This window comes from Tetrao urogallus, assembly GCF_951394365.1.
Source record: "Tetrao urogallus genome assembly, chromosome: 6".
NCBI lineage: Eukaryota > Metazoa > Chordata > Aves > Galliformes > Phasianidae > Tetrao > Tetrao urogallus.
The window spans coordinates 33,687,171-33,831,349 of record NC_136819.1 but is presented as its reverse complement, the minus strand read 5'-3'; the positions used below and the strand labels follow the sequence as shown (position 1 = coordinate 33,831,349).

The following is a 144,179-nucleotide window of genomic DNA, read 5'->3' as shown; positions in this document are numbered from 1 at the left end:
AATCCAAAATGGAAAAAGGATGGATAAATATAAATATATTTTGGCAAAATAATTGCACAACAAAGAAGATAAAATATGAATCACAGGAAAAGAAAGAAAGGTTAAGACCATCACGTAACAAAGCTAAATAAACTGTGGCACTAGAGAAGTTTATTTTTTCTGAATCTATGATTACATTAATTTGCATTAACCATGATGTCTTTCTTCTGTGTTTTCCAGTGTATTTATTTTCAGAACTGCTGCTCTATATGCTAAGGTTAATTGTCCTGCAAAAAGCTTACACTAGGAAATACTGAGTACCAGGAAGGTTTTTCACAGTTTCAAACAACTTCTAGATTTTTGTTACATGTTGCATATGTGTTAAAACGAATATAGCGCTAATTAGATTGCTATTTTACAACACTTGCACCAAAATAAATTTATACTTCTTGAACAACAGAGCTCAGAGTAGTCTGACACTTGATACAAAAACTGTGTAAATATAAGACCACAGAAGGTGATCCAGGATACAGTGAAAAGCCTTACAGGCTCCAAAGGTTTCAACTATTGAAGATAGATTATTTTATCTCATTCAGTGAAGGTCACACAAACTTTTACAGCAAGAGGAAAATGCCAAAAGTTATAATCCAAGGGCACTTTAATAAACATCGTATTCATTTTATTTTCAAATATTTTTAAGCTCGTCACCCAACAAATTGCTACTTGGAAGGAAAACGTGAATGTCAAAAGTAGCCTCTAGTATTTCCAAGCTACAAATTGATAAGTACCTATGGAATACTAATTAAATATGCTTTTACTTATTATTAGTCTGGCACCTATTTTTTACTAATCTACATCAGACTATTACTATGATAACTATTTTCTCTGGAAATGTAGTTTCTTGGCACAAACACAGTTCTATTTTAGATTGTTTAGCTCGAGATCTCTGAAAATAAAATATTATTTTTGAACTCCTGGTACTTTCAGCAAATATATTTGGCATTCATTGACATAAAATAGGCAGATCAAACACCATGTTTCATGAAGCACTGGACTTGGTAATTGAAAAAACTGTTTCAATGTCAATCTTATATATTTACGTATATAAGGTAAAAGCTTAAGAGGCTCACATAGAATAAAGATATTAAGACTGGGTTTAGGTTTTTGAACTTGGGCAAGGTCAAAGAGAAACTCTTCTGAAGAAAACAGTACTCATGGTTGAGTTCTGTTGGTTTTAAATAATACCAACACTGTATTTTTGCTTATATTTTCTCAACGAGGACATTCCCAATGAATTAAATAGATTCAGAACTTCTGCTGTCTGTGAAGATATCCACAAATCTTCTCTTAGGTCTCGGCCTGTGGTTTTATCTCTTTCTAAAGAGGTCATAATGTTTCAAGAAAACCATTAGAACAGTAGTTTCAGCTCATTGGAATAAAGTTGGATTGGTAAGATGTATCAGAATGGCTTTTATTTTTAAAAGGATGTGCTGTCACTGTGATGGCAAGAAAAATGCTTTGTCTCATATAATTTTTTTAATAATAAGGAAATCCATATTTTTTTTTATAATGCCTTAAGTAAATGCTAGATTTACTGATGGTGACTTTTAAGAATGACTATCATTGGTGGGCTACATTCCTCAATTGCAAGTTAATTGGTAAAATAGTAAAAATAAATATTTATATGCATGCATATGTGCACACAGTTTAGTCATTGTGAAGCCACATAGAAAACCTGATACAGAAATAGCCATCCTGAACAAATTTCTATGGAGAAGAAATTCATCTTTATGTTTCACAATATTTACCAGTAGAATAAATTCCATCAAAGCATGTTCCATTGTCATGTATGCTAGAAGACTCCATCCGTTGTCAGCAGTCATAAAGTTTATATTAAAATTAGATCTTGTCTTTTTCAGTGGGGCATATTTCTGGAACATGATTGCAACAAAAAGTAAAAATTGCCCAATAATAAGAAAATTCACATCCGTTTAGTGATCTAGGCAAAGTCCTAATATAATTCCATTTGTGTTCTAAACCTTCAGAATTAAAACACAGATTAACCTTCGTGAAGTTTCTCAAATGTTGTTTTCCAGCAAGCAACGTTAGAGAAAAGAAAAAATTAAGTCTAGATATGCCTAGCAACCTGTTTCTTCCATTACTCATGGCTTTTCACACTATACTGCAAAAATTCTAAACAAATAATAATTACTTATTTAAATTAATAGGAAAATGATTAAATATTTCTGCATGCCTGATTTACTGTCTGCCTTAAATTTAGTGGTTTGTCTCACCAAACACAATGCATTGTTTCAGAGCCAATACAAACGGCATTGCTTTCAATTTAATCACTGCCTTTTTTCCATTAGTACAATAGTTATATGGGAAGAAGTGATCATATTCACTCTGATGTTAAATGTAGACAGCAAAAAGCCCCCACTTGATACTGTGCTGGTATGCTGTAACTGAGCTATTTTTAATATTTCCTTGTAACTGATTTGTAAGTGAATTGTGCTTAGGCAGTGTCAGAACTTTCCTGTCAGCTACTTTAACAGCAAAGAGATAGCTCGATGAATAATTCATTGAAGGCAATTTTCTCCTAGTCACTGAGTCATCAATCATAGTTGCCTAAAGAGCCTTGAATTGGCCAGCAGAGCGCTATTCACAGGTAGTGTGATTTAGGGAATAGGAGCCACATTCATACTGACAGGTCAGGTAGCAATAAGTAAGGAAGGTGCCTCCTTTACAGACTGCTAATGAGTCACCAAACCTGTATACCATTTCCAATTCTCCCCTTTTTGTTTTTTTTTTCCCCCTTCCTTTTTCAAAATATCACTCAGAATTGTAGCCATAGGGTGGTTTTGCCAAACAAAGGTGCAGTTGGATGAAAAACCAGTGTAAATATTTGCACATTTTTTCTGGCAGAAATCCTACTCTGAAAAGAAGCTCTTCAAAAGGGAAAAGTGATTTGATACATGATTGCATGCATTTACCCATGTAATTGAAATAATGAGAGATGATTGCTTTGAGCTAATAGTCATAAGTTACTGGTCTTTTTGTTTAATCCAACCATCAGCTGTCAAGAGCCTCACAGGAGCATGGGGAAGATGCACCAAGGATATCATTTGCATCACCTCAGACTGTAATTTTGTTGTTTTTTTCAGAGCTGATACAAGCGTCAGATTCTATACAAATCTCCCCAGAGCATAAGCGTTCTAGTGTTGTTTTGATAGGAGCAAAGAGAAAAGGAGCACGTATATGCTGCTTCTAGTAGCTTAAATGCTTTCAGGATCACAAATAAAATAAAAGCAGTTTTTGGCAGACTTCTTGCAATTGTTAAAAACTAATTTTGCATCACAGTCAAGGTATGTCTTTGTGCTTGAGAAAATCTCATTTAAGCACAATTTTCAAATATGTATCTTACATCACTGTGCTTATTGTTCCAAATGACAGATACCTTTGTGGTGTATTATACATCACCCATTAATTCCCTAAGCACTACCTATTGTATTAATACCAGCTGTCTATGACTATTCAACCAGCACAAGAAAACAGGCAAAAACAATGGTGCAGTGATGAGTCATAATTTTCATAGTCTTGCTTAATAAGGAGGTGTGAAAAATGTTTTCTAAATATTGTAGCTCTGCTGTTGTCTATATGTGATTATAATGTTTATGCAAGCTACACAAAACAATGTGTACACAATCAACATCTGGATACTGAGATGGCTGTATAGAAAGATTTGAAGATTTATCAAACATTAATTATTATGGATCAGATGCAGATACTCTCGATCAGGTTACATTATTGCCTTATTTCATGATACTGTTTTGCACAACTCACAGTACAACAATCTGATTTCAAAAGTGAACTTTGGAGTATATTTAGCATATTCAAAGAAAATAAATAAGGACTTAAATATTTGAATGTTAATACTGTATTACTCAGCTTTTTCTGTCCTTTTCAGTTGTTACCTGCTACCTATACATTGCTGAAATATTTGGCAGACAGAATGATACCAACAACAGCATCTAGGCTTGATCAAAGCTCAGGCTTAGTGATGATTACTCAATTTCTTCCTCTTCCCATCTGCACCAATGCTGAAGTAGCCAATTTTAATCCCAAACAGTGTCCATTTGTCATAAATGTTCTGTGCAAACAATTCAATTCTTCATACTGAAAATAATACATTAGCAATTGAAGAAATGCTTAAGAACCAATACTGGAAAAAACTATTCACTGGCACTGTAAATAAGGCATTAAGGAGTTTGCCGTGCTTCAATCTGAGATCAATGAGTTACTTAACTATAATGTATATTTATGTTTTTGGAACAGACATCTTACTTTAATGTTTTGGGTTATTTTAAGAGGCTTACATAGCTTCATATATTTGTTGGGTTATTTCTGACACATGGTGCAAAACTTTGGTTTTCTGAGGAGAACAAACTTTCCTTGATTTCTCTAAAGCTACCATTTTGTCCCTCATCTCTAAAATAGTTTGTTTAAGAAGAAAACATAGGGAAAGAAAACAACAACAACCTAAGCAGCTTTAACTGCATCTTTGAGTTAGTTATTTCTTCAAAAGTAGTTGAAAGTGAATGGTCTTTCCTTTTTCTCTAAATATGAATATTTGAGATAGTTTTTGTTCAAGAAAATTACAGAAATAAATAGAAAATTACAAACATAAATTTTATGGATTACTTAGTGCTGGCCGTACTTTCCTCCTCCTGAAAATGATAAGAGATGAAGATCATTAAAAGGCTCACTTCTGCTTATAATCACTGAAAGGAACAAAGGGAGAAGCATGAGGAAATAAAATCCAGTTTTGTGTTTCTTTTCCTGTTCTAGAGCTGGTAGTTTTTGTTCTAATTACTGTTAACACTGTAAGACATTCATGAGAACTTAGTTTTCAGCCTAAAAATTCTTGATTTATCTTTTGTATATATATAAGAATTCTGCTTTCAATTATTATCTGTCTTGGTGCAAGAAGTGGAAGCCGCATTTTTATCTATTAACTGTTGAAGTGATAAATGTCAATCCTTAGCAGTATCTCCACATTTTGTAATATTCCTCTGAGGGTAACAAGTTGAAAGTCAGTGCTAATATGTTACATTTTTTTGCTGAAAGATGGGATTAGAAAGCAATGTTGAAACTGTCAGTAAGTAAAGCCATAGGACTTATGTTATCTGAAAATATCTTACTGAAATTGAAGGATCCTATTTTTGTGCTAAAGTCTCAGAATGTACTGTAAAAACAGAAGTACAGTCATAACTACAAAAAATCAGGAATAGGCAGTGTAAATGTCTCCTGAACCCAAAGTAAAAATGACAAACATTCACCTAAAGAATTCTAGACTTATCAATTGCACATGAAATTCACTGTAATTTTCTGCTGTAATAGCTACAGTCAGGTGCATCACGTGATAACGGACGCTTTTTTAATTACATGATTAAGACCATCTGGTAAATAGTGAAACACTGCTTTTGGCCAATGAACAGCAGAAAACTGCTTTCTTGCATTTAACCTTACCTATGCCTCACTATGAAAAAAAATCGTTTGAAAATTAGGGCAAAATTATTTTGCTAAATCCAGGAGGCTGTTGACTTGTTTGATACTCCAGTGTTTTGCACATAAATATTTCCCAATATCTGATGTACAGCTACAGCATGACACAATACGCTTCTATGAAGAATCATCTTTCTTTTCAGAAGCACTGAATTTCATACACTGAATGTGTATGAATCACAATAAATGATGAACTTAGTATAAGCTTCCTCTCTATTGTAGTGTAATGACGAGGTTAAACCTACAGTTCACTATTAATTCAGATATGTGCAAAAATGGGAAAGCATACCCTATCTTGCCATTTTGCCATCCTCCTTCCTCTTACATCATTGTTTTGAGGCTGTTTTTGTTTCTGTGCTTTTTTTTTTTCACATTGTATAGTTTTCTGCCAGATCATCTCCCAGTCCGGATTACTATAAATCTTCATAAACAGTTTTCCTGGCATGACAGAAAGAGTGCTATGAGAATAGGTAAATACAATGTGAACAGTAACACTGCCAAAAACCTAAGAGGAATCTGAAGTGGCTAAAAAATACATGGGTGTATGCAGAAAACAATATAAAAGGTCATGTTAGCTCTATATTTAAAACAGCTGCAACTGGAAGAGTAATAGTGAAGATAATCTTTAGAAAAGCTAATTTGAATGCACAGAACCTTTTAAGATAAGGAGAAAACTGATTTCTGAAAGTCACAAGTCTAACCACATTCATTACACTTACAGCTTGAATTCACTCAAGAAAATACTGTGATTGTTCTGTGAAGCCAAATTCATCTAGATGAGCAAACCTGACTACAACATAAAAATACTGATACTTCAACTTAAGGAACAAAAACATTAATTTGGCTGACTATAATGTCTCAAATTTACTAGAAAATTTTTGTAAACTTGGAGACATCTTTCATATTTTAGTCCTCAGGAAAATAATCTATTTAAACTGGTAACTAGCTGTAACACACACACAAAACAAACAAAAAACAAAAAAAACAAACAGGCTTTTAACATTAAAATATTCCTCGGGATTCCTTAGAAACAATTCATGCTTTTTATATTATACTTGAATCAGTCTTGAGTTACTGAAATTCAGATTACCTTTTCTTCCATATTTTTACAATGTCTGTTATGATATTAAGTGTATCTAAAATTTCAGGCAAGCAGATAAATGTTTCAACATACTGAAATGTATTGTTAATGGAATTTAGTAAGTAGCTATAAATTGTAGAATTCATCAGTAACACCAAAACTATTTGGAAAAATTCTCTTGGACTCTTAGAAGAACTAAGATTTCTATGATAGTCTAACTTGCTGGAGTTACTCACCCCTATTCAAATCAATATTTACTTTAAAGTGTTTTCCTACCATAGCAGGTGGGTTGATAACAAGAATGAAATAAATGCAGATTCACTGCACAACTATCAGGAATGCAGCCTTGCATCACCACCATCTTACTTTTAGAAATATCTGAAATATCTTTCTTCACTTGAACTGCTAATGAATAGACAGCATGATGTTGTTGGACAGAATCAACCTCAGAAGAGCAAACAGGTTGAGGGGGAAAATGAGTAGCTTGGAATCAGAGCACTGTAACACTGAGTATCACCAGTGATGTAGATGATACCTACTTCTTCCAAACTTTCTTTTCCAAAATGTTCAATCATTATAAATGGAATCAACTGCACTTGATTTCACGTTACCTCTATGGCAAGCTGAAAAAGTAACAGTAATTTGATAAGTGTAACATATTTATGAGTTCTAGGAATTAAATTCACGTTTTGAGAACTCTCAGATAATGCGTTCTGCAGACATTTACATGATTATGTCAATAAGTAATGATATCACAAGGATTCAAAAACATAATAAGCTAACCTTTGAAACCTAAAGGAGTATTTTCATTAAAAACATGTGATACTGAGATAAATAATAACAAGTAGTTGAAGAAACAGCTATTAAAACAAGCAAAGTGAGCTGTAAATGGTACCTGCAAGGTATCTGAACTCTTTAAAAGTCCTTCAAATCAAGATTAGATCATGACTGTTGTATCAATAAGATAAACAACAATACAGATACAACAGACATCATCCTACCATTTGCAATTTTAAATTTTGATAGCTCTTCCAACACATCTGATTATATTAACAAAGAATCTGATCTATAATTCTCTGTAACTAGACTAGAGAATATTTGTTTTTAAATCATTATGACACTATTCAAACGTATTAACTTAGATGTATAATTTTAAATCTTTTAGTCCATGGGTGCTAATGTATCCCAAGAAACAACCTGAGCAAACAGAAATTATTTTGAATTTGATTATGCTGATCATTTTTACTGAAGTTGACTTGAACCACTGCACAAAAACTTAAAGCATATATTAAATTCTCACCTTAAATTACTCTTGATTGAAACTAATGAGCTTAAGCTCCTCTGCTTGGACCAATGTCTCTATAGACTTAAAGTAGCCATTGCATAAAATTACTGTGTACAATATGAAATCATGTGGATATAAAAATCCATAAAAATAATGCAATTTTTGACGAAACAAACAAACAAAAAGTCTTTGTACGTAGTTACAACCATTTGAAAATACAGTATTGCATTGCTCATCTAACTAGCAAATGCAAACTGCAAGTCTTACTATCTTACTAAAAGTTTGTTTTCTTTCAGGCTAATTCTTTTAGAAGAGTACAAAAGACAATATCCCCCAAAAGTGCAATGATTGCTTTCATTTTGATTGTTTGGTTTAAAGAACAGATGTTTTAAAAGAGAAAAACAATTGTTGTATGAGTCTTCTGCATTGCTTTAGGTTTTAGTGTCTCAATGGATATTCTTATCTCCTTAATAATTGCTGTCTCTCACTTTAAATTTAAAAGCCACAAGTGATAAAATGAATCTTTCAGAGATTGGGTACAATCATAATTTCATCCCCCTCATCTTTCTTTTTTATTATGAGTCATTATTTTTAGTAAAGTACACTGTAAATAAAGAAAATGTGATTTTTTTTTTTGTTCTCAGAGGAAGAAGGTTTGTTATTTTTAAATTACAGCAGTGAAGATCAAAATAAAGTGACTGTTCATTGTAGTATCCAAATAGCCTATCTTTGTACAAAAAAACCTTTCATTTTCACAACTAAATTGACTAAAAGGCACTGTTACCTAGCAACATTCATTGTGTTTATGACCTTTCATCCAATCTGAGCTCACAAATGTGCTTCTCAAGCTAATAAACATACATCATACTGTCCCCGCCTTCTTTGATGAAATAGATAAGTTCTTAGAGCAGACTGTGAAATGTTCTTTACAAAAAAAAAAAAAAAAAAAAAAAAAAAAAAAAAAAAAAAAAAGATAATATAAAACCTATGAAAATGAAGGTACATTTGGAAATTGTCTAAAAAGTCTGAATTATGAACTTGAAATCTCTCTGCAATCATTCTGGTGTCCCTGCTAGTAAACTGAAAATTTGCTCAGCAAGTTGTGGTCTTTCACTCAAATTAGGTGTATGATTGATAGATTTTTTGCTATTGTTACATTAATGGACAATGGACTTATTGATTCTGACTCTTCTAAAACCAAGGTATCTTAGAAAAATTTTAAAGAGAGAGGAGCTGGATTGAAAGCCACTAAGCTAAACTTACTGGTAAAACATTGTAATCTTTGTGTTTATGGCGCAATTGCAGAAGTACTATATAAATACTGTTGCCTTCATCTTTTCCAGTTTTAGATACCTTGCACAAATGCTTGTACTAAACTGTAATTATAGTGCAGAAATAACGCTAACGTGATATTTGTTGAACTCCATCTTTATTTTCTTTTCAATTTCATTCACAATTTATCTGTAATTAAATTGAATGCACTTTCTAACACTTTATACTTCATCTGGAAGCTGAAGATAAAATTCAATTTTTCACCTTTTCACCATTTCTAGGGACTTTATAGTCATAACTTTTTTTTTTAAATCAAAATCTTTTACAGAAGCAACTGAACCAGAATATAAAATCTGGCTTGTTCTACTGTAAACAACAGCTGGAGTAAAAGTCTTTCTGTTGCCAAGAAATGATGAACTAGAAATTCATTGATCAGAGATGATCAGTAAATACAATTTTTGCATGCACTTTTTCTGGATAGAGCACTTTAAGAATTCTGTGAGTCAAATTCTGTTTGCAGGGTATGTGAAGTCTGTGCAGCTATCTCACATTTCTATAGCTGTATAAAAGCAGAATTTTTGTATTCATCATTAAATCAGGCAAAGTCCAAGCACAGGATGCAGCATATAACAAAGTCCTAACACAACACATATGAGAAAAAAAAATCATTTAGATATTGTTGGTTTTTTTTTCCATTAGCATAAACAACTGTTTTTACTAAATTCAGTTCCACAATGATGATGCCACTATAGTCAATTTTCACTAAAGAAAATTGTAGATGTAAATCTTCCAGACAACAGCAACAGAAATTTATCACATTTATCACGTGAAAGAGCTTGCGTCTACCTGTACATTTTTGTAAAACCTAGAGTTACAGAAATTCAGTTATCATAAAAATGAGCATTTTGCAAATTATTAATTTCATGTAATTTTGATAATTAAACAATTGTACTTAGCATTACTGTAAATCTGCTATGTTATATACTGAATACAAATTTCAGTGCAAGTTAGTGATTCCCGTTTGTAATAAAAAGTTAAATGTCCAGGGATCAGTTCCAGGTCTTCTGACCAGTTTAGTACATGCAATTCTAACAATCTTTTTCCACCATATAGTACTGTCTAGTCATTTTGGATTCCTTGATATTTTGGAAGGTTGTTGATGTGATGTTGAGGTGATATATGATTCTCAACACTGAGTTAAAATCAAATAAATATATATAACTTGTGCCTGTCAATATCAGATATTTGTATCTGACATATAATCTTGATTCTATAAAACTTCAATGCAATTTCAGTCACAACCAAGTCAACTCGTTTTCCACTTAGTATCTATACAGCCTCAAAAGGTGGCTGTAGACTATATTCTTGCACAGATATGTACCCATATTTTTATATTTATACAAATCTTGATATTTGTTTTTCTCTTTATTTGTACACTGGGGGTATACACTTGGTCATAGTTGAAACAGTGGAGATCATATTATCTCCATACAATTGACACCCCAAGAATATTTTCATCAAAGCTGCAGATGATGTGTTCCATCATGTTTTCTTCTGTTGCAACCAACAGTCTAAAGCAACCATTGTAATACAGTGATGAAGATGGGAAAAAAAATACTTCCTCACTATATATATTACACTGAGATAATAAATTAAAAATATATATTTGAAGCAGCAAAGAAACTGAAAACAAAAACAGAGGTGCTGAATATTGCTGTCATATTCCATAATCTCTTTTGTCCCCTTCATCATATCTAACAAATAAAATTACCATCAGAAAAATACTTCACTGATAGTTTTCTTCTGTGCCAGAAGGCCATTAAAATAAAAAAGAAACCATAGTAGGAAATATAACATGAATTGTTACCATTACTCATAAGATATCCAATGAAAATGAGAAGTTACCTAATTATGGCCTGTGTATTTGTGTAGCCATTACAGAGTTGTTTTTTTTCCATCACAGCAAAGTGTTGTTTTGAACAATTCTAGATCTTCCTCCACAAACTTATCGGTTCACCAGTAATATTTATTTTGCACTTATGTATGTTTTCTAAATGAAATATATGCACTTGTCCTAAACTAATTACAATTATTTAGTTTAAATTGTTATGTTGATGTTCATTTCAAATTTGTATCTTGACTTCTGACAGGCTTACAGTCTCTTCAATATAATGTTACTTGAGAATTTTCATCCTCTGCATCCCATCATTCAAATCATCCATGAAAATATCACATTGGACTGGACTTTGTATCTATCTATGAGGAAAGCCATCTGATGTGTCTCTTTAGTTTGGCAGCCTAAGCTTTAGTAAATATTGTTTGCATACGTCTTTCAACTACTTGTTTAATCACCTTTTCAAGGTTTCTGTCAGGCCATGATACATTAGCCTCTTAATGGTTGTCATTAGCACATACACAAAACTTCACTTTGTTAAGATTCATCATATATATCACTGTCCTTATATTCCCTGTTTCAATAAAAGAAATTCCACATGGTTTTGAAAATAGAGGTTCAATAACAAATGAAACTAAGAGTAATATTCTTTTCCTACATAAAAGCTATGTTGAGTTTGCAATTGCTTTTCTGTATGATCACATTTTCAATTAAACTTAATTAAAAAAAAATTAAGAAGAAAACTTTTAGGATAAGACTAGTAAGTTTTATCCTTTATTCATAATAGCAAATATTCCATTAGCTTGAGATTGACTCCAGCCATACAAGACTGCTCACTTTCAGAGAAAAATTAACTCGTATTGAAACTATTTAAAATCTTGAATACATCTTTTATTAATGATAATAATATTTTGCACAATATGCCTTGCTATGATGTTAAATTATGTAGCTTTTTATTAACAAATTATCATATCTGAAATGTACAAAACACCACCTACTAGTGCAGGAAGCACTATATTCAAATATTTCCTTTCTATCTTAATAATACAGCAATAGAGAACAGTAAAAAATTCATGAGAGATGGGGCAAGTTGCACAGCAGTTTCATTCTTTAGCAGTTAAGTACTACTATTTTTGGAAAGACAGAAGGGCAAAATTGTTTGAAAGAAGAAAGCAAATAGATAAGAACAGATGGAAAAGATTTTTTTCTGTTTTTATTAAAAGAAATGAAATCATTAAGAAGTACTTTTAATGAAAGCTGAGTTAAACGTCATCCTAAAAAAAATATTATTGATGAATATATAGTGATTTTGTGCCTTTATGTTAAAAATTTAGTTATTGCAAAAGACTAATATGAGATAATATGAAATAAAAATACTGTCTATTCAATCAATTTCTTTCAGAAGATGGCTTAATCAAGAGATTTATTTAAAAAAAAAAAAAGCAACTTACTACGATCTTCAAGTTCAATACCCCTAGAAAATTATTTAAGAACTGATAGTCCATGAATAAGTGAAGAATATTACTGAACAAACATATCAATAGATATATTAATCAATATCAGTAGAGACCCAATCTCAAAGATTTTTCAAGGCTGTAATCCCTTTGCACAGAGAAAGGCAAAATGAATGTTGGAATTTTTTCCTTAGTAAGTAAAAAGTTTGGGTCACATTGAGCCCACTGCTCTGATCACAAACCTCATTTATTCCAGGCAAAGAAGATTACCTCTCCACTAGCAACAGCACAGCCATTCCACAGAATTTCAGAGGTGAACGCACAAACAAGAAAATGAACAAGTTGTTGCAGTTCTAGAATGTGACCAATCCAGTATTTTCACATGATCATAGTGCATTGACTCCTGATGATAAACTACACCTAAGCATCTTGTTGCTGAGCAATCCAAAACATCTTTCCCAGTCTTCTCTTGGACTTACAGCTTGAAACCACACCTACTTATGTAAGAGGCAGTTCCTCAGTTCTCTTGTCTGTATAGTAAATAAGAGTTCACTTTGGCTACACTTAAATTTTTGGAATGAGACATCATGTCACTCTCCATTCATCTGAAACTTGAATTCACATGAAAAATAAAAAAGAAAGAAAGAAGATACAACCACCCAAAGCTGAGTTAAGATTCATACCCAGACTAAGACATATTTAGCTTTTGAATACTGTAACTATGGTTCACACTTCTGCAGAGGGTGTCAGTTATCCATCAGCAATACATAGAAATTGGGACCATCTACATGACTTGAGATGTTAAAGTGTTGAACATGAAAGGCACTTTTAAAAAACTGCATGTTTTATAACAACACCTAATGCTGATGTATACAAACCTATAGATTTTTATACATAAAAAGCATATGTATACTTAGAGACCTACTAAACTTCCCTGGATTTCAAGGAAAAAAACATATTTTGCTGTAATAGGATAAGAAATACTTAAAACATTCCAGAACGTAATAGTAACAAAGATTTTTTAACTTGCATAATACCAGCAGATTTTTAAAAATATTTCCATAAACATCAGCATCAGAAGGAGAGATTACACAGGAGGATGGTATTGAAATCTGTGTGTATATTTTTTGCCCTAATTTATAGTATTATAATAATCCCAAATAATAGTTCGTCCACTTTTTTTTTGTTTGTTTATTTGTTTTAGGCACTGTAATGTAGCAGAAATGGCAGCTGTTAGTTATGAATCTTCTCAAACACCTGATCCAAAACTAAATTAGTAGAATACTAACCACAGAATCACAAAATTGTAGGGGTTGGAAGGGACCTCCAGAGATCATCGAGTCCAACCCCCCTGCCAAAGCAGGTTCCCTACACCAGGTCGCACAGGTAGGCATCCAGGCAGGTCTTGAACATCTCCAGAGAAGGAGACTCCACCACCTCCCTGGGCAGCCTGTTCCAGTGCTCCGTCACCCTCACTGTAAAGAAGTTCTTGCGCACATTTGTGCGGAACTTCCTATGCTGCAGTTTCTGGCCGTTTCCCCTTGTCCTGTCTCCACTCACCACTGAAAAGAGTCCAGCCTTGCCATTCTGCCCCCTACACCTTAGATATTTATAGACCTGGATCAGGTCCCCTCTCAGTCTTCTTTTCTCAAGGCTGAACAGACCCAGTTCACTCAGCCTTTCCTCATAGGGGAGATGCTCCAGGCCCTTCACCATCTTCGTGGCCCTCCGCTGGACTCTTTCCAAGAGATCCCTGTCTTTTTTGTACTGGGGAGCCCAGAACTGGACGCAGTTCTCCAGATGAGGCCTTACCAGGACAGAGTAGAGGGGGAGGATCACCTCCCTCGACCTGCTGGCCATGCTCTTTTTAATGCACCCCAGGATGCCATTGGCCTTTTTGGCCACAAGGGCACACTGCTGGCTCATGGCCAACCTGTCATCCACCAGGACACCGAGGTCCCTCTCTGCAGAGCTCCTCTCCAGCAGGTCATCCCCCAGCCTGTACCGGTGCATGCAATTATTCCTTCCCAGATGCAAGACTCTATACTTGCTTCTGTTAAACCTCATCTGACGTTTTACTGCCCAGCTCTCCAGCCTGTCCAGGTCTCGCTGAATGGCAGCACAGCCTTCAGGCGTGTCAGCCAATCCTCCCAACTTCGTATCATCAGCAAACTTGCTGAGGGTGGCCACTATCCCCTCATCAAGGTGATGAAGATGTTGAACAAGACCGGATCCAGCACCGACCCCTGAGGAACACCGCTGGTTACAGGTCTCCAATCGGACTCTGCACCACCAACAACAACCCTCTGCACTCTGCCAGTCAGCCAGTTTTCAACCCACCTCACTGTCCACTCATCTATCCCACACTTCCTCAGCTTTGTTATAAGGATGTCGTGGGGGACAGTATCAAAAGCCTTGCTGAAATCAAGGTAGACTACATTCACTGCTCTCCCCCCATCCACCCAGCCAGAGACAACATCATCTAAGGCTACCAGATTGGTCAAACACAACCTCCCGCTGGTGAACCCATGCTGACTACTCCTGATAACCTCCTTTTCTTCCAGTTGTCTGGAGATGACATCCAGCACAAGCTGTTCCATCAATCAGAGTGCAATAACTGCAAATCCACTACAATTTACATACCTGGAATTAGCTTCTCTTGGATGGAATTCCCAATTTGAGAAATTTTATTTTATCTTCAATAAGCTTTTGAACTTTTCTACAAACTGTTAATCTTATTAAACATCTCTCCTTAATCTTTGATATTTACTTTTTGACAATTCAATTCTTTCAGAAGTTTTTTGCATTATTTTTATTTCATTACTTTTGTCTTCTAGCTTCCTTTTTTTCAGTCATTCTCTTAAAGTTCTGAATCATACAGCTATAAAGAACTCATTAGAAACAAAAAAGTAATTATTTATCTTTATTTCCATTTTTTTAAAAAGCTTAAGAACTAACATACAGTATATTAGAACATGAAGTTTTATCTATGAATGTAAACGGTCTAAGAGGTTTAAAGAAAAACAAGACAGCCCACGTTGAAAAATTGCTTGCCATTATAATCTTCACATGAACAATGTCCATTTCTTATAATTCATGGTAATTTGTTGTTAGTATTCTGGATTTAGTTATTTAAATACATAAAATCTACAGCTTAAGTGACACATCAGTAAATGTCTCTCTAAAAAAAAGTCTATGTCTTCCAAGTAGCACATAAATCATGTGATATGTAGTTTCTATAGTAACAAGTCCTTTTTTTTCTTACTGAACAGCAGAGTAAATTACTGTACAATATATTCAAAACTTATTAGCTGCACTAACATTCTGGTATCTTCCATACAGATCTCCTTTTCAACAGAAAGAGAGAAGACTGCATCAACCAACGTCCAATTTTTGGAATAATCAAGCATTTTGAGTCTGCAGTGATAGAAGCTATGACAAACTATGAAGCCCCTCAACTTTCAATTGTAAAGAAGTGCATGTTGCTATCATTAGCCTGTGGCAGGAAGGTCGGAACTTGGTGATCCTTTGGGTTCCTTCCAACCCAAGCGCTTCTATGATTCTATGATAGCAGTACACAGTAATCTGTACCACCACTTACTTAATGTTTGATGAATAGTTCTAATAACTGTCATAACAGTGTACCGTCCAGTATGTCATGCTGTAGACATGCTCTAAAATGCTGCAACATCAGGACTTCATTTATAAATATGCAGGAAATGTAAGCTTTAACTTTGAGCACCCTTTTTTTTGCATTCATTTTTCAGGGCCTAAAAATGTACAAATGTCCTCTTGAAAACTTAGTCCTTCACTTTCAAAAACTACAAGACTGCAAATAGCAGCTGTACTTGCTAATTTTGTCTTCTGAAAATAAAGCTGACTAAATACCTCCAAAGTATTATTGAGATTTAGTGATCTTCAAAAGCTTTCTCCTTATATCTTTAATTCAGACATACACATTAATGTAAATGTGTGGTTTAATTCCATGGTGAATTCGGCCTGAAATATAGATTAACAAAATTGGAAACAGCTGTGCAAGAAACTACTTTCCTCTTCCATTTATAGTATTCTATCCCAATATAAACTCCACCATTTTAGTATAAAGTGACAACCCCCCCATCCACTCTCTCTTCTCATCCAGATGTTTATGGATTTTTCAGATAATCTCCAGTAAAATTACCAAAACCAACAAAAAGTCTTAACATGTAAATTCAACATATTGTTTCATGCTCATCATGGCCTTTTCTGCATCAGTGCCAATCCTCATTAGATTTCAGATGTACTTCGGTCGACACTGCTACAGAAAAGAACTCTGACTCATCATCTCATTGTGGGCTGGGTTCTTATTTAATTTTTTTGTCTGATTCATGAGCTGTTTTTTTGAAATTCTAAAAACAGTACATGAATTGCTTGAAAGATGAGAAAATTAATAACAATGATCCAATTTACTGTACACTGAATTGAACTGATTATCATGCAACATACCGATGGGCTTTTTTGTAGCAAATAAGTTCTATAGACAGAGGTTTTGTTTCCCTTCATACTGGACATGTCATTATACTGTAAAATAATCATTAAGCTCTTAGGCCAAGATCCAGCAAAGCGCTTAAGCGCTTGATAATTATAAGTTTATGCAAACTGTGCAGGGAAACTACAGAGGAGTCAAGTTATATTCTTTATTATAGCTATAACTTAAACTTTTGAGATCCGCATATACTTAAATGCTATAGTTTATTTTCTGTACATTTTAAGAGTACTACTACGTAAATTCATAATGCCTTGGTTTTTAGTAGTCTATTTGCATGTTTATTTTTATGGAAACATTTGTCTATTTTTGGATTGTCTAAAACATCAGTGTTTTCTCCTGACAGGTCAACAGGTATATTCACCTCCAGTTACTCATAACTTTTTCATATGTTTGGTTTATCAGACTTTTGAATTAAATGAAATACTGCATTTCTTTTTCCAATAAACAGGTTACATGAGTCTTTAGTATAAGCTGATCAATCCATTTGCCTACAAAAAAAATAAATAATTGAAGAAAAAAGTAATCTAGTTTGTGAATTTTCATTTTCAGCATAGCCAATGGTAAACATATATATTATTTGTATTCTAATGATTTCTATAAACTAGGAACTTTCCTGAGTCATAACCTCTCAATGCAGTAACTCTGTTTTAGATTATTTAAATGTGTTAATTAAGTGGAATAAGTTATTGTAAGCAAAAGGAAGTATTCACTGTAGATAGACAGGCTCTGCAGCACTGTATATTACCATGGCTAGCACAGGCTGTAGGGGAAATGCAAAGTAACTGCTTGAAACAGTGATTGAGCATCTGGTGGAAAGTCAGGGCCCACCCAAGGGAGCTCAGGTGCATACAATGCACTCAAGTGACTGGAAGGAGTGGAGCCAGGATCCACCCCTTCCCAGACCTCATTTAAGGGTTGACAGGGTTGGTAGTAGAGGTGAGGCTATTTTGTTGGAGTTCTCTGCCTATGGGAGGTTTTCTAAAGGTAATTAGCTTTTTTTCCTTTGCTTCTGTATTTGAGCTTGTTATCATTTGCTGTAGTCAAAGACTTTGCTACCCTGCTTTTATTGCTGTGCTTTCTGTCGTGTTATAGTTTTACACTGGCTAGGGCTTGCAGAGGACCACAGAATCTAGAACTGAAGGTAGCTGAAGGGTTTATGACACTAGATTGTCATAATTGAAGTTCAAACTGAAAAGCTGGTTAACCATGCTGATAAAGGAGTTTTGTGCAGCAAGTTACTGTTGAATTTCTGAGAACAGAGAGTCCTGAATTGTGGACACTGTTCTCTATTGCTTGATCTTACCATATTAATTAGTTATCTCAGCAAAATATTCAGAAAGATGTAATTATACAAAAACTTGATAAATATTATCAATAATAAAAATACTGTTTTAAAAGAAAGCCACCAGGAAAGATCACCAATCTTTTTTTCTTTAACCCTTAGGATTTCCGTTAAAGAACGTGATCTTCCTGTTACAGTATCTACTTTTGTACTAGCTAGTGCATTTGATATAGAGCCTGTTCCTGAAGGAGTAAGTTGAGCATTATTGAGGTGCACTTACTAATCAGACTCTCAAGGGAAGATAACAGGATCACTGAGATATGACACAGGGATGATAGCTTCTGAAGTGTTTAGTAAGCTCAGGACAGTTATTTCCTTTATTTCCTTTATTTCCCAGGTATAAATATTTGTGCTTTTTCTCCCAGGATACTGAGGTATTTAAACGTATGTGCTTAATGAGTTTTCTTCAAGGCACTAATTTATCTAATAAACTTGAACTGAGTCTGTCTCTGTTTCCTGACACAGGCTCACAGATAGCAAGTTGAGTTTATTCTGCAGCAGCAGTACATACATTATGATATTCTTATGTGTTATTTAGCTGATGACATGATTCAGAATTTTACCGTATTCATGTTCATAGGAACTGAACAGCTAAGAAAAAATACCTAACTTGAAAACATGGATTTCACTTAGAATTTGAGAAGTGAGATAAAAGATATTAGAGGCTAGCATAAAAACTTAGGAATTTTGGTTTCAGTTATTGCTTTCTACACTGCTTCTGAAGGCTGATATCCTATGACAATGAGTTTTGATAAGTTGGTCTAACTGAGCGTCTATTCTTATGCATTTAACAGAGTGTGTATAACACATACACTGTGTCACAAGGGTGGGTAGTGATAGGACAAGGGGAATAGTTTTGAACTGAGACAGGAGGTTTAATTTAGATATTAGTAGCAAGTTTTTTACTCAGAGGGTAATGACAGTGGAACAGGTTGCCCAAGGAGGTTATGGATGCCCCATCCCTGGAGGCGTTCAAGGCCAGGGTGGATGTGGCTCTGGGCAGCCTGGTCTAGTGTTTGGTTACTCTGTATATAGTAGGAGGGTTGAAACTAGATGATCACTGGCCTTTTTCAACCCAGGCCATTCTATGAGTCTATAATATGATTCCATGAATACTCAGAGATTTAAGAAAGCTCTCATTCCATCTTCACATTATGGGATATCTGTTCCCTGCAAGTAAAATCTTTGTTCAATACTGCAAGTCTTCTGCTAAGTAATGTGTACAGAAAATCTTTTTCCTTTCTTCCTTAATAACACAAATATTCAGGAAAAAGTATTATTCTCTATTCAGTTCTGTTTAACAGATTTCCTCCCATGGAGCCTAAGCAAATTACTCCAACAGCTTCCAAATTTGTAAATTAATACCTGATCCAATATTTGACAATATCTAATTAGATAAAATCATTAATCACTGCTTAGATATAAATGTATAGTAAGTAGATGTAGATATATATGTAGGCAAGTAAGATGTAACATTTAAAACCTTTACAAGAGCAATAGATATGATAAAGATGAGGTGTACAATTACACAGTGTTAGAAGACATGAAAAATAAATTTGAAAAGGCCCTTCAGAATTACTTCACACGGAACTTAAAAAAATAAATAAATAAATACTGCACATCATGTGGAATGGAGCCATGCTGAACGTGTAGTTTCTATTCTCAATGCTGATTCTAAATTTATTACTTCACATTTGTTTCATTACATTTCACAAAGGTAAAGCCAATTGCCTTTTTTTCTACTTACAATCCCGCCATAAACATGAAATTTTGAGTGTGAATAAGAGGGTAAGAGGATGTTTTTCTTAAATACACTATGAATAAGATTTCTGCTTAACAATTATTCGGTACAGAATTTTATTGCTATTAAATAGTTCATATGGCAAGATCACCTAGAAGACATCAACATAAATAAGGATCCTTTTTCATCATGCACTGTGCAAGCTGCAGAAAATGCATGGTCTCATGCACCAAAAAATTAACAATAATTATTCTTGCTATTATCTTGAGCTATCTTGCTCAATTCTGGGGGCTTAATTTGCCTTAGTAAACTTTCTTGCTTTTGTTTGAACAGTGCCATTTCTACAGTCTGCACAGGCCAAGCGCCATAAGGGCTTCTTTTGTGCTCTTTTGTACACGTGTTAGTGAATTTGTATTGTATCCCTTCAGCATTCATCGCATTGATGCTATTTGAAAAATGAAACTAAGCATAGAAACAAGTAGTGCTATACTTTATTCAAACTCTTAGAACAATATTAAGTCTGGGAAAAAAAAAAAATCATGTCTCTTTCAGGATTCAGAAGTTAGTGCATTCTATTTTTTCCATCATTAAGGTAATTTGAAAGTAGCACAAAAATGCTCCTGGGTTGTGTATAATTCTCAGTACAAATCAACTGTTTTCTGGAAGTGCAGGGCAAAAAAAAAAAAAATGAAGCAAGCTTAAATTTTATTTTTGTTTGAATGCTCAATTAATTTCATTGAAAGATAAATACACCTAAAACCAAAGAAGCAGTAATGTCAGCAAAAGAAAAGACAGACAAAACTGAAGGAATTCAAAAAGACGGAGTGTATACAAATAGTAAAAAGCTTGCAATCTGCTGAAAAAATTCTTAAATTTACCTGTTCCTTTGTAAATACAGTCACCATTATAAACTTAGTTACACCAATTCACCAAATTTAATCCAAAATCTGCAAGTACTTGAGGAGTACTTAGACATTCACGTACTTATCCTCAATGTTTCAGTGCATATCAGTCTATTTAGTATACATGATACATGTACACCTTTTCCATTATATTGCGTATTTTCACACACTTGAAGCACATATGCTTCACAGTGAATGTTCTTCTGCAAGTATTACCAATTTTACTCAAGAACTAAAGCAAACGCAAATAATTTTAGGTAAGATTTTAAAGGCAATTGAGAGAGAATGTTTAGGAAAGACTTTTTTCAATAATACAGATCTATCTTAAAAAAATAACACATAATGTAGAGTCTCAGAAATATTTTTCTATTAAGAATTCTTCCACAGCCACACAATTTCTCAATTTTTTTCTTTAATAAAAACTTAAATGATGTCATCAGAATCTGCCATTTTTCAGGATAGAAATTCATTGTTACATACTTTAATTTTCAATATGTGAAAAACTGCATTGTGTAAAGGCAAAGATAACCAATTTTTATAGTTCCATCTGATCTTATTGTATCTGTCAAAATCTAAGTAGGGTTAGGCTGGCTCATAGAATCGGAGAATTACAGAATTGTTTGATTTGGAAGGGACTTTCAAAGGTCTTCTTTAAAGGTCCATTTCTTCTGCAATGAACAGGGGCACCTACAGCTAAATCAGTTTGCTCAGTCTGATCTAGCCTGACTCTGAATGTCTTCAGGATGGGGCATCTACCACTTTTATCAGCAATATGTTTGAGTGTTTACTGCCCTTATCATAAAAACTTTTTCCTTATATTCAATCTAAATCTCCCCTCTCTTATTTTGAACCATTTTCCCTTGTGCTATCACAACAGATCCTGATTGTCTGATCATGTTTTTTCTAACGGCCATTCAGTGCGTAAAGAGGGGGCTATTATCAGGCCGCTCTTCTTTTTGATGCAGACTAGGACGTACTCAAATTTTTGGGCAACAGAGGCACGTTGCTGGCTCATGTCAATTTTGACATCCACCAATGCTCCCAAGTCTTCTCTAGCAAGGCTGTGCTCAATCCTTTTGTCTTCCAGCTTGTACTGATAGTACATACTGATATGACCTTGCACTTGCATTTGTTGAACCTCATGAGGTTCTCCTCTACCCACTGCTCTATCCTATCTAGGTCTCTCTTGGTGGCATCTAGATTTTCATCCAGACGCTGAGACATAGATTATTACTCTTTTCAGTATCATCTTGCAGCCAGTTTTTCATTATGTCAAATCAATACCTTTTAAATTTGGAGAGGATATTGTGGGGGACTGCACCAAAAACATGTTGAAGTCCAGACAGATGACATTAGTGGCTCTTTCCTGTTCCACAGATGCAGTTGTGCTGTCATAGAAGGCCAGTAAGTTGGTCAGGCAGGACTTGCCCTTGCTGAAGCCTTGTTGGTCATCTTGTATCACATCCCTCACTTCATATGCCTTAGCGTAACTTCCAGGGGAATTTGTTCCACGATTTACTCCAGCACAGAGGTGAGTCTTAGGATCATCGTATGCTTACTGACAAGATAGCCATAGTTGTCCAAAAAGAGGAGTCAATTTTTCCAGTTGACATTCTATCTTTCACGTTTAATGCCACATTCTATGTTAAATTATTCAGAACAACATAAAAACTGTAGAACATGAAACTGAGTGACACTCATTGCTTAATTTTATTTACTCTTTGTTGATCACAAGAGTGGTTGAGTGGAGTTACTTGTCATCAACAAAGATATCATGATTTGCTGATTGCTTTACAATGAGATATAAAGAAAGTGTAAAAGAAAGAAGTATATGTAACATTCTAATATGTTGTTTTAATTTAAATTATTTTATTCAAATACAAGAGAAAATATTTTCCCATCAGTATTTATGTAAGAATCAAGGGGAAAGAAAGTTACACAAGACCTTCAGAGAAGCATTTATAAGCAGGTGGAGAGCAAACAAATTACTACCTAAGTTAGGTAACATTAAGAAGGTCATCTCAGAATCATAGTTTGTTACATAGGTACCTATGTTTTACCTTTTTTTCTTTGACCTTTTCTAGAGTTTTTATAATTGAAGAAGCATTTTTCATATGGCAAGCATGGTACTTAATAGTACCAATGGGGGTATTTTACATACACTGGGAAAAATAATAACAATTAGGTTTTTTAATTTTTAGGAAATGCTATATTTAAAGCAAGTGAAAATAATGGATTTGTTAGATTAATTTTCTAGAATACATGCATGAGGATACTGCCTGCTGTATATCTGAACAATAATAGCTGCTATTTGATGAAATAAAACAATTGCACATAATGATTGTTCCAAAGGTTAAATCATGCTGAAGAGACCAAGAACTTTAAACACTTATAAAATTGCAGATACGCTAAACTAGTCTATCAGATCTTCACATTGATAGCTAACAATAGCAAAGCAACTGAATAATCATATTTGCATAGGTTTCAACGCTCTTCAGTGTAATGTGCTGGTAAAACATAAAAACTATTTGAATAATTCAATGCAAGTTTATATATATTGCATTGAATGTGCCTTCTATGACAGTCTGAAGTACTGTTTTCATTAGGTGCAATGCATTTCATTCACATTGTAGGATTTTCTTTGCTTGAAAACTGCAAGGAAAAGATGAAAATTTGTAATGGCAGAAATAATTAGCATTTACTTATGCCACAAGTAAATGACTTATTTTCACTATTTAGAGGTACAGAAAAATTCACAGAACTTTTTAAGTCTTTGAATATAGAAAGAAGAATGAAGTGCTTACTGACTAGAAAGATTAGTCTAGCATGTGATACCAAATTTATGACAGCAAAGTAGAGGTCTATATTTTAAACTTTCATGCCCATATTCTGTATGGAATGTTTAAAACATATCACTTACCTCAAGTTCTCATAGGCTTTCTCTAGCCAAATAATTTTTTATTTCTGCTAAAATTTCTGAGGTCTTAGCAATGCAAGCATTTACAGCTGTTGGATTAAACTGCTTTGAAGTAGTAGAAAAAATAATGGAGCTATTTCTTTATTGATTCTGACCATATTCCAGTAACATAGAAGTTTGGTTTTTGTAAACTTTCAGTCATGTTATACCTTTACGTTCTGTTTGGTTCTTACTTCAACATGGATTCATGCAGGATTTACTGAACAATGGTGAACAAAGTAGTTATTGATTAGGAGAGCATCTCCTCTTATCTCCTTGTCAGTTATCTACTCTTTTCTGACATAAAAATATAGTTTATCTAAGAAAAAACAAGTTTCAAGTAGTTGAATTGTATTCACAGGTTGAATTGTATTATACGTAAGGTAAGAGCTACTTTTTACTGAAACTTTCACATGTATCTTGATTAAAAATAGGTAAAATGTCTTTTTTTACTTATTTTAATCCTGAAAAGGTCTATTTTCATGCAAAAGATGACCTTTTAAAAATACTTGTTTTCTGATAATTCCTTATGATGTTGGGGAATTATGATGGCCCTTACAAAATCCTCTTATTTTCCAGATGGAGTTGTTATTTTAAAATTCTACTTTGTAATAGCTTTGCTTGGAAAAGCACAGACCTCAACAATGGCACTTCATACTCTGAGTATACTCTAGGAGAATTATTTTAGGTCTTTCTTTATATGCTTCTGATGCTAATTACTACTGAACACGAATATCCTCTATATGATAAGAAAATTGTGTACAAAAATTCCCTAAGCTACACTGTCAATTTCATAAAAATATTTTAAATCCAAGTCTGAAGTACTAAAGAAATTTTCTGGAAACACAGAATAAAAGCATTCTTAATTTTTAAAATGACAATTTTTACCTAAACCATGTCACATTTGTGACAAGACACTAACTGCTCTTCTCATTTTGGCAGCTTGCTACTTAATGAAGCATATAAATATCAATAAAAGGCATATTAAATGAATTTTAGGCAAACTGTATCATTATTTTGTTATTTGAACTTTAAAAGAAACAGCATAAATCAAAGATGAAAATGATACCTAGTTAATTTATGACTTCCCCACTGTACTTCTGGAAATATTTTGTATTGCTTCTCTGCCACAGTATTTACAGTCAAACACACATTAATTTCTCTGCACTGGAAAAAAATATATATTTCCATTTTGACAGTGAATAAACACACAAAGTTTTACAATTTTCCTATTTGTTAAACTATCCTTTTACCTATTTTCAACTGCATGTGTCTAGGGCATCTTCTATAGGTGGGTGCAGAAACACAGGCAAGAGAATATGTGGGTGATACTTATATCCTTTCACATGAGTTTGCTAGACTAGATGATTGTATCTGTCATTCAAGAACTTCCATCTAGAAGAGGAACAGATTGAATAGTTTGCTTCAGATGTGCTAAAGAACAAAATTACTAGTTACTGTGCTCTGAGATAGGTGGGATGTTATGTCATCTCATTGCTATAATATTTGGAAAATGTGGGTATTTTTTTTAGACTTTCATGAACAATCCTCAGCACTAGTATTTTGGTGTTTTGTTCTCCCTCAGTGCAATTTAATGCACGCAGGGCACTTCAGTAAAATAATTTGTAGGTTTTTCAGAACAATAATTAACTACTTTAAGTAATTTAGGAATGTAAATATCAATGTTACAAATATTCTAAAACTCCTGCTCTAGAACAATCCTTGTAGTTATATCCAAATGGACTAAAAAAAAGTTATGAATACCTTAACTGGAGATGAAGTATAATAAGTAAAACCAGAGTTACTGAAATGTAGCACTTCCAAGACATTTTACCTTGTTACAAAAAGTCTGATAGTCAAGAAGCTAGGGAACAGCTATATAAGACACTGAATAATCTAAATAAAGGCATGTAATTCCATTACAGATCAAGTGTTGCAGTAAGAATTTTATGAAAGCTTGATTCAGCAAAACATTATTTGATTCCCTACCTGTGGATCTAAAGTTTTATTCTGCTTAGAATATTTATGTATACTATCTAACTCATGGTGTACAGTAAAGGATCAGTTTTAATTTGGCTTGGTGTTACTACAACGGTGGCATGAGAAAGTTATCACTGACTCAGACAGCTGTACATAGCACCTTCAAGTGGCTTTTTTTTACCATTACTGGCATGAATATCATAGCTTAGATACATGCATATAAAGCAGTGGGAAATCAGAAATATCCTTTATACATAATACTAGATATTATCATGATATACTCTATACTTAATACACATACCCATATTTCTAAGCAAACTGCTCACTTGAATTTCTCAGTTATTTGAACTGTACATATGTACAATTCTTTTGTTCTAGTACAAAACAGTAAATACACTAATATCCTTGGTGCTCACAACATTTTCCTGAATAGAAAGTCTTTTTGGGTAGGAAACTCAAGTCTAAAATAATGAGTATGAAGAACACAGTCCTCTGATATTACCCTGCGTTCTCATAAGTTTTGTGTGCCTCTGATAGAAATAGTTCTCCAGGAGCAGTTTACTGTCAAGCACACATGGCTGACGCACTGGAAGGAAGTGATGCCTTGGGACATTGAGAGGTGAGCCAATGAAAGCCTTGTGAAGTTCCGCGAGGCGCTGCACTGGGGTTGTGATGAACCCAAACATAGACACAGGCTGGGCAGAGAATGAATTGAGTACAGCCTTGAAGAGAAGGCTTGGAAAAACTCCCTGAAAACAGAAATCTGGATTTCCTTAACATTTAGGTTATCAATTCAGCCTATTTTAAGAAAAAGTATTAACAAACACAGAGCCTAGAATGTGCAAGAAGCAGAAAAAGACTCAATAGCATTGACTGTCAAACCTTCTCTCAAAATCTCATTTTGAGAGGCAGGGGAGATCATAATGCTCTAAAATCTGCTGTTATAAAATGTCAAGAATCTGGAAACTAGCTGGAGCATGTGTCTCAAAGTGGGTGGAGAAGATGCCCTGATGCAAGATGAGCAACTGTTACTGCAAGAGCTGTTTTTCTTCATTAGAGTAAACCAAGTCTTCCTGAGTGGCATGAACTTTTACTGATTCTATACATTTGGAAAATAATGCTCCTGTGCATAAGAAAAAGTATGTTACACTTGACAATGAGTGTGTGGAGCTGATTTGAACAGAAATTGTATAGAAGTGTAAGCAGTGATGATCTAGATTGATTAGACGGACATGATTTGCATCCACTTACTGGTAAGATAAATAATTTAGCTAAATTAAGATTCTACATGATTTTACTTTAAAAACTAAGCATTTGGATTGCTATCTCATTAGATAAATTTTCATGTCATGTACAATTCAACAGTAAGACTGGAAGCAGCAATAAGAAGAAAACATTCTAAAGCTCAAATTATCATTGCCTAATATAAAACTTAAGAACACAGACTCACTCTCTCTGCTTGTTAAATGTTCTAATTGTTGTTTACTCATATTACTGCGAAACTTGCTTGTTGTTATTGATTTTTTTTTTTGAGAATTTCTTTGCATTTTGTGCCTATTGTGGTTTTTTTTTATTGTGCATTTTAATGCAAATGTGTTTCTAAGAAATGATTCTGTATTACCATGGGATTTTATTTAATTACATATTTTTCTTAACAACTTTGCATCTCAAATTTATTCAAACAGACCTCTGTATCACACTTGGCTAAGTAACAAGATTGTAATTGATGAATGCACTTGAGTGCATCTAAATAATGTACCAATACAGGTAAGACCTGTTCTGATTTAAATTTATACAATCTAAAAACATTCACATTAATGTACATAGATACTAAGCATACCACATAAATTCAGGGAAGTACCAACAAGTGAGAGAGTAGTATATGGAACCTAACCTTCTGCACAATCTTAAATCCTGCTTCTGGAAGCTATGCAGTGATGACAGAATTTTGCATTCATGCAGAATCCTGTAGATTTTTGTGTGTGTGTTTGGGAAGACCAAAAACTTAGCTTAAACTTCTTTTTACTGCTTAAAATGATACTCAACTCTTCACTTGTTTTCATCAAGCATCCACTTGGCTTTTAGTAGCAATCTTTATAACATGGATTATTAAAGGTAGGAAAAAAAGAATATTTCTTCACAGAAAAGCAACAAATGATTGCATAAACATTGCTGAATGTATGTGAAGATGCTAACCTGAAGATGTATGATACATTTCCTAGACCTTTGGAAATAACTCATAGAGGACATACTTAAAGTAATTAGAAATCACTGCTATGATAAAACAGACAAGTGCACATCCTTGGAAGACTTCATAAACATATCTACTGAGGTCTTTTTGAAAACAGAAAACATTCTCCTAAATCCACAAACAGCCAAAACAATACCTACAGACATCTAGGCATATCTGGACTATTAGCTGTGAGCTTTTTTCCCCAGCAGTAATAGTATTTACCTTGCCATCTCAAGACCTTATGGCAGGAATATTAATGAAACTAGGGCAATAGTGAATTCTGTTTTGGATAGAGAGAAAATGGAACAACAGAATTAGCTCTCAAAAACTTATTGCTTGCTTCCTAAATCACAAAGACCTACTCTTTTTCTGGTTTTGCATAGGAAATGTAAATTGCTTTTGACTCTTACTATCTCAGCATATCCCTTGATGTTAAAAGTTACATAGAAGTTGATAAATGGCTGTAAAGGATGTAATGTCCTGTTCCTGCACATCAAAAAATATTCTGAATTGAGAAACAATTCACTTTATATACTCTATACACTTTACATACACTAGGCAGTATCCTTTCCCAAGTATAATTATGAGAGAGGATTACATTAACAGTTTTGAGGCTTTCTTTCACATTTCCTTAGTTTTTAGAACTTAAATTGATTTTTGGGTTGCTTTCAGAAAAAGTATGTCCTAATGATCAGTTAAGGGAAGCTATTTAAAGAGCAGAACATAATGCTGCTAGAGGTGAAACGGGAACAACTGGATATTTGAACCAAATCAACCATGGGGATGCTGTATCAACCATTTTCAATTTGCTCTGGAAAAACTGAACCAAAAGTTCAGTTAAAATAAAAGAACTATAGTAGTTAATCATTAAGAATTTTAAGTATTCATCATCCTATTTTGTCTCTTACTTTCCTGAAGTTAGTTACTAACTATAAACTTACCTATTGATGAAATGGTTCCTTTAGAATGAGAAAGATGTTCTAGCATAGGCACTAGCTTAATGTTTGTGTACTGTTGTAATAAGTATTTCAAAAAAACAGGCTTCTGTTAGAATCTAAATGGAGTTCATTAACACATTTATTAAAAGCCAATACTGGTTACTTGAATCATCATTAGTAGTAATAAATAAATAAAAGTACTGTGCACAATATCAACTGTGAGTATACTTAGTTAAAATATATCTCACTTTTATCTGCACTTTTAAATATAATAACTCTAGCTCCTATAATCCAATGTTTTGTATTTTTACACTGATATCTTAAGTTCTGTTCTACAATACTGCATTTTTTGCATTGAATACCCATTATCAACAATTTAAATTATTTCTTTTTATATAATTTCTAGCAGATCTTAGTATTGAATAATTCTGGTTCCAAATTACTTTTGCTTGATTAAATTTTCTCCTGCAGTCTGGCTGTCTCTACCTGATGTGTCTGACTCAGTAGTTGGGAAAGAAGTGTCTTCTATCAATCAATGACAGAAAGTGCTGAATCTGAAGATGCTGACTGAGTGCCATGTAGGGCAGGCAGACTGCGGATAGCAGTCAAGTGAAGTTTTAAAAATAAAAAAATTCTATACGAGTGTTAAATGCCTTTCTAAAAGTTTTCGAAAGATTAACCAGGAAGTAGAATATATGCTCCTCAAAAGAGCAATAGTATGATTAACTAGAAAATAGAACTTACAAAACAAAATTAAAAATTTCATTACCACTTACTAGAAGCTGAACATTCAATTAAAAAAAAAAAAAAAATTTTGTGCCTTCTCAATATTGTATGACAAATAACATTTGAAGTATTCTACAGTGAACTGAACAGATATTAAGTAAACTCTATTACAACTATTGTAGTGCTTTTAAAAAGAGATGAGTGTTTATAGAGATGTGCAACTTTAGTAACAATTTTAGAGGTTACAGCCAATTTCCATGGAGAAATAGTGCTATCCAGTGCGATGAGACAGTGCATAGTATCCAACTTCCTTGTCTAGTAATTAGTTTACATGTAGGATATGTGCAGAATGTCCTTTATAATAAAGCTATTACATGCCTTTACTAGCAAGTTTAATTAAATATGTTAAACGCATCCTGTCACAAAATATGAAGCTTTCATTCCGTTGAAATCCTGTAATTGTTCTGGATAGGACAGGGAATTTGTATCAGTTCAGTCTCCTTACTTTCCTGGTAAGGAATGAAGTTTTCTCTTAATATGAAAAAGTTATCTATACAAAATAACTGATACTAGGAGTTGCCATTCAGAATATTGATCTTAGTTCTATTTTGTTGTAATATTTCCTTTGAGATCCTTCTTTTCAAGCCATATTTCTACAGATATTAGCTTCTTAATAAAATCTAGGGAGCTCCCTCATCAGAGAAGGGTTTGGCAAGGCCAAAACTGCACAGGTAGTGCCAACGGAAAAAAGCCATGTAGAAGAATAGGAACTGATTTTCTGCAAAGCCAATTGATTTGATAATTGTAGTTCATATTGGCAGACAAATTCAAGATGTCATTTAGCATTGCTTTGTCAAGGTTAATGAATCTGCTTGTCTTTGACTAGTATGAACAACTTCACTAAGGATAACAATTAGCTTCTCACAATCCTCTGTTGTTTGCACTGCACAGAACAATGTACCATTTCATAGATACAAAATCACCTATTTTATGTTTTGCCCTATACAATGGAACTTTCATGTACTCATGACAAATGGGCTGCACTCAGTTTCTAACATGCAAATTCAAAGTTTCTAAACAAAAAATTTATTTAGGCAGTGGAAGGCCCGCAGGTCAAAAGTTGATAAAGAGTTGTGATGCAGAGATTTCAGCCAAGGCATTATTTTCCTTGTGTTATTTGTGTTCTGTTTAGGATCGTTGTAGATTTTCATAATGGGACTGTGGAGTTCCAAAGGAATCGTTTTGCTCTGCTCATAATCTAATTCCATGATTTTCAATTCTTTACTTAAAATCACAATCCATGCTTTCATTTAATTATGTTCCTTCTACAAAGTTTTCTGATGGAGTAATTGCTGTTGAGTAGAAGAATCTGACATTTTCACTTTCTGGGTAATATTCTTTAAAAATATGCACAAAACCAGCTATTTATCTTCCCCATTTTAAAATTAAGAAAATAATCTTAAAACCTCAGAATTTTTGCTTGTTTCTAGAAACGATAAATTTTAATATAAAAATCAATATTATGTTCTCATATTAAAAAAATTACTGGAGTATTTTGTTAATAGGCTTACATTTTTGAACAAATACTTAGATGTTCATTAGATTTTTCCTTGTATATTTTATTCCAGTTCTCTACAAAATATATTTCATTCTCACACGTTCACAGGAACCATACATAAAATAATCTCAAGTTGACTGAGGGAATCAAAGAGGTCTTGACCTGGCCTTTGTATTGAAATGTTTCTAGCTTTTATTTTATAATCACAAGAGTCGATAATGATAAAATTAAGATCATGAAGGAACAATTTTGCAAATCAGCTGATTACTTCTAGGTAATACTACTAATATTCTAAAATCTTCCTCTGTTACGTAAATTCATTATTGCACTCTCTGAAAGATGTTACAGATCCGTAGTACAGATTGCTCAAGAAGGATTATCAGATATGATGAAACCCGGAACCTTATAGTTCACAATTAGAAATATCTTTAATTGTAGTCTTTGTCAAACTTCAGTGTTGATGTATTTCTCCTGATATTAGCTTAGCCACTGAAGGCTTTGGTAATATGTTTCAAATAAAACAAAAATAATTATCCTAAAACGCGTGCCATAAAAAATGTAGCAATTCATGCTGGCTGTAACTTCTGTCACAAATTACTGTGTTTTACGATTTGATGTAGCAAGTGAACAAATACAATTAAAAATAGAGTAACGTGCTTTAAAATGCATTTTATTCATTTGTTTGACAAGTATAATTTTGTTATGATAGTACTTCATAGCATACATATAAATGTTTAACAGTGCATTCGACAAAAGTAATGTATATTAAGTAATGCAAAATTTCATTAAAATACAATTGCAGCATCTTCATCTGAAATGTAGAAATACTTCTGAAGTATAAAAGTATATAGATGAGTAAGCAATGAATTAAGAATTTACCAAAATAATAAGAAATACATATTGCACGTAAAAAAAAATATCAAAACTCGCTTATTTTATCACCCACCAGTGGGGTAACTTGTTCATTCAATTTTAAGATTAGAATTTGTTCCATATGTTCCCTACATTATTTATAATCTTCTGAACTGAAATGCTGCTAGTAGTTCCTCTCTCCCAGTGTGAAATCATTGCTAAAATGAACACGTTAAGTACAGAAGACAGGCTGAAAAATACCAGTAAATCCTTTGTGGACAGTGAGAGTTTTTTGGGTTTTGGTTTTTTTCTTATCAAACTTTTCGTAATAGTAGAAAGAGAATGGGACTCTGTTAAAGTTTTCTGACTTTTAGCCTTCTCTGGAAATTCATCACTTCCAGTTGGAAAAGGGTGTAAAATAAAGTGGCAGAAAGCAGGCACACATATTGGAGAAAATATTTTCTGTGTTCAAATAGAAATGTTTGGTAGAAAAAATTTTGAAACAGTCTTTTTTTAAAAAAATGTCTGCAATGTATTGTCATTGTTACTCAAACTACAGAACATGGGAGGAACATGCCTAGAATAAAGATAGGGGATTTTAAGATGAGAGGGTAAATGAACGTTTCAAAACGTTAAAGTAAGATTAAAACATGAAAAAAAGATAAGCTGTGTCAGTTAATTAAAAAAAAAAAAAAAGTGTTTTGTTTTTAACTCCGCTTCCCCAGTAAGCACCAAACTATGGTTTCACATCCCTGAAAAACTCCAAATATAGAAATGTCTGCTGGAGCAATTCAAATGTGTCCAATTAGCATGAGCAGTTTAACTACTTATTGAATTAGACATACCAATTTAAATGCAACAAGGATAAATATAGGACAGAAAATAATTTTCATTTAGACAGTTGTATTAACTGGTAACACAGGTTAGCTTGCATTTATCTTCCAGTATGTTCTTACGGAAAAGTGAGAATTGCAATATACAGATACACAGGCAAGAGTGTGTATTGGTACTCAAAAATAAAAGAAAAGTACACATTTTGCAGTAAATGTTAAATAATTAATTAACACAATTACCTCTGACTCGAGTATTTTTCAAATTTAAGTAAGAGCTCTTGGGCTCCAGTACTAAAAGAATGGCCTAGGATTTGCTCAATGCCTACAAACACTGGGCAGTTTATGTTGAACTATAATTTGTTTTGTAATCCAGACCTGAAATTCAGTACAGTTGCTGGTTTAATTCAGAAATTCCTACTTTAATTAAAGCTCTAATATTCCCCCAAAAGGCATTTCTTAGCATGTTGCTTGGATTCATTCATGGAAACACTTAACTATTCTCTTAAGTCCAACTTCATGCCGTCTGAAGATAGCTACTGGGGAAAAAAAACAGTTATTTACATAAATTTGTTCAGTCACTTTTACGCACAGTTCCATTTTAAAATGTATTGATTTCTACCACCTCTGCTAGGTTTTCTTCTACTAATTCAATTAAGTAAAAGAACAAACAAACAAACAAAAAAAATACACTGACTAGGCTTTCACAAAGGAACAAAATTATTGATCAACATATTTTAATAGTGGTTGTATCCACTGCAAGAAGTAAATGGAAGTTTGAACATGTACTTTATTCCAGAAGTTACTGTGATAAGGAAAATGACATTATCACATGAGTGGTGCAAACTGCTTCTTAATCCAGTTCCCATTAATGTCAAAAGCAGTGTTGATGTCACTGGCGCAAGGTCAGTGAAGGGAAAAGTCTGGTCCTTCCTGAATCAGCTGAAAACACAATGCAGTCAGAATATTTTATTCCTTTAGTCAACAGTACCTTAAAGAAGGATAACTTTCTTAAAATAGTTCACAACAGTTTAATAGTTTGGCTTTTTTACAATATAGTATCTCCCCTCATGTCACTGTCATTTCTCCTGAGACATGGTAGGCTTAAAAAGTGAAGGACTGCAAATATGTGTCACAGTAACCAGACAAGACTTGCAGCTACTCTGTTCTGTACCCAAAAAAAAAGTTATCTAATATGTGTTTTGTTTTTAGGCCAGAAAGAAATGGAGGGGAGGATGTTGTTCCTAAAAGGCATGAGAAATCTCAAGTCAATGAATAGACCTTGAGCAAAGAGGAGGACCTTGAGCAAAAAGCAGAGAGGATGGAGCATAAAACAGTACTTACATCTTAAAATTCTAGAAGTTAGTAATATACGCTTTCACTATGGCGTGTCTAGACTTAAACAAGGGATATGTTACCATTATTCACACTGTACTGTTCCCAACAAATCTACAGCTTATCTAGAAATCATATGCAATTCTAGTTACAGAAAAAGAGCTTCTTAAGGAAATTATGAGAAGCATAATCTATAAAAATTAACATATTAGTATTTTACCTAAATATTTTTCTCCTTCCTCAGTAATTATGAAAAATTAAAACTTCTTTGAAGAAGAAAAATATCCCGTGGCAGTAGCAGGTGACCTCTGGAGAACCCCGTTCCCTTTTTCTCCTTATGATATTAGAATTAGGAGGGAAGATGGACAGGTAGAACAATTGCAAGATTATTTTCAAATAATTGTACCTAATTCTTACTTATTTTTCCAGATTAAAAAAAAAAAAGAAGAAAAGAAAAAAAAACCATATTATTTATTGTGTTATTTTTTCTTTTAAGAAGATGAAAGACATTTTTAAAAGAGTATTTTGTATTTTCATTTGTGGGGTATGTAAAATGTCAAATAGGCAAGAATGAGAAAAACATGAAAACTAAGGAAGCGCATGTGTAGCCCTATGGATCTCAATTTACTCACAGTTTTGTCATCTTGTAGTCTGGTTCATAGTGTCATGGTATTCTTGATGATAGCTCACTTAAGTCCACATTTCTATGAACATTTCCACTGATAATTACTGGCTCATACAATTTCTTCTGGGAAACGTTTAAATCTTGTGGGTTTTTTTTGTTTTTGTTTTTTTTTTAGCTTGCTTCTCCTTCAGAGTTTCCACCAAGATTTCCCTATCTTTCTCGAGTCTCTATGCATGAATTAATTCATAGAAATATTTGCTCAGGAAAAAAAAAAAAAAAAGCCTGTTCTAAATAGTGATGCATATTAGTTTCTCTTGTTGCATAGGTCTAATTAGCAAAGACATTTTGCAAGCACCTGTCACTCTTGTAAAATTTCAGAACTACTTGTAAGAACGATGATATAACATTGCTTTTCTATGAAAAAGTTCTTCCAGGGAGTCAAGCAAATAAGCAGCAAATCAATAAGAACCTGATATTCAATTGTCTTATGCATTTTAGCTGTTTGGACAAACAGAGAGACATTTCTAGTCATTCAAGGTAAAGTTACATTTTCAAATCCAATCTCTTTTCCAACAGGGAAGAAAATACCCTTGAAGGTGAAGTCTTCAGTAGCAGTAAATTTGACACCATTTTTATATAATTTACTAAGAGGTATCCCAATCAGAGTCCACAGGGAAACCATTTTGTTAATTTATTTTGCAATTCCACTCCTTCCCTCTCACAAGAGGAGGCATGAAGAACCAGTTTATAACTGCATTTTCAATTTGAGTGTTTGAAAGGTTATTCTACTTAAATGCAGTGCATGTGTAAACAGCATGTAAATCCCTCGTGGCTCTCTTCCTAGCTTAGTCCCAGCTGTAGGACAAGAGAAGAGAAAAATAAAAATGCTCATATTTAGCGAGAACTTACCTTTGTTCATTAAAGAAATTTAATTCAGAAAATAAGGGAATTTTTATTTTGAGTGTAGATTCAGATCTGGAAAACAAAGGCAATTTGTCAGTAAATACATAAACAACAGTTGGATGTATTTTCAATGGAAAATATGTGAAATCAAAGTGAGATGACCCAATCCAAGCTTTTCTGCACTGATACAAAGCCAGGATAACACTGACTTTGATCATCTTCTAGACAACTAGTATCACTCAAGATAATAAATATGAAATAAATGCCAGTGGTTAGATATCACAATTTTTATGCAACAATGGCTACCTACCTGGTCAACTTTAAAAAAATAATTAGAGACTTCTAGAATTACTTGCACACCACTCTGCAGCTTCTGAAGAGCCATACCATTTCTCCAAACTCATCCCAATCATTTACACACTGAGGTAATCTTTGAGATGACTGGAGGGACTACATTGGTCTGAGGGAAAAACATTCCTCAATTTGAAGAAATATTGAAATTTCATTAGTCTTGTTGTGTGTTCATCTTCTGGGAGAGGAAAAGAGTACAGTGCAGAAAAGAAATGATGTGGCTTCCACCAAATTGTTATTAAATTTCCAACTCAAAGCCATTCTCTTAAAAACCACTGCACCTGATGTATTAGATGATATTTATGTGTATTTGCATCCAGTTAAAGAAACTAAAAGTACATAACTTTATTTTTCCCCAGACTGATGTACTGAAATGTCCTTTAAGAGTTTTCTTATTCCTGAGCACAAATGTTACTCTTTAAACCATACTCTGATAACTTTTTTAATGCTAGAAATATCTTATAACATGCAAAATGGGTACAGAAATATGACGGATAAGATTTTTTGCATTAACAGTCACAGAAGAAACTCCCCTCTGATTAAATTATTGATCTCATGTAAATCTAGGAGCCATATATGATGAGTTCTCAAGAAATTTTCTTGCTATTTTCAATGTTCACTGCGGAAACATAGTATTATTCTCCAACATTCTTCTTCCACAAGCTGCTATGGTAACAGAGAATTAACAGATATGAATATACTGTAGTTCCTTTTTTTCTTTTTTCTTTTTGTGAAATCTACAGAACTAAGGAATATTTTAAATGAAATTTATACCCTTAGTATTTTCAGTTTGACTCTTAGCTCTATAGACTGTTTGCATAGTACACCATGTGTTTTATTTTTTTTATATATAAATATATAATACTATATGCAGAAAGCAAGGTCTTGTAAACATGCTTAAACAGAACTATCAGTGTCAAGTAGAATTGTTCTGTAAAATGTTAGCAGCAACTAGAATATTTCCCAGCATTTGATCATTAGTTATGAAGTGTTAACACACTGCTATGTTACACATAATATACAAAGTAGTCAGGCATTGCCTCAGATGTTTAAGAGAAGGGAGAGCATCTATCAGTCCCATCCATCAAAAGCCAGGGGTAATTGTATGGCTGTTTCACAAGCACATAAGACTGAACACAGTGCAAGATGAAAGAAATGCTTTATGCCTCTTCATTCTTCAACACATTGCTATTCAGTTTATATTCTGCTGGAAGAAGGACTGTTGGGGAAGATGCAGCTTAAGAATAGTTGGCAATAAGAGCTACTTATGAAGCATCACGATCAAGATCCATGTTAGCAAGCCACAAGGCACTTAAGTCGTCAGAGCATTTATAACCTGAACAGACAAGCATTCGGTGGTAAGTGTAGGTCTGCACCTATTAATTTCTCTACATTACTGGCAGCAAAATACAGATCTTTATACAAAGAAATACTTTTCAGGCTCGCTTTCTCCAAAGCAGTGTAGCTAGAGAACAACTATAGTTTGCATAACTCAACAACCCTATATACAAAGTGCCTTTGCTTCAGATTTTTGGAGAAGGGATCCTTGCCACCAGTAGCTTGGCAGAGGAGTACATGAAAATTTCTGTGCTAATAAAATCTGCCCAAACATACAGTATCTTCTGAGAAGCAAGGGAATTATAATATTTAGGGAGGTGTTCTAGTAGACACAAACTGTTTTTGGAATAGTAAATCCATGTGCCAGATGGGGGCCTTACATGACATTCTGTTCTGTGGTGCTGTGGGAGGTAAATAAGGGACATGGCCTAATTTTGTAACATATTTTTATAAACCTTATTCTACAATACTCTGCATTTACAGAATTGCTGACACAGCCAGACAGAATTATATTTTAAAAGTTTGTATATATATCCTTCTACAATTACATATTTTGTATTAGTTGTCCTTGCAGCCCCAGATAGTGTTTGGTAAGCAAAATTATACAGTGGTATGATGTATAACAGAAAAAAACATCATCCCGTTTTAGAGAATGATCACAATATCAGAATTTATGAGGGCTATTTCTTTTAGGCTAATATGCCTCTCCTACATTTAATATTGAATCACAGAATCACTCAGGTTGGAAAAGACCTTCAAGATCATCGAGTCCAACCATGACCTAATCATACTACCCTAACTCTAGCAACCCTCTGCTAAATCGCGTCCCTGAGCACCACATCCAAATGGTTTTTAAGCACATTCAGGGATGGTGACTCAACCACTTCCCTGGGAAGCCTATTCCAGTGCTTAACAACCCTTTCAGTAAAGAAGTTTTTCCTGATATCCAACCTAAACCTCCCCTGGAGCAACTTGAGGCCATTTCCCCTTGTTCTGCCACCTGTTACCAGTGAGAAGAGACCAACCCTGCTCTTGCTGTAAGCACCTTTCAGGTATTGGATGAGAGCAATAAGGTCTCCCCTCAGCCTCCTCTTCCCCAGACTAAACAGCCCCAGTCCCTTTTTTTCGCTTCTCACAGGGCATATTCTCCAAGCCTTGTTGCCCTTCTCTGGACCTGCTCCAGCACCATTATGTCCTCCTTGAATTAACATGCCCAAAACTGAACACAGTACTCGAGGTGAGGCCTCACCAGTGCCAAGTACAGGAACAGGATTACTCCCCTAGTCCTGCTCACCATGCCATTCTTGAGATAAGCCAGGATGCCATAGGCCTTCTTGGCCACCTGGGCACACTGCTGGCTCATATTCAGCTGACTGTTCATCAGTACACCAAGGTCCCTTTCCACCAGGCAGCTTTCCAGCCACTCCTCCCCAGGCCTGTAGCGTGGTCTGGGGTCATTATGACCAAAATGCAGGACCCAACACTTGGCCCTATTGAAACTCATACAGTTTGTCTTGGTCCATCCATTCAGTCTATCCAGGTCCCTCTGTAGTGCCCTTCTCCCCTCAGGCAGATCAACACTCCCTCCCAATTTGGTGTTGTCTGCAAACTTACTGAGGGTGCACTCAATCCCCTCATCAAGATCATTAATAAAGATGTTGAATAGAAGCAGCCCCAGTACCAAGCCTTGGGGGACAGTGCTTGTGACTGGCAGCCAATTAGATTTAACTCCATTGACCACAACTCTTTGGGACCAGCCATCCAGCCAGTGTTTCACCCAGTGGAGCGTATACCCATCCAAACTGTGGGCAGTCAGCTTCTCCATGAGAATGTTGTGGGGGACAGTGTCAAAGGCCTTACTGAAGTCCAGGTAGACCACATCAACAGCCTTACCCTCATCCACTAAGCAAGTCACCTTATCATAGAATGAAATCAGGTTTGTCAGACAGGATCTACCATTTCTAAGCCCATGTTGACTGGCCCTGATCTCCTGATTGACCTTTAATTGGTCCATGTTGGTTCCTGAGATTATCCATTCCATAACCTTCCTGTGCACTGAGGTGAGACTGATAGGTCTGCAGCTACCAGAATCATCTTTCCAGCTCTTTTTGAAAGTGAGTGTCACATTTGCCAGTCTCCAGTCCGCTGGGACATCCCCAGTTAGCCAGGACTGCTGAAGAATGATGGAGTGCCTCAGCAACGACATCCGCCAACTCCCTCAGCACTAGGGTGCAATCTATCTGGCCCCATGGACTTATGAGCATCCAGCTTTGGGAGCAGGTCCAAAACTATTTCATCATGGATCATGCAGGGCTTATTCTGTTCCCTATCCCTATCTACCAGCACAGGGGGCTATGTTCCCAGGGAGTAGCAAGTCTTACTATTAAGGACTGAGGCAAAGAAAGCAGTGTACCTCAGCCTTATCCTGATCCTTGGTCACCAAGCTGCTCTCAGCATCCAACAAGGGATGGAGATTCTCTCTAGCCCTCCTCTTGCTGTTGATGTGTTTATAAAAATATTTATTGTTTTCTTTTACCTTAGTGGCTAAGTTCAGTTCTAGCTGGGCTTCAGCTTTTCTAATTTTCTCCCTGCACAGCTTCACTACGTACCTGTAATCATCATAAGCAGCTTGCCCACTCTTGCAGAGACCATGAACTTTCCTTTTGTTCTTGAGATTCAGCCAAAGGTCTCTGTTCAGCCAGTCCAGCCTCCTTGCCCATGGGCTCATCTTCTGTGACTTGGGGATGGTCAGCTCCTGTACCTTTAGAATAACTTCCTTAAAGTATTCCCAGCCTACCTGGGCTCCTATGCTCTCCAAAACTACCTTCCAAGGGACTCTCTCAGCCATGGATCTAAAGAGGTTAAAGTCTGCCTTCCGGACGTCCAAGGTGGCAGTTCTGCTGACTCCCCTCTGTGGTTCAACAGGTATTGAGAAATCTAGCATCTCATGATCACTATGCCCCAAGAACCTTTCCAATTTCTCTTGCTGAAATAAGCCTCCATACATGGGAATTTATATGCATAGAAGAATGTAGTCATCATATTTTTCCCATTTTTGGAAATATAACTTGCTTTATAACTCTTGTTCTAGTTGTCTTAATTGTCTTAGCCAGGCATAACTGCTATTCACTTCAGTCTTTTTAAGGATGCAGTAAGCAAGGCTTACTTTATATAAGACTTGTAATTACAAGGATGAAAAGGGGAGTTCTCTCAGGAGTACAATCCCCATCACTCTAAGTATCACTGAGTGCACTTAAGTGACCACTGGCTTTGAAGCACTTTGTGCTGACTGAAGTATGTAAACAAAGCTGCAAGTATCAGATTGAGACAAAGAACACAACAACAAAATTATGTCAAATAACTTCAGTTATAAAAAAATTGATAGCCTTGTTTCAAGTGTCTTCATTGGAAATTCAATTACACTAAATTTTTTCTTTTGTTTCAGACAGAAAAAAAAATCAGTGTATAAAAGCAACCAGTGTTTTGTTTAACTTTTAGAATTTGTAAGTAAATTCAGCTATTTAAACCATGTCTCATGTTATGTTGAATTTCCTTTCATAATAAATCCTACCCCACAAGGATATCTATATCCCTGGTACCTGTCCCATAAGGTAGACTATAATAGCCCTCTGTGTTACAAGGAACAGGGACAGAAATAGATACTGTATGACTAAAGGCTGATTGACAGTTCTGTTGCATGGTTGGCTCTTCTTAAATAATACTGAAAAAAATTCTTCATACCAATACCACTCAAGAAATAGTAAAATAGAGTAAGCAGATGTAACCTTGTAGAAGGGAAAAAAAAATCTGTTTTATTATTACCATAACACACTGAAATACTATTTTTCAAATACATTAGCCAGAGACCAAATTTTTCTGTGTCTAATGAGAAAGGAATTGTTCCTTCTCAATTACCCATTAAAATGCTGCTCCTAAAGAAAAGGAAAAAAAAAAAATCACATGGGAAAGTCTTACTACGTAAATACTTTAAGGAAAATATTTTCATGGCATGCAAGAAAGAAACAAGAGGAAAACAGTGCAGAGACAGTGACTGAAATGTCTGCCAGGTATATATCCAAGACAGCTTAAAAGCTCCTATGAAATGAAACCTAGCTTTTGAAGCTGTCAGAATTTGCCAGCTTGATACATTATTGTACAAGTCTGAAAAATTCCGTCACAGAAGAACTTGTACAAAGAGCAGCTGAGATACTAGGAAAAGCATAGGGCCTCTCTCACAAAATAATGGTTTATAATCACACAGATGATAAAGAAATGTATCATCTGAGTGACTGACAGACACTCGTAAGTGCACAGGCAAGACAACTGCAGCCACCACAACAACTGGCTCTCAAGGCTGGCAAAAGACCTATCAACATTTCTGTCAGAAATAAGACCATTTACAAATTGGTACCTCAATTCTCTCTCACCTCTGCCCCATTTGCTTCCCATATTTCATTGCCTTATGTGAAAGCCCAGGGAATAAGTACTGGGTAGAACCTTCTAGTCCATTAGAGATCTTTAAACAAAGTTTGAAATAAAATCTTCAAAAATAAAATTTTAAAAATCTTGTTATTTTATTGCCTTTATCATCTAAAAGTAACAACATTCAAGAAGATACTTGTATTAAGAACTTAAAGGATCAAGAACATAAAAAAAAAACCAACATGTAGAATAAATTACACGGATGTATTTAAAAACCTGATGAGATCTTTATAAGCAACACTGCAATGCAGTCTTTGAGATATAGATTGATAGAGCAGAAACCTTCAAGTTCAAATAAAATGAAACAAAAATCTGTTCAGAAAAAGAATACAGAAAGTACTGGAGGTAATAATGAGAAGACAACTGGAACACTGAAGACAGAAGGCAAGTAAAATTTCCTGGCAATGCACATTTTGTGAGGTTTTCTTCTATTTGCCCCATCACTATTTAACTGAGGATGACAAAAAATTAAATTACATGTGGCAGCTCAGTAAATCCCCATCTCATGGATTACAGCATACTATTCAGTAGAAATGTCATTCAGTTTTTTGCCAGCTTAGGGGGGAATTTAGTCTTATACAAGATTTGGATAACACAAACACAGCCTAACCAATCTTGGAGAGCCTTTCCTACTGCTTGCTAAGAAATCATATACTAGTTTCAAGAGACATCATATATACGTGTCTACTGAACACATGGTTCAAACCCCTAAGAACTATGCTGAACATTGTTGTTCAAAATTACTGCTCAGCAAATAGCTCCAAACATGAGTTGCAGACTGTTATGCCTCCAAAATGAACTTGCAAAAAAGTGTTCTTCACTGCAGCTAAACTGCTGTTTGGCAAGTAGCTAGCACAGCACATGCACAGCAGGTATTAGTGCATCTGAGACACATCTCAGTCTTCCTATATTTGTATACACGTATTTTAGATAAGTCAAACTATAACCTTTCTCATTCCTCAGTAATTTAGTTTTCTGAAACGTTGTTTCAGCAAATTAAAAAAAAAAAAACCATTGTTACAAAGGAAAATATTTTGTTTACAATTTACAGAATTGGCTACACAGCTATAAATTTATCTGGCCTCACTTCTCTACTGTTCCAATGTCTGTACTTCACTTGAAGCTATGGAGAAGAGCTGCTTATTTTGAGCATCTAAGTGCACCATCACTTGACAGAAAGTGTCATTGGAGGAAACATGCACATGGAAAGGGATGAGAGGTGCAGTAGATAGGTGATAAGACTCTGTTAGTTACTAAGTTCCTAAAGCAACCTAAAGATTAAATTTTGAGGAACAGGAGTGGGACAAAGATCAAGCACTTTTACAGAAACATTTTTCTCTTTTAGAAAGGTGGATCAGATCCCAACCAAGTATGCTATGCAGCTGACACAGAGTATTTATAATAAAACATAACAAAGAGAAAAATGCATCCTGTGGCCCAGAAAGAATTTAGCACTTTTATTTTTTTTAAACATTTTCAACTACAAATATAGTGTTGTTGCTTATAGGAGGTGACTGTTCTGGCAGATGTCTGGTCTAAGGTCAGCACAACACCTCCTTCCTCAGTTTCACTTTTCACTCACAATGTGTAACAGAAGATGAGCTAGAGTTAGCATTATAAGAACTTTTGAAAACATGGTATTGGAAAGCTTGAAGAAGTCATTAGCACCGATTCTGAGCCTCTAAAATCTAAGGGCTTTATACATATATATTTGTTTTGATAATGAATGCTTTAATCCTCCTTCTCAAAGCTAAACAAAACCCCAAAACAACATCAACAACAAAAAAGCCCAGCACTGATGAGCAATCATGCAATAACGAATTAGTGTGCATACACGAGGGAAAAACAAATGCAGTTGGGAAACAGATTTTGGTGTCAAGTTTCCCCAAGTGTTGTTATAAATATCAGGAAATTAAAAAATGCTCTTAAAATGCATGAACATTATTTAGGTCTTTAATCTGGAAGGGGCATGATTGATTTTGCAGGGTGGAAACTGCCAACTGTACCAGTGCCTGCAGATGGAAGGGGCCGGCACATAGCTGCCAATTTCAGGGAAGATATTCAGCTACTCTCTAAAATGGATTGCAAGTCTTCTGCTTGTTCCTTCAGGCTCACACTGCACTAGACAGCTTAAGGAGAGAAAGGAATCTGTTTTTCTAGAAACAGCTGAAACATGACTATTTCAGAATCACCAAAAAATATGGAAAGCTAAACCTCTGAGGGCAATGAGGACACAAACTGAATTGGCAGTGAAAGTAAGATTATTTAATTTTAGCTGTTTACAACCATTTACACCATAGTCAGAGTAAAATTGACCTCTAGGGTCTAAAGCTCACATTTACATCCCTATAATTGAGTCAAAGCTTCAAACAAGGAAGAAACAAAACCACACTGTGAAACACAGTTACTCTTACACTTCAGAAAACAGAAAAAATGATAAGTGTTAGACAAATTTTTCAAATAAGATCAACTTTAGATCCAAACACTGTTAAATCTCAACTTCATATTTCATTTGAAAATTTGATCATCTGATGCTGGATAAAGCATTTTAGATATGCAACCTTGAACTAGGCTATCAGAGTTAAACAGTTCCAAAGCACACTCCTAAAGACTCAAAAGAATCCTCCTTCAGCCATTATGCTAGTGTAAATAAAATAAATGTGTATATTTAGGTATTAAATTTTGCTTCTTCTGACCTCTCAGTTAGGTAGAAATATTCACCTCTCCTCACTTCTCTCATATATTTTAAAACAATCCTCAAAGGCAAAAAAATAAAAATAAAAATAAATTAAAATCCAGTATCATGAATCAATCTTTTAAAGCCATTTTCTATAGCTTTCCTCTTTCAAAGAGTATATATACTTTCTTTTTTTTCTACTTTGCTCTGGAAACTGTGCTAACTCCAGCACCTTCTTAGCAGTCTTTCGCTCTGGAATTTAGCCCCACTGCAGCAGGTTAGTAACAGACTGCCTCAAATATCTTGTGTTGAAGATAGGTCTGCACTATTCATTAAAGATGTTTTGCTAACAATGAGAATACTGGAATAGATATAAATTGTCTTCAGGAAAACTGTCTTTAGGTTCATGACACATTAAAAACATTGTTTTCAGTTGTATTTAGTCCTCCCAGTTCCAGCAGAAGCAGACTTCACTTCTACTTTAGTTCTAACAGTATAACACACATTTGCATATATGACTTGAACGGTTGGCCCTCCCTCCCCTTCTGCTTTAAGGGCTTGTCCTCTATATTTTTTTGCTCTTTTTTAATCATTATTTGCAAATTACTTGCACTCACATGTGCTACTACAGAAATGAAATTGCTGGCCAAAATTCATCCCCAGCGTGCAAGACAAAGTAAGAAACAGGATAAGCCCTCTGCTTTCTCTTTTTGAAATATTCTGCTCATTCTACACTGTAGTCTTCTGATATATACTCTAACATCACTTGTTACATATTTCATACTTTAGTGCCATGCTTGATTACATCAATCTATACAAAACAGAAACTGGCAGCCAGTCTCTCAATTTCTGCCAACTGTAAAGGTTAACATGTACGTTGGCATAATGTGGGTGTGTAAATAAGGGAATTTGTGTAGTCCTTTATTTAGCAATGTAAGAAAACATATTTCAGGTCGGAGATGAATAGTTTTCCTTCTTTCCAGGTGTCTATTTTCTATTTTGGAAATTTCAAGGAAGGGATTAAACATGCACAAGCACTACTTAGCAACAAAACACTGGGGAACCATACTGTGTGTACTATAACTTCATTTCATAAGACTATCATCACAAACTGCCAGTATTTCATCACTGCCAAGATGTCTTCAGAGAAAGACAGGAGAAGTCAAGGAAGTGGCTCTCAAGACACCCCCAATAAGCTCTCTGCCATCACTCAAGCCTCCCACAAGGCAAGTTCACCATCCCCAAGAATAATTAATGAATTTACTTCTAGATCAACAACCTTTAAGAAAAAACATTTGCCTAATCAAGTCATAAAGTAAGTTTATGTTTTCAATTTTGCACCTTTAGAAGTTTTTACTCTTAAACAAAGATATAAATCAGCAACTGTCTTATATACAAAAGCTGTCTGTCAGTTTGAAACAATGCTACTTGCATTTCTGTATTTGTAGACTAAATTCTTTTCTAATCTGATGCATAGATTAAGTGCATCCGATAGAACTGATACAAATTATTCAGTGGCCTTTAATTCTGGACTCCAAAATATAAGCAATTAATTTGGTATGAATAAGAAGTTATTTACCAGTGAGAATAGAAATGAATAATTGTACCTGTTCTCTCCTGTACACTGTCTTGATTCATGCATAATCTGTGATTATGAATATTAAATAAAAAATTCAACCATAAAGGTTCATCATGCTGATAACAGTAACATATTTGCTACATTTCTGTGTATATTTCATTTTCTTCCACCGAAGTACCAGGAAAAAAAAAATCACACATCATGAAATATAGACAGTAGTCAGGAGATAATTACTTTTATGGATTTTCTCAATCTTGAGGTTACTAGATAAGAACATAAGATGGCATTTTAGTGGGTAGCTCTAGTCCCCTCACCAGCTTCGTTGCACTTCTTGGGACATACTCTAGGTCCTTGATGTCTTTCTTATAGTACGAGGCCCAAAACTCAACACACTACTCAAAATGCAGCCTCTCCAGAGTTAAGGACAGGGGAGTAATCACCTCCCTGCTGCTGCTGGTTATGTTTCATACACATTAAAGTCGCTGCAACTAATGACATCTTTTATCCATAATCAGTTTTGTTGAAATACAGCATGTTAGTGCAAGACTGTCACTATGAAAATTCAAAGGCCTGCAGAACCAGAAAATACTAAATTGCAACACCCATTTATAGAGGTGTTCTATCTGCATCTGACTACATTTAACTGAATGAAACTTAGCAAAAATGAATATATATGCAAGCTATATAAGTATAACAAGCTATGAAAACATTGACATTTTTTGCCTGCATTGTAGTTGTGATGTATAACATCAGGGTTGAAAATAGAAATACAAATAGAGCCCCCCAAAAATATAATCATCTTAAAGTAGATAACCATCTACTGTACATCTCTAACAGAAGGGATACAGGCAGACCCTTGCAATGTGAGATGAAGTCAAGTTTGTCATATTTCCCACTGTTTTCAGAAGAAAAAAAAAATGAAATGAAATTATAATATAATTATATATATAAGAAATAATCCAACAGTAACGGTCATTCTTCCACTTGGATATGTTGGGTGACTTAGGAATTGTTCTCTAAATGATATGGTCAGGTAGAGATTTTGAAACAAAGTGAAAATGGTACTGTTTATATCTGTTGTTGCAAGAGTACAGATCAGTTTTCTTATATTCTGAACTGCAGTGCCAAAGAAAAAATTATTCACTGGAATAATCGATGAAAATCTGTGGTTCAACAGAAAAAAACCTATGATTAGGAAAAGGAAGAAAATGTCTGCAGTGGGATTGGTAGTACAACTTGAGATTGGAAGACACTTGTAAATCCAGACATCAATATGCTCGCATTGGGCCAGAGCAGAAATGTTTAGATATTATCTTCAATCTATCTTTTATTCAACATAAAATCTTCAATATCTTATCTGATGATAAAGAAAGCATGAGAAAATGCTACCCGCTGATCAACAATTAATTTCAGTAAATATGTATCTATTTCAGAATGTCAAAGTATGAACATACTGTAATCATTTTTCTTCTTCAGTGAAGATTAATTTCTTCAGGAGAAATTATGCTCATCTTCACATATATTTCTGTAAAATTAATAATGAAGACCTACATCAGAAATTAAGCCAGAATGTGTGAAATATCCTTAAAAATATGTGAGAATTGTTTAATGTAAAATTTTACTTTCAGTTGTGGATTTAAGCAAATAGGATGAACATTTTTATGCTAGGATAGCCAGTTAACCAAACAGGATTTGTAAAGATCCACTCAGAAGCTGCAAGTACTGCAACTGTATATTTGCACAGTGTATATCAGAGTAGGCCCTAATATCACCTGCAGCCTCTAAACACTACTGTGCTACTGCTCTTAATAGTAATAACAACAACATTCATCTTAGCGGATATAGCAGTTCATATTTTTACATTCACAGTAAAGCTTTAAAAATTTTCAAGGCACTTTCAGGGGTACTTTTTCTTAAAGATAAAAAACCCCAAGTGTTTAACCATAATCACTATTGGGAAAATACATTAGTAATGCACACTTTAAAGCACTTCTGAAAAGCTACACTCATAATACCAGGTAAATGATATATGTTTTAGAAACACTTAGGAATACCTATTCACTTATTAGTTTGGCATGGACTCCAAACAGTATTGGCTAAACAATAGTGCTTCTGTCATGGTTTTGTATACGGTCAATCAAGTAAACAATATGCTTTTTAAAAAAAAAAAAGCTCACATGTGTGCTTACACAGCAGTTTATTCAGATCCATTATGGACACCCAAGTAAATAAATGTTCTGAAGTCCATAACTATATATTCAGTAAATATAGAGCTGCTAGCTTCTACGGAACAAATAATAAGCATTATAACTACTACAGTCACAGGGGTTTATCCAACAATGTACTTCATCACAAAAAAAGATTTCATAACTTCTTACTGGTATTTCTTCAACCTCCCCCATAATTTCTTTCTTTTGTTTTTAAAGAAAGGTGTTAAAGGGGAGAATGCTGCCTTTTCAAGAAGCTATTACTTGGTGAGAATACACAAGCATTTTGAGGAATAACAACACAGAAATTTTTTTTTTCTTGGGAGCTCCTGTAAAACTGTAGACCTTATTTCAATCTTACTACCAAACTTACTTGGTTATCAGCAGACTTAGATGAGCTCTGTACTTTGTAGCCAGTGTTACACTGATGGCATTTTTACTCCACATATGGAGTTAATATGGAAAGTGCTGAGTCACAGCATGAACCACTGATTGAGTATCTCGAAGAGACCCAGTCAGCCCTAGAAGCACAGGTGAAGGCAACTAGAAACCTGAGTCCACCCCTCTTAGATCTCATTTAAGGGATTGACTGCTACTCCTCCCTTGTGGAGTTTTTCTGTAAGCCTGGATTTTTGGAGACAGGTGAGCATTCTTCTTTTCATAACATCTCATTGCACTGGTCTTGTTGCTATTACAGAGTAATTGTACAACAAATATTCAGAAAAGATTTTGGAGTTTAGCTTTAAAAATCAAAGGTGAGCCAACTCTTTAATGATCTCATGTACAGTTTTGCATTCTTTAGTCATCCAAAGAGCTCTATATGTTTTATTCTTTAGAGAGACTTAATACAATCAAGATAAACCAAGTAAGGAAGGCTTTTATCTCCAAGACAAGCCTTCCACTTGGAGTACTAAAACTATGACTCTCCATCCTTAAGGCAGTCTAGGTTTGGAAGAACACAATAATGTTTTAGCCTCTAGGATAATGGCAGGCTCCATAATCCAAGCAGACTGCAAACTTGCGTTAGTCTAGTCTATGTATTTAACATCCTTACAAGTATTGAGATTAAATTAAAAATAGTCGAGTATATAAGTCTATTCATAGATATTCCTGTTAGGGCCTCTGTGGACTTCAGTGTAAAGAAAATTTATTACATTAATAATTTGCTCAGGAACAGTTTGCTCAGTATACTTAAATATTTTCACATGTACAGTTTTGGGGCTTTTTATCCAGTTTTAGTTCTTTAGTCTTCAACAAGAGAGCTAGATGAAGACAAAAGTAATGCACCTGATTTCAGGGCTGTATATTCACCAGTGTGTACAAAAGCTCAAGCTTAAGACTACATTCTAGAAAGACTTCAGAATTAATCTATTGCATTCCAAAAGTTAACTTCAGTGCAGGAAGAAATGAGTAACTGATGGGAAAAAAATATCTAATGATTAAAAAGACAAACATTTACCTCCTCGATCCTATTTGTTTCACCTGATCCAAATTGCTCAATTCTGTCTCCATGTCACTCTATTTCTATAGAAATTTGTTGTTCTACTTTTGATTACTATTGTTGTCATCCATACAAAAATAAAAGATTTTCTAAGTTCTTTTGGATATTCTGAACAGATACTAAAATGCCACCCCCCAAATAATAACTACTAAGATTCTTCTTCCAGTGTTTTTTCAGATGCTTAAGACTGCCTCAGGGGTTTAGTAACAATATCAAACAATAAAAGACCGAGATCTACTTGACAACCATGAGAGCAAACATTTTCATCCTAGATTTAATGAAATAAGAACGTTAGTATTATTTAATACAGATTACTGTCAAATTTTCAAATAAAAAAATTAAGCATGAATAGTTAATTTCAGTTATTTCTTCATTAGTAGGTCATAGGCAAAGCATTTAATATTCTTTCAAAATGTTTCTATATACCCTATCGTGGAAGTTTAGCTTATTTCATGATCTTTTTGTCTTTGTGTCTATTTTATTGTCATATGGTTACTTATTGCTGGTTCAGTAACAAGGCTTTAATGCTATTGGGAACAGTTAATTTGAAACAATTGATACTCAATATTCATACACATTTGATTAAGTATTTTTACAACCAAGATGATAATTCAATTTTAATTCAAATTTTAACCAAAGTAATATGCAGTGGCTATTGGCTAAACTTTCTTCAATCCAGTGCCTAGGATTTCTTAAAGAATAGCATCTCAGAAGCAAAATAACTGAGGAAAATGACAAGGTGAACATAATATTTTTTTATGGCATACCCTCTGTTACTGAAGATACCAAAATATTATCAGCAGTCAACTATGCTATTACCACTTAATAGCTGGCTACAAAGCCATGGTAGAGGAACAAATGCAGAGACCTGAAAGTTCAAAAGATCAACAGATAAGCAGCATGTTACATGATAGTTGAAAGGAGATCCCCTGAGAAATGAATCTTATGCCATAATAAACAAGTAATCCTATGTGATTTGAGACCAACCTTCAGATATGCTAACTGCAAAATGCTGATAAGCAATAAATAAAAGGTACCATCCTCAGATTATTTGGATTTTGATTTTAGCAATATCTTGTAAGACTCTTCTCCCACAGACCTCCTCCCACTGTAAAGAGGGCAAAATAAATATAATAAGAAGCAATTCCTGCTGTGACGCAGGTAACTGCTGATTCTGGATATCTATTTTAACTCTCTTAATTTTCAGTGAACACCCAAAATATATTTATTTTGAATTTTTTTTTTTATTAGTGTCCACCAGTTTTGCATAGGTACAATTACAGATATTGTATGCAGGACTCTAATTTTATCTATTAAACCAATCTCTTACAAGGAATTGAATGACAAAAACGATGTCTGAACTTAGGTTTTTCAGATGTCATTCTATTTTTGTGCATTTGGAGTAACAAAATAACCTCAGTTTGAGCCCCAATTCCTGGCTCTGCACAGGGTCACCCAAAATTCAAACTACTTGTTTAGTATTCCCATCATTCCACTTCCTGCCAAGCATCAAAGCTGTTTTGGTCAGATAGTTAGGTGTCGAAAAACAGGGAGTGATTGCTCGACATGCATCAATTAATTCTGTTTAAAGACATAGTAGCTATGATGCACCTTTGAAAATTCATGGCACATGTGGCTGACCAGAATTTGTGCCATTAATTGAATATATCCAGTGCACACTGGATTCATCATGCACACAAACACATTGTGTGACTTCCTAGAAAAAAAGAAACAGTGCTTTTGAAAGAAAATGATGGTCAGAATATCAATCTAAGAAACTAAGAACATAATTTGTAGTATGACATGTATATACACATGTATACACACAGTATATACATATACATGTAGATAAGGATGAAAAACTAAAACCTAGAAAAGAATATTTAGAAATCAATACCTAAGAATATCAAGCTATTAAAGCTTTGTTTTCACTAAGTCAATTCAAGCCAAAACTTCCTACCCACGTGGAACAATTTATAAGTAAAATTTCATTCAAAAATTGACTTCTTATTGTGTGCAGTGGTGAAGTTATTTTCCCATTTCAGAATATAAAGAGGCTTTAAGTAATCATTCAAAGAGTTTAAGATGGAATTATGTGTATATAGATTTCTGTTTGTGCTTCCTTCTGAGCCCTTTCCTCAAATCTCACTGTTATTGTTTCTTTTCTTTCCATTGCTCTAATTAACTATATATACAGATACTCTTCCTTTCTCTGCCTTCTCCAAGTGAGGAACTGTTACTAGAAATAAAGCCAAAAAGAGAAAGCTATTAGCAGCAATTTGCTTTGTCCTGATCTTGGCCTTTACATAGACTGGTACAACATATGCCTTCAGATAAGAGCAATGCATTTGAGTAGGGTCTTATTGAGAAGTGCATGCTAAAGCACTATCTCTGATATAGCAGCCTTGACACACCTGAGTGCATCACTTGTGCTTTTGTCTTTAAAGAACTAGAGCCTTTCATCTATCAAATTCTTTAAGCCAAGCATGTCAAGACTATAGCAGCAGCGGACTCCAATGGGGCAGGTGCACAAAATGGAAGGCAAGTTAATTTAGAAACTGCTTGTTGAAACTAAGAAAAATATGTTGAAGATTCACTTGGAAGGGAAGAACAGGTAAAAGTGGTCCTCATACATGGGAATCTGTTAGACGCGTAAAAGGCAGTTCACTGTGCATTGAATCTCTAATTCATGCAGATAGGCAACAACTAACACTGAGATACACCTGACCTCCTCCTTTTTGTCAGATGTTTCATAGCTAGCCCATAGTCAATCACATAATCAGCAAAAGGGAACAGATATTGTTCACTCAGCAACTCCAAATCACAGCTAGGCATCTTAACACAAGCCTAATCTCAAAAGGTACTGGATGGTAAACTGTAGCACCTGGGGCATCGCTACATACTCTCTTATGCCTTCTGTTACAAAGCAGATAACATTAGTATTCCCAGCATTCCACTTCCTGCCAAGCATCAAAGCTGCCGACAGTGAAGTGCGTAAACAACAGCAGCAACAAAAACACAGGAAGATATAGTAATATCATTTGCTAGACACCCAAGACCTACTTTAGAATGTTTTTTCAAAGTAGTTCTGAAATTCTTTGAACTTTTAGAAGGCCATATTTTTAATTGATGGAAATATGACTTCAAGAGTGTAATAGCATATAGTATTCTTGGAGTGTTAGTGTTCTGAATCCTTTCACATTCATTGCTGTTACCACTCGTCACAAATCTGCCCAAACAACAATTAAAAAAACCTAAAATCTATAGATTTCAGCTACATTCCTAGATTAGCTGCCCTTTTCTTACCTCTTCTCCAGAACTGTAAATACAGAAGCCTCTTATGTGTAGTGTGAAGATTTGTATCACCTTTCATCCAAGAATTTACACAGAGATGTTTTCTTTATTCTCTTCTTCAAATCAAGTGTCACAATCTTTGAATGAGACAGACTTAAAACAACTGTTAATCTCCCACAAAGTAGTGCTAGATATAAATATACTTTATTAATAGAAAAACTTTAAACAAAATCAAGTTCAATAATTTCCCTTCCTTTACTTCTTGCCTGACAGAAATTACTTTAGAACAAAGAAATGATGTCTAATTTATCCTATCTACAATGTTGTATTTGTTGAGCATGGGTGAAACTTCAGCTTCTCAAAGGATGAAATCATTCTAATTTCTATGCTGCTTTGTCTAACAGCACTACATTGACTGTGTGCATCTGTGTATAGATATACAAACACATAAACTCCTGCCATTTCTATTAATTCAACATGTAACTACATATATTTTGCTGAGACTCAGATTTCATGTTTATAATTTGACAAATTAGTTTAGTGCTGCTGTGCAGATAGAATCAAACTGCCGTGTTTACATTGTGTTGCTTCTTCTACTACGACTATATAAAAACAGCATTTACTAAAGGAAATGGAAATTCACTTTGGTCATGAACGCTCTGCTCAAGTAAAAGTTCTGGAATTTAAGAAGCACTTAGTTGCTGCATTAGGGCATTTAGGATGTTTCAGCGTCTCAATTGACTGTAATACCAATCTGCTCAAGTGCCCTGTTAATGACCTTCCATCTCACAGCAAGCTCAGGAATTCAGTGTTTATATATATATTTTTTTTTAAACTATGCCATGAACAGACTGAAGGACAGATCCCTCATTCTCTGTCTACTGTAGAAAAAGGGTGTAAACTGTTATTATATCAAGCAAAAGAAAGTAACCTTGATGCCTCTTAAAGAAAACAACCATTGACAAAAGCAAAAAAAAAAAAAAAAAAAAAAAAAAAACCCACTAAAATTACAGTGTTGAACATTCAGAAAAGTAGAATTTTAAGTGTTCTCTCAAGACAATAATAATGTTTCACAGACTAACTTCTGCAGCAGAAGAGCTCCTAGTTGTGTTATTTTTTGTAAATAAATATCTAAGACAACAATATTAATTTAGACAAAGAAACACCACTTTTCCTAAAATTCTCTGCAGAATTTTAATGTGTAAGTCATGTAATATAAGCTTAGAGAGCTAGATCTTTAGCTGATGCCACTAAGACATTTCACTGCAGTCAAAAATTTAGTTATTTTCACAGAATACATGATCCAAAATGTCTGCCTTGTTAACAAACATGAATATTTAGTCACGTACCCTGCCATATCTACACTTCATCATTTAGACAGAGATTATGAGAAAATATATTTGACCTCTGTCACTAGCACTTATCTGAATTATTTATACTTTATTGTTGTAGTCCTGAGTTAAAAAATGGTTTACAGTATTCTGAAAAACATTAAAACCAAGGTCCATTATTTTACCTTTCTTTAAATTTTGCACCCTGTTTCCACCCAGAGGCAACAAGATTCCAAGATACTTCACATATAGAAATTTTCTAAATTCTCATGAAAAACACACTTGAAAGAAAAAACTTGAAATATTCTCAAAAGTTTCTGAAAGCTGAACGCTAATTATGAAAAATAAAGAAGAATTTAGCAAGTAACTTCTCCCCCAAATAGAAAGTTGAGAATGTAGAATACTGCTAACTTTTAGAATTTGTTTTTGTATATCCAAGAGAGTAATGACCAATTTTGAAAAATACAGTTTATTTTAGGATGTCAGGATTTAAAACGTGCAGTGGACTACATGCACAGTAACTGTTCTAGGATAACAGCTGTCACACAGTAGTTCACATGTCATTGTTGACAAACTATGTTGCAACATAACAATCAGACATATGCAAGAATAATGATACTGCATCTCCCCTCCTCTCCCAGCATTGCTGGATATGATCTGGAAAGCAGCAAGCTTATACAGCAAAGAGGGGTGGGTCAGAAGGGCAGGATAGGGGTATGTAATTGCCCATTGGCCTGAGAAGCTATTGAGAAACTTCTGCAGAAGGCTGTCTTAATTTGTAGGCAAAAAAACTGAGCTGTGATTTGGAAGTTTTAGTGATGTATATGGTGTGGCAAGGATTTCTGACCTGTGGGAAATAGTTATAGGTGCTTTAAGGATATTCATTATGATTTCTTAAAGAACTGTCAATTAACATGAATTACAAGATTGCATGAAGAATGGATTGTATTAATATTTCTCGGTGCATCCTACATTCACTCTTCATTTCATCATTCAATTATTGAACTCACTTCACCATGATATTCGTTTATAATACATTATGTGAATTTTTATAAAATTTACAAAATTATCATCCACTGACATGGGAATCTTTACACGGATAAACTCATTACACAAGTAGATTTCTGATCTTTTTCTCCTTGTAGAACATTTAGAGCATAACTAATCTTCAATCCTATTAAAATCATCTAGTAAGCTCATATTTGCTGAACACAGAAAATTGCTAACACTTGCTGGAAGTGAAGCAATTGGTTGATTGTTTGACTGGATGGACACCTCCATACCAGCTTTTTATGCTCAACTTAAATGACCACTTCAGTGTCAAACAATTTTAGCAGTGCCATTCGAGTGTGAAGGCTGGCACTTCTCACTGTTTTCTGTGTACAAAACAATTAAGTTTATACATATAAGCGCTACTTGAAGTAAATTTGTTCATAAGCAGGAATAATTTCTCCTTCAAACAAGCAAATAAAAACTAAGTTGAGAATGCAAATATGTTAATACTTATTTTGCAGAATTATAGTAGAAAAATTTAATTACAAGTAAACTTCAGCACAATTTTTGCAAGTAATTGACAAGCTGCTGTAGTTTCTACAACAAGAGAAAACATTGTAAGAGAGTAGAAGCATTTATAAGTGCTATTGCATGCAGAACATTTATGATGCCTGACATATTATAATCATGTCCTATCTTAGAAAATATACTTGTGTGTAAGTAATATATACAGTGACAGCTAGCTTGCTTAAGTACAACAAATGCATTAAACACAATAAATTAAAGCTATAATACATAAAGTATCTAACTGAAATAAAATTACCCTACAGGATATTCTTAATTAGCTAAATATGTTTTTCCAATAATGACACATCAGAATAAAAACAGAACTATGAAAACAGAATTTACATATGAGCACAATGAGTACAGGGGAATCTGACTTCTTATATATAATGAAACCAGAAAATAATCCAATTCGTTTTTTCCTCCAAAAAACTGCATTTTCTGATAAAAATTAATTTATTAAGATGTTTTTCATGAACTTTTGTGTCAATCAACCAGCACAGATACTGAAAATTATTTGGTTGATAGCATCACTTTCCTCCCTAAAGCACCAAAATGCTTTTGAACGTTGTGTTTCTTTTAGATAATTTTTAGAAATTATAGTTTTTAAGATCAATTTCAGGCAAAGTATTCTGATATTGATAGAATAACACGTAAACATTATTTCATTTTGAACTAGAAGTATAGTTTAAATATTCAAGTTGTCAGGCTGAAAAAAAGTATCCACTCACTGGCAGATTTGCATTTTAGAGAAGTACAGAAAAATAGCACAATTTTTAGTGTACCACTTACTGACCACTTACTTATTCAAAAAGAGAACCCAAAGATACTACCCAAGAACTTGTAATTAAACTAATATGAAGCTGAACTTACTGCTTATCTGCCTGTATAGGACACCCCATGCATTAACAGGCTTGACCTAGTACCTACTAAAAATAGTAGCTCAGCTAGACAGATTGTACAAGGAACATTTTCTTTCTCTTTAATGCCATATACCACTGTGATTTTGTTGAGATATTGAGCATCAGTTACATCATGAGACTGTTTCTCCGTAGGCAACACTCCAATTGGCTATTTAATATCTTCATCCACAGTAATGACGAGAAAAGGCATTGAGTAACTTTGATTCACTACTTTGCTGCAGGCACTTAAACTAAGGAAATTAAGGCCTAGATTAAAAAAAAAAAACCAAAAACAAAAACAAAAAAACCAACAAAAAAAACCAAACACATGGAAAAAGGCTCTTCCCCTGCTGCCATAAATTGTTAAAAAAGAAATTGCTACAGCAGTAATCTAAATTCTATGTCCAGATTTGACATATGCATTCAAAAAGGATACAGCATCATCAGAAATGACAAAAGAACTTCCTCACATTCATATCTCTCCCTCCAAACCTTTCCTCTTCACTTCTGAAGTTCTCTCTTTAAAAGTGGGAAACACACAGTTAAACAGTCCACTCTGCTCAAAGGAGCAAGTCTGAAACACAACAGGCCTCAGGGGACAGACTACCCAAGTTATCAAACCACAGAGGTGTCCTGAATACCTGTCAATCTTTTCTTTGGGAAGTCGTGTAGACAGACGTTTGTTGGCCCTGAAATAAGAATCCAAGTCTCTATCACTTTCAAGAGCTACAGCTAGTATCCACTTAAAGGAATTTTATCAGGCATTTTTCACTTCGGAAGTGATATCATTATTGGGCTACCTAGTAAAAGAGAAAGTATCTCTTCCTGTAATAGAATCAAGTCCTTCATTCTGGTTACACTGCTAGTGCTCAGAAACAAAACATTCCAGAACTCTTAACAAATAGTCAACTCTTTTCCAAAGAACTTCTTATATTTTTCTGTGTGTGTGAAAGAAAATTCTGATAATATTATCATGTATCTATGTATAGATATAGATACAGGTATATTATCTGTATTTTCATATGATCATATAAATATACTATTATGTAATGTTCTTGAATTTGATTTTTTGAACACTAATTTGGTAAACAATGATTCGCAAAGCTTGAATACAAATTCAAAAAAAATCTGTATTCGTTTAACAAATTGTGTTTATTTTTCATCCAATACTATTATTTGCCATATCTTTATGCCTCTCTTTCTTGCTTTCCTCTCCAAAGCAGCCTGTTTTCTAAATTCCAATGTATGAATTACTTCACCTAGTAATTCCCTAGGTGAGATAATGTATGTAAACACTTTATTACCATGAAAAAAAAACAATGCCACTTTTTCTTCTCTTTTCTTCTTGAGTTGTTTGTTGTTGTTGTTTGAACATACTGAGCTTTACTCATGAGAGCAGTAAAAATGGTGAACCAAAGTTTTTTTTAAAAAAGTGACCAAGCATCATGTATGCTCAAGAAATGCTAATATATTTGGGTCTGAATGAAAGAAAGTGCTAACAGTCATCAGATGCAAGTCCTAGGTGCATATTTTAAGTCATTTGATATAGTTTAATTGTTAAATTTTGCTGAAACACAGGCAAGTGCCATGCTTTCCAGCGATTTATTTCAAAGCCTGCACTTGGCAGCAGTTTTGGAAAGACTTAAAAATTCTACATTTTGTGTTTGTGCAGTACTTGTAGTTCTATTGTTAGTTGTATTGCTAAAGATTCATCAACACAGTTTATGCACGGATAGCTACTCAGCTTACTCTACAGTAAATTATCCAGTGAAGAATCTGCATATTGTAATCTATAACCTTACATGAAATTTTCTGAAATCTTATCCAACACTCAAAGAATCACTCATAAAAGTGTTTCATAAGCAATTGGCAGAGGTGCCTCTGATGCTCTGATAAAAGAAACTCAATACTATGTTTATTCTGTGTGTTATAGGCATCTGATTCTGTAAGCATTCTTACTATTGCTTGGTCAGGTTGACTGACTGAATATAGGTCCTCTCTGTCCATCAAAGATACAGTTGTTCTATGACAGAAACTTCCAGGGTTATGCAACGGAAGATCAAGAGAGAAAAAAGTCCTCAGGGAAAATGTTATGTTTCTAGAAGCAGAATATGTATCTGGGAAAGACTAGTACATAAGATTGTTAGGAATTTATCTCTGTCTTTGTAAGACCAGGCATGTGCTAGTTGTAACAATGTGCTTTTCCCAAGTTAAAACAAACTCATGCTGCCTGTAGCATAACACCAAGCAGAAACTCAGTACTACTCATGCCTGCCTTGAATCTTTGAAATTCAAAATGCTTAAGACTTTTCTTCATTTATATGCCAAATACCTCAAACATAGATATCTTCACTGAAGAACAGTCTGGAGTCAACTGTGAGTTCAAAAGACGCTCTCAGCTATGGTGCTACATTTCCACAACCACTTCGACATAGGTAAGCCGAATTATAATTTCACCGATAACTCATATTTGCAAGTTTTGTTACTATTGAAATGCACTGTATTTGGGACTGTGGTCCCTGTGTTTCTTGTAACACACATGCACATGTAACACACTTTTAGTCAGTTTTACCAGTCATGCTTTCAGAACTGCTGTTAATTCGTAAGTGAGCCATTGCTACCATACAACTCCTAGTAGGTAATTAAGCTGGTCTTATCCATTACAGCAGCTGTCACTAATACTGCATGACCTTCTTCTTCTAGTTTTCAGTCACTTGGGTGAGATTTTCATACCTGAAACTCCACGGTCTGGCTAGAAAGCCATAGGAGCCTCTTTCAGTTGTCAGAGCCTTCCCACTAACAATTTTCAGGGCTTTCATCTTTATCCAGAATTCAGCTACTCCCAGTAATTAGCCAACAGAATCACAGAGTGCAGCCTAACAAAACAGTTAAAATAATTCAAAGACTAACTGACAGACTAGAAGGAAGTCCAGGCACACATTTGCATTGCTTCCCTACCATCATCAAATCCCACAGCCAGCTGGTTAGAAAGCCACCCCAACAAACAAAGGAATGCATTAATCTCCCCCAGACTAGCTGGTGGTAGGATTAGCACTAGAAGAAACACAAAACAAGGCTGAGGAGGAAGGAAGTAGGAGGAACATCTCTTTCAGCAGGGGTTAGCCTTTTGATTTCCTTATCAGCATTGTCACATCACTGTCTAAAGAGTATACTTCAGGAGCAACTGAGTAGACTTAAGGGCTTTCTGATGCTGAAAGGAACAGTCCCATTCTCCTCTCCCTCACATTCCAGCTCTGGCACATACCTGACCTGTCAGTAAACTAACTCATTAATCCAGCAGAAAGCTATTTGCTTTTTGGGTTGGGTTAGTTTGTTAGTGGTTTAATTAACTGAATTAGCCCAAAGAGAGGTCAGAGAAGCACCAGTCAACAAGGGGTAAGCAGGGAAGCACACAGCCAAGAGAAGAGGAGGACGTGGAGCTGCACTAGAAGCAGAAAGCATGTGGTTTGACTCAGCTGCCTCATGTATGCAGAGCTCCAGCCTGTAGGCTTACAGCTGATCAGCTCCACCATTCAGAGTTCTGCCATGCCAAGCAGCACACAATCCTGCCTGCCCAGCTCTTCTTTTTGGCACCAACAGTGTCCTGCAGCACAGCTTAGTACCTGCTAATCACATCAGACCCAAACGTATTGTCCAGCAAATTTTAACTGAGAGTTAGTTCAGATTTACTATCTGTCGCCTCAATGTTTTCCCCCCTTCCATTAAAAATGTCTTCTGTCTGTAAAGTCAGCCAAATAGCCCAGACATCAAGCTACCTTAATATCTGCTGAAGTGTCTCACCTCAGCTCTATAACCAAACCCTCTGCTTCAGGTCCCACTTCCTGTTGCAGCTGGAGGCTCAAAGGCCCTCCCTATCTGAGGGCAGCAGCCAGACTCTGCTCCTGCCCTCCATGCACCTGTGGAAGCACAGCCTTCCTAAATAGCACTCAGAAACAAGAAAGATGCACTGCTCCAGTTACTGGATGATGTGAGCTTTCCAGATAGAAAACAGTTCAGAACTGAACAAAGCAGGAGAGCAGTGTGCCCACAGGTGGTGATGGCCTTTGTCATGTGTGAAAATCTGAGGCAGTTTTCCTCTGTTTCCAAGATAGAATGGAAGTTGTTAAATTTAATGACTATAATATCTGTTTAAATGTCTATACATATACATATAAGTACCTTTGGGTTTAACATAGTTCTATTCGCTATTACATTTTTTTCGTCAAACAGCATCTTCAAGTTATACTGTTGGGATACAATGCCAGCAAGAGCTGTTTATAAATCTTAGTCTGTTCAGGTTCACTTTTCTGAAGTATTATATCTTTTATTGTCATATGAAATCCCTGCAAGTCCCTTCCTCCAGTATTTTCAGAAGAAATACTGCATAGATAATATTATTTCTAGATTACATTTCTGTCTTTCAAACAGCTCAAAATTGTCATTAGAAAACATAAAAGAAGACAGAAAAAAAATAATAAATATGTAGGTAAGTAAATGCCAATGCCATTAAAGTTCTTTTCTTAAACATGCTTAATATAATGTGCTTAAATGAAAGAAAATTAGTAATGTTAAAAACAGTTTGAAAATTAAAATCTTTTAGTTCTGTAGTAACTGTAGGAATGTATTATGAAGTTAGGCAGCAATCATATGCATAATTAAAGAACTGATTATATGTATATTTATACCATCAATGCATAATCCTCAATTTGTTTAACATAAAACAGAGCATCAAGGAAACGAGAATTTAAATTCCACTTGTTTAATATGGAAGATTAAGTACATTAAAAATTGCTTGTAATTTTGAAGTGTATAACTTGAACAAAATTTCAAGGTGGAAAATATTTGGGAGGAGGTAATGAGTTGGGGGAAAAAGGGAAAATATTAATATTGTGCTTTATGAACAGAAACTTGATTTCTAGTAATTAAGGAGTGGTATGATCTTATTTCAATTACTTTAAAATACGGTAATGACAATTAGATAGACATCTTTTCACTTTAGACAAACATGATAGATAGAATTTTTTAATTTTCACACACAAATTTTTCTGGGTCCAGCTGCATATGCACATTCTCCCTTACAGCATATATGTCTCTAACAATCATTTCAGAAATGTTTATTTATATTCAGAACACAGGATGTATTCTATGTTTTTTTATGAGAAACTTGAGGTTTTTGTACTATATATTCAACACACTGAATACAATTAATTGTACCTACTTTTCTGGAAGCACTGGAAGATGGTTTAAGTGCCCTCTAATCCCAAACAAGGCTGTTTGGGAAAATCCAGGGTACAAATGAGTGCAAACACACAGGAGCTTCAGCGAGGTGCTGCTGATGCAAATTTCTGCTTAGACAAATTTCGGTAATTTTAAGAAAAGAGAATCATAGAATCTCTGCTTCCCATAAAGCACTAAATTTAATGAACCAAAATATAGCAACTCCAGAGTTCAAGAATCACTTAGACAGCACTCTCAGAAATATGATTTGGATTTTGGGTAAAGCCAGGAATTGGAATCAATGATTCCTTCCAACTGAGGGTTCTATGATTCTGATTCTTCCTTCAGCCTCATCCTAGAGCTGTGGCAAAGCTTATTCCTTCCCATTTTTCTTCTCACAGAGTGTAGAGCATTCTAATCTATTTTGATAGCAGTATTTACGGTGTTTTCTTTTAGTCTCTTTTGAAATGGCATCCAGCTGTCTTGAAGGCAGCCTTTTTTTATTTTTGATTGGCAGCATTCTCAAGACCAAATATTGAGCAGTTCTAAGACAGAATTAAAGAGCTATCATTGTAAATATAATGTTCTGTCTTACCAAGAGTTCTGTGGTTAATTGGATACTGGAAATAGATATTAGCCCAAATTGCCAGTGTTGTATGAACTTGATAGGACGAGGACTCATCTGTCAACAAAATCAAAGGTATTATGGAATTTTCTGCACTTTTAATTCTGTTTTTCAAGTTTTTCAGGTTTACCACTGACCTTAGTAATAGCAACGCTTCTGTGCAGATACTTAGTAAAACACACTGTCTGTTGCTATAACGTTTGTCTGCTCCTGAGTAGGAAGGAAATAATGTTGCATACAGAAAATGTACAGTTGCAGGTGAACTGGAAAACCAATACTAAGTTTCAGAGTTTGTGTCAAAAAAAAAAACAAAAAGCAAAAAAAACCCACAAAACCACAATCATGTTGTGGTACACAAGGGAATAAGATACGATAAATAAGAAATTTTATTTTATGTAGCATGTGTTGTTTCAAAATACTGTAAATGTTTAACATTGTATCATGTTCATTATTATTGTATGAAATATTTTCCTCCTAAAACCTCTTTGCTTAAACAGTTATTGAAACCATTACTATTTGTGCCACAGGTGCAGAAAGAATACATTTTAAAATATTTGCTAAAACTATTTAAATAATATAACACTTGTTATTTATTCATGTTCAGGAATTTTGAAGCAGCTACTACTGTGTTATTCCTTTACATTATAGGGAGAGTTGTTTCTATTAATTACTTATTTAGCAATGTATGTTTCTTCTGATTTAAGAGTGTTACTCAAATTAATCCCTCTGGTCATCATTAGAAATGTGAGAGCTTGAAAAATTAAAGCTGCAGTGCAAGTTAGTGTCATTGACAGCTGCAAAAATGGTAAGTCAGTAGTATTAATAGAAGTAATTTTTTTTTTTTTTTGCAAAGTAATGTTATTTTTGTATAAACATATAAGCAATGATAACAAAGCTTGTAAGTAGAAAAAATAGGAATGTCTTATAATCTATTATTTATTCAGTCAATAGGCCATCACAAAAATTTTGTTCATTTTTAAAATATTCAATACCTTAACTACTGAAAATGTAGAAATTGTGAAATCATGTTTGATATTTAACATTACATATTAAAAATAGTTTCAAATGAGCTAATGTAGAAATCTTTTATGATATAGTTATTTATTAAATTGTATTATGTAATTGATGTGCTAATTTTCCTCTATATTCCTGTATATATATTAGATCACTGTGGCTCAATCCATAAGCCATCTCAAATTTCTAGTAATGGTATGGACAGAGAAGATGTTAAAACTAGCATGCAGACTATATGCTCCAAGAAGTGATATTGCTTGTTAAAGTCCACAGATTCTGCCAACAGCCTGATTCATAGTTCTGCTGGTTTCTTTTGAAGATGGTGCTCAGTACAAACCTTTGTTCCTGATGTTTTCTTTTTGCACTTGCAGTCTGAGAATGTCTAAATATCCTCCCATATGTTCCTGTAATTATTTTGACTCAATCCACTTCTCAAATTATTCATCATTCAGCCACCTGCCCTTACAAATCACTTCTAATAGTTAAGCATTGCATTATGTGATCTTGGCTGACACATATACATGGGATTCTAAAATCAGTTTTCACAGAGGGCAACTGGAAAAAACCTCTGAGATAATCTTAGAAATAAAGAACTACATGTCATTAAATGTATTTCTAGTGAAGTAGATTGTTATCAGTTCTGATGAATTTGCATAGAATAAAGAATAAGATAAATTTAAAGGTCTTACATAGAATTTAAATATTCTGCCTGTCTTTTGCTGGCCCATTGTTTTAGAATGTGTTTATTTTGAGGAGAAAATTTGATGAATGAATCTTGCAAATTATCAAGTAATTAAATAATGCATTATAAAATGTCATTTAATTTCAGTAACTATTGTTTTTATCATGAGTTACACATTTTAGAATATGAATTTTTAGAATAGCTGTTCTTGTGATTTATGTTTTAAGGAAAGGGAATTTGGGTAACAAGAGACCTCATAGTAACTCTGATCTATTAAGCTTTTCTAAAATTCTTATGTGCCAGTCATGAAGTGTTCAGATTAGCAAAGCATGAATTACACATGCTTTTACAGCAGTTAGTGAGTATGACTTTGAAGTTTAAAAAAAAAAAAAAAAAAAAAAAAAAAAAAAGTATTATTTAAAATACCTAAATTAAATACTGAGAAAAAAAGAAAAATGAGTCCTTTTAAATGCTACAATAGATTTCTTAATAATTAGCATGAACTTGTCCTTTATATCATGCTTATTATAGGAATATCAATTTGGAAAGTCTTAGAATTGACACGCGGTTAAGTTGTTTACTGATGCTAAAGATGTAAAAATTTGATCTTCTCAGATCTTCTCAGATTTTTATTATTTTTAAGTGACAGAATTTTTAAAATAGTTTGGAAGGAACAAAGTGTGTTCAAACTATTGTAAGGTAAAGGAAAAATATTAATTGACATATATTGCAACACTCAATGGAATATAGTGTGAAGAGTTACACTAAGTCTGTGTGAATTTGTTCGTCAGTCCTGTCACTTCAGTCTTAAGATGTGTTATCTGGAATGATTTACAGGTACAAGGGACTAAAAAAGAAGATACCGCCATTTCACACCAAGAAATGTTCCAATTATACTCTGTTACCTGTATTAGCAATTTATAATTTCAACTATTTAAATATAGGGCCGAGATTCTGTGTTCTTAATTGATATTGAAATGAATAGGCTTCATGCTTTGCAGATTTTTAGGATATTAAATGTGATAGCACATTACTATTTAGCAATGTATGTCTGAAGAACATTTGAAGTTGGAAATGCCTGGACTGAACACACATAGTATTTCTACTTACAGTTTCTATAAAACAAAAGAACGTTTATGAATCTAAATGGTTAAGTACCTCAAAGCTGTTATATACATCAAGCTGGAAGTTAAATGCTGAGAAAATATCTAGGTGAACTGGCATGAAGTATGATTGCCTGAGTATTCCACAGTTTGATCTGTGTTATATATTTAGTCCCATACAGTTTCGTGATGTGTAGGTTTCATTCAGTTTCTCCTGTGCTTGCACATACCATTTAAATTTTATGATGGAAGTCAGTATATTTCATTTGGGGGAATTATAAAGGTATTAAACAAACGTTGTCATTGAAAATATTTATTTCTATTTAAAAAGAGAAAGTTGTCAATTCCATGTTTTCTGCACAGATCAGTGCAGGCACCCTGTAATAAATATACCTTTTGAACTACTGAGGCCTGCTGCTAAGAGCCATTGACACTTCCACCAACTTCTGCTCATAAGAATCTTGTGTAATCTCACAGGAAACACCTATACAGGTTTACAGTACTACCGGCAATGTTTTAAGTACCTGTGAAAAATCTTAAAGTACTTGTTCCCTGAACTACACATCACAAAGGCTTGAATTCTTCCTCTTTGTCTGCTGAATGTAGATCATTTATAAATCTGTTTCTGAAACAAATGAATGTGAAATTGATAAAATTAGTGCAACAAATCAAAAATGAAAACCCAAAATCACAGATTTATTATGTATTGCTACTCATTATCTACTGTAAAATAAAAAAGCACTTAATATACTAATTATTTCCACTATAAGCAATCTGTGGCTGATGGCTTAAGAGTATGCAGAAGACAAACATGAGTAGGGAGAGTTTAGCATTATTTAAAAGTTCTTGGATGGTGCAAGCTTTTTTCCTGACTAGCAAATATCTTTTCATTGACATGGAATATTTCTCCTAACAGTCTGTACCACGGTTGAGCACAGACAAAATACCACGCAGGGAAGTATATATTCTTCTCAAGCTGGGATGAATTCTCAAAAGTGCAGTGGAAAGGACAGGCGACTTCATAAAGCTGGAAGCTGTAACTCTTATGTGAACTTTCTTTTGTGATGCAAAGTAACACTCTTCTGAAGACCTGTGTCCTGCTTTTAAAAGATTCCTGTCTTAATTTCAGGTTTGTCTAGGTGTGAATGATTTTTAAATAAAACACTATTCAATTTAAATGATTAATTCCAGATAATTACTAAATTAACCCTAATTTGAGACTTCAGTGTGACTTCATTAGGGACAAAATAGAATAAACAATGTAAAAATTTGCAGATGTTTCTTTAAGACCTGTAGGTGTTCTACACAGCAAAATTAATGAACACTTTGGAGAAATTCTCCAGCAGAAACTCTGTGTATCTTGTATCAAAGTACAAACCATATTGTAAGCTTTATGACTGATGTTATTCTAAACACGTGAAATTTCTTCAGTGGTGAAGCTTCATAGATGGTGGGTCATCTAAGACCAGACTTTGAACTCTGGAGATTCTTATGTATATAAATATAATTTCTGTTGAAAGTTTACTAACCTGACTACATTCTTGATAATAATGGGAACATGCACTCTTTGACTGTGATAGATGGATTTGCATATATACGTATTCTATAAGATAGCCTGTGATGCTCTTTGTGTTGGAAGTTTCTATAAAGACCTGAGCAGTAGAGTAGCCTACAGTTCCAAGATGTACTATCAAATATCTCTGGGGAGAAGAAGAAAGCTGTTGATAAGGCCAGGAGACAAAAATCTGCAGAAAAAAAATCACCAGAATATGGCTAGGAAAACTTCACAGACAAACAGAACAAACTAAACTAGGAAATATAGCAGAAAACAAGACAGAATCTGTAGGCAAAGTTTCACTTCTTAGATAGAATCTTTATAGTAGACTTTTGTTTCTCCTCAAGAAGAGGAGTACACACACACAAAAAAAGCAAGGGAATAGGCTTGAAAGAACACATGATTTTATACTGAATGTATAAATTCTGCAGGCTCAATTTGAAGGAAACCTCTTGTTTGAGGAAGGGTTCTAGGCCCAGTTGTTGGAAATTACAGCTTTGGGGATCTGTAAGTAAAACTTCAAGCAAAAGGAATTTGGGAACAAAGAATCTGACCAATCTTTTCTGTGTGAGACAATGCTCTCTTGTCTTCGTATTCTGGTCAGATGAATGCAAAACCTTAAGTTTGTAAATTGTCCTGTAATTGCCCTGCAAATTGTCAAAGTCCATTTTAGGCTAGCTGTGGTGTATGATATATTTGCAATTGTTTCATGTCATGCTGTTTCCCAGTCAGTTTTAGAAGTGAGCCAATATGGTGTGCTATCTGAAATGCTATTATAATAATGTGTTATTTACAGTAACCAGAATTGGCACATGCAAGTCTAAATGAGCTGGCTAATAATCTGATTTCTTCAGTGTGCTTTACTGGTTGCTTCTCAGTGCTCAGGACAGTATATAGAAATTGCTAACACAAGGAAATAGTGAGGAAATGAGAGGTCTGTATGTGACTTTATGTAAGCTACCCATGATACTTTTGAAAGCCTATGAACAAAACTCATGGAAGAGGACCTGAAATTCCTAGACGTGTGCTACCTGAAAATGCAGACTAGTCTTCACTGAGATACTCAGCTAAGTAAGCAAAGATGCGTGGAGAGTACAGACTCTCTATACAAGCTCAAATGTAGTTGTTAATTAAGAACAGATCAAGAAAGAATTTGAGAAAATAGAATATACAATCACTGGTTCAGCTATAGCTCCAGAAAAGGCTAACTAATGTTAATTTGTTGAGGTGAGGAATTTTGTATAATTAAGGGTAATAATAAAATCAGAAGTTCCAGGAACACTCATGGGAGCAGAAGTTGCCCTCTAGAATTTTTTTTCAAGTGGGGAGGGTACAGAGCAGCCATCAGTCATGCTAACCACCGGGCAGTAGTATCAGCTGTTGTAGTTGAAAATCAGGTCCAGGTCCAATGGATCCTTCCTTCTGTTTCCTTTTTTCCCCTTTTGAACTGTATGTCTCTATAAACACTCTTGCTTTGAATGTAGTCAGTACAAATACCATATCCAGTAATAAATAAAGTTTTTGCTGTGTTTAGGTAGAATAGCAGATGATTTCTTTCTTTGACAAAGAAACTCCATTTATTTTTTTCTGATGCAATCTATGTTCTGGAACATATGTGTTGCTGTTGCAAGCATGACACCATTTTGGTTGTACTTCAGAGGTGTTCACTTTGCCAGCTCTAATGCAGTTTTTAACAGCTTGTCTTTTTGTGACATATTGCAATTATGCCAAACTATGTAATCACTTATTTCACATCAAGGTTTCAAGTTTTTGTATGATATGCATCCTTAAACTTAAAATTCCACTACTCTGTAAAGCAATTAACTGTCTACAGGGTTGGATTTCAAGAAAAAAATTATTATGCTTGAAAATAAATGTTACCTCCTTCTCATTGAAGGAGGCAGGAAATTTGCTTCTGACCTTAATCGAGATGGGATTTTGTCTCAGGACAAGATCTTTGTGTAATGAATAATAACGACTAAGAAAAATTGACTGTCTTGCTCATTTTTAATGAGTGCTAAAATATTGTTATACATTTTCTCTGCAGGCTTACATTTGCTCCAGTTACTTCCATGTTTTTGGATGTGGCACCATGGCCACATCCTTTTGGTTTATCCCTTTGGTTGGTAAAAGTAGTGTGTGGGATCCATTTATCTGATTTTTGTTTAGTCTGAGAAGCAAAAATTTTTCAAAATGAAAATAAAAAAAGTAAATGCTTTAAACTCCTACTCAAATATATCCACTTATTAAGTCGCTTGCTGAATTTTTCCAGCACTGAAGGCAAATCTCTTGAGATTATCCATGAAACTTCGGTATTAAATAAATAAATTTTTTTCCCCTTACATATGGAGGGAATTTAAAATATGAAACGTTTTTTAAAATTAGAGGATTGTATTTCTTGGTAAAATATGTTAATACAAGTAGAATTTGTTAATTACCCATCATTCCTTAGGAATGTAGGTTTTTTTATAAGTAGGAAAGAGGAGTGTAAGAGGTACAATATTGTGACCCATGTCACACACATGAGTAGGATAAATAAATTTTATGGTTTCCACAAGTCCATAGTAATGTTTGGAGTTTACTGTATCTTTTCAAACAACAATATAGATCATTTAGAAACAGAAAATGAAGTTGTGACTTTTACTATCAGATTCTAAAAATGTTCATGGCTTCACAAGACCTTAGTAAATTTTTTCTTCAAAATCACTGCCTTGAATTCTGGATGGTTCAAATTCCCAGCTGGACAAAGGAGCCCTAGTCCTCTAGCCTCCTTCAAGGCACTGATTCAAAAGGATTACTCATTTAAGGCTTGTAAGAAAGAATTTGTAGGCACATATTCCAGGCTTGCATAGTTTTATGAAGTGTTGACTTTATCTGTGTGCACATTATGCCTGCAGTGTCAATACAACACAAATTTAATCTCAAACTATTCTAGTTTGCCATCTAGGAGAAACCGCATGACTGTTCCCCCTCATTACTAATCCAGTTTTCCAGTTTAGCACCAGATAAAATGGTGTTCTTTTCTGTTGTTATTTGTGTCAGCATACTGTAATTTGGTAAATGCATGTGCTTTCTAACAATTCTCTCAGAATCCTAAACGTAAATTCTCTATTTATTTTCCCTTTTAGAGATACCAGGGACATACATTTGGAGCTTAAACTTTATTTTTGGTTACTTGGTTATTTTCTTCAGTGTCACTAGTGACAATCTAGTCTGTGTTACTGTACTTGTGGTTGTTAAAACATCTCTGTTAGTTTATCCTTGGGGATGTCTTTTTCTTGTCAGCATGGGACCTTTATGCTCTTGCTCAGCTGACTTCATTATCATGTTCATCACAGCTGAAAACACAATAACCTACAATATAGAACCTGTTGTAATGTTCCTTCTTCTATCCTTTGCTCATTTTCCAGTTTAGAGATCTATAATAAATACCATGAAAATTGTTTTCTAAGTGTCTCTCACATGCTGCTGTGCTATGTTTGGTGCTTTATTTCTTCCTTGGATTCCTACACCAGCTTAGGTGGCCCAGTCTGGCCTGTATTGTGATAGCAGAACTTTATCTCATTTGCAGGTAGTGTGGAGAACTTAGTTCTCACAAAGTTGACTTTTTAACTGCTCTAAAATTCACATACTGAACTAGATTGCCTTACAGCTTAGTATCCTCATGAGGTTTCCTATTCAAAACTTGAGAACATACGAATAAAACAATCTACTCCCAGCTTACTCTCCCTTATCACAGCTTCACAAGATAGACCAATTCTAGCAATATTTTTCTGCTCAAAGTAATTATCCTGCTATGGTTCTGATCACACCCAAAACCTTTTAGTTAATCAGTTACCATTCTGATGAGTGGATCTTTCTCACTACACATTTGTAGAAGCAAAATTGAAAGTGATATTAAAAAATAATTTTGTTCTCAAGGCAGACATGAACTTACCAAAATCAAATAAAACCATGATGTGCCATGGATTGAGTGTCTATAATGCTACCAAGCTTACAAAAGTTGTGCAAACTAGGCAGTATTAAGAGATAGCAATTGCCTTTGATTTTGAACTGGTCTGTGTAATTCTCACAAGCTCTATTTGGGTGCACAGATGTCTGCAGTCTGAAAGATCCACAAAGGATTTAAGTTTATTAGCATTTAATTAATCTTATGAATATTACATTTATTAGTATAATACATTACATAGGTTATACATATTACATGTATATATGTGTTAATACTGTAGACATTGATAAATTGTACTAAATTTGTACATAATATTATATATAATGATTATATTATATAATATATGTAATTAAATATGTTAACATATTTACAAGTAGAGGAAAGTAAGGCTCTTCTCCCATCAGTACATTTCTAGGCATCACTTTCTGTTCCCTATAGGAAGTGCTATTCAGAAGTTTCTATCACTCCCAGACAGTTGGTTCCACTTTTCTCTATCCTTGAAAAACAGAATACACACACACACACACACACACACAAAAAAAAAAAAAAAAAAAAAAAAAAAAAAAAAAAAAAAAAAAATCAGGCACAGGACTACATGTAATCTGATAGATTTTATCAGGAAAATATAATTAAGAATGGAAGTAATGTGTGGAAGGGAGATACAAGATTGGTAGGGGAGCAACTTGTTCCAGTATCATAATCCAGTATCATAATTAGGAAACGATTCAGCAAATATTAACTATTTAGTTAATATATTACGTAACTGTGGAAGTCCGTGACCATGAAACTCTTCAGTGAGATGCTGCCTCAGATATATGGAAAAGCAGAAAAATTTTATGTATTGATTTCTTTTACAGTGTTAGCAGCTTAATGATATGGAAACTTGGAGAATGTTATCTGGAAATGCTTTAAGTAATATGTTCTTCAAGGTTTCTTGTAGTAGTAGTATGGAAATATAACAACCTTAAAATCTTATGCTGTCGCTACTGTACTATTCAGTAAAACTGAAAACTTTGTGCTCATATCTGTGGTTTGATTCCCCTTATGCACAGATAACCATAATGATAACTTAGAGAGGGAGTATTCAGACTCATACAGTAGCCTTTATTTTGTCTTCTATGATAGCATTCCAAAGACTAAGATTAAGATTAAGATTATAGCTACAATCTCACTGAATTTTAGGAGAAATAATTGTATCTAACCAGAAGAAGAAAAAAAATCTGGATGCCATGGTTTTATGTTTTTGGTTATCAGTATTCTACATCGTAACATCATGCAGTGCACTGGGAGTTAAAGTGTTAATACTCCAGTTCTGAGTACCTGTCTAGAAGAGAAGAACTACATACCCCAGGGGGATTTGCAGTCAGAGAGTATAACCCCTGGCAAGGTCACCTGATGTGCTCTTCTTTGTCAGGCTCTCCTCCCTGCTGCTCAACTGGACTGCACATCTCACCTCAGTGTTATGGTGAGGCCTATACATCTTCCAGACACTCTTTGACTTATTAGACACATATTTGACTTATTAGCTTCATTTCTAATTATATTGTATTATAGTGTGTTATCTTTATTCCAGTATTTTAGTAAATTAGTTTGTTTCTCCTCAGATCATTACCACTGTTTTTTATTATTTTGGGATCCCCTGTTTCCCTTTTCCAAAGCTGTAGATTAGTGAAATCCCTCCTCACTGTTCATGGAACTGGGCTGAACCAACCCATAAACTGTTGGCACAGAAGAAATTCAGTTATCAGATAAACAAAAAATATTCATGGTGAAAATTTTTGCTTTTTCATGCTGTCAGGTTCAGCAACTCAGACCTCTAATTTGCAGGAAGTGAAAGGAATGCATTTGATAATTATAGTTTTGAAAACTGTAATTACAATACACAGCCATGCATCCTGAATTCTGTCTTCTAAGAATGATTTTCTTAACTTCCCAGAATATTTATATTCTTCTTTTCCCTCTTAACTGTGTTGAAGACAAGTTTTATCTGCTTGGCAGCCAATCAGTGACAGCTCTATTTGACAACTTTTCTCATTTTGTGGATGATGCTTCCTAATGCAATAGTTACGCTTCTTTACCATTGCATCCCCAGATTACTGTTCTACCTAACAGTTAACAGCTCTCAAAACAGGAAGACCCACATGCTCTACTGATACAGCCTGTACAGCTCAGTGCTGAGATGTAGTACATGGGGCTCCTTTCCTTTATTCACTGATAAACCATGTATTGCGTGCATCTAAAGGACATATTTTGGAGAAAAGTGAAACACACATATTATAACAGGCTGGAAGGGAAATAACAAGGAGTCAAGCAGTACATGTGCAGGGAAAAAACAGTGACATCATGTTATCAGAAGGAAGGAAGAAAGGAGGGAGGGAAGGAGGGAAGGAGGGAAGGAGGGAGTCAAAAGGCCCCTGAAATCATTCTGGCTCTATTTATTTATATTCACTAAACTAAATAATTATCTCAAGATCCATCCCAGATGACCCACCATCTCTGCCTATGACTAAGGCAATGAGAGAGCACAAGCTGCACCTAATTTTAAGTTTAAGAAGCCTCAAAGCAGCCCCTGAAATTGTTCTTAGGTACTGAAAGGGATGTAACAGTTCCTGATACATCATACAGTTTACACTGTAGACCACATCACAATACACTGTATCAAGACTATTCCACTGATACCTTATTTCAGCCTGAAGGGAACCCAGTCTTCTGAAGACAAGGCTTGCGTGTAAATTAATAGAAGGTCAAGAGGCTCATTCGGAGGATACATAAGTTATCAGCACCTAACCTCTGTCTTTCTGCTTCTCTGTTTTGCAGAAAGGAGATGACATGAAACATTGACCTATTTTGAGATTGTTTAGACTTAATTCCTTTAGTATGTGCAAAATTAGAAAATTATTGTTGATGGAAGTATGGCAGATGTGCAAAAGTTATAATTTGCGAAAGTAAGAGAAGCCTGCCAGAGCATCACACCCTTTATAATTTCAATCTATGAATGTACCTGTCAATGATTCACTGGGAGTAATGATTTAGTTAACACTATCTTACTGGCTCATATCAGTCTCATACAGGTAGCTGTTTAGTCACGGTCCAAAAATGGCAAATGAAAATAATGGATTTATGACTGTGGCAAGCAAGAGTATTCTAAAAAGTATCACTAAGATTTTCTTCTCATTTCAGTTCCTGTTATGATTAAAGCTTACTGTACCTTTTTCAAATCATTTCCGTGGACATTTCAAAACTTGAATGCATAATACATAAAAAAATTTTAGTTTCCAAGGCACAGTTTCTGCGTATTGACTGCAGTCACGCCTGCTAATGAAAGTCACAGAAGGTTTTAATGTATTGCAGCCATAATCTCTGGTGACAAACAGCTCTGAGTTTTCTCTTTAGGGCAGATTCAATATAGATAAATATCTGAACTACTCTTTTTGGTGATTCAGTATCACAACTTGTTACTAAAAACACAAACATTTTTAAAATGTTGCAAAGTGTCCAAGTAGCCCCTGAAAGTGGGAGTCGTAAGAACTTTTCAATTTGGCAATTTTTCGGATTGTTTACCATCAAATTCTCACCACTATGCTGACTGTTTGCCAGCTTCTGATTAATGTTTTTCTCACATTTCTTTCTATAAACTGCTCCTTCACAATAACATAGTATTTTCAGATTAAATGTTAAAGAGTTACAAACAGGACTTACAGTAGCAATAATAATAATAATGGTAATAATTTCTATTATAAATAGGTTTTATTAATTTTTAATATATGAAGAGATAGCCATGTCTTCTGAAGGATAGACACTTCCTATGATGGATTTTTTCTTTTGTGGGTTTATTCTTACCAGACAAATACAGCTGTATTGTAATCTTGCCAAAATTTCACAGTCAAAAAATCTGACAATAATTCTAATAGGAGATATTCAAAAGCTTCAAAAAATAAATATTTTTTAGAAGGAAGGAAGGAAGGGAAGGAAGGAAGGAAGGAAGGAAGGAAGGAAGGAAGGAAGGAAGGAAGGAAGGAAGGAAGGAAGGAAGGAAGGAAGGAAGGAAGGAAGGAAGGAAGGAAGGAAGGAAGGAAGGAAGGAAGGAAGGAAGGAAGGAAGGAAGGAAGGAAGGAAGGAGTGAAATGAAATGTTTTAAATATCTTATGCCCAAGAAATAGCTCATTTTCATGTTTTTGTTTCATGCCTTTTACAGGTATCAAATCCAAGAATAGATTAAAACTACGTGGTGATTAGTAAACTTTGCAGTTCAACTTTTGAATTTTAACTATGGAGGAATGGGGAAAAAATGTTTTATGTTATAAAAAACTATATATTTCAGAAGAAAACATCAGTTCACACACAAGGAATAAAAAAAAAAAGAAACAAATTTTTAGATAAGCTGTTTTTATGAGCTATTCACCCTACTCTGTGTCCTCCAGTATCACCAATCTAACTGTATTTCTTCAGATGCAGCATGAAATCTGCCACACAATCCAGTAGAAGTGTTGTTTCAATCCTTCTTAATATAAATTCAGGAAGTATGTAAATATGTTTTAAATTTTAATTCTTCAACAGTGTGCATTCATTATCAAATTTTAGCTCAAATCAATTTTTTTGTTACTGAATTTAAAGATATGACAAAATCTCCAGGGTATCTTTCTCACTCCATTTCCAAGCATAGATCCCATTAAAATTAATGGCTGTTTTGTATCTAATGGGAATATATACATTAAGAAAGCAGATGATGTAGAAGCAGAAATCTTAGTGGAAACAGTGAACGATAGAGGTCACAATTACAATAATTGTCGAATGAGAAATTTAACAGGTGTCTAGGAAAGGAATGTTCCTTTCTTTAAATAATAAGGCCACATGTTGCCTCTATTCATGTTGAGTAGAACTATTGAAGCTGGTATTCCAGTGATTTCACTGGGAATCAATTTCCAGGCTGAGAATGAGATTCCTTCATGTCTGTATTATTCTCAGCTGTTCAATGAGTCTGGGACTCCTCAAGGTTGGAGATCTGTGTATGTATGGGAATCTCCAAGGGCCAAGGTTTAATGAATATGACTTTACATGAAAGATCATTGCAGAATTTGGCCAAAAGTTTTCATCACCAGCACTGATTTTACAGTGCAGAAGACAAGATGATATAGTGACACAAAATACTGATATGATCAGATAACTCAGAAATCAGCTTTAACAATTAGTGGTTCTAAGAAAACAAACTTAATACAAAACAAAATACGTATGGTTGTAAAAATCTCCCAGTTTTTTTTTTCTTAATCTTTGAAGTATAAAAACTTTTTAATTGATTTGTCTTCAAGGTAAAAGGTTGATATAGGGGTAGTCGGATGGATTATTGGACGTATGTAAGATGCAATCTAGGCCCTATGTGGCTTAATTAACTTTAAAATGTAAAAGACTGAATAAAAAAGTGTATTCTAAATATTTTCGTTTCTTGAAGTTGCAAGAACTTTTCCTGTTTTCAGCCCTACTTTTTAATCCTGAAGGCATTTCTTCAGTGTGTATACATTTATGCTAATCATATACTACAGCCATGGGTTCCTCTATCAATATGAAATGTTTTGTACTTGCTGTTTTTGTGCATCTTGTATTGTTATGTGCAATATACAAAATAATGTGTCTAACTATGCCATTTATGCTTTTGAAAGAAAAAGCAAATTACTTACTGAGGAGAATGGCATTTGCATGCATGTGTGTCAGCTTTCAAGCCATTTCCCTCTACAAAATATTGCTTTCTACACTTAGAAAATGCATCCATCCATCAGTTACAAACCATTTCAAAGCACTTTATGAATCTACAGAGCAAAATGTACTTATCTTACATTGGCAGTGTCCCAGCTGTTACAAAATTGCTATTGTCCTAATACTTACAAGGCAATTTTAGCATCAGTTAATAATTTTACAGGATAGATAACTCCTAAAGCATTATAAAATGACAGACATTAAACAATAGCAACTTAGCATTTTTTGAAACAGTTCATGACAGCTTAAAAACTAAAGTGATTTTAATGTATAGTCTACGCAGTTTTAGTTTCTCATTGACAATTCCTTTAGAAGATAAAAATGTGAAAAATCTTTTTAAATAGTGGGTGAAAGAATAAAACAAATTTACCTTTAAAACATATTCAGTAAAAATCTCAATTAGGAATAATGTCTCAAATCTCCCTGTACAGATAGTAGGTGACAAGAATGAGAATTTATTTAAGCAGAAGAAAAAAATGATGGTATCATTTAATGGTAGGGTACCACAGAATAAAAAAAAGAGTATCTATTCATTAAATCTAATACAAAAAGAAAAACACACTGAACAGCATTTTATATAAATCAGTATGCATTATTTCTTCTAAAAAAACTATCAATCTTAGTTTAAGAGCCCCAGTTAAAAGCAAATTCTAGTTAAATTGTTACCTTTAAACTTGTTTAAGTAGCCATTGTGGCCAAATATTCATTTTTAGTGAGACATTTATAATTTACTTAATGTACAGTACAATCTGTGATACCAAAAGATTTGATGATGTGTAAATTGTAAAGTGTTCTAAACAAATTAAATTAATTGATATTTTAGTTTTTACTTTAGTACTAACCATAAAGAACCTTTTCAGTGCAACTAATGTATATCACAGTGGCCTTTTTCATTAGTGTACTTATTAAGTTAAACCGATTGTACCACTTGCTGTCATACAGCACAGGTAATTGACCGCCTCATCAAACCACTGCAAAAAGAATCCCTTAGTGCCTAATTACTACATTCTTCTGTACTATTGAACACATTAAAGCAACATTCATGTATTGTGTTATATACATCATTTCCCAATAGTATTAGAAGGTCCTTGTACTAGAGAAAAGAGTTCTGATTGCAGTACAGCTATTTTCAACATTCGGTCAATTTAACTTTCAAAACGTGTAGTTCCTTGTAAAACACTTTAAGCAGCTAGTTATCCAGAGTGAAAGAATCAATTAATATTGCAATTCTTCTTTACCAAAATATGATGAATATTAGAAGTCTAAGAAGTTTGAGAAGTGAAATATATCACAGATCCTGGGGCCCATCAAAGCAACTGTTTGGAGTGGTAATGCCATCAGAACAGAAAATTCCTGACATGCTCGTTGTTATTTATTCCTATATGTTTTACCTCATAGGATATTATTTAAAACTTCTTGCATGAAGTAGTCTATTAGGGTAGTGTCTTAAAGTGATGAGAGCAGAGTTCAATTACAGATGACATAGCCACATTAGACAAAGTCAAGCTTCCTTGGCTGGCTGAGCTTGATGGTGTACTCCCACAAATAGATCTGTATCACCAAATAATTAATTGGACACTGGCAGAATTACTGAATTGTACTGAAGTTTTCTAGAGACAATGCCCATTCTGAAAACAATCTCCAGAAGAGCTTGTGCCTTTCAGTAAGCAGCTTTGTGGAAGAAAATTACATATACCATGCCACCACTTGAATTGCTTATTAGCTCACTACATTAAAATAACCTTTTACTTTCAAGTGATCAGCTCGTGTCATGAATCCTGGCAAAACAAGATTACACTTCTGGTTAAACCTTATCTTTCTAATTATCAGGGGACAAACACCTGAGTAACTTAAAATAATAATAATTACAATAATAATAGTAGTAGTAGTAGTAGTAGTAGTAGTAATAGTAGTAGTAGTAAACAATCAACTTCAGTATATCACCTCCTTTTTCTACTTCCTGCAGAAATTCCTGAAATCCAGATACTACCTTAAAGTAATGTTAAACATCCAGTGGTTACGGTTTTTTTAGATGTTTGTATATATAGGGAGATAACATAATTTTGGAAGAAAATAATGTGCAGAAGCAGCTGTAATAGAAATTTACTTTTATCCAAATTACTATGGACTGTCAGTCTCATCATCCAGATCCCACTACAGTACATAAGAAAAGGGTTCTGGTCTATACTAGAGGAGGAGAAAATTTCTACTGGCTAACCTAAATAAATTCTATTTGTACATAGCAGTAATGATGGATAAAAGTTACTAATACAATCTTTAAGGAAGAATTACGCTTTCTGCCTAACATTTATATATACATAATAATATAACATTTATATACTTTATATAACATAATTACAATATAACATTTATATAAAGGAGATGTACTGATATTTTCAGTTTTCACCTGATCTCGTCATTTCTGGACTCATAAGCAAAGAACAGGGACAACTAGTCAGTACATGTCAATTGTCTTCTGCCACAATCCCTACCTTCAAGTCAACACCCTGCTAACCCCCTCACCCCCTCCCATCTCCCTCTCTTCCTCCCCCACCCCCCCTCACCCTCCATCAAAAAAAAGACAAAAACATCCACACACCCTTTCTAGATCTCTTTCAGATGATGAGGATGAGGTAAAAAATCCCCTTCTATTCCCTATCACTGCCTCATCTGAATGGAGTAGCCTTGGTGTTGCTTCAGTCTGCACAGTAGGTACTAAGAGTGTTTCGGCCTGATGGTAATGAATCAATTTTGACTGTAAAATTCAAGTTAAAAAATTTCCCAAATTGAGTATATTTTGAAAACATGTAAGATGCGTTTTTCCCTAGAAAAAAAGTACAACTAAGATTTTGGCATTATTTCTTACATTTTTTCTTCCTAATTTCTACTATTCATATAGCAGATTCTACATTAATAATTAGTATCTGACTCATGTCTTCAGGTAACATTCAAGATGTATTACTCACCAGCAGCCTGGCAGCTTCTGCATTTCCATCATGACATATTTACTTTGTCCCGTATAGATGCTATATTGCAACATTTATTCTTGGCAGAAAGTATCAACAGTTAATTGGTCCTTACTTAGTATATCACACAGAAACAGTGACATTTTGAAAAATGTAAAATGTAGGAAAAAGATGTTGATAAAATATATTCTAGAAATAGCAAACAAAGTCATGCACACTCCAGCTAAACATTCCAGGCTCCTGGAAATAACTGTTTTATAGAAACTGAGCCTTTGTAGAAACTGAGAAATGTATTTTAATATTCTTTCCTAATAAGAAAGAAAGAATCCTTGCAAAGTGCAAATAATATATTACATTGCTTCTGACTCACTGACAAGCATTTCAAGGGAAAGAGGAGTTTACATTCTCTCTCCCCTCCAAAAATTAACAACTGTTTAAATGCCAGACATGGCAAGTAGGTAAATGTGAAAAATGGAAATTATAATGATGTGGTTATCGCAGTGGAAATAGAGTAATCTGGGTGAAGCACTACATTCAGCTCAAAATCCTCTGTTTGTATCACAAATGAGAAAAGCAGCTGAAAGTTCTGTGCTAATTCCTTTGATTCTATTGTTACACAGCTTACATAGTGACATGCCTACGTCTTTAACAAATCTTCAAGCAAAAATCTATGTATACACTATATAAAAGCAGAATTAACACTCCTTAACATATCTCCACATATATACTGAAATGCTTGAAATAAATGTATTTTCTAACTTCTAATGTACATTAACTATTTGGATTTTTCTTAATGTTTGATATTTTATGCGTATCTATGTATAAATTTGCATTTGCTCTTAAAAAATATTTTTTCATCTGTATATATTCTAACAATTGCTTTGAATAAGACACATGAATTGAGATTCAAAGTAATTAAGATAGGAAAAAATCCAAAATATTTTAACTGAAGATTCAAAATTTTTTACAAACTTAACATTAATGATTGGAAGTATTATGAGGATGTAATATGTGAAAAACTAGAGCTTCTTCTTGACTGAATTTTTGTCATAAGAGATACTACCTCTTTTACTATAAATAAGAATCTGAATAAAATGTGGGGTTTCTTTGCTTTTTACTAAATTTACTACATTTACTGACAATTCTTCTCAATTTTGTTTAATGTAACATATATTAAATAACTCTTGTAGGAGAGTTGGATTCAAGTAGGTGAACCTTAAACAGCAACTCTATATTAATTCCAGATTTGAAGAGAGTTTGTGTATTTGACAGATCTATGATTATCATTGCTAAATATGTCTTGATGTCACTTCTGTAGTTTAAGTTTTGGTCAGCTTTTTCCATCATTATATTTTTCCAAAGGAAGCTTACTGCAGTCACAGAATGCCATTATTCTAAGGAAGTTTAACAATACGTTAATTTGCTTTATTCTTATTCAACTGTGACACCCTAAATTTGTCTCTTCTGCTTGAAGGCACAGTGGACATTAAACATAGCATTGGTGGTGCATGTTCTGTGTCAGATGGTCAAGAAGAGGCTAATGGCTTGTATTATAGTTAGACAATGCCTGAGAATAGCAAGCCTCTCCACATGTTAGACATTTATCAAAAGCCACCACGGGGGGGGGGGGGAGGGGGGGGGGGTGGTAAGGAAAAGAAGTTCTGGCAACAAAGAAATAGGACTTCCAAGCCTGACAGAGAGAAACTGGAAACCAGGGACATAAAGACCTTATCATAAGAGATCATCCTCAAAAATGGTGACACAAACCATAGATATGGTTTTCCACAGACAAAGCTAGTTATTCCCACTGTAGGACTGTTTCTCATTCAGTAAACAACAACAAAAAACTTTTTCAAAAGACTTCAAAAATCAGTCTTCCAAAAGCTGTATTAGTTTCTTCACTCATTCACAGAAAGTGCAAAAAGAGATTAAAGTTATGAATATATCTGTATTCCAAAGCAAAAGGGTTTTTTTCAAGTGAAAATTTTTACATTAAATAAACATCTCCTAAAGACAAACATAATCATTCTTGTGAGGAAGAAATTAAGAAGTCTCACCTGGGTTTTATACATCGAAATAAAGACTACAACCTTATCTTGCTTGCCAACAGAATGGAAATACAGATGACTGGCTTAAAAAAGATGGTTTTGACCTTTTTTGGATTTCTCAAAGTTTTCTGCGTGGCTGTTCTTGAAGATTTTTCAAACTGAGCCATGTGTGAATTCAGTATCTCATATACTGGAATTTCTAAAAAATTTACACATTCAGTAAACAAAAGTTTTCCTTTTTTTCAATGCACTTTAAGGAAATAGGTTTTTTGGATATATATTGTCACTGAGGAACAGAATGAACTCCTTTCCAACATTTACAAGAATGCTCTGATTGCAATATCCCATTCATTATATTCACCTTCTCCTGTAAGAATAATTTTTTAAACATTAACTCATGAAGTTTTGAGGATGAGGTTTTGGTCTGGTAATGTGTGCTTGCAGCCCAGAAGGCCAGCTGTGTCCTGGGTTATATCACAAGAAGCATGGCCAGCAGGATGAGGGAGGTAATTCTGCCCCTCTACTCTACCCTCATGAGAGCCCACCTGGAGTACTGCATCCAGTTCTCTAACCCTCAACACAAGAAAGAAATCAGGCTGTTGGAGCTGGTCCAGAGGAGGGCCGTGAAGTTGATTGGAGGGCTTGAGAACCTCACCCAAAAGGGGCAGGCTGAGAGAGCTGGGGCTCTTCAGCACAAAGAAAAGTCTCCAGGAAGACCTTACAGTAGCCTTCCAGTGTCTGAAGGAGGCCTACAGGAGAACTGGTGAGGGACTTTTCGTAAGGGTATGTAGTGAAAGGATGAGGGGAAATACGTTTAAACTGGAAGAGTGTGGTCTGATGGGAGGTGTCCATGTCTATAGCAAGGGGGTTTGGAACTAGATGATTTAAAAGTCCCTTCCAACCCAAAACATTCTATGGTTCTATGGTATTCCACAGGTACTCCACATAACATCATAAACAACTCTGTTGCCTAAAGGGAAGAATGAACTAGCTGGATATTTGCTAGCCTCACAGATGATACCCAAAATGTAGGATACTTAATGCCTTAAATCAGGAACATCTTTGGCAATATATTTCCAAGAATCGTGCTTGTTCACATGTCCAGTTGTTAACTCAGATATTCTTTGAAACCCAAAGCCTTTTTGCTGCCTACTGCAAAAGAATCAAAGTGGTTTGCCCTAAAAGAATGTATGAGATATTTCTGGTATTTCTCAAGAAAAAATATGTGTCTGAGTTCTCTCTTTTGGACAAAAGAATTGTTAACACACCACACAGTGAAGATATTCTTGATCAGCTCATCCTTGTAAATCAGCAGATTATGACCAGTAAACTGTGTATGGAACTGAATATCAACTTCAGTGCATGGGAATGAATGATGGCAACATTGGAATATCACAAAGTGGGTTCCATGAATGCTCACAGGGGAACAGGAAGAACACCATGTACAATACACATATATGTCAGGACTCATTGAATCAATATGAGGCTGAAGGTGACAGTTTTCTAGATTGCAGCATTACCAGTGATGGGACATGGTATCACAAGCTGAAATCAAAATGGCAGTCCGTGGGATGGCAATGTACAACTTATGCATCAAATAAAAAATTCAAGGTGCAGCCCTTGGTTAAAAGTGATGTACATTGTCTTTTGGGATAAGAAAGGTTTGGTCCTTCTGGGTTTCCGGGAACCTAGACAAGCCACCACCTCTGACCACTACATCATGACTCTGACTTAGCTGAAGGCTCGAACTTCCGCTAAAGAAGACAATCTTTTTCTTGCAATCAGTAATGCCAGGCCCTATACCAGTTGGCTGATCGTGGAGCACACTGTCAATCTTGGCTGAACTGTTCTACCACTCTTACCATATAGTCCAGATTTGGTGTCTTCTGGTTTCCATCTGGCCAGTGAAAAATGGACAGTGTGATCAACATTTTCATAGCAATCATGATATTGTAGCAGTTGTGTAAGAGTGGATCATCTCCACAGACGCAGATTTTTATGAGCGGGCCACACAGGCTCTCATTCATCACTGGTGAAAATACATAGCTAAGGGTGATGACTATGTTGAAAAATAATGTTTTGTAGCTAAGAATTTGCTCTGTTAAACAGTATTATTGCGTTCTTTGTACCTCCTGTAGTTTCCATGGAAGTATATAGAAGGTATTAATTTTGGAGTGACCTACATAATTTCAGGCCTGTGTTTCATGGTGAATGCCTTTTCCTTGTGAGAAAAAAAAAAAAAAAATTGAACAGGAATGTAAGATGCACATATCATTCACTGGGGCCAACAGAAAGAACTTGGTTTCCTAATAATGCACATCATAAAACACAGAGACTTTCTAAAAAGTGTCTTGAAAACGTAGTTTCTCTGTGTTATCTTTGTCTGAAAATAGCCATGTTACTTTATAATTTCTTTCCATCTTCTTTATTTTTTTTTTTAAATCTTAAATCACAGAGAAAATTAAAAAAAAAAAAATAAAGGAGGAAAAATATTTGGGCTAGGAGCATTTATTTTCTCAGTCCACATAATCTCACCTGCCATGTTGACCAACTCAGATTAACCAAAACCCATTCTTTCTATGGGAAATAGGCTGTACAGAAAGGCACTTGTACTCTCTACAGACACTGTGGAAAACACTGCTGGTCAATACTATGCAATATATAACGGATAATTATGATCTGAGTGTCCAAATTATAATCAGTTTGACAAATGTCCAAAAGCGTCTTTGGTCTATTTTGTATTTTCACTAAGACAAGGCAATCATACAACCAGACAATTCCATCAGGGAAGCTTGTTAGCTGCTTAGTCTGTTAAACCCTGGTTGCCATAGCATCTAAAGTTGAAAAAGCTGCAGATTGGCATGAAAAAGCATGTCGACAATTGCCCTGTCACAGCATGCAAGCCAGGTCTGCTCAAAGGCAGCACACTACAAGTTTTCTTTCCCAGTTTGCACTACCCCATGCTGTTTAATAATATCCATTTACTGGTATTGGGATTGATCTAGTGCAGTGTAAAATCCACATCTACTGAGATTTTGCTTTTCACATGGGGGAGATTCTTTAACAAATAACCACGTAACAATTAATTTATAAGGAAAATTGTAGGAGGCAAATCTGATTTAAGAGAGAAACAATCCAAAATTTTGATGATCAGATGTTAGCAAGTCCTAGAAAGTAAAAAAAAAAAAAAAAAAGTTATTGTTGGAAGGATTTCAAATATTTTTGTAGCTGGTACCTACTATCATGAAACACCACAATACACCTCTTTGCATTTGGATTTTGTATTATCAGAAAAATATTAATATTTATGTTGACAATACTATTTAGCATTGTGCTTTCTACAATTAAATGCATTTGACCAACTAAATAGAATTCTATTCATAATTAACATTTACTCAAATAGGAATCAGTGTAAGTAACTAAATATGCAGCTTTTTTTTTTTTCAATGTAAACCACTTGTGCAAATGTAATTATAAAAGTTAATACAATTGCTAACGTGAAGGAACTTGCTCCTTAAAAACCACACTTAGGTAACATATTCATATTTGTTCCCAAATAAGGATCATTACGAAATAAAAATGTACATTAATTGTCTACATCAAAGTGCTGGATTTTAAAAAGAAATGAAAGTGCATAACTAGTGCTTTACACAAGTGTTTCCTATCAAAAGTTTACACTTGGTTTATTCACTTTCCCTTCCGTTATTGCCTTCTAATCTGTTCTGTCACTTCATTTTACTTTTCCTTCAATGCCACAACTGAAGAAAATCTTGAAAACTTCATACCCGGGAGTATAATTAACCTGGCAAACCCAAGAGGATTTTGGCATGGATCTTTTCCCACATATTCTGATAGACGGTATTATTTCATTTTTTAATCTATCAATATTGTGTAGACATGTTTTACTACACCTCTCACAATCATTAAAGGTCTAAATACATAATCTGAGAAAACACAGGTGAAGTTTTGTCTTTCAGCAAAATTAGCAGTCTATTAAACCGCTTCACAAGAAGTAACTCCTTTCACAGGTAATTTTCTAATTTTCTGCATCTTTATGCATCTAATGACAGAATATGTCACTAGGTTAATGTTAAAATGTTAAAAAACATTTTATTTGTAATTTTTACTCTATGTTGCCATGTGAAATGCTGAAGCAAAAATATCTTAAGCTAATAATACTTTTGATATTAAACTTTCTGATATTATTTAATGTCTATCATATTTGTATTTTCCTTGAATTTTCATCATCCTTGTACTGTTTGAAACTTAACCATAGTCATAAATACACAACGAAGCTATGATTTTCTTGAATTTTTACACAAAGTTCCAAAAACTTTTTTAAATCCGTATTTGCATGTATTTATATATTTTTTGAAAATACTTCTGTGTAAATTTTATTGTGAATTTTTAAGCATCTTAACGGTGTGCTGAATGTGCAGCTCCCCAGCTGACCACAGTCTGCAAGACATTACCACTCAGAAAAACCAGTCGTGGCTTGTTCTTTTTTTTAAGTAATTTGGTACTATTCAATAATGAACTATGCATTTACCTGCTGCAAATCAAAACAAAAAATCTTCATTTCAGGTACAGAACCTCTCATAAAAGTAGCAAATTTTTTAAAGATTGGCTGCATGCTAAAAATATCAGTTAAATAAAGAATTTCATAAATACATAAATAAATCAACAACAACATATAGTTTATCACGCAAGTTAACTGGTTGGGATTTCGCTTTCTGTTTTTATTGTGTTACTACTAAGTAAACAGAAATTTCAGGATTATGCCACAAGTATAGGAACTTGGTCATTTTGAATAACTGCATGAAAGAGTGTGCATGTACATGGAGATGTATTTTACATTAACTTTTTGTAGTAAGGTCCAAGTTTTCTATCATTTTTTTTATATGAGACTATGCGTGTATAATTCTGGATAAATTGAGTGATACGCAATTATGGAAAGTTGGCAGCAGAGTTTTAGTTTTGCTGTGATGGTAGCTCTCCATGTGGACTCTACAAGAAGTGCTAGGAAGGTGGATACAGTTGGTAACTCCCTTACACCTGTGTACTGCAGATTTACACACACATACACAGAAAAAAAAAAATAAAGAAAAAAAACTTTTGTATTTTCTGCCCATACTATTGGAGGAAAGCAGCACACTGGCATGTGGCAAGGAATGTGACTGAAGAGCTTCTGGCTGTCAGCAAGGAAAATTGAGGAACAACTCAGCAATGTTTCTTCACCAGAGTGAACATTTTCTGCAGAGAGTCAGGCTGTGTGAGAGTGAGAAATAATCTCCTTTGCTGTTTGAATATCCTTTCTGAGGAAGGAATAAGATGGCTCTGTGGGCCATCTCCTCATACAAGTCTTGAAATTCACCAAGATGGGCATATGCTGATTTGCAACAGCTCAAGTCAGAGTTGTTAAGTTCCCTCTGATTGCAATTAATTCTTCCTTGGCATCCCTATTTCTATCAGTAGCGACAAATTGGCACTAACACTGCAAGTTCGTTTTACACATTCTATTTTTATGAGGCTGCTGGTCAGTAAACATGCATTGCATAGATTCCCATTGCACTTTGAAGGCACCCAGTGGGTGGTATTGAGGAAACATGTCCTGTCCTTAAATGAAAAGTCTCCACCAGTGTAAAATCTCTGCACTCACTCGGGATCTTTGCCACATCATGGTGATCATCTTTCCCTATTATTACCAAGACTGTTCTCCTCTTTTTATCTATTAAATGAATATGTATTCATTGCTATTAAATATATTCCCCCCAAAAATAAAAAATTTTGAAAGTGCAGATTCTCCAGCTATTTTTGTTCTACATTTTCTCTGTTACTTAAAGTGACTAGTGACAAATCATTATCAATTTCCTAGACAATATACAATTTAGACTAAATATTATCCTTGTTATTGGAATACTCATTCAGAAACATGCTTGTAACTTTTTGTCTTCCAAATAAAGCAAAAGAAAGATTAAAATAGAAATTATCACAGTTAAAATATGCTGACAGAAAAAAGTGTTTTAAAATAGCAGTAAATATAGAGCTTTTACAATAGCTGTGAATGATACTGCAAGTCAAATAGTTCTTTAAAATTACCACTGCAGATTTCCACAAAAAAAAAAAATAGATGTTATTCTAAAATCTAAACCTTTTTTATATTTTCTCTGAAGTTCAAATATCAAAATAAAACACAAACATCAGAGCTATTCACATAGAGCGAAAAAAAAAGCATTGCCCTGTAGTAGCTTATATTCTTTTTCTGTTACATTTTGTCTTATTGCAAAATTTTCTTCAACTGGCTGAAAGCACATTAACTGCTAGATAGGCGTCACACTGATGTCTCCATGCTGCAGCTTACAGCCGTGAATTTGCTACGATCTGTTTAATCATCAGTGTATTGATTTTCCTCAGCTTTCCTTCATTTTAGCCCCATAGCAGGCTTCTGTAATTTCCTTTGGACAAAGTGTAACCAAACTGTGCTAAGTGATGTTGATTTGCAGGCAAAAGTAAGGGGGTAAATATAAATTAACAAGCTATAAACATTTTACAAGTGGGGAGTCAATAAAAACAGTGTCTGAGGTTTTTTAAAAAAATGATTTGAAGCAGATTGTTAACAAAGGTGTCCAAAGAAACTGACACGAGTCTAAGAATAATTTTTGCGCTTTGTGATTAAGAATTGATCAGTCTAAAAGCCTCTGATGCAACTGAATCACCCATAAGCTGCTGGCCTGAAAAGGCTCAGCAGGGGCTGGTATTTGTTTGCTCAACTCCCATGATTCCAAGTAGATAATTGGGCTGTGAAGTTCGTGGCAGAATCTGAATTTTCTTTCTTGCTTCCCAGCTGGCTGAGCACTGGTTTATAGACTTCTGTGTACAAATTTAGCCAGCAGCAAACCTCACATCCTTAATGTAAAAGGTGTTTTGTTGTGTTTTCCAGGTGCTGAGTGGAAAGCCTACACTCCAGAAGCTCATTAAAAGGGCCGAGTTACAGTACAGGTTTATTTCTGTCACAGCGTTTCAGAAAACAGTGACAAGGATTAATATGTTTCTTTGGTACTGGAAAAAGCCTGATACGATCCCTTGTGAATTTGATCATCTGTTTCACTGCCTGTAAAGATTCAATCTCCTATTATATCCTGAAGTTACAGCTGTAAGGCAGGCCTGATAAGAATTCAGACAGCACAGTGAGAGCCTTCGCAAAACTAATTGTTTTATTAAGCAGCAGCTTGTTTATTTGCAATTTATTTCATACATCACTCAGAGAACTGATTCTTTTTTAAAAAATAGCGTGTGATAAATATGCTGTACATTATCCGTGACAGGCACTATATTGTATAAATATGTACTAGTAATGGAGTATAAAAATCTCTCAAACTGTTACTTCTACTCTGTTGCTGCTTAAGAATAGCTATTTTTGAACACTTATGGAGTTCCTTCCAAGGCTTTTCATAATTCTGACAGTAAACTCAGATCTACAGATTGTCTAAAAAGTCATCTCCATCTGAAGATAGAGCCTGACGGCATAATTGCGTGCTCTGGCCTGAGCTGGGAAAACATCATGATGTGAGTGCTCACAGCCCTGCACAGCCCTGCACAGCCCCTCCTAGCAAGTAACCCTGCTCACAGGCAGTGCTCCCAGCCATGTCCTCTCTTGAAGTGTGGGCTGCAGAGTAAGCACCTGGCACCTACTGACATAGAGAGGTTCACACTCACATCAGAGCCCCCCAGGCACCCCAAGGCAGACCATGTGGGGGTAATGAACCTCTGTTGTTATCCCTAGTACTGTTCTGACCAGACCTAGAGACACCAGTAAGAATTACAAGACACTGTTTCAAACTGCAAGCTAGAACAGATGGGCTTCACTGCATATTTATGAACTACCAGTATAATGGGATCATTCCTAGGAGTAGGCGGGAGAAGGCTGAAAGTCCACTTCCATTTCCTTAGGATTTATGTGACGAAAAAATAATTGAAGCTTGATTGGTGTTCAAGCTGAACCCGAGGCTTACTTCTCTACTTGCTCACGTGTATTAAAATACATTTATGTGACTTGTCCCATGGTTTCATGGGAAAACTCACATGAACAAATGTTCAGTCGGTGGTACCAGGGGTGGAGCTTTCGATTTTTCTTTTTGTGATGTGTATGTGTGGTTCTCATACCATGTTTCAATATACCATAATTCAAAGCCCACACCATTGTATAGGGAAGTATTTGAGGGCTGTACTTAATCAAAGAAAGAGACATAAAATATATTCATTTTACTGCATATGTTAGAAATTAGACAATAAAATCACTTTATTCTTAACAGTAGTTCTTATTCCTAATTCCTTAAGTGCCACACCTGCATTTTAACCTGTAACTGATCATGTACAATACATAGCTATACAGAACCTTGTTTGCAGCTGGCAATTTATTGCCCTCCTGCATTACAACAAAGAAACCCAAAATGGTAGCCAAAGAGAAAACTGCCAGTCAAAACACTCTTGCACTCTTATTCACACTGTTGCTTTCTACCTCCACACTCCATTTTTCTCTAACAACAAATTTAACTTATGAATGAGAAAGGTTAAAGAAAAAATATTTAGTTGCCAAAAACATGGCAAAAATATTATAAAAAGATCTGTTACTGTTAAACACTGTATGTCCTTAGAAAAATGCTAGGAACCACAAGAGCTACACTTTTATCTAAGAGGTAGCATATGTGCCATATAATACATATGTTGCAATCACAGCAACTTATTTTGCATGAACAGCAGCAAACTCTGAAAAAAAAAAAAAATTGTCCAGTGCTCAAATGAAAGCTGTCATCATGCCTTCATTTTAAATATGCATTCAAAGGAAATCGGTTTTGTATACCTTCCCTGACAGATCTTTTTGGACAACAGTACCTGTTAGCATAAAAAGAAAAGAAGCACAATTATATTTTTCTATTATAAGATGTTTTGAACAGTTCCATAATGTCATCATTTTTATGTGGAATGAACTATGCTGAATTAAAATAATTATTCTTGCTCACATGCTCTTATTCCATTCTTCCTACGATCACTGAAAATGAGGTTTCGCATTTGCTTCATAGCAGATACTAAACTGGTATACCCTTTAAATATTTGTTATCTAATCATTAACAATCTGTACAATCTCATCATCCACAGAAAATAAATATGAATGTTTTCTGGAAGATTCTGGAAATAATAGGCTACACAGTTATGAACTGGGTATTAAGTATTCAGTGTTCCCTTTTCGGTATGATTGTAAGCATTGATTAACACAATAATGAATCTATTTTAACCTCATCCTCATAGAATTTGCCCCTGTTCTCACTGGGGCATTATTGTACTGGCACTTTATATTCATGTAACAAAATCAGCATCTCTATCCCAGGCTGCTACTCATCTTGGTAACAGACTAAAGCCCCTGTACCATGCCATTTTTCAAAACTAGGGATAGTTTCATACCTGGAGAGCAATAGTTCACAAAGCCACACTTTCTGGGAAGATCATGAAGTCTCGAATCACTATTTTCATACACAACTACATGAAGTAATCTCAGAAACATGACACGTATAAAAACCAGACAGACTTTTCTCCATATTCCTCCTATTAGAAGGCTGTATTCTAAGCCTTTACGCTGCCAGCAATGATGGCAGATAGCCCAGCTACCAGCCTTTGCAGGTTACATTCTCTTCAGACCTTAGACAAGAATGATTGATATCAGCTTTTTAGAGAGGTCTTCTTCAAATAGCACAGTGACAGTGATCAGAACATTTTAAGATTTCATTTATTAAACAACACACTGATGTGAGTTTGTGTACTATAAAAATGTATACATACAAACGAATCTAGAAAAGACAAAGTGCATTTCAAAGCATCAATTCTATGCAACATACAAAATAACTCCAAATTATCCTGCACTACAGGATAAATGTCTTTTGCTAGCTAGATATGTTGGTACAGTTTTACTTATGCCAAAATTCATTCTTATTCTTATCACTTTAAATCCAATGTTCTAAATCTCCAAAAGACATGGTGGCATTCAGTTCCAAAAAAGGCTGCCCTGAACTCTTGTAGTCTCAAATTAGCAGTGTTTTTAAATCTATCTAGAAGCTCATGAGTACTTTTGATTCAAAAGTTAATTGAACTGCCAAGTAGTCTCACGTAGTTGAAAGAAACAATGAAATCCTCTGCTGACTAGCCTCAGTGACAAAAAACTGACGCTATTCACAGCCATGTTATCATATTTGAAGAAAATGTAAATCAAAACAGGATTTCTGTAAATTTGTTCCTAGACTGCATTTCTAATCATGCTTTATGGATTTGGAGTCTTTTCTGGCATTGATATGTTGAGTACTTATGTCTTTTCTTCTGAGTTGTTATAGAGTGGATACTCCTGAAGCTTCTGATATGCTGCACAATGTAAATGCTCCTAAGATTCTAGGTTATCTTCTTTTTCTCTTTTACTAGAAAGAACTGGGTAGTCACAGCAAAGCAACAAGAACACCTTTTTCAAAAGGGTACTTTATTGTCCAAACTGGGGGAAAGATAAAGAAGAATTCCAAAGAACTAAAATCCTCTAGGAATGGGTATGGAATGCATGGGTAACCGCAACATAATTTCAAGGAAAGACAAGTAAATGATTCTTCATAAAGGCTTTTCAATCAACAAAACAATAATTATTAAAAATAAAGCAGAAGAACTTTCCCTCTTCAAATAAGAAATTGGCACAACTATTAAGTGATTTTGCAGTTTAACACACTTCTGACTGATCCCTTATCTTCATGTCATATATTTTTCCTCCCTGACTCTTTGCCAACATTGTTCAGTCCTCACAGAATCTCATCCAGTGGGACACACGAAATGTACAGTCAGGCTAGCCATGGGGAAAGTACTTGGTGACACAGAGCCCTACTTTGTGATCCTTTAAAGCTCTTGGGAATGCAAGTGTTACTTCTGGCAAACAGATGAAGATTTCTCCACAGACAGGCTACACAGCTGCTCTTTAGCCACATCTTTGTGTGTGAAATACAATCTCCAGATCTTTCATAGAGCCTAGCTGCTGAGTTTACCTATTCAAGCTGGGCAGTGGAGCGAGGCTAAGGTTTTATTCAGTGCTTAAATATGAAAATGACTGTAATATGTGTGATGGACAAGGACTTGTAGAACAGCAACTCCAATAGATCTGAGTATTTGCACACATACAGATTCTATTCAAAGCATCTGTAGGCTATAGAATGTTATCAGAAGACTAATATATCCCAATCAGACAGGATTTATTTATAGAGAACACTCTTTTCGCAGTGTTAGATGCCTCATTAACTTGATTCAGCTTGCACACAGCAAAAAATATTCCCTCCCTCTTCAGATTTTTGATAGGGAATTATAATTTCTTGTTTCATTTGTTAAAATCCTTTTGCTATAAGGACATTTCAGAAATGCTTTATTGCACATGACTTTTTAAAATGCCAGAGTATTCATTTTGACCAAAATGCTTTCCCTTTGCTGATTTCCTCTTAAGAGAAATACCAAGTAGGACTGTCCTATTTCTTCTTTTCATTTGCCTCTTCCAGAAACCATTAATAACCAACATTTGATCCTCCTACAGAAAAGTTCATGGTAGCAAAGTTGAAAGACTGGGTTATACATCATGCTATGAACAGATTATAACTTTGATATATCACTGCTATTGTCACTATAATATTGCAGGAAATTAGACAGTAATAATTTTAAGTACTATCTACATTTAAGTGCAAATACATTCTTTGGAGTTTCACGGAATCCAGGGTTTTACAGAACTTGGAGACTTTAAACTCAGCATTTCAAGTTAGTGTGTGGAAGCATAGAAGTGTTATCAGCAGAAACTGACATCAAGAGAAACAGGCAAAGGAGTATAACTCCATTTTTGTTAGCTTACTGTTTTTCTCTTAGTTTCATAGAGCAGCAGACTCCCAAATCTCTTCCTCACTTGTTTTAACTCCACAGTTCACTGTCATTACTGATTACAATTACAGATGGAGCAAATGGAAAACATCCAGAAAAATATATTTTGTTAATATATTGAATTCACTGAAATTGCAGTCATACACTTGCCCAGAAGAGAGTATCCTTAATGACTGAAGAGCAATAGGGATTAGGATCAGTTTGCTTCTGTGGGTTTGTTAATCAAACTCTTCTACCTTAAAATCTTTAAGATCAATGCAGCCTTCTTTTTTAGCGTCTCTTACACATATACACACTCAAGAATTACATGCGTTCAAACTATTGGCACTGTAAGTCCAATTCTCTTTTCTTAACCATTCTATTTTTTCAGTTTCTGAATATAGAGAACTGTCCTTTAGGGATAGATTTCTTTTTGAACACCATATGGGATATATGAAAATAATTCTTTCCGTCACAGGTATAATTGTTGCAATGCTGCTTAAAGGAAGATCCCATTCTCTAAGTATCTGTGCAAAACAATTTTATTTTAAAAATACAGTAAAATACTAAGTCACTTTAGTGTCAACTAAACTCATCTAAAGACTTGTTACCCAGACGAAATAGCAAAATCTTGTAATTTGGATGCAAACTATTATGACATTACAGTGGCTTCTTAAAAACAAATGTGAAAATCATGTAAGTTTTGAACCTTCGATTGTAATTTTTTTAAGTAAACTTTATTTTAGAAATAGTAGATCTTGAAAATACGATCTGGATCAATGTAATCCAAAGGAAAAGTAAACATCTCTAGCTCTATTCTTCCCTCCCCCTCTCTCTCTCCCTCTCATTGTCTCTCCAGTTCTCTATCTCTAAAAATGTGTCATATTTTTAGGCAATCTCATGATTTCTGCACCCACGACAAGGTTTTTGAACATTTCAAGTATGTGCATAGTGTTCTGGAATCCAAAGACCTTTGAAACACAATGAAATTATTACAAAGTAATCAGTTATCGAGTGTGATCTGATCTGTGGTAAATACGCCTCTGAGAAGTCCCATAGCTCACGTGATAAGGACAATGAGATATACTGAATTAGAATTACAGCAAGAATATAGGCTCAAACATTTAAGCCAGAAAAGTTGATGCATTGCCTCCCAATAAACATGTTACTTTTATTGCAAAGTTGTTTCTGCTCAAGCTTTTTAAGATACACAGAGTGGAGAAATTTACATATCCACTGCAAGTAGTATTCAACACCAAATGGATTAAAAAGGAAATTGATCTGTTGACTTCCCTACAACATCATTCTTGGTTCCCCATAACCCAGAGATGACAGGGATTTCATAGGCTGTAAATGCCCTAGTCCTACACAAAATGTGTGGACCATAGACCAATCTCTCTCTAAGAAATATGAAAATGTTAAAGATACTTTTTCAGCTACACAGGCGTGTTACATTCTCTGTGAGACTGCATCTTTCATATTTTAGCAATACATCCGTACTGCATTTCTGTTTGTATTTCCTTCTTGGGTGAGTTAATAATAATGATGAGCCTGTGCAACTTTCTCAGTGATGAACAAACCTGCCATTAAAAAGACTGTTTAACCTAAAACATATAACTAGGATAAAAACAGCAGTAGTTCGTGAATGAGTCTGAGTTTCCATGGAGGTACTATAGATCTTGCTTGTGTCTTAATTAGCTTTTCTGGTGTTAAAAGTGCATTCTGGCTAATCTGACAGTCTACTGATGGTTCAGTGTTATAAAATAAGCACGGATTCCTCTTTCTTCCTGTATATATGCTGAAATGATCTGGATGATCATAAAGCTGGAACCTGCAGTCAGCTGATGTATACACATCATACCACATACAGCACTCATCCAAACAAAATTTACTCAAATACAAGGTCTGGGAAAGTGAGACTAATAACAATAGCACTCCAATGTAAGGAAAGAAACCACAAGGCTTTTGATATGTGTATTTGCAACATATACTTTTAAATACTAGCCAACCTCCTCGCAGTCAAGAACTCCAGTTATCCTCAGTTTGTAAGCAGTACTTTCCCACTTCTCTCTTGGATTTGATTCACTTCTTTACTGTCATGTCTCAACTTCAGGTTCTGATGCTTGACCACATCATATGTTGCCAGACTTCCTGATAGTTGTATCAGCAGCTTAGAATGCCCCAGGTCTGGATAAACCCTTCCCTAGAGCTTTCTCTTTGAACAGACTTAGCATTTTTATCAGAAACTGTATGCCCTTGCCTTCTCTGCATAGATGATATACATGTTCTGTATTAAACAACAGTAAGTCAGGCTTAGTTTCTTCCTGCAATAGAACACTACAAAAATAGCCAGAAAATGTTACAAGGTGTTCTCTGTGTAGAAAACTAATGCTGTTGCTGGGGGAACTAGCCTTCATTTATGGTATTGTACTTTTTCTCTGAATACTAATCCAACATCCTTATATGATATTTTGTTGTCTTCACATTTTCTAGGGATGTTCTCAGTTATCTGTGCTCTTATTGCCAGAACTTCAGGCCTTTGGTTCATATGAAACTATAATCTCTTTTGTTCCAATGTGGATTGCAATTACAGTAACTTTATTTATTTGCAAATACTAGAACAACTAACATGTCAAATAACATCTGATAGGTAACTATTGATGGCCTGCTACCTCTGTTTTAACCATTGCTAAATTCAATGACAAAACTAATCATGTTAACTGGAGTTATTTTGAAAACAGATTCAGATAATACAGACTAAAATTGTGTTCCTTTATTAGATATGGTAGGCTACTGTGAAATTATTCCTCCTGCCTCAAATAAGTGCCAGTAATATTCCAAGAGTTTTGAACAACATGCACCAAAGATATTCAGATGTTTGCGCAACAATGTGGGAGTCCGGATAGATAGACAGATAGACGCACCTCAGAGAAATTTTGTTGATGTGGTGGCATTCATGGACTATAAAAAAGCAACCCCCACACAGACTGAAGTGAGTCAGGCTGAGTATAACATGCATGGGATGCAGCCTTCTACATTTGACTCTAAATTCCCATTCATTCTACTAAAAAAAAAAAAATCTTCATTTGCTCAATCTGATTTGAAGATTGCTAAGACCTTCTGTGGTCAGTGTGAGCAATAGCAAAGCATGCTAAAGCCTTTAGAACTTACAGATTATTGACTTAGATTGTAAAAGGTACTTTTGAACTACCAGAGTGGGAATTAATTTAAAAAAAAAAGACATGAGTTAATGTGTCTAAGCAGCAGTAACAGATTAGAGTGATAGAATGGCTCTATGAGGAAAGATGTAAAGGATTGCTTTCACAGAAAATCTGAAAGGGAGAACATTTTGGGGGCAATGGAATGTGAACAGGTAAATTGCATATCAGAGCTGGAGGAAAAATTCATGAAGAAGCTGGGGCTCTCTGGGTCATGAACTGCGTGGAAATACAATCTGATTTGTATGCAAAGATAAGATTCCCTATATGATTTGTCAGGTTGCCATTAGAACTTCTCAGTAGCCATTCTTTATCCTGGGAAAAAATGAATATATTTAAAACAGTACTAAATTCAGACAGAACTGCAAGATTAAATCAGGTTGCACTTCAAGGCATGAAGTTTGAGAGAAAAGTACATCATTCCCTTCAACTCAGACTGCTGAGAAAGTAAAGCAATATCAAAAGCATAATACCAGAATATTTTAGGTACTAGCAAGGCAAAAATTAAATCATCCTCTGCTTACCTCCCGTTTCCAATGTGACTCAATGAATTCTGAGTCATACCCTTTAGCACTGAAGTCAAGGTGCCACATCCAACTGCACAACTTCCACTGCTCCTCTCTCACAGTCAATCTCACCATCTCACTTACAGTCACTCTCACCTACATGCCAGGACTCTGGTATAGTACGAAAGGCAGTGTAGCATTAAGGGCTGTGCAGTATTAAAGGCAGAAATAGTTGAAAAAGCAACTACAAAAAATGATAATTGCTTTGAGAGATGTACTTCTGTAGTCCTTAGTCAAATCTTATTTCAGATTCTGTTTTGTCTCATTTCCATTTAATTATGATTTGGATTTTATCCCTCTAAATCTGTAATTCATTATTACCACAGCATATCTGGGCTTTTTTGAATGGCACTAATTGGCATTCTTGTTGGCAGTCTCAACAAAGAGGCCAAAGTCTGAAAGCACAAGGAGAATGAATTGTCACCTTCTTAGAAACAGACCTTAAGCAGAACACAGACATGGTGGAGACACAGCATTTGTGATCACTGTTCATGCTGAACCTGCTTACTGGAGGCCAGCTAGAGATGCCAGCACCCCATCAGCCCAACTCCTCTTCAATGTTCCTCATACACAGCTGCCTGCAGGACCAGAGGGTGGATGTACAGCAGACTTCACCCTCAGCTGATGATCTTGCCATCTTTAAAAGTAGAAAAATTCAAATATATAATTAAAATATAAATGTCCAAATACCTGCTATTTTCAGATTCTGATGCAGCATAAATTGAATGTATTCCCATTGATATTGAAATGTAAATGTAAAACATAAATCCAAAAGGTAAAAAAAATGGCCAGTCTCAAAAAAGATAACGTTTTCATCTATGCAGAAGATAATGATACAATATTCAAGTTTTCCACTCTAAAGGTAATATTTTTTGTCTAAGTCAACATACTTTACCATTTTTTAACTTTTCTCATCACATTTTTGACAGCAGGTTTTCCAATTTTGACAGCTTTTAAAAAGTAATTTTAACAGACGAGTGATTTCTCCTCTCAGCAAAGTCAGATTATGTGAAATGTCAATGTAAAAACTATATACTGTGACACATAATCATTTTTCATTGAATTTACTTATTAATTTTACTTGCTATTACTAATAAAATCTAAGTGCTTAGCTAATTGTGTTGCTTATTTAATTTTTAAAAGGAATGTATTTTAAAATTGCATTTTTTTTCTGACTACAAAATTTCACAGAGGCAGCTATAATTTGTCACCCTTCCAATTTAATTGGAATAGAAGAATTACTATCACAATTGATATTCCCAGCTGAGAGGCCAAAGACTGAATCAGCAGGAAGAGGTTAAACCAATCCTTCACCCATAAGGGTGAGCTGCTTTCATTCAAAGGTTGGGACCTATCTGCAGGATTCTACAGATTTTTAGGCATGATGAGTGTACTCCACAGAAAGCTGGAGACTCTTGTTATCTGCGCTGTTACCTGGTCACCCTCAATAAAAGTAAGCTCAGCAAAGAGTAGGAAGAATCAGAAAAGGAATGAACAGCTCAGAGTTTTCACTTCTAAGCCAAGCTCAGTTCAAGAGGTTCATCAATGACTTTGGACCTGCAGCTACCTCAAAAGCACTCCAGTGGTTCTAAATAAAAGTTTTATACTGCTGTTGTTCAGTGAGTTTTATTAATAATTATCTGCATCTGAAATTCAAATTCAAAGGGATTTCTTATTTCTTTTCTGTAAGTCGGAAGGAAGGAAGGAAGGAAGGAAGGAAGGAAGGAAGGAAGGAAGGAAGGAAGGAAGGAAGGAAGGAAGGAAGGAAGGAAGGAAGGAAGGAAGGAAGGAAGGAAGGAAGGAAGGAAGGAAGGAAGGAAGGAAGGAAGGAAGGAAGGAAGGAAGGAAGGAAGGAAGGAAGGAAGGAAGGAAGGAAGGAAGGAAGGAAGGAAGGAAGGAAGGAAGGAAGGAAGGAAGGAAGGAAGGAAGGAAAAAAATGATCACTCTCAAGACTGGTACTGTAAGTAGAGTACTGTAAGTAGATCCCTTCAAAGGGTTTTTGTTGCAAGCCCAAAACCATTCACTGTAGTACGCCTGCAACAAAGATTGGAATGCAGCCTCAGCATACATCTTTTCTTGTTCGTCTCACTTGATTTAGGAAAACTTTTTAGCAGCCAAGAGAAAATACTGAGATGACAGAAAATGAAGATTTTCTCTCTTTATTAGTCCTTACACAGACAAATAAGCTTACGAACTGAAGAGAATGTCTGCTAAGAGGAAAAAGTTTCAGAGTCAGCCCTTGTGTTGATTATCAGTTCAGCTTAACTGTCATTACAATCTATTTTGCATTCCATTTTGTTCCACCCCCTTCATATGTCACTGGGCCAAAAGCATGCCTGTGTTTGAAATCGCTAAAAAACTTACCATGATGTAGGCTGCTCCTTCACAGCATTAACGTAAAATGGTTCTAAATCGAGCAATGTTCAATTATCCCTGAGTACAGATGACTTAGTTCTTCGTTAACTTAATTGTTTTCCAGTAAAAGTGAAATGTGCTGTATGCAAATTAAGTAATACCAAGTGTCAGGACTTAAAAGAAATGCTCATTTAGCTTCAGAAAAGGAGTTTTTTGCTGCAAATTATGTTCATTTATTTTATAAGAAATTGTGTTTGTCTTAATTTGCTCCAAACACAATACAATTGTGAGACACAGTGCCTGCTGGCAAAGCTGGAATTGCTGTCAGCAGGAAATGGCAAACTAATGATAAATGATGGTAAAATATTTATGTTATAGTTTACTGGGAAAAGGAATGCCATTTTCTATTTCATTCCATCTTGAGACAGTACACAATAACATAGCTGTTTTCCAAAATAAGCAGATAGGTTTCTAAATGCTGTAGTGTCTTATCTTGTAGCCATCAGCTGGAAAAAAAAAGAAAAAAAAAAAAAGAAAAAAAAACCATATAAAAATAGAGCCTTTTATTAGCTCCAGTTTAAGAAATTTTAACTGGGAGTACATAGTGCAGTAATTAGTAGCATCTCACACTCAATGTCACTGGACACTGGTCTGATAGATCAAACACCCTTGTATGTGGCCTACTTACTTCACTGCTCACTCATAATTTTCAATAACAACGCTGTTCTCATCGGGGAGGGGTGGTCCAGAGCCACTAGAGCACTCTGCAGGATGGTGATGTTCAAGTACAACACTGTGTTTATGTACTCCCCAAAGTGTATCAAAGCTCAGATCCACAGAAATAAAAGAAAAGTCAAACAAAACAAGCATTAGACTGCGTAAAATAAGGTATGGACAAGGCAAACAGGTGAGGCATTGTTTAGGTGGCTAAGGTAGATCAATATCTATGCTTACAAGCCAGGAATTCTGCCTGCTTTCCTCTGGCACTATGCAGATCATCTTACGGGCTGCAGACAGACTGTCGCCTAAACCCAACTGACAGACAACCTATTTCACCCTTGCAAAAAATCATACCCATCTTCATTCTTGTGGTTTATGAGGAAGAAAGAAAAGCCTCTGTGCCCACGTGAAGTCACACTGAAGTGCAGGCATGGAGCAACACTGCAGCTAAGAAATTTTTGTGCATGTATGTTATATGATGAAAGCCACTGAATTTTCTATTTCTTCAATTACCAACCACAAGTGCATTCATTTTACCTAGGCTGGCTTATCTAAGCACACCGCAATAGTCTTTCAGAGTTTAAAAAAGATTAATATGGCAAGCTGTTATTGTTCCCTCCTTGCTCTTCATGTGATCTGCTTTATTATCAGAGATGTTTTGTGATTTCTGACAGAGAGACATCAAGATGCTCTGAATGCACTTCCTGACAATAGGGCAAATAAAGGCTCTATCCCTTTCAAAAATATTTTTTAATTTCAAGCAGGTTAAATTAAAGTACAGTGAGTTCAAAGAACCACTTGACTCCTTCACTTGACCACTTGACTTCCTCACTTGAAGATCACCAGCCAGATTACTCAGACCACAGCTAACTAGAAGGAAAAATAGAGTTTTCTAGGAAGTATCTGAACTCCAGCAACAGCACTTCATATAAGAAAACCTGTCTGAGATAAGCTGCAAATCAAACCAGCTTCAGTTCATGAAAGAGAATTCAGCCACCCTATGTCTTTTAGGTCTTAGATACACTGTATTAAGACCTGAGAAAAGGGATGTAGGTCAAGAAAAGAAGGTCTGTTGAGAACTTTAGATAAAACATCATTCTTGCTTTTATTAAACATGTTAATTACATTCTAATCATTTTTAAATTGAAAATCTCACTCATTCTTCTTTTCCTCATTTCTGAATGTGTTAGCAATGAAAATACAGTCACAACTTCAAAATAATGTATATTCTCCTGTTTTAACAAGATAAAATGCTTTAATCTCCAGGGTGTAAAAGGTCACCTTTGTAGGCTGACGCATATCATATCTCTGAGCAATGAGAACAAGTGTGCTTTTCCTCAGTGCAGCCACCTTAGTTACTCTTACACTGCAACCATTTTCCTGCCTTGCCTTCTTTATGGTAGAGAAAATGTAATTTACCTGTCAGATTGAAATGTTTGATATAAATCTTTAGCCTTTCTTTCAAACAAGTATTTCTGAAACATTATATTATAAACAACTGGCATGTCTAATTAAACAACTGGTTTGTTTTCAGCAGAACAAGGAGGTATGATTATATTAATTGAATAGTAGGACCTGTGACCAAATTTGAAGAAAACATTTTCAGCTGAATAAGGAGGTATGATTATCTTAATTCAAAGCAAGGCATGTGACTGGAATGGAAACAAAATATTTTTCTCTGTCTTTACAATTATTAAAAAATATTTTCATTGTAAATCCTGAATACATGCAATTTATTAAGTGTGCCTTCTGATCGAAACTCTTGCTTTCAGTGGCTAGCAGGCTAAGAGATTAAAAGTAGTAAAATAAAAATACTACAGCAATTAATTTTGATGATGAAGAGTGTTTTAACTAAACTGCATTTTTAACATATTTACCAGTACTTTTGAATTAAAATGCTGTAATTCTTAAAATACATCATTGCAAATTTTTTTCAACTTATTTAGGTTGTTTGAAATAACAAAAAGTAAGACGTACACTATAAATGCTTGTGACAAAAAACAGAATTATCAATGAAAGAGAAGAAACTTTTACAAGAAACAGACATTGAGTTATAGTCCTAATTACCCATGTTTAGATTTGTTTGTTTAAGTAAACATGTGAAATATTTTTGATCCAGATGTGCCAATTTCCGTGCAGTCATTTACCTTGCAGAGATCACAGAATTTTTGCTTTTATCACATTCCCTCGAGTACTTTCATGTTTTCGTTAAAAAGCAGTAGTTGAAAAAGCAGTCAGATGCTAAGCACAAAATCCACAATGCAACAACATGGAAAAAAATGTAACAACTGTTTTGGAAGAAATGTCTTTAAGTCATTTAAATCTTAAATGACTTGATGATTAATGTTTATTAGCTTTAAAGTTACATCATTACGTGACTTCAAGTGCTAAATAAAGCACTTGCTGATTTATCTGGTGTATAACCAAACAACAAAAATTGACAGACATGGTTTTTACAAATAATTACAGGTAAAGTTTTATTGGTGTTTGGCATAGTTATTCCAGTGCTAGCTAGAACCAACAACAAAGGCTAATACCCCTAGGCAAATTGTGATCATTGAAGAAGTGATTTTTATCTTACTAGGCTTAAAATTAAGATTGTACTAACAAGCATACAACATGTTATTGTCTGGGACTAGGGTGATTCTCTTCTTATTAAGAAAGGTTCGTATTTTAGTCCTGATGTAACTAATGAGAATCCTTAGGGATTTAAGCTCAGTATGTTATACTACTTCGTTCTACCATTATCTAACAAATCTAATAGTTTGTAGGATGCTCATTAAGAATATTTCCAGGCACAACTATATTGAACATAAGCATTGCTTAAGTAACCTAAAAACATTAATAAATGTAAAAAAAAAAAAAATTGTGTAACGACGTTTTTTATAGCAGTGTTTCTGCCAAATGTGGATAGAAGACTACTTCCCTCTTATTTGCCTGTACAGAAGCAATGGCAAGATTCATCACTCTGCAGAGGATATAAAGAAATCAGAAGTAAGAATTCACATTTTCTTATCTATCTTGTGAAGCCTGTTGAAGAGAAATGAGAGTAGTCTTTATTTTGTGTTGCTCTACAAGGCTGAGCATACTGTCCTCACTGAACAGATAAATGAAAACAACTATACTGCAGGAAATGAAGGAGAAAACAAGATAGTTCAACTTGTAACTTTCTAATGTTTCTTTGCAGGGTATCTTCATAGTTCTGAAGCCCTTCTATGAAACTGGTAAAATATTTAGCTGATCCAATCTGCACATTCAAATAATCACTCTTTCCTACCTCTACCATTATCATCTCAGTACTTTACTCCTTCCTCCATCTTTGTTTCAGCACTTCCCTCCCTCTTTCTTTATGTATCCTCAGCTGAATTTTGCAGTTGTTCCTCAATCAAGCTCTACCTCTTTCTTCTTTGAGAAAGGAAATAGCTTCTATTAACACCTGCGATTCCCAGGCTACATGTGGTATTGACAAGAAAAGTCAACCACTGGCCTCCTCTGTACTTCTGTTTGAAGTGTGATACTGAAAATCACTGATTGTATGCCAACATGAATTTTCTTCAGTCATTCCTGCAGTTCAGCAAGTTGTGGCTGCTCTTTCTACTATTAAGAAACTGTAGTTTAAACTGTTGTTTGCTATAGATTGTGTCACTGTGTCTTCCTGACAGTCAAAGTCACTAACCCTGAATAGTCCTGGTACTCAGCTGAGCTGTACACGCATTCATCTTGGATAACTGTCCATCCTCTGTCCCTAAACTCCACTATCTGGAAAGATAAATCAGAATGACTGATATCAAGAAGATCTTCCAAATGAAAAATTTACTCACAGCAGAGTTTTTTCAAACCTTCAGGACATTAGCAGCAAATTTTGGTCTTTTTTTCTGACTTGCTTTTTCAGTTTGTATCAAAAAAGTTCCAGAGAAGTCACTATATCTGTTTGTCATATTGTAGTGTCCAAACCATCATCCATGATCCTCGGTAGTATTCTAAGCATCTCATATTTAAAAGAGCAAGAAGCACCTGAGAGGATTATCTCCATCCTGCACTCAATTAATAGCTCCACTCTGCATTCTCTTCCCTCTCTCTCCCTGCAAATCAATACAGTTGCTTAATCCAAATAGTTCTCTTTCTTTGCTCTTTATTCTCCAAATGTGCTGTTAGAAATATTTTAATATCTCAATTGTCTTTCATTTCATCAATTATAACCCACGTATTCTGGGCTTCTATTTCATACGCTCAAACCCCTTCACATTCGAGCAGTTTAAGCCATCTTTTCCACCATCTGTTGAGAATGTTTCCCTTCTTTGCATTCCTTCACTCTGAATTCCCATATAAAATTAAAGCCACATACCCTCTTTCTTGAGATTTTTCTTAGCGACATCAAACCTGTAACTATAATCTCATGCTATGCCTCTCCCTAGTCACACTTCAGATACTCCATTGTCAGGCATTATTCTTAGTATGTATTTAATCTTGCTTATTTACACAGACTGGGACAATACACCAAAATATGTAGTTTCGAAAGTCAAATGTTTAATAAAGACTGAGATGCTGTGATTTCCAAGAAACGTAAAGTACATTTGTTGTAACCTGCACTTTAAACTACAAGAACTTCATTCTGTTAGAATACCTCTAATTTATAGTTCATACGCATCACTTCTGAAGATGTGCAGCACACACAAACAAAAAGAATCCATCCCTCAAGGGCTTGTGCTGAGTCATTATGTGTGTGAAGAGCAAGCAAGAAAATAAGCTCATAAAGACAGAATAATTTCTTAGCTCTTTTAAACTCAGGGTGGATATATTCAGATCTACGAACTAACAAAACTTTAGCTTGGATCTTTAACTCAGTTCTCAGCTTTCTGCTTGAGTTCTCATGTTTTATGCTATCCCTTAGAAATCTTGTTTCTGAAAGAACATCGGATCATTCTGAAATTATACAAGTTGAATATAAAGCAAGTTTCTTTATTTTACAATTCTATTCATGTTAGTAGAACATGTTTTTTTTAGTCTTCAATTGCACTGAGTGTAAAATGTCCTCTACTATAAATTTTCTTGTCACAGATCAGTTTTTCCTTTTTTCCTCAGACTTCTAGTCCCACAAATGACTTATTTTAGAAAAAAAAGGGATTTACCAGCAGTTTATTACAACTGTGTTCACCATTTCCTGTGTACTATGTTTTCAGCTAAACAAATGTAGTACTATTTGAAGACATTCTGCATTGATTTCTGAAGATAATGTCTGTAACAATTCTGTGGCCACTAAAAAAGCCTACTGGATATATGATTATCTAGTCAATGACAAATGCTGAACTCATCATAAAAGAACAAGAAAAAAAACATATTTCCCCATGTTTTTGAATGGAGTACTAGCCATTAGGTTTGTAGATGTAGATGTAGATGTGGATGTGGATGTTGATGTAGATGTACAAACAACGATAACTGCACTGATAGAGTCTTAAAGGAATTCTGCGCTTCTTAATAATCTTAAAGAACATTTATTGCCAGAAGTGAACATAACTGCAGACAGCATATATCCTGTAGCAGAGACTGCCTATGAAATTCCTCAGCTTCCAATTTCCTAAACAGCCCAATTTTTTCTTAGTGCAATGGAAGACATCTGTCTTCCACATTTCTTGTTAGAGAGCTATTGGCATTACTCAGGACTACTCAAATCATTTGGTCTGAAGAATTTCTAGAAAAAAAAATCATGTATGTAGTATGTATTAGTTCAAATTTAAACATGAACATCAGTTTGACTGCATTTGTTACCAGTCAGATTTTATTTGACTTTTTTTTCCTCCTCTAAATATGTCTTTCCATTCAAGCCAAAATTCTTCATGAAAATGTGTCAGTTTTAACGAAGTTTTCAATGGGAATGTTCTAAGCATCCTGGCTTGTCTATTTAGTCATTTCCTAATGAGTGAGTGAAAAACAAAGGAAGGAATAAGAGAAATTCTTTGGACGTCCAAAGAAAATCTGTGTTTTTTTGGCCTCAAAACATCTATACGTAATTTTATGACATAAAAAGAATGTTTCAGTGAATTTTATTTTATCTCCAGTGAGGAACAAGAAGATATCTCAAACTATACACATTTTCACAGGCTGAGAAGTCACATGTTGCTCTTAGTTTAGCTCTAGGTATGACATTTTATGTGCGCTTGCACACATAAATACAATAAATCTGTAGTAAGGAATTCTTAGGAAAACATTTTTAGCTTGTATTCACTAGTAGTCACAAAAGAAACTTCCATTTGACTATGGTTTCTATATCTACAATTTTTTACATATTCTGTTGGTTTATATAAATCAACTCTTTAGAGAAAGAAGCAGCTCTTACAAATATCAGCTCTACATATACAAAAGATTCTGAGGTGCATAATCAATTACATTTGAAAGAAAGTGTTAGATATATTGAATATATATATGTATTCAATGCACATATGTATATATGTATATCAGGTATCAGATATAATATTTAAAATATTAAAATCATATTAAAATTAAAATTAAAATATAAAAAATATTAAAACAATTTAGCTTTATCTTTACACTGGTTTCTGCAAACACTTTTTATTTAGAGACCAAAAAATTCAATTTTTAATTTGGAGTTCTGAATTTTCTGTTCCTGGATGGGAAGATGGAACACAGAAGATTCATAACTCACTACGTGAAATCCCCTATGTTCTCAGTTAATCATTCAGTAGGTGCAGAGGTGATATCAATTTGCCTTGATCATCCAAACTTCCAAGAAATTCAGCATATCGTGGCTGATCTTTCTGCTTCTAACAACAGCTGTTTTCTGCAAACTGTGTCCATATTTCTTCACAATTATCGGAAACAAAACATCTAAGGCACATCTCTGCCAAAGTATGTCAAAAGCATTTCCCAGGATTTTAGGATTAACTCAGCTTAGAATTTATAGTAGTGTGTCAAAAACTAGAATTAATACATGTCGGAGGTTGAAAACAAATGTCACAAGTTTCTTTAGTAATTCTAATATGTTAAATAAAAAACCCACGTAATTCATGGAATACAAAATATTTCTTGTTACAAAAGGAAACAAAAAACTTCTGTGGCACACTATCCAAACATGGGAAAAACAAACTTCAAAACTGATATCTGGCTACTGGTTTTACCTTCAAAGTCACAAGCGGTATGTTACAACACTTGAAAATGAATCAATACAGCATCAGGGGTAAAATGACATAATAAATCATCCTGAAAACAGGAGCACAAATACAATCACATAACTTGCATAACTAATAACACATTGCAAATTGTAAATTGCCAAAATTTGTGAATTTTGGAATGGTCTGTACACTACACATTTTTCCCTGAAGCAATTTCTAAATCAATTTCAAGTAGTTGAGAATATTACTGTCTGTTTGCACAAGAGTTGAGAACAGAAAAGAAATGCAAAATTTAATGCATCACTTATTCTTTCTACTTTAATTGGTTCACTTTAGTTGATAGTACAACAGAGACATTTTCTAATAGCTTTTCATAGTGCAGTGACGTCTGGTATGCATGCAGCAAAGGAAGGAAGGCCATGTCTTTTTCCCCCTTTCAATCATGTATATTCTTTGGATTACCCACACTGTTTTCATGATGGTATATGTATCACCTATAAAACATCTGTGAAGCACAATATGTGCTAAATATTAGTCAAGGATCGCTTCCTCTCAAAGTGATTATTGATCCACTACTAAAACAGCTCATAAAAACAACCATTTTGGAAAAGACTTGCATCTTTCTATTCCTACTCTGTTACATACTTTAGTTATATTTAGTCAAAATTTCAATATTGGCAAATATTTTTAATCTAATTACAAACAACTATGAAATCTAGGAATAAAACCTTAGTGGTATTTTTTATATTTCTATATGAAGGAAAGATAATGTCCAGAACTGGCTTTTAAAACTATTAATGAGCCCTGGCAATGTGAAAAAGAGATGGATTAGGTAGATGTAATGAGATATGATTAAAGGGTGTAGGCACTGAAGGGTGTTGGAGAAATTCTTTTCACAGAGTATAATTAGTCTCTGATAAAAGTACTTGGTAGATGAGATTTTTTTAAGAAGAAAGGTTAAGATAAACACATACCATATGACAAACCTGTTTAATTTCTTTTTTCCTCTGGTTCATTGCATAATCAATAATCCGTTGAAGTTTTATGCATAAACATTTGTTGAATAGTTGATGAAACTTCACGTGACAATTAAAGGTGTTTTAATTGCAATAAAATAGAAGTCAAAGAAAGTGTTGAAAGGTCCTATTGCATTTCAATTATACTTTTCCCTCTTGATTTATGGAACAGATAATAACATTTTTCTGAAACTAAACAAACAAATGAACTTTTTATAATGCAAGCTTATTTGAAGTTGCTTAGCAACTTTCAGAGACTTTTTATTAAATTAGAAGCTGCTTCTTTAATTTAGGCTTTAAAATAAACAGCGGACTAAAGAAGTCTACCCCAGATACTTTCATGTAAATCCTGGATAGAGATGCTGGTTTTGTCTATGTGGCCAATACTTCGTACACTGGTAGACTGAAATACCAGGACTTTGGTATTCTACATTTAAGTGTGAACCTTTGGTCTACAACTGAATTCTGAAATATACAAAAATATACTATATCTGAAATATACAAAATGTTATTCCAGTTAGACTTGGATGAATGGCTAATGAATGCAGTAGGTACTTAGTGATGCAGGAGAAAGGTTCACCATTAAGGATCTTTCTGAGTGTACTTACAATCATGAATCTTTATAAGGAACTTGTAAGAATCATGAAAACCATGAAGTGCTGCCCTCAAGCATATGAGGATTTCTCACAGACAAGCTAGCACATCATGATCTCCAGTCTCTATTTCCAAGAATAGCAATTATAGGTTTCCCTCTTGCTTCCCTCCCCTTATCATATGCTATAATTTCCATGACTGCTTATTGCAACAGAACAACATTCAGGATTTGAAGCACTACAGTAGTGCTCATGTTGTCATGAGGAGAAGGTTTAAAAAAAGCCAACATTGCAAGCTCAGATCTGCCGCACGTCTTCCCAACTGTCTCCTCTGATAGCCGATTCGGGCTACCCCAAGCCCGAACCTACCCCAAGCTACTTCTCACAGTAAAGGAATTCATTTAACAGTAGCACTATTGAAATTCAAAATATGAAGCCTGAGATCGGCTTTTGCTTCAAAATTGCATGTTAATTACACTAGATCTATTACAGGTGTTACAAAAGTATAAATGAGTGTTTTCCATCCTCAGAAGTTCTCCAGCTTAAAGATCACATGAGAAGCAGTCTCTTCCGCTGTCTGGGTACAGGAGCATCCAGTTTTATATTACATATTTGCTGTTGAGTACAGCACATGATACTGGTGTCCTTACATGGAAAGGACGGCAGTCCCACTGCTCATACAAAAATGAAGCTGACTCTAAACCAACAGCTGAGATATTCAAATGTAGTTGTATCCAGTACATAAACCAGTTCCATTTAGGTGTCTAATCCATGTAGAGAATATCTGAAATCCCTACAAGGTACTGAATTTAAGTGACTTGTAGAAGCTGACTCAAATGGCTTTTAAACAAACAAGAAAACAAAAAACAATAGGCAAAGAATTCCTGTCCATAAAGAGCCAAAAAACTATCCTCACAAGAGGATTATTTTCATGAAGCTACATGAAGTGACTAATGGGTGCAACACTTTTGTGCTATCTAGTAATGGATTGAGAAATTTAAATGAAATAGATCAAGTCATTTTGCAGATGACTTGAGTAGTTTGTATAGATCCTACCAGTCCATTACTAAATACATAAGGAAATACATGATTTGTTACTTCTCCAAACATCAAGAAAGCTTTTTATTTGAATTGAAATCAGGGTCCCGCTCTATGTGCTTCAAAGTCGTTCTTAATTAATAGTCCAAAAGCAGATTGAAAAACTTGGTTTCTAGTCAGTAAGGTGTTGCTTCTGAAGTGTAATGATAGGACTTTGTAAATCACTTTGACCAACATTTTTCAATACTTTTTCAGCTTCAAATCAGATAATTATAAAATTTGAAATGAGTACCCCAAGATAATGGGCCTATTTTTATGAAGATGTAAATTCTGAGAAAGCACAAATGAAAGATGATGTTAGGCCATCCAGTCTCTATTCACAGAATGACATTATTTTCATTGTCCAATGACACTATTTCCTAGTTTTGGTTGTCTCCTGTTTGGGTGCTACAAACTGTGGTCTGTACCATCTTTTGGGTAGGAACTACATAGGCTGGAAATCAGTAGTACTGCCCTGCTCTTTAAAACAGTTCTACCTGCCTTTACTGCTGTTAAGATATCTTTTCTCTTTGTTCTCCTTATTTTTCTTGCTGTGACGATAATGGTTCTGTTGCCTATGCTGATGTTGTTCTTCTGCTTCTTCTTGTGACTTTTCCTAGCTATCCACTTTCTTGCAGTTTCTGCAGTCCTCACACTGATGACGCAGCCTCCAAAGAAGCAAGCCTTGAAGGCACAGTACAAAAATATCACAAAGGGAAAGAAAGGAGTTTGTTTATAGGTGCTCTACATTTCTCTGGACACATTTAAGCTAATAGAAATGGTTGCAGTACTTGAATGACAGAATTTACACTACCTGAAATGAAAGGCAGTATAGAAGAGATGAGCATCAGGAATGTACTAAAAATTTGACTAAAGAAGAAGATGAGTCCTGCCTGGGGAGAAAAATTTGTGAACAAAAATCTGTTAGCCTTAAATGCTTTACGTATTTCTGCAAAGAAGAGATGAAATGATTTAATTTCTTTACACTGGAAGATTGTGACTAATATTTTCTGCTATAGAATTGCCAGTGTACGTGGTTTAGTGTTCCCTGCAATTGCCATATAGTGTTACATGCCCCTCTTTCTTTCCTTTTTTAATGTGAACTCAGAAGATCTCTCTTTTGGTGAGTTCTCACTTTTTTTCTATTTTCTTTTCTTTTTTTTTTTCCCCTCCTTCCCTCTCCCCAAAAGATAAAAAAGGTCTTGTGAGTATCCCTCTCCTTCAGGAAGCTCCCTGCAATCTATTGGAGTTTAAGAACACAATGTACTCAGGAAGAAAGTTGTCAGGAATTAGATCAGGCAGTGAAAAACAAAAACAAACAAAACAACAACAAAAAAATGATCTGAGTAACTACAAGACATGTATGCAGTTCTTTTATATCATGGAAATATGTATCCATTTCCCACTAGTGGGGAAGGGAATTGAAATAACTATTTGAAAGAATAAGGAAAATTGCTTCTCACCTCCAGCTTAAAACAATAGTGAGATTAGGCACTCATCATTCTGAGCTGAACTTTTAGGAAAATATTTGTCCCCTTTTCACCTCTCAGACTGTCAGAAAATTCTTTGGATGTTCTGTTTCAGAAAACCTCACAAATAATGGATAGATCCTTTCAGAAATTGCCAGTAACACCCCATTCTTCCCAGATTTTCAGAGCTCACAGTAGTGGCTGCACAGATGAAGCCATCACAAGCTAGAGACATCAGCAGCACAGAACACTCTGTTATTTATTTAGACTCTGAAAAAGAGCCTTCTTGCTTATTTTCTTAAAATAATTAAAATGCATCATTTAAGTTTCTATTTGTTCAGGGGAAAAAAAAAAAAGCGTGGGAGCATAAATGTTTTGGCTCTGAGATGACAGTAAATATATCTTCATATCATGTTTTTAATTTACCATCTTAATGCATCCATCCTTCCTAGACCCTTCCCATCCCCCATTAATTCCTGAAATGTTTAAAAGAGCCCTGGAGCCTACAGTCTCTCTCTCCCCTCTTTGCAGCACAAGATCAAATGTATTACTTTCCCCCTTTGCATGTCTGATGATGGGATAGAAATATTGCTTCGGCCGAGATTTACGGGCTTGCGTCTACAGTAACACACCGGGGGCGTGTGCCAGAAGCCCCGCTGCGGGAGCCGCAGGGGCTAAGCTGAGTGCGGCAGCGGCAAACCCTGTGCTGTGCACGGAGCAGCAGCCGCGCTGCACGTCTCCCACGGCCTGGGGTCACCCCACACTAATTCGTAGTCCTTTTTCTTTCTTTCCTATTTTTGAATTGTTTTTATGGTTTGGGAGTTGGATTTGTTGTTGGTGGTTTTTTGGGTGGGTTTTTGTTTTGTTTTGGAATTTATTGGTTGGTTTGTTGCTTGGGAAGTGTTTCGTTTGTGTTTGTTTGTTTGTTTGTTTGTGGTTTGTTTTTTTTTTTTTTTTAGTTTGGTTTGTTTGGTTTTTGTGGGTTTTTTTGTGATTTTTCTTTTTTTTTAATGATCAATTAGAGTGGACATTATCCCAAATTCCTGCACTGGTAACTGCAGTGGGGAAGGAGTTCCTTGGACTAAATCAGAGTAACATACATATACATGGACATATATATACAAATTTAAATCTTCCTTCCCTTTGAAAGAGCAGAAATGTCCTTGACGCTGAGCAGAAAAGCCAGCTCGATATTAATTTAAGGAGGGTAACTCCAGCACTGCTGGTGATGTTCATTTGCAATTCCGACGGCTATTGTGTGCAGGGAACTAATCCTGCCTCGCCTTGGAAACAGAGCTTCCACTTAGCTCGCTGTACTCCTCAGATTTCCTTTATAAGGGAGCCGTTGTTTTGCTGGGATTTTATGATTAATAATAATATCACAACGAGACCCGAATGCTCCCGACACACTCATGAAGTTTCCCTCCTATCGCTCTCCTCCTGGCCTTTTCTCTGCTGAACTTTTGGTCTCCTGCCCTGCTCCTACCACCCATGTTTCCTTTCTCCTCCCTGTTCTCGGCCATGGGCTCCGGGTGTCGGTCTCCGAGTGCACAGGGAGACTTGATTCAGTCGCAGTCATGTGCTGAAGGGGAGCGGCGGGGCCGTGGCTCCGCTGTCCCCCCCATTTCCCGAAGGGAGCAGCGAGGGCTCCGTGTGCTGAATCCAATGCTTCAAAGCCGTGTTCCCCTGAAACCGACCCTACCCTGCCGCTCCGTCAAGCCAAGGCACGGCAGCATCCCACATTTTCCCCGACAAGGACCTGCAGCCCCGGGCAGTGACAGAGCCCGTTTGGCCTCGAGTTGAGCTGCATTTCAAGCTTTTATTGCCACCGTGGCGATGTACTGAGCGGGGGAAGGCCGCGGCGTGGAGTACTGAAGCTCGGCAAGGGGAGACGTGATGCGATGCCGGGCCCACTGACCCCGGTGCGGGGTTCCAGCTCCCCGGCGGTGCCTCGGCCTCTGCCCGCGGTCCGGAGCTCCCCGCTCCAGGGGAGGTGACGGACCCCTGTTGCTCTCCAGACACTACCTACTCCTGTCTCTCCTTCCCAGTGCCCACTGCTTTCCCTCCTCCCCCCTCCATTTTTCCTTTTGGTTCTAACAAAAAAAAAAAAAAAAAAAAAAAAAGCCCTCGGTGCCAGCGCTCTGTCCTGTTTTGCCATCCTCCATCACGGAGCCTGCTCCCGGCCAGGTCCCAGTCTGGCTGTCAGGGTTCCCTCTACTCCCACAAATCGCCGATCATTGGCAGAGCATAGTCCAGGCACGGCCCCGGTCCCCGGCCCCATATCTCGGCCATCCCAGTGCTCGGGAAAGCCGCTCGGAGACTCGGGCAACACAGTAACAGAGAAAAAGGGTCGCCTCTTTGGGACCCGCTCCTCCGGGTTCCACACTGAGAACCTATCGATTTATGGACACGTTTCTCCAGCCGTGAGAAAAGCCCTGGCCACTTCTCTGCGCGGACTTGTGGCATCAGCCGCCGCCAGCAGTTTCGATGCCAAAGAGCAATTCTGTTGAGATGCTTAAGGGCGCCTGGCGGTAGGCGTACGCTATAGGGAATGCCGCACGGCGGTGGAGAGGGGAAGAACCAGGTCCCAGGGGCAGGATTTCAGCGCTCCTGAGAAATTCTCAGTGCATCGCCACATTTTCTTTCTTTCGTTCGTTTTTCTTCAGAAGAAGATAAGGGCATCTGTTTAACTCTTTTATTAGGCGTTGGAAGAGAGGGTGAAGACTTTTGCTGACGGCTCATGACTCACACAGTCGGTAGCTTTCCGGCTATCGACTGCCGCAGGACGTGCGTGAGGCATTTTACAAACCAGCAACGAGGCCCAAAGCCGTGAGTCACAGTGCTCAGCAAGCACCAGGCTCAGTCCCGCGTGTCTGTGTGTTTGTGCTCCCACTGTCAGAGAGCGGGGCTTTATGTTCCTCACATGTTAAATCTGCAATTTCGTGTGGATTCCGACACTCCCTAACGACCCATCCCACGGAGGTGTCTGAAAGCTCTTCGAATAAGCTCCCATCTCTCCCCGGCTCCAAAGTGACGCACCTACCCACGGTGTAGGGTGCATCACTCGAGACAGATTTACAGTTCAGCCCTCCCGGTAGACAGGAGGAGAGATCTGCGTGGAATATAAATTCAAGAATGTAATTCTTTCTCAAACAAATAATCTGCTCCCTTTCAAATATAATTAATGTTTTGATAGTGCATTTCTTGTGAGAGGAGATACAAAAACAGAGGCAACCTCTTGGATCTCTGTTTGTATATTTGCAACAGGAATTTACAGTACCTATCTTGTGAATGTGACAGATAGAGTGTTTTAAACATCGAGAAGGTTTATTTATTAGCACAACTACAGCAGGAAACTGATAGGTCTTTGCTTTCCCCCGTGCCCATTTTGCGCGTTTTAGTTGCGGAGTAAATGGCACTACGGTAGGCTGCGGTAGGACGGCACTATTCCTGCTGCGGGACAGGACTGTTTCCCAGCTCTCTGACGAGTCCTGCCCCACGGGCTGGCAGCGCACCTCTCGTCTTTGTCGTCCGTTCCCCTCTCCCCTCCCCACTGCTTCCGCGGCCCTTTTCGTCCGCAGAGCAAGGGGAGACCCTCGTGCCCCAGGAGCAGCGCATCTCCTCCCGACAGTCGGCCCCGTCCGCACCGGCCCGTGCTTCGAGTCATACTGCCCGAATAAAGCCGCGCTGGGAATGCGCAGGACGTCAGATGCGTGTTAAATATTGATATATGACCTCATGGCTCATTAGTTATAGATCCGCTACCCAATCCTGCGACTGAGAGATCTTTTTTTCCCTCTCTTTCTGTCTTTCCTTCTCCCTCTTTTCTTTCTAACATTGCTCTCAGAGGAGTATAGCAGAGGTGATTTTGCTGTACTTTGGGACACAAAATGAACGGTATTCGTTCCTAATGCCCAACTGCGTTAGTGAACTAATTCAGTTTAATTCTACATTTAAAATCAAAATGTTACAAACACTGGAGATTGGCGTGAAATCAAAGCTGCCTGCATAGTCCTATCCTACGGGTCATAAAGGGCTAGATGGCACTTCCACTGTTACCAAAGATAGATTTCCCATCTGTATCACTGGACATTGCATTGGGTCCTGGTTTTGCCTATAGTCCAGGCATTGGTGTGTTTTGGCTTGTCATCTGATGTCACGTTATATTTGAAAATTCGAATATTAGATGGAACCACGTTATGGAGAAATTTTGGAAAAACTTCAAAAAGGTTCAGGTTTTCAACTGGGGTGGTCTTGCCCCATTTCACTTAACATGGTATTGTCAGAGAACACATCCAAAAATGAGTTTTCCAAAAGAGAAACAAATATGTAGTTGGTTTGAAGGTTTTCAGCAACAATTAATGTAAATAATGCAAGTCACTAAATGACCAACTAATTCCATAGAATTAATCACTTCACTTAAAGGAGTAAGATTTCCAGTTGCAAAATATTGCCAGGCCTTGTCGTTGTTAGGGCACAGATCTGGCACTTCTTCTGAAGGCAAACTCCAGTTTGTCTCTGGAATGTATAGATTCTACATAGGTTAGCACCAGTCAGTATAGCTCCCCACATAGCAGTAAGATAACTTGGAACTGGTGCATGTAACGTTGCACTCGTTTTAATTTTCTGGTAGGTGTTCTCTGGATTTACCTGGTCTAGAATGTCCTGACATTCTGGCAGACACCTGGGCATTGTGGCAGATAACTCCGTTCAATACACTGTTAACAGCCTCAGCCACCAAGATCCAATTAATTCGATGTTTGCCTCCAGTGATCTGTGAAAAAACATACGGGCAAGGGAACAAAGAGAGGAAATATTTACCACAGTGATCTGATAATATCTAGGAAAATGTCAAATACCCACATTTAAATTCATTTCTTGAAAATAATACGAAGAGAACAGAAGGAATTTCAGTATCTTTGGGATGTGCAACTGGTCCCTCTTTTTTTTTTTTTTCTTTTTTTTTCCTCCAAAGGCTGACATAAGGGACGGTCGCACTTACGTTCAGAAAATATTGTTATTTTTCTTAATGGGGAAAATTGGACTCCCGCGACTTAGATCTGTGGTATTTAGATGTGGGATGGAAATTGGACTGACACCACTTTGCACTTTAACAATCGGATTTCGTCAGGGTACAAGTTGTTTGTTTAACCCGACAGCTCCGTGCACCCCGTCGCACGCTTTTACACACTCATTAAAACGATTATTCACGACCTGTCGAGTGTTTTCTCGTTCATTCACAGGAAAGACTTAGTGCTCTGAGATTCGAGCGCGTACGGTCAGCTTTAGCACGGACCAAGGGGAGAGATTACTTATCTCTGCGATCATCTGATGCGAGGCCGCCTTATCCCTGCAGGTTGCAAAGCAGCAGTTGCTGGAGGGGGGAAGGGGGGGAATCAGAAACAACTAAACTTGCCGCAAGTAAGAGGGAGAAGCCAAGGGCTCTCCGCTGAGCGGCACCGCGGGCCGATCCTGTTCTCACTGCCCAACTTGCACTCCGGACGGTTACGGGAGGCGGTCCCCCCCCTGCCGGCTCACACCGCCCGTACCTCCCGCCGGCAGGACGGTCGCGCCAACGCTGCCGAAGCGGAGGAGGGAGAACGGTGAAGAAATGGAGCCCTCCTCAAAACGGTCGCCACAGAAAGTTCCCATCTCGGGGGGAAAGAGCTAAAATATAGGGTAAAATGTAATTCTCCTGCTAACCGGAGTCCGCAGAGACCGGGGTGATTGCTTCTGAACAGATTTGATCACTAAGCAAACTCAAATATCTCCTTCCTTGGAGAGCTCTTTGGAATGCCGAGCCTTTCTTTTTCTTTTTCTTTTTTAATTTTTTTTTTCCTGATTCCTATACTCAGATCACCTCCAAATCTTAAATTCCATTTCTAAGAAAAGCCCAGGGGCACCACAAACTGAGTGCCTCGTGGTTACAAAGGCAGACCAGGGCCTGGAGCAAGAAGCGCACACTGGTCCCTACTCAGTCTCTACAGATCCAGAAAAACATTTTTTATTTGGAAAATATCTCAACAGAATTCCCCTTTATTTAAATGAACCTACCCCGAATACAACAAGGGATTTTAATCTGAAACGGGTTCCTAATTGTTCTAAAGGCAAGCACGTATAAGTAATTTGTTAAACTTATTGGATTGCAATAATCCACTATCAGGTTAGCTAAGAATGGATCTGTCAACTGTGTTTCCCAGCCTAAGCTCTTTCTTTCAAATCAATCTGGTATAATAATTAGCAGACAAAGAAGTCGAAATATATAAGCAAATAGCTCAAGTTCTGCATAAATAAACAGAGTGATCAATTGCACTGCTCGATTATTGATGAGAAGATCATCGATTTGACTGCTCCAGCCTGCAATCAGAGAGATCTGTATTTAATTATCAGTACTTCTACCTTCACTCTTTTAATAACAAAAATAGAGCTCACACAGCCTACCCTTCCGCCTAAATGCAAATGATACTGATGACATAACTGAAGGCAACTTACGCTTCCCAGAAAACAAACAACTTTGCTCACATAGAACAAGCAACAAGCGGGGGAAGCGGCGCTGCCTCCCCAACGAGTGCCAGGGGACGTTTCAGACGCAGATCGGGCAAAGATACCCATGTATATGTGTTCACACACATATGTGTAGCCGTATAGATATACGGGGAGAGATTCATTGATAAACAGCACTGAGATTTATATTTGCGTAATTCACACTGTTTTCCAACAGATCCCTGCAAGCGAGCACACTCAATTTGCTAACAAAAAACGCACTGGTACTGTTCCTGACCGTCGCGATTTTCTCCTCCACATGTGCGATTTAGACAACCAGAAGGAGATTTATTTATTGCTAGAATGTTTGGAAATCACCACCTATGAGCGGTGGCGTGATGAAATTTGTGGTTAAGCGATGTGCGTTTAACAGCTTGAATAATGGTCCCTGATTCCTTTCCTTGGGACCTGTGAACAGCCCGATCCCACGGCCCCGTGGGGGCCACACCCGTGCAGGGCTGACTGCGCTCGGTGTGCGCGGATCACGGAACGGGGGAAAACTGAAACGCTCGTAGAGCAGCACCAGGATTTTTGCTTCAAAAAAAGCAGTCCGGGAACCGATGAATATTGCCCGTGCTTAAGACTCAGAGGTAACGCAGCCTTTGGGAAAACGTAGTTTATTTTTATTCTAAAAATAAAGTTTTGCTTATTTTTGTGAAAACGCAACTACCTTGTTTTATTCCTCCTTTTTAGACTGTCTGCCACGGTTGCGAAAGAATGCCGCTGTTTTATTCCTAAATAGGCAGACTTCGGGAAGATCTGTTGGCAGCTCTATGTCTGCTCTCGAATGCGCTGAATTTATCACAGTATCTCATCCTAAATGCTTCCAGCCAGCTCGGTTCTGGGTGGGAGCCGGGCGAGGAGGGGCGGAGAGAGGCTGCGAACCCTAAAGAACAGCGCGGGGCGACGGCTTCAACCGGAGGGACCTCGAGACCCGGGGGAGGCCCCGGCGGGGCCCGTCCCGGAGGCTGCTGCTCTTTCCACGTGTCTCCCTGCGAGAGATTCCCTTGCAAAAGCGATTAGGGAGGGTTCTGCATTCTCCTCCGCGGAAATAGACCCCAGAGAACCTGGGCTGCTTCGGCTTTAGAGCAAGGAGTTGAGGGTTGTTAGGCTTTTTCTGTTTTTTGTTTTGTTTAGTTTTGTTTTGTTTTTGGAGGGGGGGATAGGGGGGGTGGAGGCGGTTGTTTGATTTAGCCCTGGAGCTCGGAATGGAGCGTCTCCACGCAGGCGACTCTCATCCCGGATTGCAGCTCAGGCAGATCCCCGCGGGTGGCTGTATGAGAGCGATGCTCACCCCGGCGCGTGGTGGCAATGGCTGCTCTGAGAGCTACCCTCGCTGAGGCTCTCCCAGATCATAGGCTCGGAAGGCTCCTTACAGACAGTGCTCTGCCACGGGCGCTCCGTGTTCATTCCCTAGCTGAGAAGAGCAAATCCTCTAGTCCCGAGTGTAATTCGCGAGCCTGGGGCTATGGTGTGCTACATAATGCTGGAGAAGAAGTTGGTGTATTTATTTGATCTATTCATTTATCTATCTATTTATTTATTTATGTTGGAGGATTGCTTTATTTCCTTTGTTTTGGGGTGTTGGGATTTGGGGGCTTGAGTTGATTTAGGGGATTTTTTTTTCGGTTTCAGATGTTTTATTTTGGCCCAGCGGGTTTCCCCACACTGTTTCTGGATGGAAACATCCTGGATCAGGTCACGGGAAAGGGATTTAACTGCATTTCCCTCCCGCACCATCTCTCCATGCAGCTCCCACGACGCATGAGCTAAGGACACTTCCCACCGTTCCTCCTTCCCGAAACGGAAGGAGCCCAACTCCCTCCACGGCCCAACACCGCCCGCACAGCGCGGTTCTCCCTGCGGGCAACGGGTGCAGCGCAAGGCCCCGTGCACCGCTACGCGGCGGCCCGGCTCCGCGGTTCCCCGGCGGCGACCGTAAGCGGGGCCTGACTCGGCGCTCTCCCGCTATGCAAGAGCGCCCCCAGCCGCGGGCCCGCAGCACCGCACAGCGCCGCCTCCGGACCTCAGCGCCTGCAGCCGCCCTGGGTCGGCGGCCACGGGGCCCCGCTGTCCCGGCGGCGCGGCGCGGGCAGTGGGATGAAAACGGAGCCCAGCGGGAACTGCAGGGCTGAGTGCACGCCCTGGGTTCTGTGAAGCTGCCGCCTGCGTACGCTGACTGCCCGAGGTTAATCGGGAAAGGAGCAGGGGGAGGTAAAATCCTCCGCTGAGGGGGCCAGGGGATGGACAAAGCTCTGTCGGGCCAACGAAGCAGAGACAAGCGAGGACAGGTGGGGACAAGAGAGGACACGAAGGGCCTCGTCCCCGCGGACACGTTGGTGACTTAAACCCATGAGTCCAACTCCCGCTTCTGTCCCTAGATATCGGTCGGCTAGGGAAATACCTTCAGAGCATCAGAGGGAATTCGGGCAGCGGGCAGACAAAGCCGCGACCCCTCGGAGGTTTCCGGGCCCTGCCCCGGTCCCGGGGCTGCCGCGGCGCTCCGAAGGCGAACCTGCGCCAATCGGGAGCGGCTCTGTGCGCGCCGTCCCACGGGGCTCTCCCGGCACTTCTGGCATTCCCGAAACTATTCTCACAACGCCCGAAAGGTGAAGAAAGCCCACCGCTTTTTCTCTAACGATGTGTTCCGATCCCAACCAAGCCATTCCTTCTGGAGCCCGCGCGGTCCGCGTATCGCCCGCCCCTCTCTCCACGCACAGCACGCACCGAGCGCGGCTCGGGCCCGGCGCTACGAGCGGAGATCCGCACTCACCGCAGCCGACGGAGCGCCCTTTCCCGCGCCTCCCGCAGCTTCTCCGGCGGCTCCGAGAGCGGACGCAGCCCCGCTCCGGGCGGGTGGCTGTTCCTCTGGCGTCGGTGCGAGCGGAGCAGCGACAAAGCGTTAATAAAGGAACTAAAACCTGGAGAGAGAGTGGGAGAACTGCTAAAGCGGCGAAGAAAGTTCCAACTTACCGATGGGAGCGAGGGGGAGGGGAGACGGGGGGGGGAGGGAAACGTTTCGAAGAGAGGCCAAAAAGAAAAGAAAAGAAAAGATAAGAATAGACAAGAAAAGAAAATCCTGTCGTTAGATACATGCTTTGCCGTGTGAGAGGTGCTCGGTAACCCTGCCCGAGGACGAGAACGGGGGACAGCGCCGTTCCGCCACCTCCCGGCTTCCCGAGCCCAGGGGGAAGCGGGGCCACACAGAGCGGTGCGGGGCGGGCGGCGGCGGTGGGGTCCCGGCTGCGGAGCGCTGCGCCGAGGGCAGGTTCTCCGGTGAGGCAGCAGCGTGCAGGAACTCCGCCCTCTGGGCACAGCCACACAGCCCAGCGAGCAGCCGCAGCCAGCCCCGAACCCGCTGCTGCTGCTCTTCACCTTCACCTCCCGCTCCCCCGCTCCCGCCACGCCTGACCCCGTCACCCAGGCGCTGAGCTGGGCGGGGGGCGGGGGGCGGCACGGGGAAGTGTGGGGCAAAGCCCGCCGAGGGGTGCTGCGGGGTGCGCGGGTGTGCGTGTGCGCATCCCCAGTTGTCTATCGCCCTCCTTGAGTTCTGCACTGTGCAATAGGTACGTGTCTGCACCTTCCTTGGGTTCTGCACTGTGCTGTTGAGAGCTATGCAGTATGTCCTAAATGGCGGTGCAGAACTCTCAGTGAGCTTTCAGAACGGAAAATATCACCAATAAAAAAATAGAAAATCTTTTTAAAAGAAGTTATCATTTATCAGTGCACTTTTTCAAGCAGAACTCCAGTATGTTCAGGCCAAACGCAACTGGGTTCAGTGGAAGTTTTGCCTGAGTGCTGCTGCAGAGCCCACGTTAACACAAGCGATGCGGGGGTGTACACCTGAGCCCCAGCTTCTGCCACAAACCCTGAGAAGTATCTGAAGCAGTTCTAAAGGGCGCGGTGACGTCCCCTCTACAACTCTTCTTCCCTTTTTTTCCTTTTTTTTTTTTTCCCAAGCTCAGAATTTAAATATATATATATATATATATATCACTCCCTCAAACAGTGGTTTTGTGCCACTTAAGGCAGAATATATTATACACATACACTCTTCGATTTCTTGAGAACGCTTTCGTGAGATAACGGATGCTATTTTACTGAAAGTTTTTTTTTTAGTCTGTCAAAAAAATAGTCGGCAAAATACCCTATTTTGGATTCGAGATATAATTTATTATCTCTCACACGCGTTTGCGAACACAATCTTAAAACCGTAATTGCAGGTTTCTTGATGAGCAGTTTTCTTCCGCTACGGTCTATGCAAGCAAAGTTAATCGCCTCAAACACCATCTCGGGAAACAAAAACAGCTCTAGAGTCCACACAGACCGAATAGCACAAATAGGGAAACACGGAGAAACGGTGCTGAGACACAGCAACACTCTGCAAAGCACATCACAAAAATCCTGAGAGCTCTGCCCGAGGGTTTGGCACGTAACGCCTAATGGAAATAAGGATCAGATAACAGAATCATTGCTAGATATGAAATGAAATAAAATAAAATAAAATGAAAAATAAAATAAAATAAAATATAAATAAAATAAAATAAAATATAAGTAAACCTCACATTCTCTACCAAAAAATTCTGCATAAAGAAGAGCCCCAAAGACACTCTTAGCTAACAAAAGAGTTTATATGCCTGGAAACAGGCTAAGGTGAAAGCATATTTTGGGCCTTAGCGGAGCTGCTACATCCCGTGACAACCTCAGCATTTTTTCCTCCCGAAGACAGTCTAAACGCTGACCGTGCGTGCACTGAGACGCGTATACATTGCAGACCCGGCACCAGCCCTTCCCCCGTACGTGGGAGGGAGGGAGAGGTGCACCTGAAGCTCTCGGGCAGCACTGGGCTGTGCTAAGCCCAGCGCAGAGCGCTCAGAGCCCACAGAGGTGAACTCTGAGGAGCCATCCACTGGAGTCCCCTTCCCGGGAGTTATTATGCATCACGCTTATCTAATTAATGCTATTATCCAGTCCCAAACTGCCATGGCTCTGAGATTGTGCCTTCCTCCAACCACACTCTTCTTGCCCCCTTTTTAGCACACTCTCAGCAGATTTTTTTACACTGCAATCTAAATAATACTTTAAGTATGTGCTATTGAGTTACCTGAGGTATACAACCGATTGGAAGTGGTAAATAATAAATCATTCTCTTTGTCAGCTGCAGCAGATGCCATCCTTTTAATTTGTTTAGGCACAAACGTACAGAGCGGGGTCCTGAGGCTCCAGGAGTTTCAATCACACCTATTTCACTGTATTATTTCTGATGGCCTCGTTGCAAAGCAGGCTCTTTTTTCTTTCTTTCTGCCTTTCTTTCTTTCTTTCTTTCTGCTTTTCTTTCTTTCTTTTTCTTTCCAGTTTTTGCTATCTCTTTTTTTAATGACAATGGAGGGAAGGCCGGGGGGAAGGGCTCTTCCAAGTGGAGGTATCACCTTTTCCTCCCCAAACAAAGCGGCCCTTCTCTCGCGGCGGTGATTAATTTGGAATTGCAGAGGTGAGAGTGGATCAGAGGATACCAGAGTTTTCACCGCAGTCCCCCACACAGCGCGGGGCCGGGCATCCCAGCTCCCAGCAGAGTCCTTCGCTCCTCTCGCTTCCATGCACATTTGCCTGCATCTGTTTATTCATCACCTATTTTATTCATCTCCTTCCTCCCTTTATTCTTTTAAATATTCTCATTGCGAGAATTCAGATTTCCTATTGCTTCTTCATTCACCCTCAGATTTTTTTCCCCTTTTTCTTTCTCATTCCTGCTTCCTTCGGCTCAGCTCTTTCAAGTGCCCGCGTTATCATCTCCGAGCCCCGCATTATTTCCCGGGGCCCATTGTAGCGTCTGCCGCTCAGCGTTACGAGCCCAGAGCTGCCCCAACACCGCAAATGAACAGCTCCGTTCTCCGCTGCGGGAGCCAATTAGCTGCTAAACCTTCTGCACAACTTTTCTAATTATTTTCAACAGTTATGGCTTTCACAGGGCTCCCTAAACTGACCAAGAAAGGATTAAATACTCCTTAAAATCAGTCATCACGTTGCCTCCTAAAATTAATGGATTGGTTTTCTGTACTCGGGTTAGTTTGCTCGGATTTGTGCCAGCACTGTCCTCAGCAGGCATAGTGCAAAAGCAGGCCAGTCCTGAACTTTGTATTTGAACATATCCACACTTCCCCCCCCATCACCACCACCACTCCCCGCCCCCCCCCCATATATTTCAATCCCTGCCCCAGCACCGCATCCTGCAGGCCCCCATCTGGCTCAACACAGCCCCCCCGGCCCGGCCCGATGGCTCGCTCCTGCCCGGCCACCGGCGGATGTGGGTCAGGGGTGGAGGAGGTGGCTCGAGCTCCCCATACAATCCTTTGCAAAACAGTTTGCCCGAGGTTAGCAGCATTGAAAGTCTGTAAGTACAGAGCACAGACACTTCCGGAACTGTGGAGCTTTCAGATAAAGATTGCATTTAATACACGTACGCAGCATAGCTTGCCAAATTTGATCAAGTCATTATAGGAAAGCTAATATGTATATGTATATATACACACATTCATAGTTCATATAGCTTCACTTATCATACAGTCGGAATAATGCCTTTTGGATGGATAATTCTTTCAGATCATACCAAAGATTGAAAAAAAAAAAAAAAAAAAAAAAACCCAAAAAACCAAATAACAACAACAAAAAAAAACAAAACAAACAAACAAAAAAAAAAAACCAACCATGTCCTTAAGAAATAAACCATGTACCTGTACTTTTTCCTAGCGCATTACATATATATGTATGAATATATATGTACATATCTACATACATTCGCAGTGTTAAGCGCGCTCAGTGTCAGACCGCTCAGCACGACCCCCGCCTTGCACTGCCATGCTCAGGCCCTACATCTCGCGTGGGGCCGTGGGGTATCGCTAAAACCCGCTCCTTTCTGTCCCCAAACATTGTGGTTAAACACGAGGTGATGTGGGGGTTGGAGAAGGAGCTTGTGAAAAATGGAGGGCCGCTGGGCTAGGCAGCGTGCTGACCTCCCTGTAACTTTAAAGCCTCAGGAATTTTAATTTTAGTTAATAAAAGAGACAAAAAAACTATCAAGTATATATGAATTTAGCCTATTTTTTTTTTTTATTTCTGTGTGTTCATAGTAAACATTTTTGTAAGTGACAAACACGGGCATATGACCACAGTATCACAATCAAGAAATTTTAAGACAACATTAACAATCACTCAAATTTATGCGGCATTTGCGCAACACAGGTTACATATTTGCAAGGTTTACCTATAAGTACAATAGGTATTAACATTTCACTACATTTAGAAAAAAAAAAAATAAAGGTGACCTGTTAGTGACCACATACATCAAAATATACACAACACAAACTGAAGGCAATCAGTAATTTTGTCCCCTTCGGAATCATTGGAACGGGCAGTGCTGCGAACTGAAACAATGCGGCTGTTTTTAAATTACTCCGTACACTGAGTGCATTTTCTAAAACCCAATCTTTGGTCTAAAAGTAAACAAACAAACAAACAGGAAAATAATAATAATAATAATAATAACAATAAAGAATTTAAAAAGAAGAAGAAGAAGAAGAAGAATGAGAAGAAGAAATCCCAAAAAAAAAAAACAAAGCAAAAAAAAAAAAAGTAGTTAGGTAAAGAAAAAGATAAAATTATAAATGGCCAAAACGTAGTTTTTGGGCATCTCTCAGTATGAATCTGCTTAAATACAAATTACACTTTCTTTTTTATAGTTTTCACAAATCTAGTGGCTTTTTTCAAGGTCTGCACCCACCGACATATCCATGATAACTTATAATACTGCAAACATGGAGAATCTGGCGGCTTTAGAGATGGACTTTCTGTGTTAGAATAGGAATCGCGAAAGCAGTCACTATTAGATACACATTCTACTAGAAATTTGTCTTCCAAACTCCATAGTCTACAATGTAATCTCCCCACATTGCACCTCGCTGACACTTCTCACCCTGGTGGCATAATAAACAACCCTAGAGACTGAACAAACGTACAGAAAATGGGGGACTTAATAAAAAATACCTGGGCTTTTTTGTTTTTCTTTTTTTTTTCCTTTTTTTTCTTTTTTTCTCTTTTCAATCATCATTTACAACGCGAACGTGTGTAAAATGTTCACTTACAGTCTGATCCCATGGACGTTAATGTATTAAAGGGTTGGAAGAAGACCCCTGATTTTGATGTGTGAAATAATCGGAGAGTCCTCCGGACAGTCCCGTCGTGAAACTCGGCAAAGAGGGTCTTAGAGACTCGCACGGCAGGGTGGAGGGTGCCTGCGGCGATGTGGACGAAGAGGCGGCCCTGGCCGTCATTGAAGTGCTGCTCTGAGAAGTCATTGAGGGGTGAGGGACGTGGGGGAAAAAGTAACTCGTCTGTCCCGCCAGGAGGTTCACGGAGCAGGGGTTTAGGGAGTAGGTGCCGGAGCAGGGGACCGACAAGCCACACGGCACCGAGGCGGCCAGGGCGGCGGCCGTGAGGTGGTGAGTGGCATAGGGGATCTCCCCGTTGACGAGTCTATCGACGCTCAACCCGTTGGACGTGGAAAAGGAGTGATTGTTCCCCAAGGAGTTCTGAGTCAACACCGAACTGTAGGGCATGGGGTGGCTGGGGTAGGCGGACGCAGTCCCGTTGTAGCTCAGCGTGCTGCTGGCCCGCGGGTGGTGCAGGGACAGAAAGGGGGACATGGGCCAGTAGAGGGACCCCGCCCGGTCCATGAAGGTGAGGCCGGTGGAGGTGAGGCGGGCGCCGCGCTTGAAGGCCAGCTTGGCCCGCGAAGTGGTGGAGCGCCGGCGCAGCTTGCCGGTGGTGCCTCCGATGAAGACGTCGTCGCTGGACGGGTCCAGCATCCAGTAGTTCCCTTTGCCCGGATCGTCGTAGTGGCGGGGCACCTTGACGAAGCACTTATTGAGAGAGAGGTTGTGGCGGATGGAGTTCTGCCAGCCCTGCTTGTTCTCCCGGTAGTATGGGAAATTCTTCATGATGAACTCGTAGATGCCGTTGAGCGTCAGGCGCTTCTCGGGGCTCTGCCGGATAGCCATCATGATAAGTGCGTTGTAGCTGAACGGTGGCTTTTCATACTTGCCGTTCTTCTTCTCTCCCTCCTTGCCGCCCTCCCCGTCCTTGACCCCGTCGGCCGCCCCCTTCTTCTCCTCGGCCGCCTTCTCCTTCTCCTCCAGCTCCGCCGCCGCCGAGCCCGCCTCGCCCTTCCCCGCCAGCGCCTCGGCCTTGGCCGCCTCCAGGGCGCCGGCGGCGGGCGGCGGCAGCAGCAACGGCGCCTTCTCCTCGTCCTCGTCTTCGGCCGCAGCAGCACGCTGGGGCTGTTGCGGCGGCGGCGGGTGGTGGTGGTGGTGGTGGTGGTGGTGGTGCGGATGGTGGCTGTTGTGGTGGCTGTGGCCGCTGTGGTTGTCGCTCTGCACGGCTTCGGGCACCAGGCTGTTGATGCTGAAAGAGGACTTGGGCAGCATTTTCACTTCCTTCCTATCTCCCATGTCCAACATCACACGCTGCGCCGAGGGGGCGGCTGGCGGCGGCCGGGGCCGGGCGGGTGGGGGCCGGGCGGGCGGCGGCACCACCGGCGGCGGCGGCGGCGCGGCGGGAGCGCAGTGTCAGGCGCTGGCACGGCATGTAGCACGGGCGGGGGACGGCGGCAGCGGTCACCGAGCGGAGAGAGCCGGAACGAAGGGGAAAAAAGAGGAGGAAAAAGGAGTAAAAGAGCCCTCTAAAAACCAAACAACAACAACAAAAAAAAAACCAACACCGCACGCACACGCATACAAAAAAAAAAAAAAAAAAAAAAAAAAGCTACTTCATGGTGCCGGTTCCCCCGGTAAACCGGTATAGGGGGGAGGACGCGCCGCGGGTCGGAGAGGAGCCGGCTATACGGAGCGCCCCGGCCGCAATTAATTTCAGAGCTGCAGACACGCACCGTGGCTGTAAAAAATTTTTTGGTTTAACCTTTCCCACCGGGCGCCCAATCAGAGGCGGCGGCGTGCCGGAGCGTCCTGCCTCCCGCCTGCCAATGGCTGCGCGCAGCCACGCCCACACCTCTCCGAGACTCCGCCCCCCTCGCCGCCGCGGCTCCCGCCGCGCAGGGATACCGATGCGGGGCGCATCACCGGCCGTGCCCCTCCGCGCAACGGCACTAATCTCCCCGTGCCCAACCAACGGCGCTTGGCTCCGGGGTTCCGTTCGGTAACTCCTCTGGTGGAGCAAAGTTGCTCCGTCCCTCCGTGCCACTGGGGCAGGAGGACGGGAGCCGGGGGGGGCGCGCAATCCGCGCGGTGCCGGAGCAGAGGTACTACTTGGCGGATCCCGACGGCGCCCGTCGGCAGTGTGTTCCCGGGCCCCGCCGCGCTGTTGTTATTTATTTAACCAACGGGGAGCAACGAAACTCAGCCGGAGGGGTCGGGACGGCGGGGCAGGAGCTGCAGCCAGGGCGGTGGAAGGGCTCGGGCCTGATGTGGCGGCGGCAGCAGCGCCGGGCGGGTAGAGGCCTCCGGCCGAGGCCTGCGGAGCAGCAGCACCGCCGAACGAATTAAGTGTCCCCGTACCACCCGAGTCCCGCGGGCTCCGGCGCAGCGCCTCCGTCGGCCCCGGAGGGACTCAGTGTGGGCCGTGGGAAAGGGAACGGGGGCTCCATTCCGGCGGTAACGTTGGTTCAGGGGCTCACGGAGCGGGTTCGGTGCTGCTCGACCGCTGTGAGTACGGGCAGAAATGTGAATTGGCCCCGAAACAAAGCGAGATGAGCCCTGCGGCTTCCTCGTTCTGAAAGGAGAAGGGGAAGTGTGAGTGATAGAGTATTGGTCACGTTTAAAATGAACGCTGTGCAACAAAACGTACAGCCGGTGCCTGTCGCTGCTTTCAACTATCCAAAGTTTATGTTTGTCCCTCTGGAGAAATGGTTCCGTTGAAATGACACCCGCAGCCCTGCCCCAGCAGTGTGTCCCGGGAAACCCAGTGCAGATTCCAGTGCAACCACCACGGCTCTGTGCATTTTCTGTATGCGTTTGTGTGTATGTGCGTGTGTGCGAGAGCGCGGCTGTGAGAGAGTAAATCCCCACAACAATTGCTGTGGATGGGCAATAAACAATTGCAATTGGGCATGGCACGAACTATGTGCGTTGGATTAACCTCGCTTGACCTCACCACAATTGTATTTATTTATCCAATTCCGTAACAGGTTGCTACTGACCGAAAAGAAGTAGAAGTCAATGGATCAACTGCCTTCGTTTTTTATTTATTTATTTTTTTTTAGAATTGCCATTGTTAAAAAAGAAAAATCATGACAATTTGTATTTATTTCATTGCACAACACTGAAGCCAATAGATGGGAACTCCTGAGGAAGAGCGCAGTGTGGAGGATGTGACTGAGCTCTGCAGTGCTAGGGGTAAGAGGAAAGGTAAGCTCTATGCATATTGTTATGGTTCTGATGGGCATTAACCAATGTATGTCAGTGCGGTACAGCAAGATCCCATCGGGGTGGCTGGGCCCTGTGCGTTTTCCTACTCGGTCTAGCATGTAATGATTCGGTGTAACCGGATTCTTGAGAAAGGACAGGTTACGTAAACATTTACTGCTGTGGAGTAACTATACTATTTGTACTCTGATATGCAGGAAGGAAAGTGTTGATTAACACAGAAGAAAAAAAAAAAAAGCGAAATTAGCTGATTGCATGCTCATAAGTGCAAGCTGTCATTGAACTGCTTTTAAAATAGACACAGCTGGGTGTTTGTGTTGAAAAATTTCTTGTGTTTTTGCTAATACTGAAATAAGCATGATTTTGTATACCAAACATTTTCAGATCATTAAAATTTCTAATCTGTGCTGGTTTTAAACACAAAGAAAAGAAACGGATTCATTTCGCAGTAAAATTTGCTGATATTATATTAACTCAATCAGGTCTGTACAAACGGGGTATTGTGCCTTATCAAATCCCTTTGATCCATTTAATACACCAAGTGCCAAACGTGTGTATTGTTTGTTAACATTGAGCGTTTTATTCAAATCCCAGCTCTGCAGCAAACCGGAGGAGCTCTCGTTTAATGTAACACTGACATCGCCTGCTGAAATTTTAATGCTCTGAGGTGTTCCTTAGGTCAAAGCTGAGTCTGCTTAGCTCTGCAGTCAGGGATGAGAATGTAGCAGAGAAAGAAAGAAAACCTTCGTCCTTTTGCATTTCTGAGCAAAGGTCCCATACGGACAGCAATGTGTTTTTACAGCGTTTGATGATCTGGGCTTAATATTCAGTCATATATCATGGCAGCAGAATAAAGTACTGTGCAGAAATTTAGGATTTAATGATGTATTTTTTTTAGCGCCATGGATATACAGTTCTACCAAAAAAGGTAATGTTGTGTTCAATATGTAGTGCGTATTGTTCCAAGTCCGTGAGATTAATTCACTGTTCATAGGACAGAAAAGGATATGTAGGAAAAGCACGTCAATTATTTAGTTATTTAATTATTTCTACTGGACTTTCGAATCTGATTTTTCTTTTTCCTTAAAAAAAAAAAAATAATAATCTTCTGAAAATTCTCTATGTATAAAAGCGGGCTTTGGACAGACGAAGTTCTGCTCTAACACCAGTTCTTCTGTTAGCTCTGACCTGGCCTCAGCTCCCGGCCACTTCAGCGGTAGCTTTGTATATGGTGGCCCTGAATAAATGACTGGTTTGACCCTCTCAGCTCCATCTGCACTCGAATTCCTGTGAGAGGGTCCAGAAATTTAGCACTTTCTAGCATGAAAATTTTGGTGGAGTGACTGGCGAAACAGCTTGATCAGAGAAGGGAATGCACGGCCCCAGCCTGGCAGGGCACCGCCAGTGCGAGGAGGGGCAGCTCTCTGCTCCCCACCCTCAGGGACCCGTGGCGCTATGGGGCCGAGAGAGTCCCGCTCCGGGGTGAGGGTGAGGACCCCCGGCTCAAATGCCGTCCAAAGGGTTGCCGTGCTGTTTGAATACAGATTCTGGATACAATCCTTACTGATAATGTTTCACCGTAGATTCTTCCCTGAGTGTTTTTAAAAAATTAAAGGCCGAAGGAAAAGTGTACCACTGTCAGCTCGATGGATGCAGATATGCTGTGACCCCCACCCCCACCCCCCGCGGCTCCAGCCTCCAGTCCCCCTTCACACGAATACAGCGGCTCTGCACTCCCAGGCTCTTCCAAGGGGTTAAGCTGCTAAAATGTCCTGACAGCTTAAGGAATGAATGAGGGTTTTTTCAGCCATGAAGAAAGAGTATTTAATAACCACGCTTCGATGGCATCATGTGTCCACGAAACGAATCGGGACACCTTAGATTAACAGCCTCTAATATCACGTTGGGTACAGTAAATGCCTGGATGTGCGCATTTATAACTCTATCCCCCGGATTCTAAGCTTGTCTTATTTATTCCAGGTTACCTGGGCAATTAAGGTAAGAGCAGCTCAGCAGACAGCGATATCCCGCTGCTCGGGCAGGGCGAATGGGGTCGGAACGCAGCGCTAACAAAGGCGAGAGGTGGTCATACAGATTGAAGAGGGGTGAATGGGCTGGAGGTGGAGGAATGAATGGAGGCAAAGAGAGAGAGGAAGAAGTATTCAGCGGTCCACCCTTACATCCTCGTTTGTATATTTAAGTTTAGGTGTCTGTCTCTAACCGACTTTCAGTTAATCCCTAACAGCTGGTCGTGGTGCTAACGTTTAGTGATTAGAAGGTACTCTATTTAGCATGCTGTATCCTTCTTGCCTGGGTTTTGGTTACAGGTTATACGATTAGCATTGCGAGAACAGTAGTGAACTAAACTTCCCAGTGAGAGGTCTTCACACCAGGGAAGTGTTACTTTGCGGCAGCAGCCCTGCCTCGTCAGTCATTAGGAAGCTGCAGGTTGTCAGAGCCTTCTCTTGCGCGCACACACGCGCAGACACACACGCGCACACACACAAAACCACAGCACTAAAACTAAATTAAGAAGCCGATGATTAAGACAAGCGTCTACGAGGCCTGTCATTTCAGCATCCTTCCATCATAACATTATGGCACCGAGAAATTTGCTTTAAAACCCTGGAAAAAAATGTCTATGGGAGATCCTTGTATTTGAGATAGCATAAACGTTATCATCGAGTGTAGGCTGGGAACTGCCGCGGATACAAGATGGTATTCCACTGAGGACACGGGTGCTGCAGGGACCTCTGGGCTGTCCGCGCACTCGGGTGAGTATCGCTCCATTCTATTGAAGCAGGTATGCAGGCACTGCGCGAATCGAAGTGGACTGTGTTTGAAATCCGCAGCTCCGTTCTTTGCGGAGACTTCGGGGAACTCCCCCTAAAGATAGATCTATAACGAAAAGTCCCTGCCGGATGACTAATGGTTATTGGCACTCAGTGCCCCTTTAAGGAGAGCGGCACATATTGTGCAGAAGACCTTGCCAGCACCCTTTAAATACAAACATTTTAAGCCCCCCTCCTATGCATCCCCACCCCTGTTGTTTTCGGGCTCGTTGTGTTGTAGTTCCTCTTCTCCCCCCTCTTTTAAGCTCCCTCGTCTTCCCTCCCCCACCCCATTCAGAACTAATTGCTCAGTTGCTGAAATGTTTCAAGAAGAGCTAAATTTCCCCATCCGATGATCTTTTGAGAAGCGGCACTGTACCATAAAGACCAGCCAGCGGGGTACTGCTGGAGGAGAGGTAGTGTTCACACAGTGACGCTCGGCACTCGGTGTAAAGAGTCCCCCTCACGCTGAACTTCAAGAGGCGTCTTGCACGGGCAGGGCTTGGAACAACGAAGAAATGGGAAGCTATTGCTGTAAGGGACAGAAACCTTCGGTGGTGCCGTAAGCGCCGGGACAGAACAGTGACAGAAGGGGACCCCAGGAGCATCGCAGTGCGCCTTTCCTCCTGCGGCTGCAGCGGGGTGGGAAGGGATGAATTTCTTCGCCTTTGTTACACGAGAAAGGTTTTATTTATTTATTTATTCCTATACCTTTAGAATCCCATCCATGGAAAGCCTATCTGTAGACGTCGAGCTTTCGTTAGAATTTGTCTGTTCTTTTGCCACTGCCAGAATTTTTCAAAACAGAACTTTCTGCCACTCGCTGCCAACCCGAAGGCTCGAAGGTGCTTTTTTGCAAAACCCGAGGTGTCTCCCTTCTGTTACACAGCGGTGTGTTTGAGTGTCACCTCAGTCTGTGCAATGCGAATCCTTGCGAAACAAACAAACAAAAGCCATTAAGGGTCAGAATGGAAATTAAAATATCCCTGAAGAATTACTCACAGAGCTATGATGATAATAAAATATAGGGGGCAGTGGGCCACTTAGAAGTCGTATATGGTTCTCGAGGTTTCAATACATCATTTTATTTTCTTCTGTTTGCTGGTAAAATATTCTTGAGCAATGCGGTGCATTTTATTTTATTTATTTATTTATTTATTTTCTCGGAGTTATGTGGTTGAATTCAAGAATCGGGAAAAATGAGCAGGGTTTTGATAGACTTGGAGCTGCTCTTTGACTTCCAGAGTATTTCCGTAGTGCCCCTCTAAAGCCCCTTAGCCTCTTATAAATGTGATATCGAGTAAACGATACACGTATCTGGGACTGCAGTTTTTCGGTAAAGGTAAAAAAGATTATTTCCTCCCGCCCTCCCCCTCTTCTCCCCAACCCTGCCCCCCTCCTCCAGCGCAGAATCAGACCCGTCCCTCCCCGGGCATTATTCCCGAGGCGCTCGGAGCAGCCAGCGAGCACATACCCACCCACCCTACCTGGCCTCCCCGCTCCGTGCATCCATCTCAGCCCTCGGCTTAGCGGGATCCGAGCTCGACGCGATGAGCCGCGGGTCCCATTTTTAGGGCCTACAAAAGCACGACGTCCTCCCCTCTCCCCTTCATACCCCTCCTGAATCCCCCGTGTAACCACAGCAAAATGCTGGAGGTAGCACAAAAGCCACACACAACTTTACACTCGCGCAGGCAAGGCGCCTGACGAGCCCCGGAGTAAAACCACTTTTCACTTTCTCCGTGCCCGGGGCTCATGCGGGACAAGGCGGTGCGCGGCGCGGAGTTGTGCGCGGGTGCGGAGCTGCGCTCGGTGCGGGACCCGCAGTCGGAACGGGCGAGGGGCGAACGTCGCTGCTCCCGCAGTGCCCCGGTCGCAGGGGACGGCTTTCGCTGTGGGATGTTCTGGGCATTTTATATTGGCAGGGTGGTCTCCATGATTTCTTTTTTCTTTCTTTCGCAGAGGGAGGGGAGAGAGATGGTAAGGGGCTTGTTGGGTGATTATAACTGCTACCACTCATAAAGAAGTTTCTTGGGAAGGACTGATAGCGTACCCTTGATAACTGTGGGTGTGTTCATACATTATTTTCATATGATATGTCTTTTAGACAGAGCTTGTTTTCCTCCTCCTTCTCTCCCCAGCCCACCCTCCACCCCCCACTTTTTTTTTTTTTTTCTGGAGTTTGTTTCGCTTTTAAACCAGCAGCACAAACAAACAAACACACAAAACCGACTGGCAACAAGTTAAATCTCGTCCGCGTCCCTCCCACCGTGAGCGGACCGTGCCTCGCTACAGCCTGGGGTGGTGGTTTTGCCTCAGCAGTAATCTGACCAAGAAGCGGCTGCACACCGACTTCTGAGCGGTGACATTACGGAGAGAAAAAATGTTGAAAGAAGCACTTCTTCCGGGATGCACCGTCTCCTTTGTGTGTTTGCTCCTCTCCATCTTTCAGATGGGGCTCTCCATAGGCTTGCACAGACACACGCACACGCACACGCACACACGTACGCACTGAGGCTCTGTTTCCCCATGGAGTTTCAGAAAACAATGTTTATTAGAAATGATCTATAAACTCCACCTGAACAATGAAATCGTGCCGTAGCTTGGAAAACTCCAACAAATAAATATTTTGCACAAGTGAGAGGACGGCATTGCACTTTATTTGCCAGCTCGTTGCAAAACGTCAGTAACAAAAGTGTAGATAAAAGGCTCATAGCCCTCGTCCACGTTGGACTGGACAGACCATACCCATTTAGGAACAGACTGGGTTTGTTTTCCCTCCCAAGGCGGCTACAAACTAGTTTTGCAGTTGTATTAAGTACCGAATCTACAAGAAAACATTTTCTCCCTGAGGGTCCTGCTCATGTCTCGCTGAGCTTCAGCAAGAGCCCCTTACGAGAGCCGCCTGCATCCCATGCCTCAGCTTCTCCCTGCCTTCAGTGCAAAGAACTGCAGACAGACCGTGTTTGCCTGTGCTTAGCGTACCTAGCAGATACCTCTTCACGCAACCGCACAGTTCGCAAATGATAGTTTAACTTTCTCTGTTGTGGTGGGCACGTGTTTTGTCATCTGAAATTAACTTGTGAAAGCCTTTGTATCATTTTTTGATTTGTGTTTGGCGACAACGCAGATCATATCTTATTGCGTTGATGGTTGGTACAATTGCTAAATTAAAGGCATGTTTTCGGCTTTGAGAAACGGCAACAAAAAAACAGCCCTCTGAGAGCTCATCCTCAACAAAACAACCCAAAGAGCACCGTAATAACACAGCGCAATATTTCCTGCTTGTGCAGTGCCGATGTCATTTGATATCTCTATTGTCTCTGACTAGGGATACTCAAGGAACTCTCAGACTCTTTACCTATGACCATCACCTAAAGAAATACACGAACAGGATATGGATAATCAGTCCAATTGCTTGGAGGAATGCAATTGGAGTAAAATTTATTTTTTATCTGTGTCCTTACCTGTTCTCCCATGTAAACATTAGGAACTGAACTCGTCTTGACGTGCTTTGGTGCCTGAGCCAGATGGAGCGCGACGAACCACTACGATAAAGAGAGCGAACCCCGTTGTGCGCGGTGCGGTGTTGTTCCCTCTGCTGGGGCTCCTCTTCCCCGCGGAGGGCGTCCCGCCGCGCCCAGAGCTGAGCCCCGTGCTTCCCCGGACACCCGGATTTACGTGCAAAGCCTTTAGCGCGTTGGGGCTGAAATTATGATTTTCCACGTTTCCAAAGGGACGGGGCTCTATTTATAAATGTTACAGGAGGTTTCGTTACTTCAGGAACAACAAAACAGGAACAGAGCTGTAATTTTCAGGAAAATAGGATTTCGAAATACAGAAATAAAAAAGTAGAGAAGACGACATATAATTCAATCAAATTACAGACAATTGCTTTAAAATTCAGAATAGTAGCGATCCATTATGTCTCTGTTTTATTAGTGACAAGTACAATTACTCTAAAATAAAGAACACTGGTGAATATATAATTGGCTGTAATCACGTTAGTGTTGGAATTAAAATGACGGGGACATTTAACACTTTGACAACAAAATGCTCAGAAACAACTTATTTATTCAAACAGTTTTTATTTGCGTTCATGTGAGGCAGAAACACGCTTTTGCTTACGATAAATCAATGTAGATTTTTTTTTCCACTTTCAATATACATATAACTAAAGAAAGATTATTAATTATTTTGTTATCTGCGGATTAATGAAGTCTCCCGAGCGCGGCTGCATTGCCGCCGATCGCTCGTACCCAGAGAACGCCATCTACAGGAAAAGGGCTTCAGACTGAGCACAAATCTACACACTGTTGGTTAAGAAAAAAAAAATCAGAGTTAATATTCCTCTCTAAATCCGGCTCTGATGTTACCCACCGCACCGATCACAATATTTGCTTTGTAATTGCTTTTCGCGATTCAGTTTGTTATAGTTTGACACAATGTAAGAATCTGTTACGAGGCCTTTTCTTTGAGATGCGGCATTGCAGAAATACACTGAACTCCACGAAGAATCACTTTTTCTCTCCCTAAAGCAGCTCTTTTCTCTCGGGAGTGACATGATCGTCCCAGCGATCAGCCCAGACGCTCTATCCCTTCAAACGAAGTGTGGAAGACGCCTGCAAAGGAAACTCAAAAACAAAATCACTTGATTGAAGTCATTTTGTACAACAATTGCGTCGTAGAATAAGACATGACATTTCTTTATCTTTACTTTCACTTATTTCCCTTTGGATAACGCCTATAAACACCCTAGGCATGCTCTCCTCTATTCGTGTAAAACATCCTTTGCCCCATTGCGTAGTCCCTAAAGGTGCAGCTCAGCTGTGCTGTTCATTTCTGAGCATTTGACGGAACCTCATCGAAGTAGAAAGATTGGCCCTTAATATTTCGGTCAGATAACTGTAGACCCGTGGAGACAGCATATATCCTCCGTGGTGCGAATCCAGCACCCCAAACAAGCCATAGAAAATAAGAGAAAATAAAGAAAATAGAGGAAACTTTCCAGACTCATCTCTCCGCATTTATTTTCTCTTTTTCTCACGGATTTTTTTCAATTCCGAACGAATATTTCTTCTATTTCTTTATTCCTTTATTTACTCTTTACCTCCCACTAGGAGGTAAAGGTGCCCCTTTGGGTATGTGTCTCTATTCGGAGCCGGATCCCACTTTCTCCCCGCTCCATGCCGTCTCAGCGCCCTGTTGGTGTCGGCCCCGAGCGTCCGTCCCCCGCCCGCGGTTCCCGCAGCACTCTGCTTTCTCCCTCCTTAACCCGGGCCACAAATCCGGACGGGCTCAGAGAATTTCAGGTGTGCATTAATCTGTGCAGCGCAGCACCAAAAGCAGCGGTTAGTTACATAATTGCTGAGAAAAACTACCAACCGTGCACCCTCGATGTAACGTGTTAGTTTGAAAACAAAAGCCGGGAAACTTTATTATTGTTATTCATGCTCCTACTGGGATCAGACTCAAGTTTACACCCGAGGTCTCCTTCTATCTTCTCGCTTCGGGGCAGTGACAGCGAATGTCCCAAATCGAGAATCTGTGCTACATCCCCACTTTTAAACCTCGCTTAATGCCAGGAGAACTCCTCATCTCCCTCCCACCCCCTCGGCTTGCCGCTCCCGCAGAGCAGGGGGGCCCCGCTGTCCCTCCCCTCGGGCCGGGCTCTGCCGTTTCTAGGGTGCCTCGCACCAAACCGCAGATGTCAGCCTTCCCCCTACGTGTTCGGGCTGTTAATGCGGGCACTTCACACAACAGAAATGTTCATCTCTGGAGCCTTTCCCAGGGACCAGCCGCGGATTTCGCGCGTCGCCTCCATCGCGGGCGGTCCTGAAGCCGCCGGCGAGGGAGACGGGGGCTCCCTCGCTGCACGGCAGCCACCCTGTCCCGGGTGCCGCCTGTAGCCGGCTGCAGCCCAGCTCCACAAATTCTCGCGGGTGCACGGTACCACACTCCCAGCTCGATACCTCCTTTGATTTTTTCGTCGTAACTAACACCGACCCTCGTCCCACCGTCACCAACCAGGTGGTTGGGCCGGGCAGGGATCTCAGAAAGTCTCATTGTCCCTTGGACCCCCGGGGCTGCTGCTTCGCACCCCGCTGAAGGGGTCCCCGTGTTTCCCTCGGGTTGGGTCGGGCCGGGCCAGAAGAGCAGCCGCCCTCCCGCTGGAGGAACGGAGAGCGATGCGAACGGCGCCGGCGACATCTAGCGGCCTCTGGCCGACAGTGCAGCCCGAGCCCGGCAGCCAGGCTCAGGAGTGGGGACGAGGCTCTGCGTGCACCAGGGGCTGTTCTCGTGCCCGAGGGGCTCGCCCTGCTACCTTCTCCTGCCCGCCCGAGGAAAGTTGATGCCGGCGGCCCGGCCTCTTGCATAGGAGCTGCATTGGAGCTGCAGAGAGGGCTTTAAGTGCATGCGCTGAAAGAGGCCTAAGGAAAATAGTGCCCTCGGCTCAGCCTGACCGTCACACTCCCTGCGAGGAACTGTGGGTGTTTGCGCCCAGATGAGGCCCGGCCCAGCCCGGCGTCAGGACACCGCATAGCGCAGGGGCAGCGGGAGAGTCCGACCTGACAATGGGGAGTGCCTCCGCTTTCTGCGGGAGGGGACGGTTCTGAAGAGCTGTAGATTTTTCACAAATGTATTTTAACCCCTCTGTTAAGCAACGAGTTTTTTTTTTCGCCTCAGACAATGGAGGGGGCTGGTGTTCACATGGAAGAACTTATTTCTCACACGGCAAAAGCAGGAGAGGCCCGGCCTGTAGGAGTGCCTCCCTGAGCGGAAGAGGGGAGAGGGTGTTGGGGCCTGAAGTGAACCATTTCGCCCCGTTCATGAGGATGCTGGTTGCGAAGCGATGCACGCCTCTGATCACAGGACACTTGAACCCAACAACAAACGATGGAAACGCGCTGTCTTAGTGCTCTTTCATATCTTTGCTTAACGCTCTTTTATTTCCCCAGAAGATCCTTTCTAGCCCCTGCAGCTGACCACATCATTTGTCCCCTTGCACACACACGTCTTGGAGGCTGCCGACGTTAGACGGGGCCGAACGGCTCCGTCCCGACCGCTCCGCGAAGCGACCGCGGCCCCGACCTTCCCCAGCTCTGCTCGCTGCCCTGTGCGGAGCTCTCAGCAGCGCCACAGTGACAGCAGCTGTTCCTCGAACGGAACAGGGCTGACCTGCACTTCTCCACAACGCCGACAGCTCCTCAGTTCTATCTCCGAAGGGAATCTGCAATTATGAGCTCGCCTCGTCCCCTCTCGCTCACATTCTCTTGTTTGAGACATTCGCTGAGGAAGTTTATTTGGATTGCGAGTGAAATCAAACAGGGAGGGGAAGGAATACAAAGCACAAACCAGCACCCCAGCGAAACCCTCCTTTTGTTATTTACAATACTAATTGTCATGTTTCACTCCGGCTGTCTGCTGAGCTCGGGGAAATAACTGTGACTGCACTGAAGACAAAGCCGAAGCAGCTGCATTTGAATCTATCAAACCCTATCAAACGTGCTCCTGCTTCGCAGCTCTCGGGGCTGTTGTGAGGCGCATGGCCCCAGTGCCGACAAGACCGAGATGTGCGCGGCGACACAGGGACCTTGCTCTGGTCGGGGGAAGCACAGAGATTCCTTTAGCAAGAAGCCAGGGCCTCCTCCTCCCTCCTGTTCGGAGCTCTATATGCCTGCTGGGCCCGGGTAAGGGCACACCCGACGGCCCCGCTCCGCCCCTGCGGCCCTGCACGGGCTGCTCCGCTTTACACCTCCTGGCGGTGCCTGAAAGCAGCACTTTGGCACACCGCGGTCTGGCGGCTGTGGGGCGCTGCCATCCATGCCTCCGTGGAGCTCCGAGCGTGTCCCGGCCCTCCCCACTTTCCCTTCCCCCCTCCAGCACACGGCCCTTCCCCAGTGCCACCAGCGGCTTTTGGTGTGCGGTGTCCTTCAGGAAATGGAAGCAGGGAAATGAAAAGTAATGTGATCGATTATTATTTTTATAGCGTATTTATGGACGGGTGGAAGTAATAACTGTTATTTGCTTTGTCGAAGCATTTATTTCACACTTGGTCTATTTCCTTACAACTGGAGAATCACCGTGGGAAAAATAAGCACAAATAAATTAAAGTAACAAAAATACATTTTTAGCAAAAAAGCTATCCTTCTCCTGTTTAATTTTCCTGGGCGCGTTTTTCCCACCTGACATTAACTCAAGCCAACAAGAGGGCCCAAGCAGGTTGCTCCCAGCCCATCAGATAGGCAAGGAGCAAAACAGTGATTTGCCTATCTGGACCTTCATAACACACTACTTAGTTTTCTGTTTGGGGATAGGGAACAACATTTGGGTAGGAATCCTAGAGGGGCTCTCATAGGCTCTGCCACTGCTCCTGGACCCTTGGCTCCCCTATCTCCCTCCACCCATCTGCTGGATGTCAACTCCTTTCCTTGTTGATGGGGTCAGGGAAGGGCAGAGGAGAGGGGAATTTTAAAAAGTACATTTCTTTTGTGTTTGTCAGGGATTTCAAGCCTGATGCCAAGCACTTGAGCACTGGGTACCCCCACATTGGTGCTGCACAGACTGCTGGGTCCCTGGCTCTGCCCTTCACTTTTCCCAAGCTCATTAAACTGGGTTGGCAGGAGCCTCTCTCAAGAAAGATGGTCCCGTACGGGACAAAGAAGGCAGAGGCTTGTTCTTTAGAGACACTTCTGGGGCTCATTTGGCATGGGGTGTAAGGAGAAACTCCAAAAACACTGCTTGGCACTTACACAAAAATCTTCCCATTTGTAAGTCAGCTAATTCTCCTGTTAGCTGCCTGAGATTACAGCCCTATCTTCTAGACAAAGGCAGACAAGTTAAACCTCCATAAAGTTTATAACGACAAATTACTTCTTTTCTTTCTCTTTCACTCTCTCTTTTTTTTTTTTTTTTTTTTTTTTTTTTTTCCCTCAAGTGAACTATTTTAGTTGAGGTAGACAGATTACTTTTTATAATAATAAACCATCTGAAAGCTACTGGGAAGTTTCCAACACATAAAAAGTGGCAATCTTGTTTAAACTCTCGGAAATATAATTGTCTGCCCTTCCTGTATGTTTTGCATTCTTGAAGTGTACCATTTGAGGCATAATATACATTTTGAAATCCCATATATGCATCTTTACAATAGTAATGGCTTTCCACAAGCTCTGTGGGAGGTGACATTTCAGCAAGACACTTCCCCTTGACTTTGTTTATTCCAGCAGCTTAAATTCTACCTCTGGTGATAGCTGTTAACTTGGCAATGTGAAAAGTGCTACATGATGTGTACTGTGCTCAGTCAGCTCATCAGAAGCTCACCAATTATGACTGCAGAGCCCATTCTTCCTGCCACAGCATGCCACCCACCATGTGTGCCTGGGACAGTCGATCTTCGCGTGTGCATAAATCTGAAAGCGTGCACACACTTACACAGAGCCCAAACAAAGCAGGCACAATGGGGCTGGTGCTTCCTAGAAGCCCTTTTTGTTTCTTGCACATTTTGTACAGGGACTGTTATATCACCTCCGGCTCCCTGTCTGCCTTGGAAATGTTGAGAGAGTAGCTTGTGCAGTATCACTCTGTGCAGAGATCCACTTTGTACCTAACAGGTAGTTGGGATGCCTGTTTTTTGGGCAGGGAACCACAGTAAAATAGGAGGCTGCTGATTTCAAAATTATCCATTTAACCTGCGGCTCATGTCTGGGAGTAGATTATAGGCTTGGATCATTGAAGTATACCCATGGATTGGGTGCTTCCACATTATGAAAAGAATAACTTTGTTAACAAATGCTTTTGTAAACCTGCTTCCCCAGGATGAAACCTGATCTCTCTTTAAGGTCTCTTAACGACATCAGTGAGGCAAGATTTAATTCTAGACAGAATTTGCTATTTGTCAAGCATGGAGTGGTACTTAAGCTTCAAAAATAATGCTGCCTTTAAGTATTAATTTTTGTTTGGAATATCCCTCTGAACTTGCAAAATCCAGATTGGGCTTTTTTGTTAAACTGTAATCTGCATTTCTCCAAATACATATTTTTCTTATTTTCAAAGCAACTATATACAAAGCAATTTAGTGCCAGACTCTGTCACCTTTCACTGTAGTCTCTTTGCGTCAGCTAAAATAGAAGTAACTGTTCAAGTAAGCAGAGTAACACTAGTGAAAAAAACAGAATAAATAATCAGAGAATCAAGCCCTTTGAATAGCAAATGAGTCCATAAATAGTCCCATTGATTTCAGTAGTATTTCATGGCATAAGTAGCTACATTAATGGAAGCAGCATATAGGACTCTTAGTGCATACACAGACAAAAAAAAAAAAAAAAAAAAAAAAAAAAAAAGAACTTAAATTTATTTTGAAAAAATTATTTCACAGAGCATTATTTAGTTGACATATTGTTTGCATATTGCATGATTTACCGGAGGCAAAACCATGTGAACTGACTACAGCAAAGGCTCCTGGTAGCTGCTAAGACAATCCAAGGTACCTGATGACAAGAGCACTGTGACCCTTTCTTAACACACAGAAAAGAAGCAAATTCACTTCAGTGGAATGCTTTCCACTGTGTATTACAAATGCTTCTTTCAGCATGAAGGGGAACATTTTAATTGCCCCATTTTCAGAGGTGTATGGGCACCAAAGAAAGATGGGAATGTCATGGTGTGGACTCCTCTGTCTCTGTTGCTCTGGAGGACTTGGAAAAACGCTTCAGCTTGCTTTTCCTTGAAATCTACTTTAAAAAAAAACTAAGTAAAGTCCAATTATGCTTTCTTAATTATGTTTCTCTTGTGAGTTGGACTTGATGATCCTTATGGGTTCCTTCTAACTTAAGATTCTTTGATTCTATGATTCTTTGAAAAGTATTAAAAAAAAATAGATAAGTGTTCCCTGAAAAGATTTTGTGGCATCTTTAAACCTGAATATGAGAATTGTGTTGATCCTGAGAGCAGTAAAGCAGCCACCTAACTTTGAGTTTTCTGGAGTCAAGAAGGCTACTGCTGGGATCTAATTGCTTTGCTGTGGACCCAGTCTTGAATATGATTTTGGGTGATTTGATTCCCCTTACAGTACTGGAACAAGGTGAGAAGGAGCAGGAGAAACAGCAGCTGTGGTCATCAAAGGAGTATCACAGTGACAGCATTGGCATTGGGTACCCATGCCATTCTGCTTGGACTGCACTGCTGTTAGCATGACCAGGGGCGCAGGTGGTT

At 37.9% G+C, this 144,179-nt stretch overlaps 1 protein-coding gene across 1 annotated transcript; it reads right to left on the bottom strand.

Moving 5' to 3' along the window:
* Positions 1 to 126,861: 126,861 nt before the first annotated feature.
* FOXG1 (forkhead box G1) lies at positions 126,862 to 128,217 on the bottom strand (the record flags this gene model as incomplete). The annotated part of the gene is made up of 1 exon (XM_079536962.1): positions 126,862 to 128,217. The coding sequence occupies one exon, from the start codon at positions 128,215 to 128,217 to the stop codon at positions 126,862 to 126,864; it is 1,356 nt and encodes a 451-aa protein (XP_079393088.1).
* Positions 128,218 to 144,179: the final 15,962 nt, after the last annotated feature.